General features: G+C 37.9%; 1 protein-coding gene across 1 annotated transcript; it reads left to right on the top strand.

The window, feature by feature from the left end:
• Positions 1-26574: 26574 nt before the first annotated feature.
• On the top strand, positions 26575-30648 carry LOC149213644 (uncharacterized). The gene is made up of 3 exons (XM_089389099.1): positions 26575-27859; positions 28562-28645; positions 28751-30648. Exons 1-3 carry the CDS (start codon positions 26575-26577, stop codon positions 30646-30648), a joined length of 3267 nt encoding a protein of 1088 aa, XP_089245225.1.
• Positions 30649-144179: the final 113531 nt, after the last annotated feature.

The following is a 144179-nucleotide window of genomic DNA, read 5'->3' as shown; positions in this document are numbered from 1 at the left end:
CAAGATGATGGCAGATCCTATATTGGAGAAGGAATATTTCACAACAGAAGCAAAGAGGGAGAAACAAATAAAGAGAGCAAAGAAAACGAAGAGAGAAAAGAAGAGGTTGCAAGAAGCAAAAATAAAGTTGCAAGGGATGAAGAAGAAGATGAAAGAAGAACAAGAGTTGAGGAGGAGAGAAAGAGAAGAGAAGCAAAAGCAGGAAGAATAACAAAGGCAAGGTGAGATGACATATCAAACAATGCCCATACAGGTTGATGAGTTGGAACAACTAGCAGTTGAGGAAGAGAGTAAACAGATGCAAGTTCAGGAGCTTGCTCAATAGATTGAGCAATTGATTGAAGTGACAGACATGGAGTTGAAACAGGAGCCACAGAATGAAGACACTGACGTTATGCCGAGAGCATTAGAGGTCATCTCTCATTATCCACCACCTCCAGTGTCAGAACTTGTCTCGAGCGATCAAGGAGATATTATTCATCTTAATGATGATCCAGTTATGGATGTGTATAATCTATCATTCAACGAGTTGTAGAATAATATTGTATAGGTGTGAAGGAAGCACTTTCTAGATTATCATGCATCACCTGCATCCATCAAGAAAAGGGTGATAGTGTCAGACACCAGGAAGCATCTAACTGCCCTTGCCGAAGCTAGCTCGGCCTAAACATAGTTATCGATCAAACAGGAAAATTACCTAGTACCCGTTTTTTTGAGGTTGGGAAAAATCACCTAATTTTGAAAATTGGTGATTCAAAATACACCTTTTTTTTGGAGCATATTTTTGACACTTTAAATTTTCTTATGTAGCAAGTATGAACAGTTTTTTTAAAATGTTAGTGATTTTCATGCTGATTTTAAAAAGTTTTGATGCATCATCAACACATTTTTTTAAAGAGTTTATTTTTGACACTTTAATTTTTTTTACGTATAGAGTATGAACATTTTTTTTAAATGTTAGTGATTTTCATGTTAGTGAAAAAATAATTAAAAAATTAAAAACATGACAAAAAAAAACTCAAATAATAAAAAATATATATATATAAAAAAAAAAACAAAATAAAGACCCATAAAAATGTTAAAAAAATAAACAAAAATCAAATTGTAACAATAAAAAAATTAAACAAAAAATAAGAAATAAACAATAAATAAAAAAATATTAAAAAAAACATATAATTTAAAGAAAAAAATTGAAAATCAAAAAAAAAAAAACATCTATAACGATTTTTTTAAGCTAAAAAAAATACAAACAAATAAAATAATAATAATAATAACAACAACAACTAAACAAAATTGTAAAAATAAAAATTTGGAAAAAAAAAATTTATTTAAATTAACAAAATTAATAATGAACGCTTTGTAATATATTAGTAAGACAAATTAAAAATTATAAGAATATTATTAAAAATAAAAATAATAAAAATGTATTCAAATCAATTAGATGGTCGGCTTACCAGCTTGACATCTCACCCAATCATAACCATATTTATTGCTACTCTTTCTCTTCTTTGTAAATCAGTCGTGATGATGAGTCTTGGTCTAGACTCGAAACGTCGACAAATTAAAAATGAAAACTGTGGAATATCCGAATTCAATTTCTCAAAAACCACACCACAGAAATCTACAAACCATTAAAAACAAAAAAGAAAAAACAACAACAAAAAACAACAACAACAAAAACAAAAACAAAAACAAAAAAAAACAAACAAACAAACAAAAAGACAAACAAAAACAAAATAATGAAAAAAATAAAATTAAAAAACATTAAAAATAAATTAAAAAATTTAAATTAAAAAAAAAAAAAAAAAAAAAAAAAAAAAAAATCAAATCAAAACAAAACAATTAAAAAATAAAATAAAATAAACAAAAACAATTAAAAATTAATTTCGACTTAGTCACCGAAGAATCCACAGTAAGAACCATTTTCTGCCAACGTTTCAAATCCCAACCGGGATCCATTATCAAGACAACTTGAATGCTTGATAGAAGAAGAGCTTATTTGAGGGGCAGCTCTTCTTGCTATCTTCGCTCTAGTTTTTTCAAGTAAAATGATTTCACTCCAGGTATCCCCTCCATATAGGGAAATGATTCTGGATTTAAGACCTCTGTGGTTTATTATTTTTGACTTAGTCACCGGAGAATCCACAGTAAGAACCATTTTCTGCCAACGTTTCAAATCCCAACCGGGATCCATCATCAGGACAACTTGAATGCTTGATAGAAGAAGAGCTTATTTGAGGGGCAGCTCTTCTTGCTATCTTCGCTCTAGTTTTTTCGAGTAAAATGATTTCACTCCAGGTATCCCCTCCGTATAGGGAAATGATTCTGGATTTAAGAACTCTGTGGTTTATTATTTTCGACTTAATCACCGGAGAATCCACAGTAAGAACCATTTTCTTCCAATGTTTCAAATCCCAACCGGGATCCATCATCAGGACAACTTGAATGCTTGCTAGAAGAAGAGCTTATTTGAGAGGCAGCTCTTCTTGCTATCTTCGCTCTAGTTTTTTCAAGTAAAATGATTTCACTCCAGGTATCCCCTCCGTATAGGGAAATGATTATGGATTTAAGACCTCTGTGGTTTATTATTTTCGACTTAGTCACCGGAGAATCCACAGTAAGAACCATTTTATGGGGTCCCCTCTTTATGATTCGTAACATCATGGGGATGTCGTTGTCCAGCATCTTAAACTTTCTAATCATGGTTGTTGTGATGTTTTCATTCATTCATTCAATCACGATTTTGATTTTCCTACTGTTCATATTTCTAAGCCACTGGTCTTTGATAATCTATCTTCTGGTCAACTAGAAACTCCTCAAGCTGTCAAGGCACTTCAGCCCAAGATTATATTAGGTTCTCATTGCCTTGAGGTTAGTTCCATTCCTGATTAGAAATATATTGAATATTTCCAAGCTCCTCAACACACTATCGTTCACATTGAAAATCAATATATTTCATGATCATGTTGCTCAAGCATTGGAGGAGGCATACATAGCAAACAATGTTGTGAAATGGAAGTTTTATTCTTTCTTTATGTTTGCTCATTTTTCAAGTTCGAAGGTGTGTACATGCTTGTCTTCCATGTGCAATGTGATAGGACACCATGATACATTTGTGGAAGCCCTTTCATGTACTTTTCGTCTTTTCTTCTTTTTGGATGCATTCAAGCTTCGAATGTATTAGTTTACATTGTTTCATCTTTCTTGTTGGTTTGTTCACTTGCATATCTTTCTTGTCGACCATGCTCTTGCCTACATGGTCCAACCAATGCATCAATGGTTGCATTGGAAGTATCACTTTATGTGAGTTGGCCCATGTTTTGCGTAGGTTAGGAGTAGGAGTAGTGTTTGATTTTCTTGTTGTTTCTTGATTTGCTTACTTTTTTTTGCTTTGTCTTGCTTCTTTCCTTTGTTTGTTTCTTTGTTTTTGCACTTGTAGGTTAGTTTATGCATGAAACCATGTTTGGCTTCCTTGACAAGCATGATGAAATACAAGAGGAACTTGTACATATATCAACACTTGGTTATCTGTCTATTCCCTATATTTGTGTGAGTCTTTTGTTTCTTCTAGTCGATGATACCCTAATGGAAAATATGTTCCTTTCAGAGAGAGCCATGGTGAAATCGTGATGCTTGCACTCTTAGCTAGTACCACATACTCTAATCGGTTTCCTATTTTCGGTTAACCCTTGTCAAATCAATTAAGTAGAGTAAGGAGAAGGGGAAAACCTTAACAAGTATGTCAGAGGTATACATAAATATCCTTCTCTAAAGGTACAACCTCTTCTACTCTCAATAAGTCGGGATCCCTCTTCCGCCTCATGAAAAAAATAAGTGCATATACACAGTTCCTTGAAAAATGAAAAAAAATAAAAATAAAATAAAGGGTGAAAGAAGAGAAAGGCTTCCTGCGCAGAGAGGTGAAGAAAATAACTTTGTCGGGGTACTTTCCAGGCTCACTGACAGTGGAGCAATGCTTGTGTTCCTGAAGTGACTTCTTCGGGGTATTTTCCAGGCCTGCTAGTAGTGGAGCAACACCATTGATGAAACTAAAACTATAACAATCTATTTTACTTGTGCATCTATATTCCCCTCATCCTCAATTGAAAAAACTCAGTTTGACTTGGCTTGGTACATGTGTTGTTGATAAAGAGAATGGTAGGGCCTACATCTTTAACTCAAGATAAGTGAAGAATCTATGATAATCGAAGAACTGAAAAATACTTCCGAAAGAGTTAGTTTTTATTTACATGAGACAAGGTCCATTCAGGGAGTTGGAGTTCTACTAGTGCATCGCCAATGTTGTAGCGGCCACAACCACCCTCCAAAATTTCTCTTATGCTTTGATTTTGGACCCTTCCTTCTAAATCATAGCAACTCATCTTGCACTGATAAAAGTACTTTTTCTTCGAATGAGCCTTATTATTTTCATCTTGGCTTGTGTTTTCTCTCTTATTTCATTTTCTAACCAACAAACCGATCTCTTGACTTGGTCCCTTGACAGTTCCAGGCTTGCCTTAGAGAATTGCGCAATTCTTGAGGAAAGTTGGCCTTGATCTTGAGAATTGCACAGTCCTGATTCCCAGTGAACCTTGAGCTCATAAATTGCACAGGCAAGAGAGGAAACCTAGAGCCAATGAGCCCAGAAATTACGAAGACCTCACTGTGCTCAAAAACTGCGCAGTGCATGAGTCGGAGAGTTGCCTAGTCCGTCCTAGAACCGCGTAATATTTCCGAGCAATGCATGGTAGTTTTTCCCAAAAAAAAATCCCTAAAAAATAGGGATCTATTTTAAGTAAACTGGAGGAGGCACTTGAGTTATTTTTGGAAGTTGCTGCCAAGTGTTGATTTTTCCTTGATTTTAGGCATGCGCACCATGAACCATAACTTGACCAAATATATTTAATTGATGTTGTTAGAGCTCATTTGCACACTCTATCTTGGATCTCTAACATTCCTGATGAGATTAAGGAACATTCGGTGCAATCGTCGTCGCTTTTCTGGGTGATTTTTTCTTTTCTGGATGACTTACCTACATTACCCTAAATGGAGGGACCTAAGTACCAATGCCTACAATTAGGACCATCCATTGGAACTTTTGAACCTTCAAGCTTGAGAAAACCAACCATCCCTCATGCAACAAAATTAAGGCATTTGCATTTAAATTCAAGTAAGGAGGCATTATTGGGGAACCACAGTACCAAAGAAACATTCTTTAAAACTTTAAATCTTTTAGGCACAAGAAGATCGTCTATTCTTCTTATAAACAATATCAAAATGAGAATTTATATTGAAATCCCCTACTTGTTATCATGGATGTAAAGCCATAGTTACGAGTAACATGCATCAAAACATCATTTCCTTTCTATTACAGGAACCATGAACCAGTCATGCACAAGTGCAACTTCGACTTAACAGTACCATGAGAATTCAATAGCAAGGAATGTAATATTGATGGCTTGGAGAGGACCCTCATATAAAACACCAAGAAAATAAGAATAAAAGGAGAGAAAATCCTCCCTATTACACATTGCAACACCACCATGCAATGCAAGCTTGAAATCAACTTAATTGGCATATTGCAATAAGGAAGAACAAAGTTAATACTAAATAACTTCATGCTTATCCATTATTCTCACACACTATCACAATTCATTTAAAACAATAACACAACAAACTAGTCAATTCTATAAATAAGAGTTACACGGACATGTTTTGTGTCATGATGAAAACATTTCGAACCAAAAATACAATGCTCATTCATTAACATAGCCAATACATGAGAAACACTTATCTTATGATTTTTAGGCAACTGAATTTGAGACTATTACTCTCCACCCAACCATAGATAGTTGCAACCAATCCTCACTTGTGGCTATCACCCCCAACCCAAATTCGAGAGACTAAGGCGGTCTTTTACTTAAAAGATTGAATGCAATCTTCAGTTACTTCAGGGACTCGAGAGGTCCCTCCACCTCCACCCTCCAACTGGTTTGCAAGAAAAAAAATCACAGGGAACTTGGGGAATCATTGTAGCCACCCAACTTGGAGACTCCCGAACACCACAAAATCAACCATATGGCAAGGAAGCCATCCAAAAATTCCCCAGGACTTTTCCAAGAATAATTCCTCCACCCTAGCTCTTTGGTATTTGTTGAAAATCACCATCTCCACCCTCTAGCTACTGGGGACTCAAGAGGAAATTTCTTCAACCTAGAAGTAATTTCCTCCCTAAATAATTTCCAATTGAAGGTGGTCTCTTCCCACGGTTGTTGCACTCTTTCTGAGTTGTTGCTGAATTTTCTTATTTTTCTTCTTTTTTGCTACGTTTCTCTTTCTTCTCATCAAGGCGATCCATCCCTATATTCCTCCCACTCTTTTCTTCATCTTTCCTTAAGACCATCCTCCCTATTGCGCTGACCTCCTCATTTCTATACTGTTATCTGCACATCCCCATACTCACTAAATGCTTGTCCATTTTTCCTTGTCCCAATCTCTTAAGGCAAGTATAGGTCTCATCCTTTTTGAAGTTCCATAAATTCTGAGAGGAACATCGAGCTATTAAATCACAACAACCAGCCTTCAATGGTTTTCACCTAACTCAGATTTTTTTTCTGTAGCTAAAACTAAGCATCCCAGGCAATTCCCCTCCTCGACCTCAGGAATTTGTATCCCTTAACCCAACCCATAATTATCTTATGAAAATATTTACATTACCAAAATGAGGTTAAGAAAAGTGGGTTGTTACAACCCCTCCCCCTTGGGGGAAAACCGCCCTTGGTGTTTTGTGTCCATATACAATACAAAAGACATGATTGAAACAAATTCATATTGTTTATGGAGCTTTATACACACAACTATGTACAATATTTACAACATATACATTTGCTTCAACCAACAAACAAAAAGGGGTATGTTTCCCTCATTGAGTCATCCATTTCCCAAATGGCTTCCTCGGGCCCAAAGTACCTCCATTGCACTTTGACTTTCTCTATTGCTCAATTTTGGAGCATGATGCTCCTCCGATCTAGGATGCATAAGGGCTTTGTCTGGAACTCTCCCTCTAGTTCCACCTATAGCACATACCAATCAATCACATGATTAAAATCATGTACATATATTTTAAGCAAAGAAACATGGAATACAACATGGAATTTTACTAATGGAGATAAAGCAACTCTATAGGCCATTGGTCCAATCCATTCAAGGTGTTGAAAATAGCAACAATAAATGTTAAAAATAGAATCCATAAATTCCAATTTAATTTGTCCATGAATTAAATTATAAATTAAAATTGTAATTTTTTTCTCATAGCAACTTGTAATAGTTAACTTAGTTAATTTGACTTAGTTAACTTAGGAATTTCGAGTTGGAATTCTTTTGGAATTCATGTATATGTTCTCCCTAATTTTTAGGAGTCCATAATGAGTTTATTTATGAGTTGTAATTAGATAACTCAGATTATTGAGTTATGGTCATTTTAATTAGTTCTAATTGTTTGTGGAACTAGCAGAGGATTAACAATCAGTTGGTGCAATGGTGCATCCACAAGTGTTACTCCAGTTAAATAAAGATTCCCTCATCAGAAACCCATGCATGTTAGTTCAGAGAAAGACCCAATTGAGACTAGAGTGTAGGGACAATGTACTATTTGTAGAAATTTTGAATAATATGACACTTATTCACAGAGATTATCCCAATTATACACTATTGCAGAATGCATGCATAATACATAACCTCCTCTACTTTGATCATCAATTCAGTGGAATTAAAAACAATGAAACATTAATCGCATGCACACATTAACACAGTATGTAACCCGGGGAAAGCATACAGTTGAAAACCCCACACTGTCTGTATATTATAATGATTGAGAACATGTAACAATACATAGTACAATACTCCTCACAAGTACTCAGTACTATCTCCACCTGTTACACACAAACTAGCTCAGATCTGAATCAATCACAGGTTCAAATCTCCTCCACTGCTTGCCTGCCTCCACTACGCAATCCTGCATGAGAATAATGAGAATGGCTGATCCAAACTCATATTTCCCTTCGCTGAACCACGCAATCCTCATTGGAAATACTCAATCCATTGATTGTGCAAATCTCATGCACAACTATAGTCACAACGGATAGCTGTCTTTCCCTTTCACTCACCTCTAACACTTGTCTCCACTGAACTGTCCATGCACTGAGTTAACTAATGTATTCTTTAGTTGATTTATGAGTTAATAATTAGTGAATTGGTTAATAATTAATTCACATCACTCATCGCTAGTGTATTCTGCAGTTAGACTAAATACAACTAGTTTAACCAAGTCAAACTGAACACAACTCCATCAACTCCTCAATCAACTCCACCAAACTCAACCACTTGAGTTCTAACTGAAGTCCACCATGCAATAGCTCAACTGACCCATAAGAAAAGCGTATTTCCTTCTGACAGCTGCATGTGCCACATCTGTAGCTCGAACTGAAGGGCTCCAAGAGGATAAGATAATGTTTATAGTCCAAATATTATTAAGAGCTAATAATATTCAACTGTTCTATTTTTAGACTCGCAGTCTAAAAATAGACTCCGCCCATATGTCTAAAAATAGAAGTCCATATATTTTTACCAACATGACCAATCATCCACAAATAGCATCCTGCAACTCATAGACCATGATCCATATGTCTAAAAATAGACATAGCGCCAAAAATAGTCTGCGGGCCCACTTAGTGAAGGCGACTTCTTTTCACTAAGATCCATCATCTTGTTGCATTTTCAACACTATTAGTTGTACGATTTATTGAGTTCTAAATATCATGCATGCAATCAGAGAAGGACCTAATTTTGGATTGCACAGTTATGGATGAGGAATTTCCCTTTAAATATGGGCTAATTCTCTCAGGAATTATGCAAAGAATTAGAATCTTGGAGGCTTGGAAATTTGGCTAAGTATTAGCCAAAGGAAGTCATCAGGTGAAGGATAGGAAATACTTGTGCAGGTTAAGCTCAAGGTTGAGCAGAGCATATTGTATTCATCAAATTCTTTGACCAAGGGCACAAGGAAATAGGGGCTTGGAGAGCATCAGAAGAGGCTAAGGTTTGGCTTGAGCTTGCTTGTGAGCTGGGAGATTGATTATACTAAGTGTAGGGATTGTTCTTGTGAGAACAAGCATTGTATTTTCATATGGATTTTTGATTTAGTGCAATACAGATAGTGGGGTTTTAAGTTGTGGCTTTCCTCGAATACTTATTATGTTATGTGCCATTGATTTATCTTCCTCTTGTCGATTATTGTTTTCATCGATCTTTATGGGATTCTGTTGTAAAGAGTAGAAGTAGATTCTTGTCTTTTTCTTTAGTAAATTGCATGATATTGTGAATATACAGGATTTTCTACATGGTATCAGAGCTATATTTGTAGAAATTATCTACATGGTACCAAAGCTAGATTTGTAGAAATTATCTACATGGTATCGGAGCAGGATTTTTTTTTGGGCCGTGAATTAGCAGAGAATATCTGAAACAAATTTCTGAAATTTTTTGAGAAACAAATAGAATATTTGGATTCCTTGTGAAAAAATACCCAAATTAAAAAATAAAATAAAATAAAATAAATAAATAAATAATAATAATAATAATAATAATTAAATTAAAATAAAATAAAATAAAATAATTAATTAATTAATTTCGGTCGAATCGGAGTTCGAATGAAGGAGATATCGCTGATTTAAAATCAACTCTTTTTTCATAAAATTTCGTGACGGTGGGACAAATGAAACAGATTGGTGTGCTAGCAAAGAACTTGTATGCACTTGAGGTACAAGATGCATGAAAATCCTTGACAATCAAGGAAAAGGTTAGAAGATTGGTGGCTGAGAGGGAGAGTAAATTACCTCTCAGCATATAGCCCCAGAAGAAGCAGTGTAAGAAGCAACTTCAAGAAGTTGTGGAGCAACCACAACTAGAGAAGCTAAGAGGAAACCGAGTGGAGGCACCCACTCATGAAGAAACATCTAGTAGAGGAAAATTTCGAGCCAAGTGGGTTGAGAGATCACATGCAGCCATACCTCTAGGTGTGAGGTGGGGCGATGTGAAGTGCTAGTCCCAAGAGGGTTGAAATTGGGCAAGGTCCATTGAGAGGTTTTATCTCATGGATCGTACCTTGCTACAACAGCGCAAAGTACATACTAGCGGGAGGAATCAGTGGGATTTATGCAGTCAATTATTAGAGTGTCAAAGGCTAGAGCATTCATATACTGAAGTGCGCAGAGAAGGGTTGACAACAATGCAGAAAGGCAGAGTCAACAGAAGCGCAGAGTTTTCAGTCGTTAGAGGCAATAATAGTCAGAGACTTTGATGATAGATGCATCATACTGATTCAGGTTGGATGTTTTTTTTGTTTCTAAAGTTGTTGTAGCAACAACACTAGAGAGAATTGTTGCATGCAGAACATTCCAAAGGTTTAGGATTAGGATCAAGTTGAATTCCTTTCTTGTTGAGAGGGAGTGTTGAAAATAGAAACAAGAAATTTTAAAAATAGAATCCAGATATTCCAATTTAATTTTTCCTTGAATTAAATTGTGAATTAAAATTGCAATTATTTTCTCATAGCAACTTGTAATAGTTAACTAAGTTACGCTGACTTAGTTAACTTATGAATTTCGAGTTGGAAGTCATGTATATGTTCTCCCTAAGTTTTAGGGGTCCAGAATGAGTTTATTTAAGAGTTGTAATTAGATAACTCAGGTTACTGATTTATGGTCATTTAAATTAGTTCTAATGTTTGTGGAACTAATAGAGGATTAACAATTAGTTGGTGCATTGGTGCATCCATAAGTGTTACTCCAGTTAATTTAAGATTCCCTCATCAAAAAATCAAGCATCTCAGTTCAAAGAAAGATCCAGTTGAGACTAGAGTGCAGGTACAATGTATTCTCAGTTGTATGATTTACTGAGTTGTAGATATCATGCATGTAATCAAAGAAGGACCTAATTTTGGATTGCATAGTTATGGATAAGGAATTTCCCTTTAAATACGGGTTAATTCTCTCAAGAATTGTGAAAAGAATTAGAAGCTTGGAGGTTTGGAAATTTGGCTAAGTATTAGCCAAAGAAAGTCATCAGGTGGAGGATAGGAAACACTTATGTAGGTTAAGCTCAAGGTTGAGTAGAGCATATTGCATTCATCCAAATTCTTTGACCAAGAGCGCAAGGAAATAAGGGCTCGGAGAGTAGTAGAAGAGGCTAAGGTTTGGCTTGAGCTTGCTTGTGAGATGGGAGATTGATTATATTGATTGCAGGGATTGTTCTTGTGAGAACAAGCATTGTATTATCATCTTGGATTTATGATTTAATGAAATACATATAGTGGGGTTTTGGGTTGTGGCTTTCCACAGATACTTATTGTGTTATGTGCATTTATTTATCTTCCTCTTGTCGATTATTGCTTTCATCGATCTTTATGGGCTTCCATTGTAAAGAGTAGAAGTACATTCTTGTCTTTTTCTTTAGTAAATTGCATGAACTTGTAAATCTAAAGGATTTTCTACATGGTATCAAAGCTATATTTGTAGAAATTATCTACATGGTATTAGATCCAGATTTGTAGAAATTATCTACATGGTATCAGATCTAGATTTGTAGAAAAAATCTACACAAGGGTCTCAAAAGGTCCACACTACTGGGGTGCTTGCTTGGCACATGACCAAATTTTTAAGGAACTTTTCCTAGGTTTAATACTCAAATAGACATGTTCCCCAAATTGGAACCCTTTATGTATCTATGTTGATCTGCATAGTTTTCTACCTATCTTATACCACCTTTAAATTCTATTTAATAATCTGCATTTGTTGCTACATCTCTTTCAACATATCAGGCCCAATAAGGACCTTGTTCACTAGATCATTCCAACTGATAGGAGTATTGCAACTCCTTCCATAAATTACCTTGAATGGGCTCATTTTCATATATTCCTAGTGCCCATTGTTGTATGAAAATCCTTCAAGAGGAAGATACTCTTCCCACTTCTTGTGCTAGTGTTGAGCCTCGAACCTGCACTCTCCTACACACCCTCTCAGCCTTCTTCTTCCACTCATTTCATCCACCTAGCTGATTAAATCATTGTATTTTAGTTTAAAAAGGAGCTTTTGACATGATTTTCTAACTACGCTGATGACTGTTGTTTGGTTTAGAATTTTGTTCAGTTTCCGCAGCCGATACAGGTTTCCGCAGCTGACCCAGGATTCTGCAGCCAGCACAGGATTCTGCAGCTGTTTTGTCAAACACCATGCTACAGGTGTCCTCTGAAGGGATGAGCCACATGGGCAAGTTCCAGGAGTCAAGGACATGGATCGTGTCCCTCCAGATCAGCCAGCACAGCCATGAAAGCCCGCGGTCAAACAGGGGGCAAAGGATGGTCAACGGAAGTGTCCAGCGGTGGCACGGCTCTGCGTAGCTCTGTTTTTGAGCACGTGAAGCTACGTGGCACAATCCTTAGCCACGAAGACATCCTGGCAGCACAAATCCAATAGCCATACCTCTCGGATTTAATAAACACGATGACAGTTACCTAGATCCGGGCTGAGGAGGATTCACGTGTCTCTGGCAGCGTGGTTAATAGCGCAGATTTAGTTAAACTGTTTAGCTCTCTTTCCTTATAAATAACGCGTTCATGAACGCTGTAAAGTTAGTCGTTGTTAATGTAATTTGAAGACTGTTGTATTTCCCCACTGCACTTTTTATGTTGCTGTTTAATATATGAGAAGACTGGTTTAAACTTCCGCGTGTAGCTGTTCGTTGAATTGGTTGAAGTGGCAGAGGGCCCCTGCTTACTGAGACCTTGTACAGTTGTCTTTAACTTTTGCATTGCTTTATTTTTTGTTCATGTATATTAGTTGTACAGATGTCCTTTAAATTCTGCGTTTTATTTCATCATGTATATTAGCTGTACATAACAAAGCTTTGATTTCTGTTGATTTACATTTTCATTGCTGCTCTTTCATGGTTACAACTGATCAGTGTTTTTGCAGGTTTTTTTAGGCAGCCCGGGGCAATTTTTCACCTTTTCTTTTTATCACTATTGGCATACGAGATCATCTTGTCTTTGTCGCTGACTTTTGTTTTCTGAAGTTTGATTTCAAGTATTGTCATTTCCTTGAATAGCACATTTATTTTATGTTCTTAGATATCATGCTATGCATCTGTTAATGGTTCCTTTCTATAATCAAATAACTGTATTAGGAACCAGAATATCACTCATTATAGCTTGATTTAGTTTGCTTTAAATCTCACATTGCTTGACTTGTTTATGACTGTTTCTCACAGGGTAAATTAAGCTGAAAGGCAAAAGGTCAAGAAAGTTAAAGTAGTGTGATTAGTTTCTTTTCTGCAGTTTAACTTCTTTTAGATTTCACATTGCTTAACATTTCATGATATCTTTTCATAAGGAAGATTGAGTTGAAAAGTTGAAATAGTGTGGGTTAGTTGTTCTTGCTTTTAATTGAATTTAGTGTAGATTTCACTTTCATTTTCATTCAGCAACAAAGATACTGGGCCGATGTCATTAGTTCATTGTTTGATGTTTTTATTTCTTTTTAAGAATTGATTTTATTTCAGCCATTTTAAAGCTTGCTTTCTTTTAAGTTTTAGAGATCACCATAATCATCCATATTCCACTTGCTTTATTACATTTTCATCATCTCACATTAGGGAAAGATAAATCCAAAAACAAACTTAAAAAAGTAAAAAAAAACGACAAAAGATTAAGGAAATGGTTATCTAGTACATATAGTACACTTCACTTCGTCAGTTTACGAACCCTGGGTTGACATTATAAATAGCAATTTAGATCACACTAAATTGACCAAACATTTTGGCGCCGTTGCCGGGGAAGTGAAATTAGGTAGCCAATTTCTAAAAAAAAAAAACAAGAAAATTTCAAGAAAGGAAAATTGTTAACCTCTCAAAGTATGCTCTCCTCTTGCACTTAGTGTGATCTGGAGGATCAGAAAAGAGAAAGTTATTGGTTTAATAGTTTCTTGAGTATGCTCTCTTCTTGCACCTAGAGTGATGTAGAGCCTCTAACTTGCACCTCATTATCCATTATTACCTACAGTTTTTCCTCACTTATCTCTCTCTTTTGCCTCATTTTCCTTGTAAACCTACCCAGATCATTACATTAGATGTCTTTAAGCATGATCAAGTGAAATTTGCTAATGTGTGACTGTTTTGTTTAGATTTTGACATATTTACAGAGACTCCGCAGCTGTCTGGCAATTCCGCAGCCATTCAGCGATTCCGCAGCCATCTGGTGATCCCGCAGCCTTTTTGTTAATCTCAAGGTTCCACGTGTCATTTTGCAAAACGAACCACATGGGCACGTGGGAATAAAGGTGCTCAAGGTTCCTGTGCTATTGGTTCGGTCAGCCACATCATCTACACCTCCGGTCAACGAGGGTCAAGCCACGGTCAACAAAGGCAGCTTAAACAGTGTTGCGTAAGCTGTTGGGTCACGTCAATGCAAATGGTGATTTGTCCGTGTTACACAGGTTGTGGGAAACATAATCCAACTCTGGATTCAATTCCCATGACGACCAAAACCTCCAGCTCATCCACGAGGCTCATTACGTGTTGCTGAACCTTTAATACGCATGACAGTTAGTTCATTTTCTGTTTCTAGCTTTACGCATTAGGCCATCGTTCAGATGCCTATAAAAACTAGCGTCTGCGTACGCTTAATGTTACTTTTTAGTTGTTGTGTTTTATGTACTCGTTATAATTTTAGTGCATTTCAAAACTCTGTTTTAATAGTGCTGTTCTAGCACTCTTGACTGTACTTTTCTGCATATGGAGTAATAGAAGACAGTGCTGTTCTGAAGTTTTCAAATCCGTGAGTCTTCTTTGGGTTTTATGGATGGAGGGCCCCCGTTCATGACAGCCCTTGTATAGTATTTTATGTTCATAATCTTGCTATTTCCTTATTTTCCATTCAGCACTTTCCTTTTATTTGAAACATGTACAGCTTGATTTACCTTCATTATCATTTCATTTGCAGCCTTTACTTTGACTGATCAGATTTGTTTTTCTGCAGGTTTTTTACCCGGGATTGTGTGTGTGTTTGTGTATTTGCTTTATATCTAGTGGTAGTTTCAGTTGTCATATTCATAGTGCTGCCTTTTACTCTGTTTTCTAGTTTAGCTTTTAGTTTAGTTTCTCAAGTTGTATGCTAACTGATTAATGGTCTCTTTATCATAAACTGCTTATCTTTAAGAGAGCAGAATACTAATGAATTACAGCTTGTTTTGAAGTAGTCTTGGCTTATATCACTAACTCTCTTTTTCCACTTGTTACACATAACAATGTATGTTGGAAGCAGAATGATGGAGAAAGGCACAGTGGTGTTATAATTTGTCATTTAGAGCTTTATCATTTCTTAGACTTATCTTTAGCTACTTCCTAATCGTGTTTTACACAGTACTATGTATTAGAAGCAGAGAGTTAGGAAGAGATAAACATTATCATTGGTCTTTGAAGTGATTTTCTTATCTTTTTATTTGCAGCAACATGAGTAGTGACTAATGCCATTAGAAAGTGGTTCTTTGCTTTCAGTTCATTTCAAGTTATTTATTTCCTTTAAAGTTTTTCCTTTGCAAATTCAGCAGGTAGTTAGAAACCACCAATCACACACCCTCACTCATCTAGAATTCACTTTACACACACTATCACTCATCTGTTTATAAAACTCCATTCCATCTTAGGAAGATAAATTAACCACAAACAACACCCCAAACGACAAAAAGACTCTAAGAGGTTGCTTAAGTACATATAGTACACCTTCACTTCATCAGCTTACGAGCCCCGGGTTGAAAATTAATGATATCAATTTAGGAACACTAAATTGACTAAACATTTTGGCGTCGTTGCCGGGGAAGTGAAATTAAGTAGCCATATTCTTAGAGAAAAAAAAAACATAAAATTTCAAGGAAAGAAGTTGATAACCTATCAAAGTATGCTCTCCTCTTGCACTTCAAAGTGATCTGGAGGATCAGAAAAGAGAAAGTTATTGATTTAGTAGTTTCTTGAGTATGCTCTCTTCTTGCACCTAGAGTGACCTGGAAGATCAGAAAAAGAACTATTAACTTGACTTGAAGAAAAATAATAAAAAAAAAATGACATGCATAGAGCTAGAGATTCTAGGGGAAGGTTTTTAGCTAGAGCTCGAAGTTCAATTTTTACAAGTCCATCTGCTTCAAGGGATAGACAAGAGACACCTCCCTTATCTCCAACCGACACTCCTAGTCCTAGAATTCCTGGAATTCAAGAGCCAAGAGTTGACTCTCCCACACCTTCTATTGAATTTGAACCAGGAAGAGACTCTTCTCTTTCTCCTACAGGAAGACCAATTGTAATTGAGGAAATAGAATCACCTGAAGAAGAAGGAGAAATCTCTTCTCATTCACCCTTTGTAGAGGAACCAGAAGATTTTGAAATCCCTAGGAGAACCATCATGGCAGAGGAAGAAGGAGGTGGTAGAGGTAGAGGTAGAGGAGGAGGAGGAAACAACAATAATAATGGAGGAGGTAGAGGTCCCCTTGGAGGAGGAAATAGAGATGGGGATAATTCATTTGGGTTTCCCATTGTTAATGAGGATTCCCGAGCTACTATGAAAAACATATCACCATCTGTCCTCCCAAATTTCCATGGGTTAAGAACTGAGGACCCTGAAACATTTTTGTTTGAATTTGAAGTTGTGTGTCGAACTTATGACTATCTGGATGATACTCAGAAACTCAAATTGTTCCCCTCAACATTAAAAGATCAAGCTTTGAAATGGTTCATGGGGTTACTCACTCAATCCATTAGGTCTTGGGATGAAATGAAACAAACCTTTTTGGATAGGTATTTGGACTACTGTATGCCTACTAATCACAAGGACGAGGTATTTAAAATGATGCAAAGAGAAGATGAGAGCTTAGAAGATTTACTTGAAAGATTTCAATATAACTTGAAAAGAGCAAAAATGAGTAGCTTGGATGAAGAGACCTTAAAAGCCCTCTTATTAAAAGCCATTAGGGATGAATGGATAGATATCTTAAACATGATGGGGAAAGGAGATATTTCTCAACTTTCACTCAATGATATAGCAGAACTCTGTATCCATCTCTCAAGGGGCAAATCAAAAACTCAAAAAGGGCCTAGAGATCCTTCTCTCCTTAGAGCAAATAAATCTACAACGGGATCAGTAAGTAGGGCTGAAATCGGCCATATGCTTGATGAATTCAAAACTGACATCTTAGGGAGTCTTAGTGAACAACTAGATACCCTTAAGATTCACAATAAACAAAAAGCAGAAGCTGAGGCTTTGGCCATCTTTTGCCCGAAATGTAGAAAGAAACATGCTTTAAGGGAATGTCCCTTGGATGCACACGTTGTAGAAACATGCGTAATTTGCTCAGAAACTCATGAGACCAAGGATTGTCCTTCAATTCCTGGCCTCAAAGCAGTCTTTCAAGAGGATCCAAGTACACTTGAATCTCTCTGTTTTATTGCAAGGAGACCTTGGCAAGGGCAACAGAATCAAGGGTTTAACAACTCTATGAATTTTCAATCCCAACCAAATTGGAATCCTTGGCAACAATCTTGGCCTCAACCTCAAAATGCTTTTCAAGCATGGATGCAAAGCATGCAAAATCCTTATGGGAGACTTGCTCAATTCTATCAATATCCTCCATCATTTCAGAATCAGCAAGCTCCACAACTTCCAAATCAATGTCAACAACTATCATTGCCATACCCTCAACAACAACAACCTCCTCCACAAAATCAAAATTCTCAACTCTCGCTTCAATCCCAGCAGAAGTCAAATCAACTTCCCTCTCAGCCATTACCCAATCCAAATAATAGGAACCCTCAAAATGCTTACATGATGGAAGGTCAACCATTTCCTACCTATATGATTGTTCCTCTCAATGAAGTACAACTTAGATCAGGTAGAATCCTAGACCAACCTTCTACAAGTGTTCAACAACCAAGCATTTCTGAGGAAGAATCTCTCAAAGTCAATAAGGGTTCTGAAGTATCACTTCAAGACCAAAATATCCAAAAAGAAAAAGAAAAATAATCAACCTCTACAACTCCCATAGTTGAGCAACCTACATCTTTAGCTACACCTCCTTTTCCTGAAAGATTACAAATTGACAAAGGAGTGGAGAAGCAAATTTGGTTGCCTGACTATAGTTTTCTAGATGAATTGAAGAATGTCTGTATCAAGATCCCCTTGTTACAAGCCATTAAGGAAATTCCCATTCTAGCAAAGACAATAAAGGAGTTGAGTTTGAAGAAAACAGTAAAAAGAACCAGAGATACCAAAAGGATACATCTAGTTGGAAAAATTGCAGACATTATGATGGGTAAGATTACCATGCAAAAGTATGTGGATCCCGGTAGCCCTATTGTCAAAACTCATGTTAATGGGGTTGAAATCCCAAATACTTTGATTGACTTAGGAGCCGCTATCAACATCATGAGTAGACAGACCATGGATCAGTTAAAGCTTCCTAACCTTCTCTTTACACCTACTTTGCTGCAACTTGCAGATAGATCAATCATTAAACCTGATGGTGTATTGGAAGACATTCCAGTCTCTCTAGATTCTTGGGAATATCCAGTTGATTTTATGATTTTAACTCCCAAGAACAACCTAGGAGGACATCCTCTTATCTTAGGAAGACCTTGGCTAGCAACAGCTGATGCCTTCATCAGTTGTAGGTCTGGGGACATGTATATATCAGATGGTAATTCTACCAAGAAATTCAACTTGTATCCTCCAGCAAAGGCAATAACAGAAATAGGAGAAGATGAGTGGGTCGATGATGAGGATACTATTCAACCTGTTCTAACCATCTCTGAGATTAGTGAAGACAGTCAAATTCTAAATACATTAGAAAATTTTGAAGTATCTTTAGAATATGACTCTACACATTTTCAGATAGATGCAGACATTGAATATCTCTCCTCTAGACAGATGTCTCTCTTCTCAATGGAAGAGTTTGGTAGTTCTACAGTTGAAATCCTTCCAGGAAAAACTTTGAACATTAACAGAAACTTGGAAAGATCACAACAAGAAGAATTAACCAAACTTTTGCAAAAACATTCCACTGCATTTGCATGGGAATACACTGACATGAAAGGAATCGATCCTAAGACTTGTATTCATCACATCTATATTGAGGAAAACAGCAGACCTATTAGGCAACCACAAAGAAGGATGAATCCAAACCTTAGGGAAATCGTGAAAGAAGAACTCCAGAAATTGCTCAAGGTAAAATTCATTTACCCCATTTCAGATAGCCAATGGGTTTCTCCCTTGGTTATAGTGCCCAAAAAGAATGGTAAATGGAGAGTTTGCATTGATTATCGAGAATTGAACAAGGCAACCTTAAAGGATCATTTTCCTCTACCTTTTATTGATCAGGTACTAGACACTTTAGCAGGTAAAAAGTATTTCTCATTCTTGGATGGTTTTAGTGGGTATAATCAAATTCAGGTAGCACCTGAAGATCAAGACAAAACCACATTTACTTGTCCTTGGGGAACTTTTGCCTACCGAGTACTCCCTTTTGGATTGTGCAATGCACCCGCTACATTTCAAAGGGCTGTACTAGGAATCTTTTCAGATCTGATTCATGATTGTGTAGAGGTATACATGGACAATTTCACAGTTTATGGTAATACATTTGAAGAAGCTTTGGAAAATTTGGAAAAAGTACTGATAAGATGTAAGGAAACAAATCTTTCTTTAAGTCATGAAAAGTGTTTTATGATGTTTACTGAAGGGATTGTTTTAGGACATCATATTTCAGGAGATGGGATTAAGGTTGATAGATCCAAAGTTGAAGTCATCTCTAAGTTACCTGTTCCAAATTGCCAGAAAGATGTTAGAAGTTTTCTTGGGTTTACTGGATATTACAGAAGATTTATTGAAAACTTCACTAAGATAGCATCCCCTCTTTTCAAATTTCTTACCAAAGACTGTGAGTTCAAGTGGGATCCTGACTGTCAATCTGCCTTTGAAGCTTTAAAAACTAGAATATCTGAAGCACCCATCTTAAGGGGGCCAAATTGGAAACTCCCTTTCCACATTTCTACTGATGCTTCAGATACAGCTCTAGGAGCTGTTTTGGGACAAAAGGGTTTGATCCCTTATGCCATTTATTACACCAGTAAAAATTTGACTCCCACTGAGTTAAATTACACTGTTACAGAAAAAGAGTTCTTAGCTGTGGTACATGCGATCAATAAGTTTAGACACTACATAATCGGCTATGAAACCTTTGTCCATACTGATCACTCTGCCATAAGATATTTAATGAACAAACCTGTCACTAATGGTAGAGTTACAAGATGGCTTTTACTTTTACAAGAATTCAACATTACTGTGTTAGATAGACCTGGAAAGCAAAACACAGTAGTTGATTTCTTGTCTAGAATCCAAAACACTAATGAAGATTCTCCAGTAGAAGATAAGTTTCCAGATGAATACTTGTTTGCAGTGACTACCAAAACTCCTTGGTATGCAGATATGGCTAATTATCTAGTTACAGGGAAGCTACCTCTACACTTATTTCCTAATGAGAAAAGGAAAATCATTCAGGAGAGTTCACATTTTTCTTGGATTTCTAATGAATTGTTCAAAACAGGGCCAGATTGTGTAATCAGAAGGTGTGTTCGGGAAGATGAAATGCCTGACATCCTTAAGGCATGTCATGATGAACCATGCGACGGGCACTTTGCTGACAAGAGGACAGCCTATAAAATCCTTTCTCTAGGATATTATTGGCCTTCTCTCTTTAAAGATGCAAAGCAATATGTTAGAAGGTGTGACAGCTGCCAAAGAGTTGGGAAACCAACTCCTTCAAATGAAATGCCTCTACAGCCTCAGGTATGCATCGAACCCTTTGAGAAATGGGCTCTAGATTTTGTTGGACCAATTAATCCACCATCAAATCAAAAGAAGTATATACTGGTTTGTACTGATTATGTTACTAAGTGGGTAGAAGCGAAAGCATTGCCTTCTGCCACTGAAAATTCAGTTGTTCAATTTCTTTTTGAGGATATTTTCACTCGTTTTGGTGTCCCAAGGGAAATTGTGACAGATCAGGGCAGCCAATTTACATCTAAATTGATGGAGAAGCTGATGGAGGAATATAAGATCAAGCACAGAACATCTACTCCATACCATCCACAATCAAATGGCCAAGTGGAATCTACCAATAAAGTTCTTGAAGGCATCATCACCAAGACTGTTCATCTTCATAGAAGAGATTGGGCGGAAAGGCTCCCTGAAGCCTTATGGGCCTATAGAACTACATGGAAGAACACAACAGGACATTCTCCCTATGAACTTGTTTATGGAAAGGAAGTCCTGCTTCCCATTGAGTTCCAAATCAAGACCTTCAAGATGGCAGTCCAATTGGGAATGAGCCTCTCAGAAGCCCAAAAACATAGAATGGACCAGCTAAATGAGCTAGATGAAATAAGACAAGATGCAATTCTAAGGACCGATCTAGTTCAGCACCAAAGATCTAAATGGCATGATCGTCATATCAAAGAAAGAAATTTTCAGAAAGGAGATTGGGCTCTATTGTTTGATTCAAAGTTCAAAGACTTCAAAGGAAAGTTTCAAACTCATTGGCTTGGGCCATATGAGATTGATGAAGTCTTTAGCAATGGAGCAGTTCGAGTGAAAACTATTGATGAATTTCATACTCCTCTTATTGTGAATGGCCATCGCTTGAAAATCTACCAAAAGCCATTCTCAAAAGAAGAGTTTGTCAAGTTGTTTAAAGAAGATTCTGCAATCAGGTTGGTGGGGAAGGATTCTTCTCCTCCATCAGCCTAAGCTTTGGTTTTTGAAAAAAAAAATAAAAAATAAAAAATAAAAAATAAAAATAAATGTATAGGCCTGAAAACCAGTCTCTGATTGGTAGTCCTATACAGAAAATCTGAGGTGAAAATCAGGGCCACCTGACACCCCATATTTTCTAAAAAAAAATCTCTTTTTTCTCCTTATTCCATCCCATTTCATCATTAACAGCCACTTCATTCACCATCTCATTCATTTAATCACTCTCACTCCACCTCATTTCTTTCCATCCATCCATTCATTACATTTCATTCCACCAATAAAGTCATTTTTTTTAGGTAGCTAAAGTTGTTTTGTGCAGCCGGAGAGTACCACTGCAGTTTCCGCAGCTGTCTGGCAATTCTGCAGCCATTCAGCAATTCCGCAGCTCTCTGCACCTGCACAAAAGAAACACAATCTGTTTGAAAAAAAAAAAAAAAATTACAGTTCAGAAGTCATCAACAATAAGTGGAAAAGAGTCATGCAACAGCAATAAAACAATGAAGGGTTAGTGGCAAATGATCAACAGCAATCCAAGCACGGATATGAGGTATGATCTAAATCTTAAACCTACAGTTATCTCATTTTGCAAAGTTTCCGGGATATGTTTTTTGCCATTTAATGTAATGATTACCAGTCTTTCCCATCATGCGACCAAAAATCCACGTATCCCCCAAACTTATCGGTCCTGTTCATCACGATTTTGAAACTCCATTACGGCTGCTCCTCCATTAAGGTTTTTGTACCTAAGTGACGTAGACTACTGTACTACATCTCTCTCTACGTCACAATCCCGCAGCCAAGTGTAAATTCATGACCGATACCTAAGGACCTAACCGTTTCTACCCATCATTTCATAACCCTCCTACGCTCGTATCATTCCATTCACGCTATTTCATTTCCACAGTTCCCTCTCACTACGCTGCTACCTTAGCCATACTCTGTTTTACTCCTTTCTCTCTGCTAATTTTGATTACCAGTGAAAAGTATGTTACGGCTGTTACATTAGAGCCGTAAATCTACTGTGTTAAGGCCACTGTTGAAGCCGTGTAACCTTTTTTCCAAAAGTTTTAGAACAGAGCCGTAGAGCCAATGGGTAAACTCTTAAGGGCAGAACCAGAGGGTTCAAAATTTCTGGAGGGATATCCTCAAGTTAAAGATGCTTTGCAGAAAGCAAACTGGCTCCAATGCATCCAGAAATTCAAAGGTTACCACAAAGAGGTTACGAAGGCCTTTGCACGGTCTTTTAGAGACAAAGACAATCAAGTGGAGATAGGGGATTTAAAGTTTACAGTCACTGAGAGCAGCATAGCACAAGCCACTTCACTTCCACAAACTGGAGAAAGATGGTTTAAAAACCGGTCAGTACAAGATCAACAGTGGAAGCAGATTTTAAAGAATCCAGGTATGGATACCAGCATTTTTACAAAAGGGATTCCTGTTACTTATGTCAAGGAAGAATGGACAACTTTACTTTTATTAGTGCAAAAATTCTTTACTTGTGAGGGAAGGTTTGGAGTTTTATATGTTTACCATGCCAAAGTCATGATGCATTTCTTAGGAGATGATATTAACCTTCCATATTTTCTACTCTCAAGTCTTAGAAAAATGTGTTCAATTGTCCAAAGGAACCCAAGAAACATTGAGCCACATCTGTATCATCATGGTCTTGTTAAAATGCTAGTTGAAGAACAGTTGAAAGCAAAAAGGGATACCTGGGAAAGATTTCTTGTGAGAAACCACTTCGAAGAGGCAGGAGAAACCTCTGTGCCTAGAAAGAGTAGAAGAAAAAGAGAAGAGGTTACCCCAGAAACTGTTGTCCAAGAAGAAACTGTCCAGGACCTTGTTGAAGAAGAAAATGTTGCCCATCATTCTGAACATGAAGTTGACCCTGAACCTGCTGTAGACATTGATCAAACAGTCCAAGGAATCATTACAGAAACCCTTTCAGAACTTGTCCAAGAAGCTGCTCAAAAGAGAAAGGAGAGTAGGAAGAAACAAAAGAAAGATAAAGGAAAAGCCATAGCCCAAGAATCCTACCTTACTCCTGAAAATTCCAGCGAAGAAGACACTCAGCCCTTAGCACAAAGAATGGCCAAACTCCATGAGACTGCCCTTTCCAAGAAGGTGGAAAAACAAAAGCAAAAGGCACAAAAAGAAAAACAGAGCATCACCACCGTGAGAAGGAGCAGAAGGATACAAGATAAAGTGGGGGCCACAAAGGGTAAAAAGTCACTCATCATTGACTTGAGCACACCTGAAAAGGTTGCTACAAGACTTGACTTTGAGAAAAGCCCTCCACACGCTGAGTATGTTGAGACTAGTCCTCCACGTGAGGAAAGTCCTTTTGAGCATGAACCTGAATATGAACATGGATCCGAATTTGAGTATGAGCCTAGTCCAAAGAAGTCACCAGAGGTTGACCCAGATCAGCAGAAAGTTTATAATTACCTGGAGACGTTGGAACAAGCAGCTGCTGGTCCAAGCACTGTTCAACCTTTGGAGCAGCAAGTCCACTCACTCAAACAAGAAATTTTTGAGATTGAAGTTCTAAATCGCCATATCATACAAGAAAATGAAAAATTGAAGGAGCAAGCTAAAGTGGATAAGATGGTTCACGATAATACCATGTTACATTTGGGCCTGTGGCAAAGGAATAATAAAAAGCTAAGGAAGAAATGCAGAAAGCTAAATAAAGCCTTGATCAATCTAAAGTTCAGATGCTTGGTAAAGAAACCAAGAGTCAATGTGGCCACACAGAGGAAGAAGAGAAGACTAGATGTCTTAGCAGAGGCATCTCAGCAGGTGGATTAGACAGTGTTTTTGATTGCATGAGGACATGCAATACCCTCGTAGTGGGGGTATGTAGAGCCTCTAACTTGCACCTCATTATCCATTATTACCTACAGTTTTTCCTCACTTATCTCTCTCTTTTGCCTCATTTTCCTTGTAAACCTACCCAGATCATTACATTAGATGTCTTTAAGCATGATCAAGTGAACTTTGCTAATGTGTGACTGTTTTGTTTAGATTTTAACATATTTACAGAGACTCCGCAGCTGTCTGGTAATTCCGCAGCCATTCAGCGATTCCGCAGCCATCTGGTGATCCCGCAGCCTTTTTGTTAATCTCAAGGTTCCACGTGTCATTTTGCAAAACGAACCACATGGGCACGTGGGAATAAAGGTGCTCAAGGTTCCTGTGCTATTGGTTCGGTCAGCCACATCATCTACACCTCCGGTCAACGAGGGTCAAGCCACGGTCAACAAAGGCAGCTTAAACGGTGTTGCGTAAGCTGTTGGGTCACGTCAATGCAAATGGTGATTTGTCCGTGTTACGCAGGTTGTGGGAAACATAATCCAACTCTGGATTCAATTCCCATGACGACCAAAACCTCCAGCTCATCCACGAGGCTCATTACGTGTTGCTGAACCTTTAATACGCATGACAGTTAGTTCATTTTCTGTTTCTAGCTTTACGCATTAGGCCATCGTTCAGATCCCTATAAAAACTAGCGTCTGCGTACGCTTAATGTTACTTTTTAGTTGCTGTGTTTTAGGTACTCGTTATAATTTTAGTGCATTTCAAAACTCTGTTTTAATAGTGCTGTTCTAGCACGGCTATTGGCATATTGAAATGGCCCCTGTTCTTCTTAAGCGCTGGAACCCTCTCTTCGAACCAGAAAAGGAACAGCTTGGTGCGGGGCCGATTTGGGTTCGCCTTCCGGGTCTCCCCCTTCCCTTTTGGGCCGAAGAAGTGTTTATACAGGTCGGCAATGCTCTCGGGACTTACTTAGATTATGATCGCACATATGTGGAATCTGGAAGCCGATCATTGGCTCGGATTTTGGTTCACCTGGATACCCGAGAAGGTCTTGAGGAGCAAGTTACGCTTCAATGGGGCAGATGCATCAGGGTACAGCTCTTGGACTACGAAGGAGTCCCCTTTCGCTGCAGAAGATGTCATAAAGTTGGACATCTTGCCAGAGACTGCCCTCTCAACAAGAAAGCGGACGATACCCCGAAGCACACCCCGACCTCATCCAGGATGGCATCACCAAATCCTTCGAGGCCTCCTTCTGCTGGTCCCTCCCCCGCGACTTCAGCATTCATGGAAGCATCTGGTATCGAGCGTTCATCGCCTCCTATCACACGCGCTCGTTCGGCGGCTGAAGCGGGTATGTCCTCCGAGATCTCCGTTTCTCATGTTCTTTCATCGATTGATATGATTGAACCCTCATCTCCTGTATCAATGATTCAATGCCCCCTCAGAACTGCTCCCTCTACCTCTGTGGATCCTATCACCACCACTCATCCCCTCTCGGATTGCCCTACCCCGTTTCCATCTTCCCCTCCGCACCCATACTTCCTTCGTCCTCGGCAACCTGCTAAGGATCCCCCCGTTAAGTTATCCGGGTTGGGCATTGTTGATTCAGTAGGGGGGGGGTCGTGCACCAGGGGGAGGAAATCTCAACTTTCTAAAGCCATTAAGATTGCTGGGGCCGAGGTAGTCTCTGGCAGACAATCGACCATTGATGGGGTCCTTAGAGCAGGGCACACCCCGAGAGGTGTCCCCCCATGAAGTGCCTCTCATTTAATTGTAGAGGACTGGCTAGTTCCTCCAAGAAACTAGCCTTGAAGAGGCTCATCGAATCTGAGCCCTGTGACATTATCATGCTTCAAGAAACGCTCTGTTCAGCTGATCAATGTTCCCATATTCTGTTGTCTCTGATCCCTGGATGGATTATCTCTGCTAATGATGCCATTGGTCGATCTGGGGGAATAGCCATTGGCATAAACCCCCGATCCATTAAAGTATCTGCTAGTTGGGGGGGGGCTGGTTTTATTGGACTGGACATCTTCTCGGCCGACCTTGGCTTGGACCTTAGAATTGTCAATATCTATGCTCCGTGCTCTCAGCGAGAAGCTTTCTGGCAGAACCTTCTTCATCTCCCCATGTTGAACGAGGATCATATCATATTGGGAGGTGACCTAAACTTCTCGCTAGGCTTCAGGGAATCATGGGGTTCGGATGGCCATATTGACCCCATCACAGATTTTATGTTCAACCTGCTTGAGCAATCTAACTATATAGATGTCCCAATGCAGCGTCCCCTCCCCACCTGGAGGAATAGAAGAATAGGAGAAGCTGCTCTGGCTCGTAGACTTGACAGATTCCTTCTTAAAGGGTCTCTCATCCAGCGTGTCCATCTGTATCGTCAATGGGTTGGATCGGGGGGGCAATCGGACCACAACCCCATTTATCTTGAGATTCAGGGGCCTACTAAGAAGCCCAAAGCTCCTTTCAAATTCAATCACACCTGGCTGAAGGATCCCTCGTATATCAAGCTGGTGCAGGATTACTGGACAGCCCACCCCATCAATGATAATGAATCTTTTGCTAGGAGTTTCTGCAGAAATCTTGCAGAGCTAAAGCATCTTTCCATCCTGTGGGCCAAGGATAAGCTCGAAAGGGAAAATTCTCAGCTTACCCAAATAGAAGCCGATATCTGTAACCTTACAGATGATCGGGGTTTGGGTTTCACCTCATGGGCTGAAAAGAGCAGACTTATTAACCTGGAAGGACAAAAAGCCAGGATCCTCAAAGAGAGGGAGGAGTCTATCCGGCTGAGAAGCAGAGCTCTATGGATTCAAGCGGGGGATGATAACACAAAGTTTTTCCATAGCTATGCTAAGAGCAGGAAGGTGTCTAATACTATATGGAAACTTCCCTTCCCAAATGGTGAGTCTGCAGATAACTTTCAAAAGCTTGCTCACCTCGGCACCACCCACTTCAGGAATTTATACAAGAGTCCAAGGGAAGTCGGACTCCTGGACATCATCCATGTAGCTAACCACTTCCCTAGATTTGTGGAGGATGATGATGTGGCGGATCTCACTGGGCCTGTAACAGCTGATGAACTTGAAGGGGTTATGAAGTGGTTCAAGAAAGACAAAAGTCCCGGCCCAGATGGATGGACCATTGAATTCTATCTTGCTTTCTATGAGGTGCTGGGACAGGATCTGCTGAGGGTGGTGGAGGAGAGTCGTACAACTGGATCTATTTATCATGCTATTAACTCCACATTCATCGCCCTTATCCCCAAATCTGATTCCCCTGAATCCTTTGATGATTATCGACCCATATCGCTTTGCAACTGTTTGTATAAAATCATCTCCAAGACCATAGCAAATCGACTCAGACCTATCCTCTCCCGGGCTATAGCTCCCCAGCAATTCGCGTTCCTAGACTCTCGTCAGATACATGAGGCCATTGGACTCGCCCAAGAGGCCCTTCATTCCATTTGGTCCAAAAGTCTGAAAGCCATCCTTCTCAAAATTGACCTCTCCAAAGCCTTCGATCGGGTCAGCTGGCTCTATCTTAAGATGATTCTGATCCATCTGGGGTTTCCACACTCCTATATTACATGGATTATGGCTTGTATCACTTCTCCCTCGTTCAGTGTTCTCATCAATGGCTCGGCATCCTCTTTTTTTCACTCAGAGAGAGGTCTGCGACAGGGATGCCCACTATCACCACTACTATTTCTCTTAGTTATGGAAGGACTCAGTCGTCTCATGGAAGCTGCAAAAAGGAATGGGGATATTGGTGGGCTTGGGATATCAGATTTGTGCTATCTTACACATCTACTATTTGTAGATGATGTTCTTATTCTTCTTGATGGAAGTATCAGAGACTCCAGGAACTTCTTGAAAATCTTGCAAAGATTTTCTGCGGCCACAGGTATGTTGCCTAACCAATCGAAATCCACCATCACATGTGCTCGCACCTCGGTCCAAGAGACCAGGATTGCACTACAGGCTTTTCCTTTCTTGGTGCACTCTTTAGATAGAGGTCTTAAATACCTCGGTTTCAATCTGAAACCCTCATGCCAAAGGATTGTTGATTGGGCCTGGTTGATTGCCAAACTTGAAAAGAGGCTACTGGGTTGGAGCCACAGATATCTATCTAGAGCTGGCAGACTGGTGCTCATCAAATCAGTGCTAGAAGCTACCCCAGTCTTCTGGATGGCACTAGCATGGATTCCTAGGACTATCCTGGGGAGGATACAGCAGCTTTGTAACCGTTATCTTTGGAATGGGAATCAGGAGAAACGTACATTTGCTTGGATCAGCTGGAAGAAAATATCATTACCAAAGAAGTGGGGTGGATGGGGCCTCAAGGAGCTCCCTGACTTCGCTAAAGCACTTGCTGCCAAGATGGGATGGATCTTGCTCACTAGACAAAATCTGTGGACTCATGTTACATACCACAAATACATTTGGCCTCAAAATATGATGGATTGGGCACGTCTTCCATCCTGGTCTTCAAAGGGGGGCTCATCTGTATGGAAGGCCTTGATTGACTCACTCCCTCTCATTCGGGACAACTTGGCATGGCGCATCAATGATGGAATGACAGGCAGGATTGGCCTGGACCCTTGGAGCAATAGTGGAGGCAGACATATATTAAACCAGGAGATTATTGATTATTTACAAGGCCGGGGGATACAACATTTTGCACAGATCGCTGATCCACTTCACACTGATATTTTTTCTCAGGCATGGAAAACTGCCCACTCTTTGGATCTACCTAACCAATGGCACCAGGAATGGGATCAATACATCATGGCTCTATCTGAATCCCATATTCGTATTAAGCAAGGGCCTGATGAATTGATCTGGTGCCCGGCCGACCATGGTTCATATGTCCCAAAACAAGGCTATTGTGCCCTCATTGCTCACAGATCTCCGGATCAGGTTCAACCTTGGTGGCACTCCATTTGGAAGTTAAGGGCCACTCCTCGATCTAAGCTTTTCTTCTGGTGTGCGCTTCATGATATCGTTCCTACCGGTGAACAGTTAACCCGCAGAGCCATCCAGGGACCCTCATGGTGCATATTCTGCAAAAATGCATCTGAATGCACAGACCACATATTCTTGTCTTGCCCGACGTTTCAAAGCATTTGGAGGAATATCTGTCAACAGTTGGGAATTACGGGAGACTGGAGCGGCGCTGACCTACAGGAGGCTTGGTACTCATGGGCCCGTAGCCACCCGGAATCCAAACTATTAAACCTCCCCCCTGTGGCCATTTGGTATGCATGGCTTGCTCGAAACAGAGCCATTTTTGAAGATAAACCTTTCTCGGGAAGCCATATTGAAATAGCAGTCATAGCAGCATACCAGGAACTTCCTGAACCGTCCCCAACCAGAACCCGTGTTATACAGCCTATGCCTGAGATTGACAGAACAATCCCTTGGGCTTTTTTCGATGGTGCATCGAATCAAACAGGGTGTGGCGGTGGATTTGTATTGCACATTAACGAAAATCATAGATATCTTGCAAAATTGGGTTTTGGTATTGGAACGAACAATTTTGCTGAGCTCTCTGCATTATATAATCTACTTCATTTTGCTTTATCTCACCATATTACACAGCTCAACATATTCGGGGACTCAATGGTGGTTGTAAATTGGATTAATAATGTGACAAATTGCCATGTACACATGCTTAGCAATTTATTTCAAAATACTCTTACTCTTAAAGCAGCATTTGAACATTTTACATGTGTGCATATTTACAGAGAACACAATAGCGAGGCTGACAAACTATCCAAAGAGGCCTCGTCACTTCCACGAGGCAATGGACAAATAGTGGAGCAGAATGGGTCGGAGGAACATCAGTTTTACCACCGGCCATATATAGATCAGAGGATGCAGCGGGACAACAGTCCCAACAGCTAAATAGTGAACAGAGAACAATATGAACTGCTGATATATTTATGAACATGAATTTTTTGTATTAGTAAATAGGCTGTAAAGCACAGATCATGGATGTAACTAGAACTTTTTGTTATGACTCTGAGAACTACCTGAAAAGGTGAATTTTGTATGAACTTTGACAGTAATGCCGCGGCATCTGCTTATGTAATTTTCAAAATATTAATGAAAGTTACTGATTTTCCCAGGGGAAAAAAGTGTTGTTCTAGCACTCTTGACTGTACTTTTCTGCATATGGAGTAATAGAAGACAGTGCTGTTCTGAAGTTTTCAAATCCGTGAGTCTTCTTTGGGTTTTATGGATGGAGGGCCCCCGTTCATGACAGCCCTTGTATAGTATTTTATGTTCATAATCTTGCTATTTCCTTATTTTCCATTCAGCCCTTTCCTTTTATTTGAAACATGTACAGCTTGATTTACCTTCATTATCATTTCATTTGCAGCCTTTACTTTGACTGATCAGATTTGTTTTTCTGCAGGTTTTTTACCCGGGATTGTGTGTGTGTTTGTGTATTTGCTTTATATCTAGTGGTAGTTTCAGTTGTCATATTCATAGTGCTGCCTTTTACTCTGTTTTCTAGTTAGCTTTTAGTTTAGTTTCTCAAGTTGTATGCTAACTGATTAATGGTCTCTTTATCATAAATTGTTTATCTTTAAGAGAGCAGAATACTAATGAATTACAGCTTGTTTTGAAGTAGTCTTGGCTTATATCACTAACTCTTTTTCCACTTGTTACACATAACAATGTATGTTGGAAGCAGAATGATGGAGAAAGGCACAGTGGTGTTATAATTTGTCATTTAGAGCTTTATCATTTCTTAGACTTATCTTTAGCTACTTCCTAATCGTGTTTTACACAGTACTATGTGTTAGAAGCAGAGAGTTAGGAAGAGATAAACATTATCATTGGTCTTTGAAGTGATTTTCTTATCTTTTTATTTGCAGCAACATGAGTAGTGACTAATGCCATTAGAAAGTGGTTCTTTGCTTTCAGTTCATTTCAAGTTATTTATTTCCTTTAAGTTTTTCCTTTACAAATTCAGCAAGTAGTTAGAAACCACCAATCACACACCCTCACTCATCTAGAATTCACCTTACACACACTATCACTCATCTGTTTATAAAACTCCATTCCATCTTAGGAAGATAAATTAACCACAAACAACACCCCAAACGACAAAAAGACTCTAAGAGGTTGCTTAAGTACATATAGTACACCTTCACTTCATCAGCTTACGAGCCCCGGGTTGACAATTAATGATATCAATTTAGGAACACTAAATTGACTAAACAAGTGACCTGGAAGATCAGAAAGAGAATTATTAGCCCGACTTGAAGAAAAAATAAAAAATGACATGCATAGAGCAAGAGATTCTAGGGGAAGGTTTTTAGCTAGTGCCAAAAGTTCGATTTTTACAACTCCATCTACTTTAAGGAATAGACAAGAGACACCTCCATCATCTCCAACTTACACTCCTAGCCCTAGGATTCCTGGAATTCAAGAGGCAGGAGTCGATTCTCCCACACCTTCCATCGAATCTGAACTAGAAAGAGATCCTTTCCTTCCTTCTACAGAGAGACAAATTGTAATTGAAGAAGTAGAATCATCTGAAGAAGAGGGAGAAATTCCTTCTCATACACCCTTAGTAGAAGAACCAGAAGACTCTGAAGTCTCCAGGGAAACTATCATGACAGAGGAAGGAGCAACTGGATTTGGTAGAGGTAGAGGTAGAGGAGGAGGAGGAAACAATGGAGGAGGTAGAGGTAACATTGGGGGAAATAGGGATGGGGATAACTCATTCAGATTTCCTATAGTTGATGAGGACTCCCGAGCCACAATGAAAAACATCTCACCATCTGTCCTCCCAAACTTCCATGGATTCAGGAATGAGGACCCTGAAACATTTCTATTTGAGTTTGAGGTCGTGTGTCGAACTTATGATTATTTGGAAGACTCTCAAAAACTCAAATTGTTTCCTTCAACATTGAAAGGAGCAGCCTTGAAATGGTTCATGGGATTACTCACTCAATCCATTAGGTCTTGGAATGATATGAAACAAGCATTTTTGGATAGGTACCTAGACTATTGTATGCCCACCAATCACAAAGATGAGGTATTCAAAATGATGCAAAAAGAAGATGAAAACTTGGAGGAGTTACCTGAAAGATTTCAATATAACCTGAAAAGAGCAAAAATGAGTAACTTGGATGAGGAGACCTTGAAAGCCCTTCTATTAAAAGCCATTAGAGATGAATGGATAGATATTTTGAACATGATGGGAAAGGGAGATATATCTCAACTTCCACTTTCTGATATAGCAGAATTATGTGTCCATCTCTCAAGGGGGAAATCTAAAACTCAAAAAGGGCCTAGAGATCCTTCTCTCATCAGAGCAAATAAATCTGCAACTGGATCGGTAAGTAGGGCTGAAATTGGCAACATGCTTGATGAATTCAAAACTGACATCTTAGGGAGTCTTAGTGAGAAACTAGACACCCTTAAGATTCACAATAAACAGAAAGCAGAAGCTGAGGCTTTGGCCATCTTTTGCCCAAAGTGTAGGAAGAAACATGCTCTAAGGGAATGTCCCTTGGATGCAAAAGTTGTAGAAACATGTATAATTTGTTCAGAGAATCATGAGACCAAGGATTTTCCTTCAATTCCTGGGCTCAAAGTTGTCTTTCAAGAAGATCCAAATACAATCGAATCTCTCTGTTTTGTTGCAAGGAGACCTTGGCAGGGACAACAAAATCAAGGGTTTAGAAACTCTATGAATTTTCAACCCCCACCAAATTGGAATCCTTGGCAACAACCTTGGTCCAAACCTCAAAATCCTTTTCAATCATGGGTACAAGGTATGCAAAATCCTTATGGGAGATTTGCTCAATTTTATCAATATCCCCCATCTTTTCAAAACTAACAAACTCCACAACTTCCAAATCAAAATCCACAACTATCATTGCCATTTTCACAACAACCTTCTCAACAGAATCCAAATTCTCAACTCTTGCTTCCATTCCAACAGAAGTCAAATCCACTTCCCTCTCAGCCATTGCCAAACCCCAATAATAAAAACCCTCAAAATGCTTACATGATGGAAGGTCAACAATTTCCTACCTATATGATTGTTCCTCTCAATGATGTACAACTCAGATCAGGTAGAGTCCTAGATAAGCCTTCTATAAATTCTCAAAAGCAAAGCATTTTTGAGGAAGATTCTCTTGAAGCCAATAAGGGTTCTGAAGCATCTCTTCAAAACCCAAGTACTCAAAAAGAAAAAGAAAAAGAGTTAACCCCCACAACTCCCATAGTTGAGCAACCTGCATCTTTATCCACACCTCCTTTTCCTGAAAGATTACAAATTGACAAGGGAGTGTAAAAACAAATTTGGTTGCCTGACTATAATTTTCTAGATGAACTGAAGAATGTCTGTATCAAGATTCCCTTGTTACAAGCCATTAAAGAGATTCCTATTCTAGCAAAAACAATAAAGGAGTTGAGCCTTAAAAGACCAGGAAGGAAACCAAGAGATACCAGAAGAATCCACCTGGTAGGGAAAATTGCAGATATCATGATGGGAAAAATTACTATGCAGAAATATGTAGATCCCGGTAGTCCAATTGTCAAAACACATATCAATGGGGTAGAAATACCAAATACTTTGATTGATTTAGGGGCTGCTATCAACATCATGAGTAGACAGACTATGGAACAGCTAAAACTTCCTAACCTTCTCTTTACACCTACTTTATTGCAACTTGCAGATCGATCAATTATTAAACCAGATGGTGTATTAGAAGACATTCCAGTCTCCTTAGACTATTGGGAATATCCAGTGGATTTCATGATTTTAACTCCCAAGAGTAATCTAAGAGGACATCCTCTTATTTTAGGAAGACCTTGGCTAGCCACAGCTGATGCTTTCATAAGTTGTAGGTCTGGGGATATGTATATTTCTGATGGTAATTCGACAAAGAAGTTCAATCTGTATCCTCCAGCAAAGGCAATTACAGAAATAGGAGATAATGAGTGGGTTGATGATGAAGATACTATACAACCTGTCTTTACCATTTCTGAGATCAGTGAAGATAGTCAAATTCTGAACACATTAGAAAACTTTGAACCACCTTCAGAATATGACCACACACAATTTCAGTTGGATTCTGACATCGACTGTCTATCATCTAGACAAATGTCTCTTTTCTCCATGGAAGAATTTGGTAGTTTTGCCATTGAGATTTTTCCAGGAAAAACATTGAATATCAAAAAAAACTTGGAAAAATCACAACAGGAAGAGCTAACCAAAATCTTGCAAAAACATTCTACTGCATTTGCATGGGAGTATACCGATATGAAAGGTATTGACCCTAAGACTTGCATTCATCACATCTACATTGAGGAAAACAGTAGACCAATCAGACAACCTCAAAGAAGGATGAATCCAAACCTTAGGGAGATAGTGAAAGAAGAGCTCCAAAAGTTACTTAATGTAAACTTCATTTATCCAATTTCAGATAGCCGATGGGTTTCTCCCTTGGTTATAGTACCTAAAAATAATGGTAAATGGAGGGTTTGCATTGACTACATGGAATTAAACAAAGCAACTTTGAAGGATCACTTTCCTTTACCCTTTATTGATCAGGTATTAGATACTTTAGCAGGCAAAAAGTATTTCTCATTTTTGGATGGTTTTAGTGGTTACAATTAGATTCAGGTAGCACCTGAAGATCAGGACAAAACCACATTTACTTGTCCATGGAGAACTTTTGCTTACCGAGTACTTCCTTTTGGATTATGTAATGCACCCGCAACATTTCAAAGGGCAGTACTAGGAATCTTTTCTGATCTAATTCATGATTGTGTAGAGGTCTATATGGATGATTTTACAGTTTATGGTAATTCATTTGAAGAGGCATTAGAGAATTTGGAAAAAGTCCTTATAAGATGTAAAGAAACAAATCTTTCATTAAGTCATGAGAAATGCTTTATGATGTTTACTGAAGGGATTGTTTTAGGACATCATATTTCAGGAGATGGAATTAAAGTTGATAGATCAAAAGTTGAAGTCATCTCCAAATTACCTATTCCAAATTGTCAAAAAGATGTTAGAAGTTTTCTTGGATTTACTGGATATTATAGAAGATTTATTGAAAACTTCACTAAGATAGCATCTCCGCTTTTCAAATTACTTACAAAAGACTGTGAATTCAATTGGGATCCTGACTGTCAATCTGCATTTGAAACTTTAAAAACAAGAATATCTGAAGCACCCATTTTGAGAGGGCCAAATTGGAAACTTCCTTTCCATATTTCTACAGATGCTTCACATACAGCTCTAGGAGCTGTGTTGGGTCAAAAGGATTTAGTTCCTTATGCCATTTACTACACCAGTAAAAATTTGACTCCCACTGAGTTAAATTATACTGTGACTGAAAAAGAGTTCTTCGCTGTTGTGCATGCAATCAACAAGTTTAGACATTATATAACAGGCGATGAAACTTTTGTCCATACTGATCATTCTGCAATTAGATATCTCATGAACAAACCTGTTACTAATGGCAGAGTTACAAGATGGCTTTTACTTTTACAAGAATTCAATATTACTGTGTTAGATAGACCAGGGAAACAAAATACAGTAGCTGATTTCTTGTCTAGAATCCAAAATACTAACGAAGATTCTCCTGTAGAGGATAAGTTTCCAGATGAATATTTGTTTGCAGTAACTACTAAGACTCCTTGGTATGCAGATGTTGCTAACTATTTGGTTACAGGGAAGCTACCTCCACATTTATTTCCTAATGAGAAGAGGAAAATTATTCAGGAGTGTTCAAATTATTCATGGATTTCTAATGAATTGTTTAAGACAGGGCTAGATTGTGTGATCAGAAGATGTGTTCGGGAAGATGAAATGCCTGACATCCTCAGGGCATGTCATGATGAGCCATGCGGTGGGCACTTCGCTGACAAAAGGACAGCTTATAAAATCCTTTCTTTAGGATATTATTGGCCTTCTCTCTTCAAAGATGCAAAACAATATGTCAGGAGGTGTGACAGCTGCCAAAGAATTGGGAGACCAACTCTTTCAAATGAAATGCCATTACAGCCACAGGTACTCATCGAACCCTTTGAAAAATGGGCTTTAGATTTCATTGGACCTATTAATCCACCATCTAAACAAAAGAAGTATATATTGGTTTGCACTGATTATGTTACTAAATGGGTAGAAGCCAAGGCATTGCCTTCTGCCACTGAAAATTCAGTTGTTCAATTTCTTTTTGAGGATATTTTTACTCGTTTTGGTGTCCCAAGAGAAATTGTGACAGATCAGGGAAGTCAATTTACATCTAACTTGATGGAAAAGCTGATGGAAGAATACAAAGTCAAGCATAGAAAATCTACTCCGTACCATCCGCAAGAAAATGGTCAAGTGGAATCCACAAACAAATTTCTTGAGAGCATCATCACCAAAACTGTTCATCTCCACAGAAGAGATTGGGCAGAAAGGCTTCCTGAAGCCTTATGGGCCTATAGAACTACATGGAGGAATACAACAGGACATTCTCCCTATGAACTTGTTTATGGGAAAGAAGTCCTGCTCCCCATTGAGTTTCAAGTCAAGACCTTCAAGATGGCAGTTCAGTTGGGGATGAATCTATCAGAAGCCCAAAATCACAGAATGGAGCAGTTGAATGAGCTAGATGAAGTAAGACAAGATGCAATTTTAAGGACTGATCTAGTTCAGCACCAAAGAACTAAGTGGCATGACAGATATATCAAAGAGAAAAAGTTTCAAAAGGGAGATTGGGTGTTACTGTTTGATTCCAAGTTTAAATACTTCAAAGGAAAATTTCAGACTCATTGGCTTGGACCATATGAGATTGACGAAGTCTTTAGCAATGGAGCAGTTCGAGTCAAGACCATTGATGAGTTTCAAACTCCTTTTATTGTGAATGGCCACCGATTGAAAATTTATCATAAGCCACTCTCAAAGAGGACTTTGTCAAAATGTTTCAAGAAAATTCTGCAATGAGGCTGGTGGAGAAGAATCCTTCTCCTCCATTAGCCTAGTCTTTGTTTCTTTCAGTTGAAAAAAAAAAAAAAAAAAAAAATTGTATAAGCCTGAAAACCAATCATAGATTGGCAGTCTTATACAGAAAATGTAGAGTGAAAATCAGGGACACCTGACACTCTATATTTTCCAAAAAAAAATCTCTCTTCCTTTCCATCTTCACTCCACCTCACTTGTCATTTCCATCTTCACCTCCATCTCATCTTCATCTCCATTCCACTTCACTCCACTTCATTTCCATCTCATTCCACTCATTTCATTCCATTCCATCAATAAAAGTCCCTCTCGGGACTATTTCATTCAATTAGTTCTTTTGCTAACTATCTTTGTGCAGTTAAAGGGGTGTTGTCTTAGTTTCTGCAGCTGGAAACTGTTTCCACAGCTAGAACCAGTTTCCGCAGCTCGAAACGATTTCCGCAGCCAGCATCACTCTGTCTTTACAGCCGGCATCACTCTGTTTTCAAAAAAATCACAGTCAAAGGTTAGTTTCATCATCACCAAGTGCAGCAAAGGCATGGGGCATCCTCAAGATCAGAGAACAATAATGGGTCAAAAACCTTAATCAAGAAATGATCAACTTCCAAAGGTATGATCAAAAATCTCTACCAAATAACAATTTAATGTCATTATTTGCATAGTTATTAAACCATGGCAAGTTCCACTAAACGCAATGATTTGATACGGCAAGCCCCATACCACTCCTCTTCCACGATGTCATTCCATACACACCCTATTCATTTCTAACGGTCCCATAATCATTCTAAATCTATGGACTGCTCTCCCATTTATTGGCCGTACTTTGGAGACGTGACCGACTGCACTACGACTCTCCTTCACCATAATTCCCGCAGCCGTCTGCTGAGACGTGTACGCAAGCCAACCGATTCAAAAGGACTCAGCCGTTATACTGCCCATTTATCACTTCACTCCCGCATGCATTTGAAGCTAAACCTGTGACTGTTGCTTACCTCGGTGCTCATACCATCCCCTGTTCTCCATTTCCATTGCGTCCACTACAGCTTACTCCAAACCCTAGCCACAGTCACCACATGCATTCCGAACTTTGATTACGGCCATTTCAGTTACCCTAAGAATCCCGTATTCAGCCGTTTTTTTTTCCTGAACCGTCATACGCAGTAGAATTTCCAGTCGGAATTTGAAGCCGAGAGGGTTATCCACAAACAAAGGAGTCGTTGAAGAAAGCAAGGTGGCTGAAATTCATTCAAAAGTTCAGGGGCTATAACAAAGAAGTGACTAAATCTTTTGCGAGGTCTTTTAATGGACAAACAGCGGAGGTTGGAGACCTGAAATTTACAGTGACCGAGGCTACAATAGCAGCTGCAACAAGTCTTCCGCAAGAAGGGGAAAGGTGGTTCAAGAACAGAGGTGTAGAAGATCAAATATGGAAGACAATATTACAAAACCCAGGTATGGATACCTCTATATTTACCATGGGAATCCCTGTGCATACAATAAAAGAAGAATGGTCCCCTCTGCTATTACTTATTCATAAATTTATCACATGCGAGGGTCGTTTTGGCTCCATGTACATGTATCATGCCAGGCTTATGATGAATTTTATGGAAGGTTATACCCTTAATTTGCCTTATTTTCTGTTATCAAGCTTGAAGAAAATGAGTTTTACTGTTCAAAAGCACGTAGGTAATATTGAACCCCATCTTTACCATCACGGGTTCATAAAAATCCTTATTGAAGAACAGTTGAAAAGCACTAAGGATACTTGGGAAAAGTTTTTGACAAGAAACCACTTCCAAGAACTGACTGAAGCCTCTGGAAGCAGTCCCCCAAAAATTCCCAAGAGAAGTAGGAGGAAAGAAAAGAATATCACAGCCCAAGACTCTCCTACAAAAGACATTCAGGAAACTATTCAGGAAGAAGAAGAGGAAGCTAGAAACAAGAAACAAAAGAAGGATAAGGGCAAAGTAATCATTCAAGAAACCTATCCATCCACTGAACCATCCATAGATGAATAATCTCAAACTTTGACAGAAAGGTTAGCACATCTTCAAGCTGCTGCCTTAGCAAAGAAACAAAAAGAAAAACAGAGTGCACAGAAAAAGAGCACTAGTCCACATGTGAGGAGGAGCAGTAGGCTAAAAGGAAAGAAAAGTGTAACCCAAGAAAAACAATCACACTTTATTGATTTAGGTGAAGGAACACCTGAAAAAGGTCCAGCTCAGCAAGACATTGAGGCAAGCCCTCCACGTGAGGAAATTCCTTTTCAGCTAGAAAGAGAAAACAGTCCTCCTTTACCAGAATTTGAGTTCAGGCCGAGAAAAACACCTGAGGTAGATTCCACCCAGCAAGAAGCATATAACTACCTAGAGTCCTTGGAACAATCAACTGCAGGACCAAGCACTACCTTGCCACTTGATGCACAAGTACAATCTTTAAAACAGGAAGTGTTCGAATTGGAAGTCCTAAATAGGCACATTAAACAAGAAAACGAAGCACTCAAAGAGCAGAGTAAGGTAGACAAGATTGTCCACGATAACACTATGCTCCATTTAGGACTGTGGCAAAAGAAGAACAGGAAGCTGAAGAGAAAATGTAAAAAGTTGAGCAGGGCATTGATTAATCTTAAGTTCAAATGTCTAGTCAGGAAACCAAGGACTGTTTTAGCATCAAAGAGGAAAAGAAGAGGGTTAGATGTTCTTGCAGAAGCCTCAGAGCACATGGATTGAGGGAAAATAACTCAGTTTTGGTTGCATGAGGACATGCAACACCTTCACAATGGGGGTATGTTGAGCCTCGAACCTGCACTCTCCTACACACCCTCTCAGCCTTCTTCTTCCACTCATTTCATCCACCTAGCAGATTAAATCATTGTATTTTAGTTTAAAAAGGAGCTTTTGACATGATTTTCTAACTACGCTGATGACTGTTTTTTGGTTTAGAATTTTGTTCAGTTTCCGCAGTCGATACAGGTTTCCGCCGCTGACCCAGGATTCTGCAGCCAGCACAGGATTCCACAGCTGTTTTGTCAAACACCATGCTACAGGTGTCCTCTGAAGGGATGAGCCACATGGGCAAGTTCCAGGAGTCAAGGACATGGATCGTGTCCCTCCAGATCAGCCAGCACAGCCATGAAAGCCCGCGATCAAACAGGGGGCAAAGCATGGTCAACGAAAATGTCCAACGGTGGCACGGCTCTGTGTAGCTCTGTTTTTGAGCACGTGAAGCTACGTGGCACAATCCTTAGCCACGAAGACATCCTGGCAGCAAAAATCCAACAGCCATACCTCTCGGATTTAATAAACACGATGACAGTTACCTAGATCCGGGCTGAGGAGGATTCACGTGTCTCTGGTAGCGTGGTTAATAGCGCAGATTTAGTTAAACTGTTTAGTTCTCTTTCCTTATAAATAACGCGTTCATGAACGCTGTAAAGTTAGTTGTTGTTAATGTAATTTGAATACTGTTGTATTTCCCCACTGCACTTTTTATGTTGCTGTTTAATATATGAGAAGACTGGTTTAAACTTCCGCGTGTAGCTGTTCGTTGAATTGGTTGAAGTGGCAGAGGGCCCCTACTCACTGAGACCTTGTACAGTTGTCTTTAACTTTTGCATTGCTTTATTTTTTGTTCATGTATATTAGCTGTAAAAATGTCCTTTAAATTCTGCGTTTTATTTCATCATGTATATTAGTTGTACATAACAAAGCTTCGATTTATGTTGATTTACATTTTCATTGCTGCTCTTTCATGGTTACAACTGATCAGTTTTTTTGCAGGTTTTTTTAGGCAGCCCGGGGCAATTTTTCACCTTTTCTTTTTATCACTATTGGCATACGAGATCATCTTGTCTTTGTCGCTGACTTTTGTTTTCTGAAGTTTGATTTCAAGTACTGTCATTTCCTTGAATAGCACATTTATTTTCTGTTCTTAGATATCATGCTATGCATCTGTTAATGGTTCCTTTCTATAATCAAATAATTGTATTAGGAACCAGAATATCACTCATTATAGCTTGATTTAGTTTGCTTTAAATCGCACATTGCTTGACTTGTTTATGACTGTTTCTCACAGGGTAAATTAAGCTGAAAGGCAAAAGGTCAAGAAAGTTAAAGTAGTGTGATTAGTTTCTTTTCTGCAGTTTAACTTCTTTTAGATTTCACATTGCTCAACATTTCATGATATCTTTTCATAAGGAAGATTGAGTTGAAAAGTTTAAATAGTGTGGGTTAGTTGTTCTTGCTTTTAATTGAATTTAGTGTAGATTTCACTTTCATTTTCATTCAGCAACAAAGATATTGGGCCGATGTCATTAGTTCATTGTTTGATGTTTTTATTTCTTTTTAAGAATTGATTTTATTTCAGCCATTTTAAAGCTTGCTTTCTTTTAAGTTTTAGAGATCACCATAATCATCCATATTCCACTTGCTTTATTACATTTTCATCATCTCACATTAGGGAAAGATAAATCCAAAAACAAACTTAAAAAAGTAAAAAAAAACGACAAAAGGTTAAGGAAATGGTTATCTAGTACATATAGTACACTTCACTTCGTCAGTTTACGAACCCCGGGTTGACATTATAAATAGCAATTTAGATCACACTAAATTGACCAAACAGCTAGTTCATAGCATACATCCTCAACATGTACTCCGGGATTATATTTGTCCTCTTTGTTTTCCTATATATTTATGGATGATAGGTTGTACTGAATGCTAATTCAGTCCCCAAACCTGCAAATAGCTCCTTCCAAAACTTTGAAGTGAACTTAGCATCTCTATCTGAGATAATCTTCTTGGGAATTCCATGCAGCCTCACAATTTCCTTTATGAAAATCTGAGCTACCTCACTTGCTGAGTTGGTGGATTTGACTGCCAAAAAGTGAGCCACCTTGCTCAACTTGTCAATCACCACCATAATGGCATCATGTTTCCTAGAAGTTCTTAGTAATCCTATAATAAAATCCATAGAGATTACTTCCCACTTCCATTCCGAAATGGGAATGGGCTGTAATAAACCTATTGGGTGTTTGCATTCATCTCTCACTTGTTTGCATGTTATGCATTTAGCAACAAAATCAACCACTTCCCTCTTCAAATTAGGCCAATAATAAAACTTTTAATGGTCATGAGAGTCTTTTGATATCAAGGATGGTCAGAATATGGTTTCTCATGAAACTCTCTCAGTATAAGCCTCTTTAGATCAAAATTATTTGGTACGTAGATTCTGCTCTTGAATCTAACTATGAAATCACTTGTGAGATGATACTCCTCTTCCTCACTTCCTTGCTGCAACTTTTCCTTCACTTGTTGATAATTTTCATCATGTTATCATGCATTTTTTATCCTTTCCATCATTTCAAATTTGTAGGAGTTTATAGCTGCCATGTGATTCAATTGAATCCTTCTACTAAGTGCATCAATAACCTTGTTTTCCTTGCCTTTGATATAGTACTTGATTTCAAAGTCAAACTTTCTAAGTGTAGCCATCCACCTAGCCTGTCTTGCATTCAACTTAGGTTGATTAAATAAATATTTGAGTCCACCATAATCTATCATGAGTGTGAATCTCCTGTTGAGAAGATAATACCTCCATAGCTTTAATGCATAAATAATGGAATATAATTCTAGATTAGGAGTCACATAATTTACCTTATGCTCATTTAATTTTCGTGATTCATATCAAACCACTTGACCTTCCTGCATCATGAATCAACCAATTCCTTCCTTGCAGGCATCTATGCATACCACAAAATCTTTATCTGGGTTTGCAATCCTAAACATGGGTGCACTAGTGAGCAACTGCTTCAATTGATCAAATCTTCTTGCACATTTAGTTTTCCACTCGAGATTCTTTCCATTCCTTTGCAAGGACGTAATGAGGTGTCTTATCTTGGAGAAATTTATGATGAATCTCCTGTGGTGGCTTTCCAATCCATGAATGATATGACCTCGTTTACATTGTTCGATGTTAGCCACTCCATGATGACCTTGATATTTTCTGGATCAATTGATATCCCCTTCTTGGAGACAATGTGCCCCAAGTAATGTATCTATGATTGGAAGAATTCACATTTTCTAAGATTTACATAAAGCTTGTGTTCCCTTATCAACTGAAATATTAATCCAGGAATTTTTCATGCTCTTTGTTAGTTCTTGAATACATTAATATTTCATCAACAAAAACAATAACAAATTTATCCAGATAAGGACGCAATAAACTATTCATTAGACACATGAAAGTAGTAGGGACATTAGTAAGCCCAAAGGGCACTACTACAAACTCATAGTGCCCATATCTTGTCCAAAAAGCATTTTTATGAATATCTTCTTCTTTGATATGCACTTGATGATATCCAAACATCACATTGATCTTGGAGAAGATTGTTTCTCCTCTTAATTAATCAAATAAATCATTTGTTAGGGTCCTATAATTTATATGATCAATTTATGAGTATTTGTTTATTTTTATATGAGATATTGTGAATAATGTTTCATTCTACAAAAATTTCAAAGAAAAACGAAAACAAAAAATAGAAAAAAAGAAAAAGAAAAGAAAAGGGGATACAAAAGAAAAAAAGATATATATATATATGTGTGTGTGTGTGTGTGTGTGTGTGAGAAAAATGGAAGAAAAAAAAAATTGAAAATACCCCCAATAAATGAGCAAATTCAAATTCCATTTCATTCCAAAAAAAATGAAAAAACGTGATGAGAAATACCTTTACAAAATCAAGAATAATGTGCAGCTAGTCTAAATGCCACATTAGAGTTAAATAAATAGGATTAATTGTTTAATCACACCATTCATGCGTGATTAGACTTGTTGAATAAAGTGTGTTTAGCTACAATTAAGTATTTGATCGTGTAGTCTAAACGCGATCAAATTAGTTTTAACTAAGTTATTTAATTAGTCAAATCGCATTGTATAACCGCGATTATTAGTTTAAATAGAGTTTTGATACGACAATTTGTCATTTGTAATAAGGTACGCACTCAAATGAAAGGTCGTGATCTCACCCGCCCAGATCAATGGCCGGTGATGACTTCGAATCCCCACTCCTCACCCCTCCGACAATTAACTAAGGGGGGGGTCCAAAAAGTGGTTTCCTCGCATAACATGTTTGCTACGTGTCATCCCCAGCTCATTTCAGACCCCACCACCCCCCCCAAAACAACTTAACGCTCACCCACCCCTCTGAAATCCACTTTCCTTCTCCCAGCATACGCTATGACTGTTGAATCCCTTTCCCTGCTCCACTCCTTTTCTGCCAAGTGGTACTTCTGGCCCCAACTCCACTCCAATATAACCCCTCCACATGGCACTTCCCATCTATTCCTCTCCCCCCCCGTTATCATATCCTTCCCGATCCTCTCCAATACTCTTCCACCACATAGCGATCCTCCGTCACTTCTGTCATCTAACCATTAACACAACCATTTAATAAATTATATGTTCCCAAAATAATGGACCCACTCCATTAAACTGATAATCCATCAATGGTAAGCTATTCCAGTTATTAACAAAGGTTGGACCCATTAATTTGCCCTTCTCTTTGTTGTTCTGAGACATTAGAGACCAGAACTTGTTACAACACCCAGTTAGTAGACCAGAAATTGTTACATCAACTAGTCAACAATCAAACTGTCACAACAATTGGTCAACTAGCTACCAGTTTTCATCCAGTCAATTCCCGGGTAATTCCATTTTCCCTATTCTTTCCTTTTCAGCATGGCTCCTAAAGGAAAATCTAAATTTATAGAAGAAAACCCCCTTATACCCCTTGTAATTGATTTGTACCATCAACCACTAGTAGATCAAGAATATAAAATCCTTGCAACCAGCTATGAGTTTGACCTCTATGAACTCCACAACTCATTAAAATAGAAATTCATAGATCTTAGTGATGAATTGGGTGTGTGGGGCGCTTTCCTACCCTAATTCATTTTTCCTCAAACGTGTCATTTCCCTAAATTCATTTCATGGTGCCACTTCTGGTACATTCCCTGCCAGAGGGAAATTGTGGCCCAAAAAAATGATATCCTTCTCACTGTTACCTCTGATTCCATTTCCAAAATGCTCCAAATTCAAAACTCTTCCCCTCTAAAACATTTTTTAGTAGATTCCCTCATGAAACTCTACAAGAACCTCACTTTCTCACACAGAGCAAAGATCTTTAGAACATTTATCCTTGAGGATGCTCAATTACCTGAGAAACATCCCCCATATTCATCCTCCATGTTCCCTGAGATGATGAAACATATTATCTCCATTGTTTCTTGTTTACTGGGCTATCAATACAGTCAGAGGGTTGATGAGGCCATCATAGTCTTTTTGTTAGTCTTCTCAACAGGTGAGAAGCCCTCAATCATCTTAACCTACAGTGAGTTTCTAACAAATGCTATCCATGAGTAGTTCCTAAAATTTTCTATAGAGGGAACTTTTAAGTATGCTTCAGTTCTAGTTTATTTATTTTTATTCCATCAGGTAGATAGATTTCAATTTTCCTTACATAAATTGGATGAGCAAGGAAATTCCCAATTTGTAATTCATTGGACTTCCTTTGTAAGGAAGCATTCTAATGAATTTACCCTCAGTGAGTATGTTGATCAATTTTTATATCTAGTCTCTTGCCTATTGAATAGTAATGTTGAGCCAAAGATAGGATCTAAGATAAAAATATTTCTTCATCTCAGTGAGCAGACCAAGATAGGTGAATGGTACCTATACCATAATTACATACAAATCAGAGTGTATGGGGGTGAATTTTCACCATACAGGTTGCCCAAGTTTTTCCAAATGAGATTTTTCTCACTAGAGTATATCAGAAAAATTATTAACATGGATGAGTTGCACTTTGTGGCAGGCAAGAAGAAATCTCAATTTAAAATTAAAAAAACACAGGTTGGCACATTTATCTACAAGACCAGGGTAGCAACCAAAGAAGTAGATATCGTCCTCAATTAGATGAATTTTAAGTTCAGTTCCACCTAGTCATATGACCCCTTGGGAATAATTTCAAAGTTGAGACTAGAACAGAAGACTACTCCCTACACTCACACTCCCAGGCCAAAGATTGAAAAATACATGAACCAGGATCAATTGTTGGAAAGCACTTTACAAGAGGTAGAAGAAGAGTTACTCTCAATTACAACATCATAGACTCCAACACCTTAGGATAAGAAGGACAAGAGGCCAAAAGAATATCTTTCCCCTTCACTCATAGAAATCCAAGGAAAGGAATTCAAAATTTACAAGAGATAGAAAGTCAATCCAGTAAGAGAATTTTTGGAGGAGGAAAATGTACAGTCCACCATTTTTTTGGCAAGCCCCCATACTTCTACCAGGAATGAAGATATTTTTGTAGGACATCCACCCTCTTCGGCCTCCTAAGAGCCACTTGATACCTCTCAGTCAGAGGAATTGGTTCATGACCAAGTTGAACCAAATATATTTTCCAAGTATAAAGCGATTTAGGAGAAAAATGAGATGTTAAAAGCTACAACTTATACACATTTTTGGAAGCAGACAACATCCTCACAACATAGGCTACTCTCTGCCTTTGACACAGAGAAAGGAAAAATGTAGATAGTCCTCCTCCAGGATGAAGTTCCTTTCCCTAAAACTCTAGAAGATTACAAGAAATCCATATTTTCCTTCAATGTTGACCAAATTCATCCAATTGATCAAGTAGTCTTGCATAAGAAAATAGGGGAAATGTTGTATTCGACCTTGACAACTTCAACAATGATAGCTTCTAGGTTGCAAGCTTCGGTCAACAACATTCAGCCCCAACTCAAATTAGAAAAGACCTCTTCTCTAGCTAAAGACACAAAAATCAAGTATTTATAAGATCTAGTAATTAAACTGATATATGATCCCAGCAATCTGAAAGTTGTAGAGGAAATCATTAAAAGGAAGAATGCTCACATTGCAACACTCAAGAAGCAGATTAAGCTTCCATCCACTAAAGACCCACAAAAAAAAAGAAGTTGGACAGTTAGAGAAAGAGAAGGAAGACATGTTCAGAATTATTATTGAACAAAGAGGACATAACAAATAAATGGAGATTGAGATGGAGAAATTTCTGAAGGAGAGAGAACAGTCAACATAGTTGGAAACCATTCCACTCATAGTAATTCCTATTGCATCTACATCACTAGTATGGGAATCCAATTTAGCAGCCATCACAGTTGAGACACAATCTACTTTGATGTAACGTTTTTCACTGAGCTAAAAGTGTTCATTTCATTAATACAGAAGATTGTTCCAGGATTCATGTGTTAGGCAAATTGGTGATGTTTTTTCTCTTGTAATCTTGTTATATCTTTGCTTTTCATATGTCTTTCTTATATGTATTGTTTAAAAGAAGATGAAGGATTGAACTTGTTTAATTACACTTTGTCCTAGCTTATAAGAAATATATATGTTTTCAAACTAAGATTAATTATAGAATTCATGTTAAGATGCTCTATGTTTAATTGAATCTGAATCTTTTCCTCCCTTTCACTCCACAAAGCTTCAAAGATTCAATAGCCTGCCTACCTTGCCATGTTTCAATCTGTTCTAATATTTCTGTATCTGATCACCCTAAGAATTTGACTCCATTTCCCAATGACCTTTCCTTGCAATTTCAACCAAAAATTTCAAAAACCAAAACTCTAGACCTAATAACTAGCCTTAAATCCCACAACAACAAATCTAAATCTAATAAAGTGATCCCTCTCTGAATTTAGAAGGGCTAGATTCTAAGCTTAAAATTGGTTCTATGGTTACCTCTGGGTTTCTTTCATTGCCTTAAGAAATTATGGAGTGATAACATCTTGGCGACCATACTGGGGACTTTGAACAAATATGATTTGAATTCAATTTTCCCTGGTCAATTTTTTTTATTTCAGAGCTTTAAGTTATTTCAAGTGTGTGACTATGAAATAGATCTCATTTAAGGTTGTTTTCCACTTAAAGTTGTACATACTTTATATCTGTAAATATAATATTGTAGATCTAGCTCCTAAAAAGATATACACTAGAGCTAATCCAGATCCTAAACCACCAAAAATTGTAGATAATCCTTAAAAAATTCTCAAAAAGAAGAGTTTAACTAGGAGCCAAGCAAGTAATAATCCACTACCTAATCTTAATTCTCTTCTTGAAAGTTTAGTAACTGTATAGGATTTGAGTTTGATTTAGCTTTTGAACATAGACTCTTTCATACTAAGTCTACAAGTTTGTACCTGAAACTGTTTTTGATGAAAGAATTTTAAAACCTTACATTTCTAAGCGTCAAATTGCTAATCCAAACTCTGATGATGATGTCATCAAACAATTTAATAAGCTTAAAGTGTTAGTAACTGAATTAGATCAAGTTGTGCAAAAATATCTTGAATCATCTAGATCTTCACCTTCTTCTATTGCTTCATCACCAACCCCACCAGTGATTCCATCTAGTACTACTACCCCTCCAGATATTCCACCTATTACTATTACCCCTCCAGATATTCCACCTATTACTACTATCCCTCCAGTAATTCCCCCTATCACCAGTGTACCCATTTCATCTACTATCCCTACAGTGACTACGCCAACACAACAAACTAACATCCCACCCCCTTTAATAACATCCACGTCTATTGTAGTTACATCTTCCTCTCATTTACCTATCATGACAATTCGTTATGTCCCCTTGGTTTTACCTGGACTGAATTTCATGCCGCAAGACTACCAGAGTAGAATACCTCAATTTCATGGCACGGGGTCAATCACTACTAAACAACATATAGACAAAATGAATGATTATTTAGATTTGGAAGAAATTGATGATGATGATGATGTGAAGTTGAGACTATTTTCCCAAAGTCTCACAAGAGAATTTAAGAAATGGTTTAAAGCATTGTCAACTACCTCTATTCCAGATCTCACATAATTTCACCAAACTTTCCTCATAATGTGGGAAGTAAAGAAGAATCCTTTCCAAATCTTGGCTGAATATGAGAGTATAAAGAGAGCCCCTGGTGAAATTGTCAAAGACTATTGCACTAGGTTCAATCATATTTACAATTCTATCCCAATTGCTATACAACCTCCACTAGGACTAGCTCTAATCAAATTCCCAGATGGATTTGATCCAAACATGTCTTACCAACTTAGAGAGAGAAACACTGCTACCATCGAGGAAACGCAGAGAAATGCAGTTAGTGTAGAAGCCAATTTGTTGTTAAAGAGAGCTAGACTAAAAGTTGAGAGGAGAGTCACTATTAAGGAAGAACATTCTTCTTCCTCATCAGATGTTAAGTTGAATACATTAGTTAAAAAATGGAGAAAATTATGGAAAGGATAAATTTAACTCATAGAACTCCTCCAAGAGAAAATCAAGATGGCCCTCTAATTAGAAATATTGGATTTAGGAGAAACCCACCTCAATTCAAACAGAGAGAATAGAGAGGCCAAACTGATCAACATAAGATTAAACCTCCTTTCCAAGAGAATTATGTAGATGAAGAATCGTAGTTACCAAAATATCATGAAGAAAATCAAATAAAAGTGAAACTAACCACATTTTATTAGCTAAAGAGGAGCCAGATTTGGTCTTTCTATTGCAACTAGAAGTCCTCCTTTTAGAGTCAAATGATTATAAACAAGGATATAAAATTATATCTTGGAGGTACATGGACAGTACAATTTGAGAAGTAAAAACGCTGTTGAAAATCCTCCCAAATAGAAAATTTAGAATGACACCCCTTCTACTAGTTAGTCAAAAAGTGATTCTCAAAAGGAGACTTCTAAAAAATAGGATCAAATATCAAAGGGATAGATAAAACTCAGACATCTTTCAACATTGAAAATGAATTGGCTAAGGTGAAAATTTATATTCCTCTCACAAATTTAATCAACAAACATTCATATAGACCTCATGTCATGAAGGCTCTAAAGATAACGGAAGGAACAGACACAATCAACTTAACTAATGACCAACCTAAGTTGTTGTCTGGACCTGGAGTTGAAGGGAAGTTTCAGAATGGTAGTGTGCCACCATTATATATCAATTTGAACATTCATGAAAAAATTTTGCACAATGTTATGCTTGATTCTGGTGCCTCACACAACCTTATGCCTAGAGCTATTATGGAGAAACTAGGATTAGACATAACCAGACCCTACAAAGATTTATATTCATTTGATTTGAGCAAAGTAAGATGCTTAGGATTAATCAAAGATTGATGTGTTACTCTAGTCCAAATACTAGCAAAAAGTTTGGTAATGGATATTGTAGTGGCAGACATACCTCCCAAGTATGGAATGTTACTATCAAGGTCATGGGGAGGAAAGTTACAAGGTACTTTGCAAATGGATATGACCTATGTTACCATTATTTTTTTTGGTCAATAGAGAATATTATATAGGGAGACATTAATGAAGTATATGGTTAGTAGCCAATAAAAACCAAACAATTACCCTTTGTACTATGTGCATTCATATTTAGACTCCTTTATTTTGTATAATGATGGATGTGTAGAGGAGGAAGTGTCACACTTAGAAGTTGAATTGAGCAAGACAAAGGAAATGAAATTAGATACTAAGAAACAAGATGAAGAGGGAGAAGTCCCGTGGAATATGGATTTTTATGGGGTTGTGAGCAAGGAAGGAGTAGGGCAGGTTTCTTCATTGTAAACTCACAAAAAAATATAGCTAAGGGACATTCTTACAAGCTAAATTTTCAATGTACAAACAATATAGTTGAATATGAAGCATTAATCTTAGGACTGAAACTTTTAAAGAGGTTAGGGGTAAAAATAATTTATGTGCACAGGGATTCAGAACTCATCATTAACCATATTAAAGGTGAGTACTCAGCTAAACACCCTAGATTAAGAGCCTACAGAAATGCAGTTTTAGATTTTCTTCAATGTTTTCCTGAATGTCAGTTTTCTCTTACTCCTAGAGGCTAGAATATTTTAGCTGATGCTTTATCTACTTCATCCAATACTTGTAAGGTTCCATTCCATCCTAACAGAAAATATGAGGTCGAGATAAAACACAGGCCAAATGTCCCAAACAATGCAAGATATTGGATAGTTTTTGGAAGTCATAAACAATTAGAAAAAAATTACAATTAAAAGATGAATTTGACTCTATACATATTGACACAGATAATGATGTAGATGAGAATAAAAAGGAAATAGTGTTAAATGAAACTGATGACAATCCAGAAGAACTTGAGGTTCTGCAACTAAAATACAATGTGTTTCCAAGAGGATTGGTGCCATTGGAAGAGTTTTTTTATTTCAACGATGTAGCTAAGAAGCCAAAAATAGAACCAATAGGAATCGAGGTAGAGGAATGTAATATAATAACTGAAGGGAATCCTAAAATTGTGAAACTGTCCAAATCCTTACCTCCTAAAGAAAAACAAAAATACATTGAACTTTTTAAAGAATTTTCTGATGTGTTTGCTTGGAGCTATGAAGATTTAAAATCATATGATACTAGTATCATACAACATACCATTCCCATCAAGGAAGATAAAAAAACCCTTCAATAGAAATTGAGAAGAGTGACTCTAGTCTTATTACCTTTGATAGAAAAATAAGTCAAAAAAAAATTTGATGCAAAAATAATTTACCTCTAAGATTTTCAAAATGGGTCTCTAATCTAGTACCTACAAGAAATAAAATGGGAGAAATAATGCTTTGTGTATATTTTAGGAATCTAAACAAAGTATCTCCCAAGAACAACTACCCTGTGCCTAAAATGGATAACATCTTGCAAAAAGTAGTTGGCTCAAGTAGAATTTCTGTGTTGGGTACTTTCTCAGGATACAACCAGATTTTGGTTCATCCTGATGATCAACGCAAAACAAATTTTACTACACCTTAGGGGACTTTTATGTATATAAAAATTCCCTTTGGCCCTATGAATGCGGGAGCTACATTTCAGAGAGAAATGGACATTGCATTTGCTAATGAGAAAGATAGGTTCATTGTCATTTACCTAGATGATATTACTGTGTTTTCTAAAACATATGAAGAGCACCTTTTACACTTGAGAAAGGTTTTTGAAAAATGCAAAAAATATGGTATCTCCTTAAACCCCAAGAAAACTTCTTTTGGTTTAGAGGAGGGAAAAATTCTAGGTCATATTATTTCAAAATAAGGTATAAGGATAGATCCTAATAGAGTCGAAGCCATACTAAAAATTGACCCTCCCAGGAACAACAAAGAAGTTTAGTCTTTTATCGGTAGGATAAATTTCCTCAGGATATTTATTCCAAATGTGATCGAGATCTTATGAGTCATTACAAACATGCTAAAGAAATATATTGAAATAAAATGGAATACTGAAGCCAAGAAATTTTTAGTGAAGTAAAGTTAGCTTTATCCACTTCTCCTGTTTTAATTAGCCCTGAATTTATGAAGGATTTTATGATTTTTTATTTTGCATCTGAACTACTATTGAAGATGTCCTGTTATAGAAAAATAGTGAAGGAAATAAACAACCTATATCTTTCTTCAACAGAGGTTTAAGGGATACATCATTAAAGTATAACATCATGGATAAACAAGCCTTTGCTTTGGTGAAGGTGTTGAAATACTTTAGAGTGTACATCCTACATTCCCATTTCATTGCATTTATTCCAAGTGTTGTGGTAAAAGATATCCTTACAAAAACTGGCCCAGATGGGAGAAGAGGCAAAGGGATTTCAGTTATCCTAGAATATGACATTGATATAAGACCTACCAAGCTCATCAAAGGTCATGGATTGGCTAAGTTAATGGTTGAGTCCAATTTTCATGTACTAGATATTAATTTTATAGCTGCACTTGATGAATAGGAAGAGTTGGCAACTCCATGGGTATCAAAAGCCTTTGCTACCTCTCCTTGGTATGCATATGTTATCTTTTTTTTTACAAAATTTACAAGCTCCTCCTGGTTTAGTGAAGACAAAAGCTAGGTTTCTCAAGTTGAAAGCTATGAAATTCTTCATTTTAGATCCAACTGTATATTAGAAAGATGTTGGAGGTAGTTTTCTAAATTGTTTGTCAAAATATGAAGCTGATGAGGTCATGGAAGAATTTCATCAAGGAGACTGTGGAGGAAATTTACACTAGAAGACCACAGCCAACAAAATCCTGATGGTGGGTTTTTATTGGCCTGCCTTGTTTGTAGATGTGCATAATAAAGTTACCACATGCCACTAATGCCAAATCTTTGAAGGAAAGAGAAAGCTTTTGCTTCTATCTTTGAAACCCTTTTCAGTTGAGGTTCCCTTTAAACAATGGGGTCTAGATTTTATTGGGGAGATCCATCCAAGCTCCTCATCCCAACATAAATGGATTTTGACAGCCACTGACTACTTCACTAAGTGGATTGAGGTTATTCCAACCATACAAACTACAGACACTGTAATCATTCAGTTTTTAGAAGGTAATATTCTTGGCAGATTTGGATGTCCACATAAAATCATTACTGACAATATTGATATGTTCAAATCAAAGAGAATGATTGATTTTTTCCATAAGTATAATATAAAATTAGGACACTCTACTGCCTATTATCCATAAGGGAATGGGTTAGTTGAGTCTTCTAATAAGAGTCTAGTCAACATCATTAAAAAACTATTGCAGGAAAATAAAAAATCTTGGCATAAGAAGTTGATTAATGCCCTCTGGGCTGACAGAATTAACACTAAGAAATCTATTGGGATGTCTCCATTTCAATTAGTATATGGAGTAGATGAAATTTTTCCTACTTCCCTGGAAATATCTATGCTAAAATTACTGTAGGAAACACAAGTGGAAAAAAATGATTTACAGAGAAGGATCAATTAGACCATATAGTTGCAGCAATCCAGGGAGGAGGTCTATAAAAAAACTCAACTCATTTGGGATAAAATTAAGAAGATCCATGACATAAGGACAAAATTCGATGACTTCCAAATAGATGATCTTGTGTTAAAATGGGACTCAAGGAAAAAAGACAAAGGTGAGCATGGTAACTTCAACAGTCTGTGGAAAGGGCCCTACAAAATTGAGACTTTCAGATGTAACATTGCATTATTGTTGAAATATTTGACTAGAGAAGGACTATTAGGTGGACCTGTCAATGGAAAACTTCTCAAACACTATTTTCCTCAAGAATAGATCAGTTTTCATTTAGAATCATTGTAAATATCATTTTACTATTCTACTGCAAGAGAGAGGGTGGCTAACATCAGGAATTGAAGCCCGAAGAGAAGGCCCTAAGATTCTAGTGATTTGTTGCCCATATTTAAGAATAACAGTAGTTAAATCAGTTCAAGTACAGAATAAGGACAACTTGCCCAATGGATAAAATCTATATATATATATAGATATATAGATATATATATATATATATATATATATATATATATATATATATATATATATATATATATATATATATATATATATATATATATATATATATATATATATAGATATATATATATATAAATTGAAAATACCCCCAATAAATTAGCAAATTCAAAAGCCACTTCATTCCAAAAAAATGAAAAGATGTGAGAGAAATACCTTTAGAAAATCAAGAATAATGTGCAGCTAGTCTAAATGCCACATTAGAGTTAAATAGATAAATAAATAGGATTAATTGTTTAATTACACCATTTAAGCGTTATTAGACTTGTTGAATAAAGTGTGTTTAGTTACAATTAAGTATTTGATCGCATGGTCTAAACGCGGTCAAATTAGTTTTAATTAAGTTATTTAATTAGTCAAATCGCATTGTATAACTGTGATTATTAATTTAAATAGATTTTTGATACGACAATTTGTCATTTGTAATGAGGTCCGTGCTTAAATAAAAGGTCATGATCTCACCTGTCCAGATCAACGGCAGGTGATGACTTTGGACCCCCCTGCCCCTTCGACAGTTAACCAAAGGGGGGTCCGCAAATTGGTTCCCCACATACCATGTTTGCTATGTGTCGTCCCCAAGCTCATTTCAGACCCCCCTCCAAAATTCACTTTCCTTCTCCCCGCCTATGTCATGATCATTGACTCCCTTTCCTCGCTCCACTCCCCTTCCGCCAAGTGGCACCTCTAGTCCCCACTCCACTCCAATATAACCCCTCCATGTGGCACTTCCCATCCGTTCCACTCCCCCCCACTGTCACATCCTTCCTACTCCACTCCAATACTCTTCTGCCATGTGGCAATCCTCCGTCACTCCTATCATGAAACTATTAACATCACCATTTAATAACTTATTTATTCCCAAAATAACAGACCCGCTCCATTAAATGGCTAATCCATCAATGGTAAGTTATTTCGGTTATTAAGAAAGCCTGGACCCATTCATTCATCCTTCCCTTTGTTGTTCCGAGACATTAGAGACTAGACCCTGTTACAGAGCCTAGTCAGTAGATAAGAAACTATTACAGCAACCAGTCAGCAATCAAATTGTCACTGCAACCGGTCACCCAACTACCAGTCGATTCCTGGGTAATTCCAATTTCCATGTTCTTTCCTTCCCAACGTGGATCCTAAAGGAAAATCTGAATTTACAAACGAAAACCCCCTTCTACCCCCTGTAATTGATTTGGACAATCAACCACTGGTAAACCAAGAATATAAAATCCTTGAAATGAGTTGTGAGTTCAACCTTTGCGAACTCCACAATTGGTTAAAATAGAAATTCATAGATCTTAGTGATGAATTGGGTGTTTGTGACTCCTTCCTACTCCAACTCATTTTTCCTCAGACCTACCATTTCCCTGAATTCGTTTTATGGTGTCATTTTTGGTACATTCCCAGTCAGAGGGAAATTGTGGCCTAAAGCAATGATATCCTTCTCACTGTTAACTCTGATTCCATTTCCCAGATGCTCCAAATTCAAAACTTTGCCCCTCTGAAACCTTTTTTAGTAGATTCCCTCATGGAACTTGTTCTAGTAGCTACAACCACCCTCCAAAATTTTGGCCCGCATCAATTTCAGAGCCTCCCTTGAAGAGTTTCACTTGATGACTGCACACACTCGAGTTCACTCCGTGAGCTCGTGTGAGTCTTTACATCTACCTTGCTTGTTCATTGCATTCAAGTCTTTGCATGTTGATGTCTAATTCATGCTTGTGACCATGTTCTGGTTATGCTCAAAGTCTTTGCTTCATATGTGTTTGTTGTGTTCGCTATGAAAGCATCTGTTGCACTCACACACGGAGTCACTTTCACTGTCACACAAGCGTCATCTCAATCAATGAACGATCAATCACGAGTGTTGCACTTGCCACTTGCACTATCGGTCAGTCATGTTGAACATGTGTTTCTGCATGGTTTGGTTGTTTCGTCAACAATTCATGCGAGTGTGTGTTTGTATGATCACATATGCATCTTTCGATTGTTCACACACTTAGTCATTTTTGTTGAAGTTTGACAATCAGACTCCCCACTGATAGCTATACCATCATCCTACTTTTGACTCAATCGACTTTCAACCAGAACAGCACAGAATCACCAAGCTAGTCTTTTCAAGCTGCGCTGCCCAGAAGAAAGTCAATCAACTCTCACGCTGCCCACCCGAACAATCAAACCCGACAGTCACATTAGGACTGACTCCCCTCAAAAATTGCACAGAGGCCACTGACCTCAACCGTTCAATTGACTGAGGAAACTGCGCAAATAGGCTATACAGACACCAAGTTCCCATTCCTATCTCCTTCAAAAAATTGCGCAGTTTTCCCAGTCAGTCATTTGGACGATTAACCGGTTGCTCATCCAAGAAATTGTGTTGTTTTCATGAGCAGGCCTTCTGATGTCCAGTAATCAGCTCAACTCAGAAATTACACAGAGATGATCAGCAGTCCAGCTTCCAAAATTCAGTGCAATTTCCTCGCCAGCATCTCCTAGTAGCAGACTGCCAGTTCCCTCCAGGAATTGTGTAGTTTCTGCTGCGAGTGACTGAGTAGCCAACTGCCAGTTCCCTCTAGTAATTGCACAATTTTGGCTACCAGTGATCGCAGCAGCCAATTGGTAGTTCCCTTTGGGAATTGCACAATTTTGGCTACCAGTGACCCCAATAGCCAACTGGAAGTTCCCTGTGGGAATTGCACATTTTTGACTGCCAATCTCCCAGGCAATTCCCCCAAAAAACTGCGCAATTCCTACCTGTTGAACCTTCATGTGGCCCATCCTGTTCCTCTAGAAAATTGCGCAAACCTGGCTATCTAGCCCCCACTAACTGTTCATTCTAGAAAATGCGCAGAGCATGCCTTCCTTTCCCTCCTGCAGCCCAGACTGTCCCTCCCAAAATTTGCGCAATTTTTCCTCTCAACCGAGCCAGGCCTCGTAGATAGTCACTGTCGACTCAGATTGCCCGTCTCAATCACTCAGTGACTCTTGAGCAATTTTCATCAGTAGTGCCTAGAGCCATCATCCCACTTCACAACCTTGCTTCCTCTCCCTGTCACCTACATCTGAAATGATCATGTGTCATGGTAGACTAGGAAGTTTTGGATTTGATGTCGTCTTGTCATGAGTGACTATAGGTACAAGTACACCAAAAAACATGCAAGATGACGAATGGGATGAATGAAGGGAACACATGCAGAAGGACAGGTTCACCAACGAATGAACGAATGAAGCATGCGAAGTGGATGAAAGCGACGAACATACACCTTTGCGAATAGTTGAGTCTGTCAAGCCTTCCAGCATGCAAGCAAGGAACAACATGTTAAAGCTTCATCAAGTGACCCAAGGAGCAACAAAGACTCTGCACACTTCGCCATGCGGAGGTGAAGCTATGATACACCATGAAGACATCCATCACCCAGCAATATTGTAGCTCGACATGCACTTCAGCAGCAATACGAATGTGCCAACACTGTCATGTCAAGTCATGTCGAGTCATGTCGCGCACATCTCCACTATGGGCTATGTTGTCAATCAATGTGATGTAACGTGGAAGTCCAAGAGACCCACTTGTTTAACATAGAGTCATGGAAGTCGAACAACCATGAGGGTGAGGGTAGTCAAATAGCCACAAGGGTCAATTTCACCCTTGGTTATAAATAACCCCTCATTTGTACATAGAAAGGAATTTTCACCTCAACTCCTCCCACATAGCCAAGAGATTCTATAATATTTTCTTTGAGGAGTAAGTAGTGGCTCCAATGCCCCGTTGACGATGTTAGTGATGTATGGTGTAACGATGTGTCTTGGAACTTTCACTTAATTCAGAAGCATGTTAACAGGCCAACACATTTTCACACATGTATTGTATTTGTTGTAAGACTGATCTTTAACACTTGTAATGCATGTTGCTTTAACTTGTGTTCTACATATGAACTGATTCATTTCTTGTAATGCATAATCTATTAATGGAAATGTGTTGTATATGCTGTTAATGTTGTCCTATCCGTGTCGACTGCTCTGCCGGACATCAGAAAAACCTTTCAAATGAACCTTGATGTAACAACCATTGCACTTGTTCAGACTGGTCCCATGAGTGTTGTACATGTTATCTTACCTTGTATGTTGTGACTACCGCATCTGAGTGGACTGCTCCGCTAGAAGCTATGCAAGTCCTTTTGTGTTGTGTGTTCCTAACCGAGTTGGGATTGATCCCTTTCAAGCTGGAACTCGCCTTCACTCTCTTCCCCTCATAGCGAAAGAACCATTGACACAAGTACACTTACACTCACCAGGGATGCGAACCTCACTTCTCGAAGACAAAGCAGACCACTCTCCTATGTTGAAAAGCAAGAGTTGAGGAAAATCCTTAAGATAATGGCAATCGGGCCATCATACTAGATGGGACTCCACAACCAAATGGTGTGAGCTCTAGCTGGGACTTCATATCGGGGTGATCCCCTGAATGTTGGTGGGTCCAGAACTGTCAACATTTCTAGCGCTAGAAGGAGGGAATCCAGTTGTACATGGTTGAAATTCCCCTCACACTCACTCATCAACCATCTGGTCAAGGCAACAATTCACACCCCCTCTCTCACAACTCTGCAGTTGGTTACTCCTCATCTCCTAAAATTGAACATGAGATTTCATATCAACACATTCACTCCGTCCATCCCATCACTCGCCAGTTCATGAAAGTAGTCAGGCTAATCCCAGGTGTATAGCATCTTCCACACATCTAAGAAGCCAAAGGCCACTCCCACAGGAGTTGTTGTATCATCGGTGGAAGAAGCAGCCCTTGCCACTCTTGAAGGTTTGGAAGAATCTATTGAAGACGAAGAGGAACCTCCAATCTTCCTTGAAGATGAACAAGGCACTCTTGTGATCTTAGGATCGAACTCCAATATAAGAGGTGGAGGGGAAGGCAATGGAGGAGGTGGAGGTGGAGACAATCCGACAGACTCAGATCCAGAACCACCAGACTCCAAAGGAGAGGAAGAGGACGAAGAAGACAAAGAAGATGAAGAGATGGTTGACCCAAACCTTGAATGGATGACTCAGGGACCATTGGCTCTCTCAGATGTTCTACACAAGATGCCAAGGCAAACGAAGAGAATGAACATCAAGTTCAACCCTGACAACATGGTGAAGGCAGAAGATCATTTGGACAACTTTTACATGCAAATGCAGACCCTTGAGGTACAACATGATGAAGTAGATTATAGATTGTTCCCATGTACCTTGGACAGTCACGCAACTACATGGTATCACAGCCTCCCACCAAACTCCATACAGAATTAGGGTGCATTCAAACTTATGTTCCTTGAAAATTTTGTTGATGACAAGACCCCAGCTATGTTACTGAAAGAACTGGGCAGCCTAAAGATGGAGGGGAAAGAAAAGGTAAAAGATTTCAACCATAGGTTTACACGCATATTGAAAAAATTTGTGGTCAACACCAAACCTCATGAATCCATCACTGTTGATGACTACACGTCCGCATTGTCGCCCAACATTGCATAGTTCGTCAAGCGAGTTGCGAAACCAACACTCTTGGAAAATTGCGAAGAGGCTATTGTTGTCGAAAAATACCTGCATGCGATTGGACTCATCAAGGATGATGAACCAGGAAAGGAATCCAAAGACGCGAGCAAGAATTCCCAAGCGATGGAGAGGAAGGGTAGACACAAGGAAGCAAATGATATTAAAACCCTAACTCACCTCGTCAAGAACTTAACAACTGAAGTGTATGAGCTTAAACAACGGAAAATAGACACATTTGCAAGGAGCTATCTACCTAGACAGAGATAAGGAAGAAACTTATCAAGCAGTAATTGGTCCGCTCAAGAAAATTCGCAGAGCTTTGTTCATAATGTCGATCAATGCACAAATCCCAAGTTATGTTCGTTCCACGAAGAACATCACCCTGAGAACTTCTATTCAGACTGGAATCAAGTTGCAAACTCGGTTTATAGTCATACACTCGATGCAGAGAGAGGTATTCAGGAGAAGCCGAATGATAGAGATTATGATGAAGATATTTTACCTATTGAAGCATATCAAGTTCTAGGCATGTGGTCAATGCATATCAGTGCTCGCAAGCAGTGTCTAAGACAAACACCAAGAAGCATCCCCTAAGACAAAATGACCGTTACAATCTTAGGAGTAAAGGGGCTCCCCCTACACTTGGGGAAATGCAAGAGAATATCAGACTGTTGATAAGGAAGGTTGATCCATCGGCCGCCCCAAAGAAAAAAAGAAAAAACAAGTCCAGGAAGACAGCGGCGGGCAAGAGTACTTCCATGAGTAGCAAACTGTAAAACACTTTTCCAGACAACACGAACATTTGTTCTACCCCAGACACCTCGTGAAGTCTATGACCTTTGGACTACAACATTATTGATGACATGAAGAAAACTCGAGCAAACATCAGTTTGTTCGAGTTGGCTAATATCCAGAGTCGGCGAGATATCCTATTGTGCGAACTGGGATAGACAGCAACAGAGAGCACAGCCTCTACCAGCAAGGGAGCAAGCACACCTCCCAGATCACTTTCCACTGTGATAAATACACTCCAAATCGAAGAAGCACATTCAGATTGCCCCCCATTCCTGATATCTTTTGAAATTTTCAACTATAATGTTCACAAATGCTTGGTTGATTCTGGCGTGGCAGCCAACGTCATCCTGATCTCCATTGCTAAGTAGATCAATGCACAATGGAGTGAAACATCCACGAGAATTATCCAAATTGATAGAACATTAGTACCATCCATTAATGAACTACGAGATGTGATCATATGACTATCTCATGACAGTCAAGTCCACCAATGCATCAACATAGTTGTTGTGTACATACCGAAAGCATGGCCTTCTACTTAGCAGAGACTAGTCCAACAAGCTAGATGGATATTTTGCTACAAATTAGTCTCACATGTGGCTTTTGTACAAGGGAAAATGTAACCAAATCCAGGTGTTATCTGAGAGGTATAAGAAACACAATGTCACTCCCCATAATGGTGAGAACGAACCATTGTCCTTCACAAAACTCATGTTTGGCAACTGCCTCCTAGAAATAACATTGGAGTGTTATCCTGCATGGATAGCTCCAACCTCATCAGACATGCAGTTGGGACTCCTTCCTTGCCCAACTAATGGTAATGAAACTTGTACAATTTATTTTCCCGATAGAAGTAGTAGTAGCAGAAACTATAGTAGTAGTAGTACAAGCATGCCAAATGGTCCATGTACAGAGGAGATGTGGGCCGTGAGTCTTGAAAAATTTGAAACATATGATGGCTCAAGGACCGAGTGTATCTCAGCCATCTGAAACAACAGACAATGCATGATTTCGAGTTGTTTAAAGTTCGAAAACACAAACAACAATGCTGAGTATGAAGCACTCATGCTGAACACACAAAGGACCAACACTACAAATGAACAAAACAACCTGGGAACCTACCACAATCTGAAGTTTGCCAATCTCAATACAAGCTACACACACAGGACCAACACTATGAATGAACAAAACAACCTGGGAACCTACCACAGTCCAAAGATGGTCAATCTCGGTACAAGCTACACACTGCAGCAGTGACAAATCATTGACCGCTTGATCAAACAATACCGAGATGGGTCTGCACGAGTAGATGATGACCCGAGTACACATTGCACACGAGCAATCCAACATGAGATTCTAGGTAAAGGAGGAGACAAGCCATTGCAGCAAAGAACAGGTAACACATGCATGTTGTTTGCACTCCTTTCACTGAAAAGATTGACTAACATTTTAAGTGTTTGGATTACTTGCAAAGTTCGTCATCATACTTTGTTTTCTAATTTAAATCCTACACGCAAGAAATATGGGAAAATTTGATTATGCGTTGACTTCAAAAAATTAAACCCTTCCCGAAATAAAAACAACTACCATGTGCCATCATCCGAGCCCATGTTGCACACAGTACCTGAAATAGTGGTGTTGTCTTTATTTGAAGATTTTTTGGAATGCCCACACACATATCATTTGCAATCACTGGGCAGGAGGATTTGTTACCTTCCTGCCAATGGCCAAGGTCTCAAGAATTATTTTCAATAGGTCGGGTTGTGCCCATGCCATGTACATAGTATGGTTGTTACTTGTTGTTTACATTTGGTTTGTTTTCTTAATATCTTTGCTTTTGCCTTGTTTGATTATGCTTACTATTTTTGTTCACATTCATTTTGTTTGATTGATATAATACTATTTTTGTTTCCTGAAATAAGTGCTGCCAACTACTATGTTTTGGATTTTGAATAGGGCATGTGGCTGAAATTTGAAGAGACTTGTGACACTGCAGCACTTGGCCAGTCTTGTGTTCGTCTTCTCTGTGCTTGGTTACAACCTTCGGTCGATGAAGTCCTGACGGATAATATCAACTATCTGTAAGGGAACCTTTGTTCCAACCATGAACCTATGTCCACACTGGGAAGCCCCATGCCTATACTCTGCCTTCTATTGTGTGTGTTCAAACTCATCCAACTAGTAGAAACAGAGAAGGGGAAAATTTAAATGAGAAAACCTATGTCAGAGGTATTACATGCTTCTCTGAAGGAACAACCTCTTCTTCTCTCAATAATTTGGGATCCCTCTTCCATCCCAAAAATAAATAAGTGCCTATGCATAGTCCTCTTGAAAACTACAAAGGCAAAAGAAGAGAAAGGCTTCCTGCGTAGAGAGGTGAAGCATGCAACTCCACCGAGGTACTGACCAAGCTCGCTGGTAGTGGAGCAATGTGTTTGTTCCTGCGTGACTCCACCAGGGTATTTTCCAGGCCTGCTGGTAGTTGAGCAACACCAGAGATGAAAACTTATACTTTGAAAATCTTCAACTTGCGAGCTAAACTACCCTTCCCAGATTCGAAACACTGAGATCTAAGTTAAACTTTTGATTGTGTTTGACTGAGTTGGAAAAAGGTGAACCATCTATGTCCATGGGGTAAGTGGGGAAACTGAAGTAAACCGCACAAAGATTCAATACTCCCCAAAAGACCAAGGCCCTGTGCTAGCAATGAACCGAAACAGAGAATCTAGAGTTCTACCAGTGTGTCGCCAAGTGTTGTAGCGGCTACAACCACCCTCCAAAATTTTGGCCTGCATCAATTTCAAAGCCTCCCTTGAAGAGTTTCACTTGATGACTGCACACACTCGGGTTAACTCCGTGAGCTTGTGTGACTCTTTACATCTGCCTTGCTTGTTCATTTCATTCAAGTCTCAGCATGTTGATGTCTAAGTCATGCTTGTGACCATGTTCTGGTTATGCTCAAAGTCTTCGATTCACATGTGTTTGTTGTGTTCTCTATGAAATCATCTGTCGCACTCACACACGGAGTCACTTTCACTGTTGCGCAAGCATCATATTGATCAATGAATGATCAATCACGAGTTTCGCGCTTTTCACTTGCATTGTCAGTCATTCATGTTGAACATGTGTGTCTGGATGGTTTGGTCGTTTCATCATTAAGTCATGCCAGTGTGTGTTCATATGATCACATATGCATCTTTCAATTTTTCACACACTTAGTCATTTTTTTCGAAGTTTTTATGACCAGAATCCCCACTGACAGTCAGACCATCACCCTACTTTCGACTCGATCGACTGTCAACCAGAACAGCGCAGAAGCACCAAGATAGTCTTTTCAAGTTGCACTGCCTGCAAGAAATTCAATCAACTCTCATGCTGGCCACTCGGACAGTCGAACCCGACAGTCACCCCAGGACTAACTCCCCTAAAAAATTGTGCAGAGGCCATTGACCTCACCCGCTCAACTAACTAAGGAAATTGCGCAGAAAGGAAAGACAGACACCAAGTGCCTGTCCTTGTCTCCGTCAGAAAATTGCACAGTTTTCCCAGTCAGTCATCCGGACGGTCGACCGGTTGTTCATCCAAAAAATTGTGTAGTTTTCATGAGAAAGCCTTCTGTTGTCCAAAAATTCGCTCAGCTCAGAAATTACGCAGAGACGATCACTAGGCCAACTTCACAGCTTTAGGCAATTTCTCTGCCAGCAGCTCCTAGCAATAGACTGCCAGTTACCTCAAGGTATTGCGCAGTATTTGTTGCTAGTGACTGAGTAGCCAACTGCCAGTTCCCTATGGGAATTGTGCATTTTTGGTTGCCAATGACCCTAGCATCCAACTGGTATTTCCCTCTGGGAATTGTGCAATTTTGGATGCCAGTGACCCCAGCATCCAACTAGCAGTTCCCTCTGGGAATTACACAATTTTGGCTACCAGTCTCCTGGGTAGTTCCCCCTAAAAACTATGCAATCCCTGCCTGTTGAACCTTCATGCAAACCGTCCCATTCCTCTGGAAAATTGCAAAAATATGGTTGTCAATCCCCCACTAACTGTTCGTTCCAGAAAATGTGCAGAGCATGCATACCTTGCCCTCCTGTAGCTCGGACTGTCCCTCCCAAAATTTGTGCAATTTTTCCTCTCAACTGAGCTAGACCTCGCAGACAATCACTGTCAACTCAGATTTCCCATATCCATCACTCAGTGACTCTTGCGCAACTTTCATCAGCAGTGCTCGGAGCCATCATCCTACTTCACAACGTTGTTGCCTCTCTCGGTCACCTGCATCTGAAATGATCATGTATCATGGTAGACTAGGAGGTTTTGGATTTGATGTCGTCTCATCATGAGTGACTGCAAGTATTGGTACACCAACAAACATGGCAAGATGAAAAACAAGATGAAAGAAGGGAGCACATGCAAAAGGACAAGTTCACCAACGGACGAACAAATGAAGCATGTGAAGCAAACGAACGCGATGAACAAGCACCTTCGTGAAAAGTTGATCCTATCAAGCCTTCCAACATGCAAGCAAGGAACAAGATGCTAAAGCTTCATCAAGTGAACCAAGGACCAATGAAGACTCTATGCACTTTGCCATGCAGAGGTGAAGCTATGATACAACATGAAGACATCCATCACCCAACAACATTGTAGCTCGACATGTGCTCCACCAACAACACGAATGTGCCAACATTGTCATGTCAAGTCATGTCGATTCATGTCATGACTCATGTCACCCACATCTCCACTATGGTCTATGTTTTCAATCAATGTGATGTAACGTGGAAGTCCAAGAGACCCACTTGTTGAACATAGAGTCATGGAGGTTGAATGGTCATGAGGGTAGTCGAACAACCACAAGGGTCAGTTTCACCCTTGGCTATAAATACCCCCTCAATTATACATAGAAAGGACTTTTCACCTCAGCACCTCCCACATAGCAAAGAGAGTCTATAATCTTTTATTTGAGGAGTAAGTAGTGGCTCCAATGCCCCACTGATGAGGTTAGTGATGTATGGTGTAACGATGTGTCTTGGAACTTTCACTTAATTCAGAAACTGTTAATAGGCCAACATGTTTTCACACATGTATTGTATTTGTTGTAAGACTGATCTTTAACACTTGTAATGCATGTTTCTTTAACTTGTGTTCTACAGCTGAACTAATTAATTTGTTGTAATGCATAATCTATTAATGGAAATGTGTTGTATATGGTGTTAATGTTGTCTTTTCTGTGTCGATTGCTCTGCCGAACATCAGACAGGCCTTTCACATGAACCTTGTTGTAACAACCGTTGCACTCATTCAGACTAATCCGTGAGTGTTGTATGTGTTATCTTACCTTGTATGTTGTGACTACCGCATCCTAGTGGACTGCTCCGAAGGAAGTTGTGTATGTCCTTTGTGTTGTGCGTTCCTAGCTGAGTTGGGACTAATCCCTTTCAACCTGGAACTCACCTTCAGTCTCTTCCCCTCATAGTGAAAGAACCATTGACACAAGTACACTTACACTCACTAAGCACACGAACCTCACTTCCCGAAGACAAAGCAGACCACTCTCCTTTGTTGACAAGCAAGAGTTGAGGCAAATCCTTAAGACAATGGCAACCGGGCCATCATAACGAATGGGACTCCCACACCAAACCGTGTGAGTTCTAGTTGGGACTTCATATCGGGGTGATCCCATGAATGTTGGTGTGTCTAGCACCATCAACAAAACTCTACAAGAACCTCACTTTCCCACACAGAGCAAAGATCTTTGAAACATTTTTCCCTAAGGATGCTCAATTGCCTAAGAAAAATACCCCATATTCATCCTCCATGTTCCGTGAGATGAAAAAACAAATTATCTCCATTGTTTCTTGTGTACTGGGCTATCAATCTTATCAGTGGCTTGATGAGGCCATCATAGGTGTTTTTTAAGTCTTCTCAACAGGTGAGAAGCCCTCAATCATCTTCAACTATAGTGAGTTTCTAGAAGATGTTATTCATGAGCAATTCCTAAAATTTTCTACAGAGGGAACTTTTAAGTATGCTTCAGTTCTAGTCTATTGATTTTTATTCCATCTGGCAGACAGATTTCAATTTCCCTTACAGAAAATATATGAGCAAGGAAATTCCAAATCTATAATTCACTAGACTTCCTTGGTAAGGAAGCATTCCAATGAATTTACCTTAAGTGAGTATGTTGATCAATTTCTTCATCTCAATGAGAAAACCAAGACAGGTCACTGGTATTTGTACCAGAATTACACAAGAATCAGAGTGTATGGGTGTGAATTTCCACCATATAGGTTGCCCAAGTTTTTCCCAATGAGAATTTTCTCACTAGAGTATATCAGACAGATGATTAACATGGATGAGCTGCACTTTGTGGCAGCCAAGAAAAAATCTCAATTTAAAATAAAAACACATGTTGGCCCATTTATCTGCAATACCAGGGCAGCAACCAAAGAAGCAGATATCCTCCTCAAGCAGATGAATTTTAAATTCAGTTTCACCTGGTCATATGACTCCTTGGGAATAATTTCAAAGTTGAGAGTAGAACAGAAGACTACTCCCTACACTCACACTCCCAGCCAAAGATTGAAAAATACTTCAACCAGGATCAATGGCTGGAAAACACTTTACAGTGGGCAAAAGAACATTTACTCTCAATAACAACATCATAGACTCCAACACTGTAGGAGAAGTGAGACAAGAGGCCAGGAGAATATCTTTCCCCTTCAGTCACAGAAATCCAGGGAAAGTGTTGACAGTGTTGGACCCGCCAACATTCAAGGGATCAACCCAGTATGAAGTCCCAACTAGACCTCACACCGTTTGGTGTGGGAGTTCCATCTGGTATGATGGCCCAGTTGCCATTGTCTTAAGGATTTGCCTCAACTCTTGCTTATCAGCACAGGAGAGTGGTTTGTTTTTCCTTTGAGAAGTGAGGTTCGCATCCCAGGTTAATGTAAGTGTACTTGTGTCAATGGTTATTTCACTATAAGGGGAGAGGGTGAGAGTGAGTCCCAAGTTGGTTGGGATGAAGTCCCAACTCAGCTAGGAACACACAACACAACAGGATGTGCACAGCTTCCAAAGAAGCAATCCACACGGATGTGGAAATCACAACACACAACGTAAGATAATAGGTATAGCACTCAATGGATGAGTCCAAATGAGTGCAATGGTTGTTACAACAAGCTTTATGTGAAAGGTTTATCTGATGTATGGGGAGATAACCACCACGGGTGAGACAACGTTAATAAAATATATACCACATTTCCATTAATTGATTATGTATTACAACAAATGAAATAGTTCAAGTGTTCAACACAGGTTAAAGAAACATGCATTACAAGTGTTCAAAATTAGTCTTACAATAGTTACAATATATGTTTGAAAACGTGCTTGCCTATTAGCAGGCTTCTGAATTAAGTGAAAGTTCCAAGACACATCATTACACCATACATGACTAACCCCGTGAGTGGGGCATTGGATCCACTACTTACTCCTCAAAGAAAATATTACATACTCTCTTCGCTATGTGGGAGGAGCTGAGGTGAAAAGTCCTTTCATGTACAAATGAGGCGTATTTATAGCCAAGGGTGAAACTGACCCTTGTGGCTATTCGACTACCCTCATGACTATTTGACTTCCATGACTTTTCGAATTTACATGACTCTTTGTACAACAAGTGGGTCTCTTGGACTTCCACGTTACATTATATTGATTGACAATATAGCCCATAGTAGAGATGTGGGTGACATGACTCATGGCATTACTCGACATGACAGTGTTGGTACAGTCGTGCTGCTATTGGAGTGCATGTCGAGCTATAGTGTTGCTAGGTGATGGATGTATTCATGGTGTAGCACAGCTTCACCTTCGCCTAGCAAAGTGTGCGGAGTATCGATGGCCTTTGGTTCGCTTGATGATGCTTTGACATGTTGTTCCTTTCTTTCATGTTGGAAGGCTTGACAGGCTCATCTGTTCGTGAAAGGTGCATGTTCATTTGTTCTTCCATCCATCAGCAAATCTTGCATGTTTTCTCGTACTTTCGTCTGCAAACACATCTTTTCATGATTATCCGTTTGTGATCACATCTCTTCACATGCATCATTCGTTTGTTCATTGGTGAACCTGTCCTTCTGCATGTGCTCCCTTCGTTCATCCCTTTCGTTGTCACGCAATGTTTGTTATTGTACCTATGCCTATAGTCACTCATGACGAGATGATATCGAATCCAAAACCTCCTAGTCTACCATGACACATGATCATTTTGAATGTAGTTGACCAAGAGAGGCAGCAAGGTTGCGAAGTGGGATGATGGCTCTGAGAACTGTTGATGAAAACTACGCAATAGTCACTGAGTGATGAAGATGGGCAATCCAAGTCAACATTGACTGTACGCGAGGTCTGGCTCAGTTGGAAGGAAAAATTGTGCAAATTTTGGGAGGGATAGTCCGGTCAGCAGGAAGGAAAGGCAGGTAGAATCTGCATAGTTTCTGGAACGAGTGGGCAAAAGGGGCTAGAAGGAAAAATTTGTGCAATTTTCTGGAGGAACGGGTCGGGCTCTAAGGAGGATTAGCAGGCAGAAATTGCGCAGTTTTTTGGAGGAACTGGTCGGGAACCTAGCAGTCAAAACTGCGCAATTCCCAGAGGGAACAGGAAGTTGCCTGCTGTGTCACTGGCAGCAGAAACTGTGCAATTCCCAAGGGGACCAAGCAGTTAGCTGCTAGGATCTTGGCAGCAAAAACTGTGCAATTCCTAGAGGGAACTAGCAGTCTGCTGTTAGGGGTTGTTGGGGAGGAAAATTGCACTGAGGCTAATAGGCTGGCCTCTTAATCATTTATGCGTAGTTTTTGAGTTGAGTGGATTGTTGTCCAGTAGAAGTCATGCTCATGAAAACTACGCAATTTCCTAGATAAGCAGTCGGTCAACTGTCGGGAGGACTCACTAGGAAAAATGTGCAATTTTCTGAGGGAGACAAGGACAGGCACTTGGTGTATGTCCGACCTTTCTGCGAAATTTCCTCAGTCAATAGAGCAGGCAAGGTTAGTAGCCTCTGTGCAATTTTTTAGGGGAGTTAGTCTTGGGGTGGCTGTTGGGTCTGACTGTCCAGGTGGTCAGCATGAAAGCTGATTGGATTGCTTGTGATCAGCGCACCTTGAAAATACTTGCTTGGTGCTTCTGCACTATTCTGGGTGGCAGTCGATCGAGTCGATGGTGGGGTGATGGTCTGGCTATTAGTGGGGAGTCCGGTCATCATAACTTTAGAAAAATGACTAAGTGTGTGAACAATCGAAAGATGCATAGGTGATCATGCAAACACACACTCACATGACTCGACAACGAAACGACTCAAAACATCCAGACACACATGTTCAACATGACTGACCGACGGTGCAAGTGACAAGCATGACACTCATGATTGATCATTGATCGACCGTGAAAATGCTTGTGCGACAGTGAATGTGACTCCATGTGTGAATGCGACAGATACTTTCATAGCGAACACAACAAGTACACATGAAGCAAAGACTTTGAGCATAACCAGAACATGGTCGCAAGCATGACTTAGACACCAACATGTAGAAACTTGGGTGAAATGAAAAAGCAAGGCGTGTGCAAAGACTCGCATGGGCTCACGGAGTGAACCTAAGAGTGTGTAGTCATCAAGCGAAACTCCCAAGGGAGGCTTCGAAATTAGGTGTAGGCCAAAATTTTGGAGGGTGGTTATAGCCGCTACAACATAAAGGAATTCAAAATTTACATGAAGTGATAGAAATTCAATCCAACAGGAGAATTTTTGGAGGAGGAAAATGTACATTCAACCATTTTTTTGACAAACTCCCATACTTCTAACAGGAATGAATATACTTTAGTAGGATCTCCATCCTATTCAGCCTCCCAAGAGCCACTGGATACCTCTCAGTTAGGGGAATTGGTTCATGACCAAGATGAACCAAATATATTTTCTAAGTATAAAGAGATTAAGAAGAAAAATTTGATGTTAAAAGCTACAACTTATACACAGTTTTGGAAGAAGACAACATCCTCACAGCATAGGCTACTCTCTGCCTTTGACACAGAGAAAGGAAAAATGCAGATAACATTCCTCCAAGCTAAAGTTCATTTCCCTAAAACTCCAAAATATTACAAGAAATCCATCTTTTCCTTCAATGTTGACCAAATTCATCAAATTGATTAAATAGAATCACATAAGAAAACATGGGAAATGTTGTATTCGACCTTTAAAACTTCAGCAATGGCAGCTTCTAGTCTACAAGCTTCTATCAACAACATTCAGTCCCAACTCAAATTAGAAAAGATCTCTTCTCTAGCTAAAGACACAAAAATCAAGTCTTTAGAAGATCTAGTAATTAAACTGGGATATGATCCCAGCAATGTGAAAGTTGCAGAGGAAATCATTAGAAGGAAGAATGTTGACATTGCAGCACTCAAGAAGCAGCTCAAGCTTCCATCCATTGAAGACCCACAAACAAAATAAGTTGGACAGTTAGAGAAAGAGAAGGAAGACATGTTCAGAATTATTATTGAGCAAAGTGGACATATCAAAGAAATGGAGATTGAGATGGAGAAATTGTTGAAGGAGAGAGAAAAGTCAACACAGTTGGCAGCCATTCCACTCACAGTAGTTCCTATTGCATCTACATCTACAGCTTTGGCATCCACTTCAACATCCATCACAGTTAAGGCACATTCTATAGATTCGTTGGGAGAAATTGTTAAAGAAATGGAGGACCTATATATCAGAGGACAGAAAATTGAGAAGCTGAAAGCTCAAATAAACAATATCCAAGAGCAGAAGTTGAAAATTGACAATGTGTACCTAGTAGAGCTGCAAAAGACTCATAGATTAACCCAGAAAATTGAACAATTGGAAAATGAGTCTGCAATGGAACAAACACTGGCACAAGCAAAAGAAAGTATTTGGATAGAAATAAATGAGGCCATGACTGAAATTATTGAGATTGTCTTTTAGCAGGATAAATTAGTACAGATATCTAAAGAAGTCATTGAAGAGGTGAAATAATATTTAAGACAGAAGCCAGGTGAATCCACTGCTTTAATCAGGATTTTGAATTCAAAGACCAAAGAAGAATTGGAGGATTTTGAGATTGCAGATAGGACAGAGACAATTTTCGAGGTGAGTAGGGTCCTTACAAAAAGAAACATGGTGCTACAGTTGGAGAACAAGTGCAACAATTTAGAGGCCAACATTAAGAAGTTTCACAGGAAATTCAATGTACTGAATCAGAAGGGGCTGCCAAGTTTGATAGGAATAGGAGATAAGCTGATCAAGATAGAATATTATCACCATAAGTTATATACCATAGCTAGGGGTAAGTCAAGTTTTCCACCATCAAAGGAAGCATCACAATAAGATCCTTCATGGACGCTTTGGATTTCAACTTGCTTATCAAACATGAGATAAATCATTTATTCATTGTCAAACCTACTTTTCAAAAGTACACCGAGGTGGATGAAACCTATAGGAAGCTAGTTAAATTATCCACTCCAGATGAAGAGAGATGGGACAAATTGTGCCAATTACTTGGGCAAAACAATTTTTCACCTTCAACGGCAAAGCAACACTTTTTCAGGCTAAGTCATCACCAGCAATCCTTGAAGATAGTGCCAAAGGATTACAACAATGTTAGTTGCCTACATTTTTGTACTATTTTGTAAACTGCTTTTTAAGATAATTTGATAAGTTTTGTATAAGTACTTCATAAATCAAAGTACAAATGTTGGGAATTGTATCAAGAAAGTATACTTTGATGTAAAGTTGTTTACTGAGCTAAAAGTTATCATTTCATTAATATAGAATATTGTTCCAATATTCATGTGTCAGGTGAGTTGATGACATTTTTTTCTCTTGTAAACTTGTTATATCTTTGTTTTTCATATGTCTTTCTTATCTGTATTGTTTAAAATAAGATGAAGGGTTGAACTTGTTTAATTACACTTTGTCCTGGCTTATAAGAAATATATATGTTTTCAAACTGAGATTAAATATAGAATTCATGTTCAAATTCTCTATGTTTAATTGAATTTGAATATTTTCCTCCTTTTTACTCCACGAAGCTTTAAAGATCCAATAGTCTGCCTACCTGTTGATGCCTTGAAAATCACTGCATCAACATCGGGGATAACCACCCGGTCCAGACCTTAAAGGCAGCTCCTTTTCCGTTTGGTGTGGTGGCTCCGACTGGATATAATGGGACCAGTTTCCCAATGATTGGTAAATAGGATGGATAAATGATTGATTTTCTGATATCTAATGATAATGGATGAATGATCTAATCTAAAAGTAAAATTATAAACAACTATCCTATCCCGGGAAATTGCTGCTTTTAGTGTAACTTTAGATGGTATTCATTCACAAACAGGCATATAGATGACTCTTGTTGGTAAGCAAAGATGTTTATTCATATGATAATTACTAAGCCCAAATAGTTGAACAAAGCAATCAAGCAAACATTATTACACTATTCTTCATATATATCATAGACATAGATATGATTGAAAGAATAACAATCATTAGACATTCAATAGTGAAAAGTACAAGGATTGTTGTTAAAATACATACATATATTCAATGATAGCAAAATTTAAAACAAATGTCGATTCACATAAAAATGACACAAGAGCATAGATAATAGTACCATATGTTATTTGAGTCACTCCTGATATCAATCGCATTCAAATTCCTTTTTCCAACTTAGAATAGTGCACATATCATTAAAGCTTTCTTCATCAAAATTCATAATACTGGCCTAGTCTTTATAAAAAATAGATTAGAAGCACAATAGTGTGACTTCCTGATTTGAGTTTATACAAAAACTGAGGACCCTTTCCAAATGCATGAAAGGGCCTATAAATACTAATTAAGCTAACTAATTAAAAAATAAAAGTGCTATTTAATTGGTACAACTATGCTATGAATATCTCCTCAAAATCGGCTTGTCCTCAGTCGGCAGCATGATTCATTGTTTCGGATGATCTCCCTTCGGCTTGAGCTGGCAGATATCTAGCATCGGTTGCAACTCTGGAGGGTGGCTTAGGCGAGAATTCAATTGAGCTGAATATGTGGCATCTTGGATCTCGGGGATCATGCAACTGATAGCATCAGTTAAACATTTGAGTGTGGCCCTCTGATTGTATGGCTTGATTAAGAAAAACCAAAAGGTATCCCAAGTTAAACTTTGGATGCCAGCGATTAGTCTTCCTTTCTTTTCCAATTCCTGATTGCATGTTTGTTCCAAGGCTTTGGCCGATGTCAATTTTCCTAGATTACACTTTGAAATCATATTAGACAGATAAAGGGTGTCATTGACAAATTCAATTAAATTTCTAGTAGATAACCGACATCTTGAGGTTTCACTTTCTGCCTTCATTAGTTGCATCTGCCATTCTAGGAACAAGATGTCTTTGTGTGACTCTAGAATTTTGGGCAGATCCGAAGCCTATCCTTCAAGGGAGTCTTGCCAAGCAAGAAAATTGGTTAAGGTCTCATCGGCCTATTCTAAATCCTGTCTATCTTCAACTGATTTATCAACTATTGATGTAGTAATCTCACAAAGAGGTTCAGCCAGAGAAATGTTATGACATAGCAGTTTTAGCTGTGTAATGAATGCCTTATTGACTTGTAGAGCTTCTGTTCTGAACTCTGCTACTTGAGGAAGGCTCCTAAACTTTTCTACTTCTTGTGACAGTTGAGTGATTTTCTCATCCTTATTCTTGCTCATTTGTTCATTCATCACCTTTAATCTGGCCAATGCTTCGGACAATTCCTTCTGTTTCTGCACTGCACTCGAATCTATCCTCTATTTTTATTTGAGCAATTGCTCATTTAATTGGTTGTTTTCTTGCCACTGTGTTAATAGTTGTTGTTCCAATTGTTCTATTTTCCGTTGTGCTTTAGACACCTGCAACTGTAATGAATCAATCATTTGATCTTTTTCCTTAAGGAGACTGCTCACTTCCGAGGCTTTATCCATGGTGGCTGCCGCATATGCTCCGGCATACTGGAAGAGTTTCGTAAGGTCGTCGGAAGGGTTCAATTCCTCCTTCCAAACCACATTAGCCATCTCTGTTTGATCTGGCAAAAGGGAAGATTGATCAAGTCTCCTCCTTTTCCTCTATCTTTTCACCACAGCCCCGTGTTTAGGACTGTAAAAGACATCTAATGGTGGTATGTCTTCTATCTGTAAAACAATCTGATCGGATGGATCTTTGGGAATTATTTCCGCATCTCTGCTACTAGGTAGGCCGTTGGTTCCTTCAATCGGAACCGTAGTCGTGGTCTTTTCTTGACTGACTCTCACTTGGGGTATGCCGAATCCTTGTGAAATCTCAAGATTGTTTATAATAGAGTCAAATTGTTGCCACTCTTGGAGGAGTTTGGGATCAATTTGAGTCTCTAAATCAATAACTTCACTGTCCTGCTTCTTTTCTTTCTCCTGCTCTGTTTCCTTCTCTTTTCCTTTTTCTGACTCTTTTCCCTTTTGAGGAATTTTCTCTGTAGCAGGAGGCTCGTCCATACTTTTCTGTCCAGACTCGCTTGACTTAGTTGTTGGTGTAGTAGCCAACAAGTCCAGAGGCAGAGTTTGCAACCTTTGTTCTCTGAGCCTATTGAATTCTACCAGTCCTTCATCATTATATTTCATCCTGGCCAATGTTTTAACCTGAGACAATGATTCTGCTGAAGAAAATAAATCATCAAATTCATCTTTTTCATGGTCAAACTTAGTAAGTTTGGCCTGTTCAAGCACATTATAGGCAACCTTCCGGGGATCGAATTGCCTGTTAGGGATGGTCGCAAGATTGAGCATATTTATTTTTCCTGCCTCCTTCTCAGCATGTTTCCAATCAAGTATGGTATAAACACCGCATCTCAAAGGGAATATGGGCCATAGCTGCTTTTTGGAAGTCCTAAGAGTTTTGGACGTTCCAGCGGTTGTGATTTGGTAAGCTAATTCTCGTGCCAACAGTTTATCAGGTACATACAATGGGAGGACATGGGGTCTTGTGGCACTACCAAACACCCGTATATATGTGAATTTATCTTCCCCGAACCAATTTCCCACAGCAGTCAAGTCAACTTCTGCATCCTCGGAAATCCTTGGGGCAGGCTTATAAAAAATGGCATAATAGATAGGCAACATGAAACCATTACAGATTTGATACAAGTGGTCTTTATAATGTGCCTTCCATAACATCTGATGGTAGATGTGGATTGGCTTAGGGTCCTATGTTGTCCACCTCCACCCAAGTATCCGGTATTCAGAATTAAAGCAAAGCATATCCATAACATAAGCACTGTAATAGAAGGGGGGAATAGTCTTGGTGGTTTTGCGTGAATTGAATCTAAAATCAAGAATTGCAGAGGCTAATTTATCAGACAATATATTGGCCCAATCCATGACATAACTACTAGTTTCTGCTTCCATTAAAGGAACCATTTCGATATCAAATTTTGTTGAATCATTCATTCCCCATATCCTACACATCATTGCCCCAGCATAACAGTAAGGACATGCTAAGGAATCCACAGAGTACTTACCCAATGATCCATGTTTATGCTTTGTGGGATTCTGTCTCCACTGTCTAATCGGGGTTGCTTCCGTCTCATTCTCCTCTACGAATTCCTTCAGAAAAGCTTTGTTGTATTTCTTTTCAGGTTAGGGAAAATGGTACATTTTCCTCAAGTCGTCAGGCTTAAATGAACCGAAAACTCTTCCATCAAATGTACAAAAGGTCCTATTAGAAACAGCAATTTTTTCGACCACCCATCTGACCACATCAGTGTAAGGGAGAATTTTCTCCCGAGTTGCTATCCTGTGTAAAAATGAGTCGGCCAAATCTTTCAGCGAGGCTTCTGATTTATTAGTTGAGCCTGCAGTAGCTTCTTCTGACACTTCCTCCAGTTCTTCTGCCTCAATCAAATCATATATGCTTTTCAAGATTGTATTTCCAAGTCTGAGACATGTAGTGTCTGAAATTAGGCCCTTTTTGCTTGGTCCTGGGTCACTGGTGGGCTGGACTGTTACTGCAGGGGCCGCTGCCACAACGGATCTCTTAGATTTCTTTCCCATTTGCTTTAAACTTGATACTTCGACAGAATTCTGCACAAGGAAGGAAACCAACGTGATACAGAGAAATAGATAACATGAGCCAATATGAAAGAGTTATATCTATTAGCGAGTAAACAAAGATCGTGGTGAAATTGCCGCAGATAGAATTTAGGTGGAAAATATTGGCATAACTGCTTCATTAATTGGCCGCTTCACCTGTCAATCATGATAAGGAAGCTTTTAAATATCCATCATAACGTCTATATTGTGAATAATTGATTCAAGCGTGGCTTAGATTTTTGGCGTCTATTTGCATTTGATGATTGGCGACGTGAAAGAGAGGGTTTAAATAATAGTCTAAAATATCGTTCAATCACCAAAGGTGATATAATGCATGCCAATCTTTAATATGCTTAGAAACACGCGCCTTGATTTAATGCATTGCAATCGGGACAGGGCTCGGGTCACTTTATTTACGCTATTGTGAAATCGCCGATCACCGATGGTGATACGCCTTATCGCATCAGGGGATTTGAAGGTGTCACAATTGATGCATTGATTACCACAATCGATTGCCGATAGCAATACCTTTTATCGCATCGGAGGAATGGGGGATACCTTATAAATGATGCAGTTTGCCTTTCCCCGATATCCAATAGCGATTTCCCTTTTCGGATCGGAGTAATTCAATGGGCCTTTATTTATGTTTCTCTTATTATTGCGATATGCGATCTTGCGATCGCTTTATCGTAATAATAAAAAGCTTTATGATTTATTTAAAAGACCTATTTTATCATTATTTAAAAGGGATATCATATTTCAGTCGGACCTTTTGATGAGGGTTTTTTCTAATAATAAGTTAATACCAATTTATTCACACATCTATGTTTAAAAGGGACCCATTTCATATTATGATTTTAAAAGAAAAGTTTTAAGAAATGGGGGGGGTTGTTGTACAGCACAACAATTGGTGATTCACTGGGAGAAACAGTTATCTCTGGGAAAAGTTAAGATATTTAAACTTTTTAACCTGAAAATCTTATCTGAGCGAAAAAATCTAATATAACTAGGCAAATATAAATTCTGAATGTAATGATAACTATTTCTGCTACTCTCTTCTCATGTTACAATTAAATACATTCTATGTTTTAAATTAGCCTTAATTGGTTGCTAATGATAAAACAAAAACTTTTCCAACTTAGCTTTATAATGACTCCTTTGTCATTGGTAGAGCCTCTGCTACCAGCAAATGTCTATAGTCTCGACAGGGATACCTTTTAACCATTTAATCATTAATTATCCCCATCCATTTCAGAGTATAATTAAAAAGAATGAATCCATAAATATGTTTTCATATTTTTATATCATTTTTTCTTTTTCTTTATTTTGTAAGATAAAAAGCCATTGTCCTGGTTTGGTAGCCAGCTATTTGACAATGCCATTCACTGGTGATAATTTCACTGAACAAGTTGGCTTGTGATGAGACCCCTTGTCTTATAGTTATAAGCCATTACCCTATTTTGATATGCAGTTTTGGTAATGTTAGTTGAATTATTTCCCTATGGTCATGGTAAGCAGGCTTGTGTTAAGACCTCTTATCTTTCACCTCAAATATATTTTAGAATTACACTCTGAGTAATTATAACCCTTGATGAATGGGATGAACAATTTTCTCCTTAAGAGAAGATGGATGACATGATAAGAGTGGAAGATGCTAAGATTGAATCAGTATCTGTTTTGTATTGATAACCGTTTTCAGGCTGCTTAAAAACATTAAAATGGTTTACAGTAGTTCTAATCTTTGAGAAGTGTTTACAAAAATAAAATGGGGTTTCAGAATCTAAATATACCTAATTTCCTAGAAATCTTCCTTTCGTTTAAGGCTTCCATTTTAAAATCAAATATCATAACTGTTTCTTTTGAGAAACTCTTCAATATAGTAAAGACCAATGGAAGGCTAACTTTATTTTTCCAAAATCCTAAAAATTTAAGCTATGTACAGAAATTTAGCTAGGAATTGAATATTTACAAGGGAGAAGGGGTTACCTTCTCAATTGAAGAATTTTTTCAAGATAAGGCCGTTAACAGGAAGAGAGTCTCTCTTTCCTGATAGATCTTGCAGAATGAAAGTAGAAGGGCCTATCTTCTCATTGATTTGAAATGGTTCGAGCCACATTTTATGGAACTTTGTGTGTTTTCCTTTATCCTCATGGGCTTTGTCCCATTTCAAAACTAGATCATCAACTTGTAATTGTTTTGAACTGGTTGAAGTTGTATCAAAAGATGACTTGATAATTTGTTGATGTTTTGCATGTATAATTCTGGCTTTTTCCCTTTCTTCTTCTAGTTTCAAAATTTGATCGTGTCTTAGTTGAATGGAAGATGAGGGACTTTCTTCAATAAACTGCACTAAAGCTAAGGATGGAAGTACTAAGTTGGCTGGTATGACAGCTTCCTTTTCATACACTAGATTGAATGGAGAAGTGCCTATAGAGGCTTTTTGAGTTATTCTATCAGCACATAGTGCAAATATCAAAGATTTATGCCAATTTTTATGATTCTATTCAATAGTTCGCTTAATAATTCTAATAAGGTTTTTATTGGTGAATTCTGCCAAACCATTGCCCTGGGGGTAGTAATTTGCAGAATACCTCAATTTAAATCCCCTTTTGACAGAAAACTCAAACATAGAATTTCCAGAGAAATAAGATGCATTATCAAAAACAAGAGCATTCGGGACACCAAACCTGGTAATAATGAATTGGTCAATGAATTCCATAATTGCCTCAGAGTTAGTTGTCTTTAAAGGAATTGCTTCAACCCACTTAGTAAAGTAATCAGTGGCAGTGATGATATACTTATGCTGTTTGGATGAATGTGGAGTGATTTCTCCAATGATGTCCAATCCCCATTGCTCAAATGGTTGCTCAATGTTGACTGCTTGCAAAGGGAAAGCTGGCTTTCTTTGTCTTCCACTAGAGGTTTGACAGCTTTGGCATTTCCTTACATATTCATGAGTATCTCTGAACAAGGTGGGCCAATAGTACCCAGCATGAATGATTTTGTGAGCTATGGTGTCAGCTCCAAAATGTCCTCCTGTTGGTCCATCATGAAGTTCCTGCAAAACTTTTTGAGCTTCAAGTTTTTCTAAGCATCTTAATAAAATTGAATCATAATTTCACCTAAACAATACGTCATCTATAATTGTGAAGTTTTTTGCTTTCAATCTAATGGCACGTTTGCTTTTATAGGAGAGATTGGAAGGAGCGTACCCATTTTTTAAATAGAAAATCAAATCTGTATATTGTGATTCAGAACCTGTGGTACTTATCTGATTGATTTCTTCAGTATCCTCTGTACTTTCAAGTTCTTGAATGTTGGGTGCTCCTGCTAACAACCTGCAAAAACCTTGGCCTTTGACAATCTTTGCTGGCTTGATTTCCAAGTCATATTCTTGTAATGTTGTGACCCAATTTGCTCTCTTTTCCCCTAATTCCCTTTGAACTAGTAATTGTCTTACTGCTGAAAAAGGAACTATAACTTTTGTGTGAGATTTTAAGAGGAAGGGCCTGTTATGGATTTGTACATAGCAAAGGCTTGTTTTTCAACTTCCGAATAATTCAGTTCAACACCTTGAAGATTTGAACTGTAAAACGAAATTGGTGCTTCCAAGTTTTGATCATTAATTTGAGTCAACACTACTGCATATGACGAAGCAGATGCGAGGGTATATAGTATGAAATGATTAGAAAAATTGGGAGTGCTTAAAGCAGGGGCATTAATTATTGATTGTTTAATGGAATCAAATGCCTCCTTTTTTGCAAATCCCCATTTAAACACTGAATTTTTCTTAATCATCATTTGTAATGGTAAAATAATCTAGGAAAATCTAGAACAAAACATTTAACAAAGTTAATTTGACCCAAAAATGATTGCATGGATTTTTTATTATGAGGGAATGGAATTTCAGAAATCTCTTTAATTCTATCTGGATCAATATAGATACCATCTTTTGAAACAATGAAGCCTAAAAGTTTTCCTTGATTAAGGGAAAAAATGGACTTCTTTGGATTAAGAGAGATACCATACTTTCTACAACATTCAAAGATTTGTTTTAAATCATGTAAATGATTAGACCTTTTCTTGGAAAATACAGTAATATCATCTAAATAGACAACTACTGATTTATTGAACAATCCTTTGAATGCTATGTCCATGGCTCTCTAAAATGTAGCTCCTGCATTAATGAGTCCAAAAGGCATTTTTTGGTAGGCATAAGTTCTCCACTTAGTTCTGAAGGTAGTTTTAAGCCTGTCATCAGGATGAACCAGAATTTGGTTATATCCTGAAAAAACGTCTAAAAAGGACATTAGTTCTGAACCAGCTACTGAATGTAATGTCTGCTCCATAGTAGGTAAAGGGAAGTTATCCTTTTGACTTGCCTTATTAAGATTTCTAAAATCAATACAAATCCTGATATCGCCATTTTTATTTCTAACAGGAACCATGTTGGAAACCCAGTTTGAATGTCTCACAGGAAAAATTATCTTAGCCTTCAAGAGTTTATCTAATTCAGCCTTTATTTGACTCTCTAGGTTAGGATGAATCTTTCTCAACTTCTGTTGCACTGATTTTTGTTCAGAAAGCATTGGAATAGTATGTTGAATAATTGATGTATCGTATGTTTTCAAATCATCATATTTCCAAGCGAAGACATATTTGTTTTTTGTTAACAGCCTAATGAATGTTGTTCTTTCTTCTATAGAAAGTCTTAGTCCTAAATTGATGTTTTGAGGGTTTTCCTCAGTACCTAGGTTTATCAATTAAAATCTTAAAGTGGAACTCTGGAGTTTTGAATTAGTCACCTGTTTAAATCTGTCTTTAATATCATAAAGATATTCAAGCTTGACCACTGGTTTTGGTATTGAGTTTTCCTCTTGCTTTCCTTTCATCTGAAGGTCATGATCACTTTCATCAATGATTTGGTCATCATAGGAATTGTCAGAAGTCAAGAAGTTTAAAATGTCTTCATCATGATTGAACACTATCCAATTGGTGACATTATCGGGAATTGATGGTCTAAAAATTAACTCTACTGAAAATCTATCTAGGTTGTAATCTTTAGATGGTAGGAGTCTGGAGGTAACATTAGCTAGCAGGTCTGCTGCTGCATTCTGGGACCTAGGGATGGGAGAAATATTGAATGCTAAAAATTGAGAGGTGATTTCCTGTACCAGAGACTGATAGTGTTTGAGATGACCATAAAGGCAATGAATTGCATTTCTAACCTGTTTAATAACAATTTTTGAATCACCAAACACTTTCAGATAGTGAACCTTGAGGCCAATTGCTTTGTAGAGTCCTTGAACTAGGGCCTCATATTCAGCTGTATTGTTTGTGCATTCAAATTCAAGTCTGCATGATAACATAGTTTTTTCTCCCTGAGGGCTAACTAAAATACATCTTGCTCCCGAACCTTCACTAGACTTAGACCCGTCAAAATATAGTGACAAAAATAAAGAATTATCAACAATTTTATTTACAGTTTCCTCAGCAACATTAAAACATCTTGACCTATCTGTTTGTGAAAAGTTTTCGATCTGAGATGTGAAATTATTAACTGGGAGAGGAGATGGTTGGGCAATGAAATTGCCAAAAAATGATTCAGATGAATAATTCCCCAAAATATTGTTATTGAATGCTATTGGTTGGTTTTCTTGTTCAAACTCGGTAACTCTATGGGTCATGTGTTTCTCCCGATCAATCTTGATTTGATTTGGTTTTCCTTTATAAGGTAACCACATATGAGACCAATTGGTGGAAATATAACCATGGAGTTTTTTGGACCAATCTCTACTTAAAATCAACCCATAGAATTCAGGTATATCAGCGATCAAAATATCAATTCTTTGAACCACTCTAGGATCAGCTGATAACCTAATAGTTACTGAGTTTATTTCTCCTAAAACCTGGACCTTAGTTCTATCCAACTACACAATATGAATTGCAGAATTTTGGGGTTCTATGTTCAGTTTCGAACAAACTGAAACTGGCATTATATTAGAGGAAGCCCCTGAGTCAATCAAACAATTGTGTAGATTTCTATTATAGATCTCATAGGTTAATAGGAAAGGAGGAGTATGTGAATTTGATCTATCCCCAATTAAGACCGCATCAGTAGCTTCCACTCTACCAACAGGTGGTCGGCCTGAATCATTAGCAGCTTTGGACAATACAGCATTGGGAAGAGGTGAAGAAGGAACGGCATTTAACTCCTTAAGAAGTAATTTCTGCTGATGTTTGAGTTTGCTAAGTTCAAACATAGTAATATTCGCCTTAGTCTTCTTCATATCTTCGATAATATTGTAGTCCATAGAATCTGATACTACCAATGTCTTAGATGTTGAAGGTAGATTTGAAGATGATGGTTGATTTTGGGATGGTATCACTGAATCTTTCTTTGTATGAATCTTTTCTTTGGTAGTAGCGGAACCTGCATTCCTTTTCTTCGAAGTTGTCTGGATAGGTTCAGGAGTACCTTTACTCCTGGTAGTCACAGGGAAAGCTTCTTGTTCGTTTTCTGTATCGGAGGTGGGTAAAATAAAATCCCACATCCCATGGCATTCGACAGTCTCTTCTTCTTCGGGTTCCTCAGATGGCAAGACTGTTTCATCTTCTTCTTCTTCTTCAAGATCTGAATCAGCGTTGGATATAACATTTGGTGGTTTTGATTCAGGTTTCTTAAAATTTCTAAATGGCCTTTTTGTTGAGGTTTCAGCTACTTGCTTCTTGATTTCGACCATTTCATTTGACATAGTCTTGAGGACTTTTTGTAAACCTTCCATATCATATGGATCTTTAGGGGTTTTCTTCTTTGAATCATCCTTGAAAGAAACTTTTTTGGATTTTCTATCTTCAAGAGCAGCTTTCTTTTCTAAAGCATTAATACGTTTCTCTACAGCAATCGCCTCTTTCATGTTTTCAGCTAAAGTTGGTTTTGCAGCTCTATCTATGAAAATAGCTATATTTGAGGGTAGGGCAGTTATATACCATTCGCTTCTGGTTTTCTCACTTGGTTTGGAGGCGGTTGGAATCTTATTCAAGAGTTTATTGAATCATGAGTTGAATTCCTTAACAGGTTCTTTAGGCTTTATCCTAAAATTGGAGAGATCATTGATTAATGTGGCTAAAGATCTATCATCGCCATACTTAGTACGAAATTGTTCTTGGAAAATGTTCCAACTGGTAATGGATCTAGAGGGCAGGGAAAAATACCAAGATCCCACTAACCCTTGCAAAGTATAAGGGAAAATCCTAACGACAACATCTTCCTCTGTCACTCCTTTCAAATTAACTGATAACATGAAGTTATTAATATCTTCTTCGGCTTGTGTTCCAGCATCTGGATTAAACTTGGGTAACCATTTTTTAGGAGAATCAGGCAATGGATGTAATGGTGCAGGCATGTTGACCGCACCGGGACTATTCCATGGATTCGCCATTGAAACACCAGTAGTGGATGATATTGCTGATGAAATTCTAGATGTTTGGGAAGGAGTTGATATTGAGGATTGAATAGGTTGGGATGTTGAAGTTCCTGATCCTTGTTGAACAACAATATGTAATGAAGGAGTGGATGGTTGACTTCGCACTGGGGAAGATGAGATGGAAGATGATGATGAGAAAGTTTCACTGTCAGATCCTTCAGTATTCTTTTTTGCCCTTTTCCTTTTAGGTAAAGGAAACTCAGTAGGTTCGATACCAAGCTTTCCACTCTGAATTCTGGTGAGAGGGTGAGGTAGATTGAATTGCGAAGTCTCACTGCCTTGAGATACCTCAGATTTCTGTGGTGATATCGAAAAGCCTTGAAGTTTATGGATGAGAGACTGAACTTCAGGGGACTCGGGACTTAATCGTTCTGAAGTATGTTGGGTTTGAGCAGTGGTAGTTGATTCCTCTTCTTCTCGCTTGAACACTGGAGTTCCAACATGCAAACGGGAGGTACGAGGTGAGGTGGAGGGAGATTTACTCTCAGAATGCGTTATAGGTTTGGGTTTACTCGCCATTCACAGTTCATGGCCCTCCTTCTAGCGCCAAAAATTTTGATGCCTCGAAAATCACTGCATCAACATCGGGGATAACCACCCGGTCCAGACCTTAAAGGCAACTCCTTTTCCGTTTGGTGTGGTGGCTCCGACTGGATATAATGGGACCAGTTTCCCAATGACTGGTAAATAGGATGGATAAATGATTGATTTTCTGATATCTAATGATAATGGATGAATGATCTAATCTAAAAGTAAAATTGACCTTAAAGGTAGCTCCTTTTCCGTTTGGTGTGGTGGCTTCGACTGGATATAATGGGACCAGTTTCCCAATGATTGGTAAATAGGATGGATAAATGATTGATTTTCTGATATCTAATGATAATGGATGAATGATCTAATCTAAAAGTAAAATTATAAACAACTATCCTATCCCGGGAAATCGATGCTTTTAGTGTAACTTTAGATGGTCTTCATTCAAAAACAGGCATATAGATGACTCTTGTTGGTAAGCAAAGATGTTTATTCATATGATAATTACTAAGCCCAAATAGTTGAACAAAGCAATCAAGCAAACATTATTACACTATTCTTCATATATATCATAGACATAGATATGATTGAAAGAATAACAGTCCTTAGACATTCAATAGTGAAAAGTACAAGGATTGTTGTTAAAATACATACATATATTCAATGATAGCAAAATTTAAACGAATGTCGATTCACATAAAAATGACACAAGAGCATAGATAATAGTACCATATGTTATTTGAGTCACTCCTTATATCAATCGCATTCAAATTCCTTTTTCCAGCTTAGAAACACTTCCACGAAAGGAAATAGTGCACATATCATTAAAGCTTTCTTCGTCAAAATTTAGAATACTGGCCTAGTCTTTATAAAAAATAGATCAAAAGCACAATAGTGTGACTTCCTAATTTGAGTTTATACAAAAATTGATGACCCTTTTCAAATGCATGAAAGGGCCTATAAATACTAATTAAGCTAACTAATTACAAAACAAAAGTGTTATTTAATTGGTACAACTATGCTATGAATATCTCCTCAAAATCGGCTTGTCCTCAGTCGGCAGCACGATTCATTGTTTCGGATGATCTCCCTTCGGCTTGAGCTGGCAGATATCTAGCATCGGTTGCAACTCTGGAGGGCGGCTTAGGCGAGAATTCAGTTGAGCTAAATATGTGGCATCTTGGATCTCGGGGATCATGCAATTGATAGCATCAGTTAAACATTTGAGTGCATCCCTCTGACTGTATGGCTTGATTAAGAAAAACCAAAAGGTATCCCAAGTTAAACTTTGGATGCCAGCGATTAGTCTTCCTTTCTTTTCCAATTCCTGATTGCATGTTTGTTCCAAGGCTTTGGCCGATGTCAATTTTCCTAGATTACACTGTGAAATCATATTAGACAGATAAAGGGTGTCATTGACAAATTCAATTAAATTTCTAGTAGATAACCGACATCTTGAGGTTTCTCTTTCTGCCTTCATTAGTTGCATCTACCATTCTAGGAAGAGGATGTCTTTGTCTGACTCTATAATTTTGGGCAGATCCGAAGCCTGTCCTTCAAGGGAGTCTTGCCAAGCAAGAAAATTGGTTAAGGTCTCATCGGCCTGTTCTAAATCCTGTCTAGCTTCAACTGATTTATCAACTATTGATGTAGTAATCTCACAAAGAGGTTCAGCCAGAGAAATTTTATGACGTAGCAATTTTAGCTGTGTAATCAATGCCTTATTGATTTGTAGAGCTTCTGTTCTGAACTCTGCTACTTGAGGAAGGCTCCTGAACTTTTCTACTTCTTGTGACAGTTGAGCGATTTGCTCATCCTTAGTCTTGCTCATTTGTTCATTCATCACCTTTAATCTGGCCAATGCTTCGGACAAATCCTTCTGTTTCTGCACTGCGCTCGAATCTATCCTCTATTTTTCTTTGAGCAATTGCTCATTTAATTGGCTGTTTGCCTGCCGCTGTGTTAATAGTTGTTGTTCCAATTGTTCTATTTTCTGTTGTGCTTCAGACACCTGCAACTGTAATGAATAAATCATTTGATCTTTTTCCTTAAGGAGACTGATCACTTCCTAGGCTTTATCCATGGTGGCTGCCGAATATGCTCCGACATACTGGGAGAGTTTCGTAAGGTCATCGGAAGGGTTCAATTCCTCCTTCCACACCACATTAGCCATCTCTGTTTGATCTGGAAAAAGGGAAGATTGATCAAGTCTCCTCCTTTTCCTCTGTCTTTTCACCACAACCCTGTGTTTAGGACTGTAAAAGACATCTAATGGTGGTATGTCTTCTATCTGTAAAACAATCTGATCGGATGGATATTTGGGAATTATTTCTGCATCTCTGCTACTGGGTAGGCTGCTGGTTCCTTCAATCGGAACCGTAGTCGTGGTCATTTCTTGACTGACTGTCACTTGGGGTGTGCCGAATCCTTGTGAAATCTCAGGATTGTTTATAATAGAGTCAAATTGTTGCCACTCTTGGAGGAGTTTGGTATCAATTTGAGTCTCTAAATCAATAACTTCACTGTCCTGCTTCTTTTATTTCTCCTGCTCTGTTTCCTGCTCTTTTCATTTTCCTGACTCTTTTCCCTTTTCGGGAATTTTTTTTGTAGCAGGACACTCGTCCATACTTTTCTGTCCAGGCTCGCTTGACTTAGTTGTTGGTGTAGTAGCTAACAAGTCCAGAGGCAGATTTTGTAACCTCTGTTCTCTAAGCCTATTGAATTCTACCAGTCCTTCATCATTATATTTCATCTTGGCCAATGTTTTAACCTGAGACAATGACTCTGCTAAAGAAAATAAATCATCAAATTCATCTTTTTCATGGTCAAACTTAGTAAGTTTGGCCTATTCAAGCACATTATAGGCAACCTTCCGGGGATTGAATTGCCTGTTAGGGATGGTCGCAAGATTGAGCATATTTATTTTTCCTGCCTCCTTCTCAGCATGTTTCCAATCAAGTATGGTATAAACACCGCATCTCAAAGGGAATATGGGCCATAGCTGCTTTTTGGAAGTCCTAAGAGTTTTGGACGTTCCAGCGGTTGTGATTTGGTAAGCTAATTCTCGTGCCAACAATTTATCAGGTACATACAATGGGAGGACATGGGGTCTTGTGGCACTACCAAACACCCGTATATATGTGAATTTATCTTCCCCGAACCAATTTCCCACAGCAGTCAAGTCAACTTCTGCCTCCTCGGAAATCCTTGGGGCAGGCTTATCAAAAATGGCATAATAGATAGGCAACATGAAACCATTACAGATTTGATACAAGTGGTCTTTATAATGTGCCTTCCATAACATCTGATGGTAGATGTGGATTGGTTTAGGGTCATGTGGCATCCACCTCCACCCAAGTATCGGGTATTCGAAATTAAAGCAAAGCATATCCATAACATAAGCCCTGTAATAGAAGGGGGGAATAGTCTTGGTGGTTTTGCGTGAATTCAATCTAAAATCAAGAATTGCAGAGGCTAATTTATCAGACAATATATTGGCCCAATCCATGACATAACTACTAGTTGCCGCTTCCATTAAAGGAACCATTTCGATATCAAATTTTGTTGAATCATGCATTCCCCATATCCTACACATCATTGCCCCAGTGTAATAGTAAGGAGATGCTAAGGAATCCACGGAGTACTTACCCGATGATTCATGTTTATGCTTTGCGGGATTCTGTCTCCACTGTCTAATCGGGGCTGATTTTGTCTCATTCTCCTCTGCGAATTTCTTCAGAAAATCTTTGTTGTATTTCTTTTTAGGTTCGGGCAAATGGTACATTTTCCTCAAGTCGTCAGGCTGAAATGAACCGAAAACTCTTCCATCAATTGTGCAAAAGCTCCTATTAGAAACAGGAATTTGTTCGACCACCCATCTGACCACATCAGTGTAAGGGAGAATTTTCTCCCGAGCTACTATCCTGTGTAAAAATGAGTCGGCCAAATCTTTCGGCAAGGATTCTGATTTATTAGTTGAGCCTGCAATAGCTTCTTCCAACACTTCCTCTGGTTCTTCTGCCTCAATCAAATTATAGATGCTTTTCCAGCTTGTATTTCCAAGGCCGAGACATGTATTGTCCGAAATTAGGCCCTTTTTGCTTGGTCCTGGGTCACTGGTGGGCTAGACTGTTACTGCAAGGGCCGCTGCCGCAGCGGATCTCTTAGATTTCTTTCCCATTTGCTTTAAACTTGATACTTCGACGGAATTCTGCACAAGGAAGGAAACCAACGTGATACAGAGAAATAGATAACATGAGCCAATTGAAAGAGTTATACCTATTAGCGAGTAAACAAAGATCGTGGTGAAATTGCCACAGATAGAATATAGGTGGAAATCTTGGCATAACTGCTTCATTAATTGGTCGCTTCACCTGTCAATCATGATAAGGAAGCTTTTAAATATCCATCATAACGTCTATATGGTGAATAATTGATTCAACCGTGGCTTAGATTTTTGGCGGCTATTCGCATTTGATGATTGGTGACATGAAAGAGAGGGTTTAAATAATAGTCCAAAATATCGTTCAATCACCAAAGGTGATATAATGCATGCCAATCTTTAATATGCTTAGAAACACGCGCCTTGATTTAATGCATCGGAATCGGGATAGGGCTCGGGTCACTTTATTTACACTATTGCGAAATCGCCGATCACCGATGGCGATACGCCTTATCGCATTGGGGGATTTGAAGGTATCATAGTTGATGCATTGATTACCACAGCTGATTGTCGATAGCGATACCTTTTATCGCATCAGAGGAATCGGGGATACCTTATAAATGATGCGGTTTGCCTTTCCCCGATATCCGATAGCGATTTCCCTTTTCGGATCGGAATAATTCAATGGGCCTTTATTTATGTTTCTCTTATTATTGCGATATGCGATCTTGCGATCGCTTTATCGTAATAATAAAAAGCTTTATGATTTATTTAAAAGACCTATTTTATCATTATTTAAAAGGGATATCATATTTCAGTCAGACCTTTTGATGAGGGTTTTTTCTAATAATAATTTAATACCAATTTATTCACACATCTATGTTTAAAAGGGACCCATTTCATATTATGATTTTAAAAGAAAAATTTTAAGAAATGGGGGGGGTTGTTGTACAACACAACACTACCTTGAGTTGTTTCAATCTATTCTAATATTTTTGTATCTAATCACCCTAGGACTTTGACTCCATTTCCCAATGGCCTTTCCTTGCAGTTTCAACCAAACATTTCAAAAACCAAACTTTGGACCCAATAACTAGCCTAAAATCCCACAACAACAAATCTAAATCTAGTAGAGAGATCCCTCTCTGAGTTTAGAAGGGCTAGCTTCTAAGCTTAAAAGTGGTTTCATGGTTACCTCTGGGTTTCTTTCACAACCTTAAGAAATCACAGAGTGATAACATCATCAATCCATGCCAATAGGTACCGATTATTAATGGTTACTTTGTTTAATTGTTTATAATCAAAATAGAGTCGAAGCATCCCATCCTTTTTCTTCACAAATAATACTGGAGCTCCCCACAACGACACACTTATCCATATGTAACCTTTATCAATCGTCTCTTTCAGTTGCAATTTTAGCTCAACTAGATCAAGCGTACTCATCTGGTATGTTGTTTTGGACATTGGTGTTGGCCCAGCCACCAATTCAATAGAGGAATAAACTTCCCTATGAGGATGTAACCCTTGTATATCTACGGAGAACAAATCCTCATATTCCTACAACACTAGACATTTTTTTAGTATTTTGGTTTCTTCTTTCCCAACATTATCATTAGCTTCCTTATCATTGTATTTTTGCAGAAAATAATTTGCAGCCCTTCCGGAAACTACGTTTAGCCTGCATTTCTATGATTAGTCTAATTGAGATTGGTTTTCACTTTCCTTGTAATGTTTCACTTTCCCCAACATCATCCAAGCATTTGATTACTTGTTCAAAACCATCCACCTTGGTTTTGTGCATGTACAGTTTGTCCATGACCAATAATATGTTATAGTCACCCAATGATAGAAAGTTTAAATGTGTTTTTGTGGGTATGCCACTGATTTCAAATGCACACAATTTCACAAGTGACTAATTTTCCTCTTCATTCCCATTGCCAATTGAACCGGCCATGGTTTCGTGTGCCATTATTTAGCTAATTTTCATGTTTCCACAAGTTATGGGTTAACATAGTTGTGATTAGAACTAGGGTCAATTAAAATGGAAATAAATTGATCACACAACTTGCCTTCCATCTTAATCATGGATGCTTACTGATCTTCCTGGTGACTGTCCATGGCTACGTAAATTATGGGCAAGCTTTAAGCCACATCCACCACTGTGCAGGCTTCCTAGGCACTATAAATATTAGGCCCTGCATTCCTTTTATGTGTGCAATCCCTTTTATGGTGGTTTTCACCAAACGTCCAACATTTCATTTTCTCCTTTGTCTCAGTTGTGCGTTGTTCCATTGTCAGCTGGTTCAAATTATTTTTGGAAACAGGACCACTTTTTGGTTGAAACTAATTCACTTTGGCTGGGAGTGTGACTTCCTTTATTTCCATGGTTTTCTTAGGCCATTTCATTTTATTTCCAAATTTTCCCTTCACTCTCCAGTCGCTTTTGATATCATGCCTACGCCTTGCCTGATCATAGCAATGTTTCAATTTCTTAATGGAATCATTCAAGTTTTGAGGTTCCAATAGTTCAATTCAATCTCTGAACACCATAGGAAGCCCATTGATAAACCTTTGAATTCTGGCCTTCTCATCTCTAAGATACGACACATATCTCAAGATTCTAGAAACTTGATGACACACTCATCATCTGTCATTTGTACCATCTTGAGCTTATACAATTATTTTTCTATATTATAATAGTATCGCTATGATAAATACTGATCTTTGAAGAGCTTTTAAAACTCACACTAGGCCATCTTCTCTTCAATGATATCTCTAACATTTTTCAGGTCTTCCCATCATATGTCTAATTTTTCCTTCAAGTTGTAGGTAGAAATATTTGCTTTCATGTTTTCTGGAATAATCATGGATCCTGAAGAATTTCTTCATACCCAACAGCCATGCTTCCACATCTTCAGCCTTCCTCATGTCTCCATTAAATGTGGGTGGATTGGCTTTCTTAAATTTGTCAGGTATATAATCATTTTCTTCTTTTTTTTATGATGATGATTATGAGAGTGATGATGGTGCCTCCTTGTAGTAGAGTTGGAATACCTACCAAAGTGGTGCACATAAGTGTTATCTCTTCCTCATGGGGTACTTAGGGGTACACTTTCCTTCATTGTGTCTTCACTCTCCCATCTATGCATCTTCCTCGACCTGCTACCATATGCTCCATTTGTTTTCTCTTTTTATTCCTTAAGCCTTTTGTTTCCTCCGTGACCAGTTTCCAACTCATTTTTCTTCTATCATTGTAAGTCTGAGAGGATTTACAATATGACTGCATTGATTTCAGCTTACTTCTCCTGAGCTCTTACCAATCTTTCATTATCTTCCTTAAAATGTCTTACCTTAACCCTTAGGCTCCTCAAGGTATCCATCTAATCAGGAGATTTTTTCCCTCCCCCTTGGCCAACTGATATATCTTCTTCATTTTTCCTTAATCCTTCATGTATGTGATATGTGTAGTCAGAACTATATTCTACCATCTTGTTGACCAATTCTTGGTCATCATGATCTATTATGAACCACCCTCTACTATTCTAGGTGATCCTCATCTGATGTTATCTTACTTCATGTGATTTCATTCACACAAATTGTTAGAAACATATTCATATAATTAAATGACAAGAATTCATGTCCATTATCCTACTTTTGCGGGATTGTTATGGAAAACCTTGGTTGAAACAAACAATCCATATCAATATACTAATGTCAGTTAATCAACAAATTATTGATACATAGGCATGCGTAGTCCACAAAATATACATTTGTCAATATAGCCATTAGCTCATCAACCATAATGAAACACGTCAATTGTTAGTTTGCACTACATAAGGAAATCATAGAGTAACTATGCCAATCAAATAGTCATAGAGAGGCTTTTAACACCTAAATATTTGTTTAGTACATTTTTAAAAATCAATATCAAAAACCCTTTTGCAAGTACCCTGCTATTATTTTCCTGTGATAGAGACCATCTAGACTCCAAGTTGAACTAGGATGCTCTGATAACACTTTGTAACATCCCCCTCCTAATCCTCACCATAAACTTGATTAAGACAGGGTGGTTACTATGTTGATCCGAGACTCAAGGTGTTGTTATGGAAATGGGGTCTAAAATTTTCGATCTCTCCAACTCACTTAAAGCCTGAGTTTTACATTACTATTGTGTTCCTCTCATTGAGACGATTCCAATGATATAAATTTTGCTTCATTCCAACCTCTAGATCAAAATATGTGACCATCACAATCTGGGGAATTTGAGGATTCCACATCACAGTCTTGACCACATGGCCATACCCCTTGGCTAACCTAGTGCTAAATGGAAATTAATTATTAGTCTTCATCTCGTTCATGGGTTTGGGTCCCACACCCAGCTAGCTGCAATAAAATGAAACTTATATGCATATAGATATGTGTATATAAATATATTGTTTCTCTAACCAATGCAACGTGTTGTTAACTGTCGACACTCTTCCCATCTTCTAGTCTTTGTTACCCTTCCAATATAGTTGTGTGTGCTTGACGATTTCTTTGGGGTTGACCCTCTAGGTTGACCAATTTTGGGTCCACTCATCTATGCCAATGGCTTGGTCATCAAGCTCGTGTGTTTTCCATGGTGGGTTGAGCTTACGTCATCCTACTCGATTTGTTGTGTTCTCATCTATATACTTCCGGGGAGTTACCCTCTCGGCTTACTACTCTGGCGGGCGCTTTCCCTGGTACTATCAACACCTTAACTAGTTCTAATCGGTGTCAAGCTGATAGTCACGCAAACTCTGCATGACCTTTGTCATCTAGGCTCTTCCCTTTTGCACGGATTTCTGAGGGTTTTTGGGATGTGACCCCTCTAGGATTATGTCATCTCAGGCCCTCGTCCAATTTTTTATCACCTCCAATGCTTAAAATTGGTTGCTTGTTCCACCGAAATTGCATTGGTTGGGCTATGAGGTCTTATGGCTAGTGTTCTGCCTTGAACACAACCCTGACTCAACCTAATAAAATTCAGTTGTGACCACATAAAGGTTAAGGTTAAGGGAATAAATAAGGATTCCACTTGAGCCATTTGTTAATGATTTACACCAATGACTCGACCATGATGGTACTACCCGAAACTTATTCCATTGATGATATATATATATATATGTTCTTGAATCTGGTGGTTTTTAGAGGAATTCACCTCTTTCCCTATCCATAATGTATAGTTGGACTGAGTGTGATTTCACCACACTATGTTGAACCTGGTGGTTTTATAAGAGACTCTCTGACTTGAATTATCACCATAGTGGGTTGAAAGAAGCGCTTTAGTACTATTTACCAGGCTCAAGAGAATTAGCCAATCTCCTCAATTGTAACTTAATCACACATCCATACTAATAGTCTTACAAGCAACATGCACTCGATGTTAACACCGTGGATGTCAATCATCGGTTCCATCAATCTCTCATGCATACAGAGAGGCTTAATTGGCCCTTTGAGAGGAAAACACTATATTTTCTATCTTCTTCGCAGGTAGACAAATTCATAAATTCCTTTAAGCAATTAGACAAGGGTCTGAGTGTCCAAAACACACAATCCTCTTAACAAGTGCTCCCTGCACTCACATGGATGTATTTACCTACATAACTCTACATGGAGGGACCTAAGTACCAATGCCTCCAATCAGGACCATCCATAAAAATTTTCAAACCTTCAAGCTTGAGAAAACCAACCATCACTCATGCAACAACATTAAGTAAAGCATTTGCATTTAAATTCATGTAAGGAGACATTACTGTGGAATCACAGTACTAAAAAAACATGCTACAGATTTTTAAATCTTTCAAGAATAAGAAGATTAACTTATGTTCTTACAATAGAATCAAGATGAGAATTTATATTCAAATCCCCTACTCGGTATCATCGATGTAAAGCCAAAATTACAAGTAACATGCATCAAAACATCACGATTTCCTTTCTATTACAGGAACCATGAACTATTCATGCACAAGTGCAACATCGACTTAACAATCCCATGAGAATTCAACAGCAAGGAATGCATTAATGATGGCTTGAAGAGGACCCTCATATAAAGCACCAAGTCGATAAGAATAAAAGGAGAGGAAATCCTCCCTATTACACATTGCAACACCATCATGCAATGCAAGCTTGAAATCAACTTAGTCAACATATTGCAATAAGGAATAAGAAAGCTCATTCTAATTAATTCCATGCTTAGCAATTATTCTCACACACTATCACAATGCCTTTAAAACAATAACATAGCACACCAGTCAATTTTGTAAATAAAAGTTACATAGGCATGCCTCGTGTACTGGTGAAAACATTTCAAACCAGAAATATAAGGCTTATTCATTAACATAGGAAATACATGGGAAACACTTATCTTATGAGTTATGGTAAATTGAGTGTGGAACTATGACTCCCCACCCAACCATAGATAGATGCATCTAGTTTTCACTTGCAGTTATCACCCCCGAGCTAGATTCCAAATACTGGGGGGTATTTTTCTTAAAGTATTGAAAACAATCTTCAGTTACTTTAGGGACTCCAAAAGCCTCTCCACCTACACCATCCAATTGAGTTGCAAGCAGCAAAATCCCAGGGAACATATAGACTCATTGCCTCCGCCCAACTTAGAGACTCCAAAACACCACAAAACCAACCATACAACAAGGAAGCCATCCAAAAATTCCCAGGGACTTTTCTAGGAATAATTCCTCCACCCATCCCTTTGGGATTTGTTGAGAATCACCATATCCACCCTCTAGCTATTGGGGACTTGAGAGGCAATTTCTTCCACACCTGGAATTGATTTCCTCCCTGAATCCTTACCAAACAAAGGTCATCTCTTCCCTTATTATTGCGATCTTTCTTAGTTGTTGCTACTACATATTCTTCTTTTCCTTCTCTATTGTTGTGATGCTCTTTCTCTGCCCACTAAGGCGCTCCAACCCCTTATGTCTCTCACTCTTTTCTTTGCTCTTTCTTCAAGACCATCCTCCCTATTGCATTGACCTCCTCGTTTATCTCTCTCTATCTACGTAGCCCCATGCTCACTAAATGATTGTCCTTTTTGTCTTATCCCAATCTCTCAAGCAAACCATAGGCCTCATCCTTTTTGCAATTCCATAAATTTAGAGGAACATAGGGCCATTAAAGAACAATACCAACCCTTCAATGGTTTTCACCTAACTCAGATTTTTCCTACAACAAGCAAACTAAGCATCCCAAGAAATTTCCCTCCTCATCCTCTAGAATATGTGTCCCTTAACCCATCCCATTGTTCTTTTATGAAAATATTTCATTGCAAAAATGAGGTTAAATAAAGTGGGTTGTTACATTAGTACGAGCAGTGCACTTTTCGTACCCAATCATTGTTGGCATGTTTCCAACCTTCTGGAAGAAATTTTGGCAAATGGGTTTTGTAGCATGAGGTGTCAAACCTATTGTACACCATTTAGATCATACCCAAGTCACATGTGTTGAGATGCCAACATCAAAATATTGTTATAGTTCAAAGTTTCTACATTATCAATGTTGGGCATGATTTGTGAGATGATGAAGGTGAATATGAATATTTTGAGGCATGGGTTTTATTCCTAACATAGAAAATTAGCTAAATCTCAAGCCGTTTCCAAAGATTCATCGTGGTTTGGAAGATATGTGTTGTTATTTGAAGTTAAATTGCCTAAAATGTACAATTTTCCCAAATTTCCAAATCATGCCCAGATTTGAGGAAAATGCAAAATTAATCATTCAAATAGCAAGGGGAATGACTATCAACTATTTTCAAAGTCTAAGGACCATCACATGTAATATCTCATTTTCATTTTGGAGAGCTATATCACCCAATATTGCTTTCTAAAATCATTATTTGTAATATCTTGAACCTATCTCATAGTTGGGTGAAATATGAGATTGGGGGATTGGTTTTGATCCACCCAAATCTTTGTACAAATAATGAAATTTAGAATAGATCTCAAGGTTTATTATCATTCACTCATGTAATATGATGGATAGATAGCTCATAGAAGATTGATTATGGTAGCAAGTTGAGTGTTTCTCCTCTTTGTAATAATGTTGATTTCTTCATCAATGGAAGTTGTTTGTTTTTCATCCTTTGTGCATCATTGTGATCTTATCTGAGTGTTCATGGAATTCTCACTCAAGTTGATAAGGATCCCTCAATGTTGGGTGATGCCCTACCTCTTTACTTTCTAAGTTTGGCTTAGATTCATTAGATCATTTCTGTCATATTTTTACATTGCTTTCACTCATGTTTTGTCTCTTTATTTTGTTTTGATAAACTTAGTTAGATCTAATGGTTTTATGTTGTTTTGATTTATATCATAAGATATCCATTGTAGGAAAGGTCCATTGGAGGAACATTAAGATAATAAGAGGTCATCCCTACAATTACATGAACGTATAAATCATTTGCATGATAGATTGTTGCTTAGAATCTTTATCATGCTTGTTTTCCTATGACCCACTGATGATTCCATAGTGTTACTTTCAATGCCTTTATTTCCATCCTTCAATTTCTACATTTGATTTCAAGAAACTAATCACCAGAACTAGAATCCTTTGTTTATTCAGATCTAACCTACTAATGAACGCTTGCCTGCGAGCAATGAAAGGTTTCATTCTGGGGTTGTACCATGGGATCTAAGTCAAGAGTTGGCTAGACAGTCTTTAGTTTCAACGTGTGTTTATTTGCATACATTTCCTTTCCAATTATGTCATTTACGTGTTGATTTGAAATAACAGTTGATGACATTAAACTAGATCAAATTAGATTAAATTAAGATTTAATCGTGCGCATATCCTGCTAGTATCTTTAAGTCTTACGATCCTAGATTCGACAATTAAGTGTTGGAAAGATAATACATATATTTTGACCAACAAACACTTTTATGTGTCATTTTTCACCATCAATTTGTTAGGCTCAAATTTGCTAAGTGCAGGGTCTTGTATAAGCTATACTTAATGATGGAATGATGAATATTATTGACATGTTTGGGATTTTATAGCCTATAGAAATGAGATTGTTTCCACAAATGGAAATGTGTGCCAAGCTTGAAAATTATTAAAGGACTTTGAAACTATAACACCTTAACACTTGTAATGCTTTGGTCACTTGAAATTATAGTGCTACAATATTTGATAACTTATTGGATCATAATAATAAGTCGAGGAGGATTATCTAACCAATTATAAGTTTAAAGTAGTTTTAATACTAACCCATTTTCCCTATGCACAATAGCATATGACTACAAGTTCAGTGTTTAAATATGTAATCCAACCAACAAATAACCCCCCCCCCAACACCTTGCTTTGAGGATACCACGATATATTAAGTAATGACATATCTACCTAGAGTAATAATCACATATAACTTTACCATCAAGACGGAAACTAAGGTATGTTGCTACATATAGGATAAGAACATAGAGACCTTATAGATACAAAGAATGCACCACCCATCACTTGCTTTGTCCTAGCCACTACCTTATAACCAAACAACCCACCCACACTAGTTTTACCCAATAACTACATGTTTTCTAGATTTTCATAGGACCCCTATTTACCCATCAAGTCTTATGAATGTGTGCATAAGTACTTGTTATTCAAATATGTTTACCCATCAATTTCCATGTGTGCATGCACTCAAATAATAAGACATAGGTTAATGCACTAATCTATATATGGTATAGTGAATTATACCCAATACTTAAAACAATATCAAACTATAGTTGAACTAAATACACCAAGAGAATTATTAAGCATTAGAGTAAGAGAGTGGAGTTATCTTAGAGAACCAATAATATTTCTTTTCTTGTGATGAGAAATATGAAGATTAATGCTCCACTACAAATGTTTGTCTAGTTAAATGCAACAACCACTACCTTGGAACTTATGACTAAAATGGTTGGATACAATTGAAGGGTGGAAAAAAGTGGCCTTAACTATCCCTCTTACCTTTCATATGTGGGTGAAAGAAGTATTTTGGTTGTACTTCCTAAATCGTTTACTCTTATTGTTAAAAAAGACACACACCCAAGTATTCATGAATGTGTGGGCAATAAAAAGGGGCTATGTGATCTAAAAATTCGAAACATATATATTAAAATCAAGAAAAACAATGCATGTAAGAATGTAATGCAATCCATGACTTAAAACAATTACACTTTTCCTTTTATATTTTACAATTACCTTCCTATCATTTTCTTCCTAAATTGAAAAATATAGTAATATATTTCAAAGAAATTTCCCAATTATCATGTGAACTATCATTTCTTATTGACTTTTTTTTATGTCACTGATATAGTATTGATTTTTTTTCATTATTTGGTTCGTATAAAAAATAAACACTTTTGCTAAGTGAATTTTGGGATTTTTTATCGATATTGTAGAATTTAATGAGTAGAATCTAAACTTCTCATGAAATTTAGTAAATCACAAGACTAGAAGCTACTCTATTGATCTACGGAAGCAAATTCGAGAACACAAATCATTAACATGCATCAATATTTAACACATACACAAAGATTTATCTAGGGGGAAACAACTCCTCAATACCCCTTGCTATTTGTATTGCATTAATCAAAGAATCTGGATGAATACAATATGCTCTGCTAAAGCTTGAGCTCAGCTTACACCTACATCTTCTATCCTCTACCTCGCTTACTAACCTTGGCCAATACTTAACCAAAATTTCAAGCCTCCAAGCACCTATTTTCTTGCTTTGTTCCTCAAGGAATTAGCCCCCTATTAATTAGGGAAATTCCACAATTTGGATTATGAAATTCCTATAGCTCATTCTCTAACTGCATGCATGGCCTATACAACTTGGAATAGTTTACAACTGATAGTACACTGCCCTTGAACTCCAATCTCAACTGGGTAACTCAAATTCTTTGCAAGCATGAGTTAATTTAGGTTGATTGATCAAATAACTGGATGATCACAAAGTGTGAAAAAAGTTACACGCCCTTGATTGACCCTCCACTAGTTTTGTTGACAATCAGAACTAGTTACACTGACAATAACTCAAATTAACTGAAATAGATTGCTACAAATTAGAAATCAATCATGTATAAATGAACTCAAGTGTCTCCAACTCAAATTTATTGAGTTAACTGAGTGACAAGAGCCATGTCACCTTAGTTAACTACGTCTAGGTATTCTCAGAGAAATTGAAATTCGAAATTCTCCTAATTTAATCAAGGGAAAATTAAATTAGGAATTTCTTGCTACATTTTCAATGCTCCCTCTCAGCAAGAAAGGGATTATCATATACCCTAATCCTGCTTCTATGGAACTCGAATTTTCCTCTTGACAAAGCCATTGTCAAAATATTTGCATCTTGTTCCTCTATCGGAATGTACTACAACAACTTAATTTTCCTCTGCACACAATCTCATAGATGGTGATACTGAATTGTTGGCTTATGGGGGTCTGACCCAGGTTTGGAGTTATTTAGACAAACAAATCCCTACACTACTAGCCCTTTCGGCGTCAACCCGTAGAGCGCAGACTGAAGTCTCACCCGAAGCAATATGGGGGGATGCTAGAACCAAGTTTCTGCACCCTTGAGATGTCTGCGATGTCGATTTAGTCCAACTAGGCCTGCCTTCACGCAGGTTTCTTCGCACACTATTCTAACCTTCCATACCTTCGCGATCTATTATGATCGTCTTTCGTGCAGCCCTAACCAGAGGCTAAGATTCTTTAGCATTGCTACGACAGCGAACTGCACTGTTTCCCCAAACTACACCGTGTATCTTACTTATATTATGAAAAGGTCTTGATTATCTTCACGTAAACAGTTATTATAACTTGTGTTCACTTAACCAACACAGTTATACACATTCGCGCATCATATAATCATTAGAAGTGAAATTTATATCCAATGTAACAGATGCATAAAACAGGAAGTAAATACACAGAAATGGTAGGAAAATTCTCTTTATTAATACTTCCAATTGTTACAGTATCAACTCGCCCTGTACACTCAACTACAGAGCCTTCTCCTACTCTACGACCCAAAACTAGACTTTACTCCACAGATATGACTCAACTCTTCATCTTCGACTATCCCTTGATTAGATTAGCTACCTTGACTACTTAAAGCCTCTCTCTATTTATACAATCCCATGGTCCGTGGACCATGGGTAGATCTCTACAGCTGACAATACAATAACAAAATTAAGGGCAAACAACCCTATGACTCTTTTACAAACTACGTGCTCCGCACCCACAAATTACGGAGTCTTTACATCGGAATTACAATCTTTGACCAAAATATGGGCTCTAAGCCCCAAAAATTCCCATGGAGGATCCCTCGCCCAACAAGCCCCCAACACAAACATCGTGACTCGCCCTCGAGTCACTCTGACAGTGTAGAGATCTTTGCGTGAAGACCTCTCAACTTTGACTGGATCGCTGCAAGTTCGGCAACGCACTGAGCGGCTGCCTGCTGGACTTCCTCAACTGTCATTGCCCTAGATTCCATGGCTTCTTCAGGTGCTACCATAGTGCGATTCCATATATATCTCAGTGTCTCTGGCAATTGATCAAGCAACGAATTTGCTTTCAGAAGATCGAACAAATCTCAGTTCATGAATATCTCAATGCACAGCAACTCAGTTATCAAATTTCCAAGTGTTGTTTGCTGGACAACCCTTTGTAATTTATAGCGCCTTTTGAATTTAAATTCAAGCGTTCCCCCTATATTTGGTCCATTAATGCTTGATTGGCAGCAGAATTCCAAGAATCTAGCCCATAAAGTTCGCCTTAAATGCCTGTCGTCCACTCCTTTTGGTCTCAAACCAAGCATCACATCATGAATAGTGACTGTAACGGCCACTTTCTAGCCAACCCGTGTGGCAGCGCAGCTACCCTCGCATTGTCGCAGACCCTGTGATACTTCTCTACTACGTGCAGTCCTGACATTGCACAGCTCTCGGGCATAGTAGTTTATAGTCTCATGCCTCCTTTCAGCTGCCTAGAGTGCTAAGATTGTGCTTCCATCAGTTAGTCAGATGGTCGAGCCACCTGTGTATGGCTTCAAAAGACTACCATTTACTTTTCCTATGAAGAGTTCTCCATTTAGCTTGACCAACTGCATCGCGCCACCATATGTGATCTCCTTAATAACATACGGTCCCAGCCAATGCATTTTGAGCTTTCTTGGAAATTTATCAAATTTACTATCATACAACAGCACCAAATCATTCACCTTGAATGTGCGCAACTTAATATGTTGATCGTGCCATGCCTTTTCGCACTGCTTCTGTACCTACTGGTGAAATCCAGCCAAAAATCGTTCTTCTTCGAGCTCCTCCAACTGCGGGAGCCTCTCCTCCAGGGCTCTGCAATCCGTCATACTTGTGAGCGTTATTATGTGCAGACTAGGCACGATGTATTCCATGGGCATTATAGCTTTCACTCCATAGACAATCCTAAACGGTGTCTGTCCCATCAATTTCTTTCATGTCATCCTAGAAGCCCATAATATTACAGGTACACGTAGGTCCCAATCACTTCATTGCACGTTGCATACCTTGTTCAAGGTGTTGCATACCTTGTTGAATGCTTTTGTGCGTAGAATCTTCTATGTGATTACTCTTCCTGCATAATGTCTTCCCAACATTAAGAGCCATCTGCGAGCTCCCCTCCCCCCCCCCCCAACACATGCTTATTGACCATGTATTTCAGCACGGAGTACATGTGCATCTGCGCAGGTTGGGGCTCTTTTCCATAGGCCTGCATCCTCCTAGCTAGATGCGCACGTGGATCATCTCGTCCATTGTACTTATCTATCAGTCACACCCTAGGCTTCCCAAATAGTGTGCGCATCATTCTCCTACATTCGCACTAGTCGTCAAAGCCCCCTTTATGCATACCCCACCATCTCATGGGTGTAGCACATAGTACCCAGTTTAAGGCCTAGAAGCGTTGCTTTTTTGGTACCTCCCTTTCAAATGCATCCAAGAAAGTATCTACCTCACTTAAACCATCATAAGTAGGCAGATCTCTTACTTCTATCGACACGCAGCGCAGCGACCTAATCATCATATTGCAATTCAGCATAGTTACCTTGTGTAACCGATTATGCCAGCGCTCTATCCCTTCAGTAGAATCCGAAGTGTAGGATCTTTCGCGCTCCCATGCAATCTACCCATCCGTGGTGGGATTTACCCAGTCTTGGTCTTGCGTTGTTATCTTATAGATACAGTCCAAATCATCATCACTTTCATAGTTGCGCTCCAACTCCATATAGCGGAATCCTTCAGCAGGGTCCAAGGGTACAATTACGCGTAGTGATTTCTTCTCAAAGATCATTTTGCGCTTCTTCAGATTGATTACCCCATTCATGTCAATAGCCTAATCATTTCCCAAGAGCATGGGGTAGGGATTATTGTCATCAACAATATCTATCACTTTGAAATCCGCCAGCGCGCTTGGTCCCTCAATATCCACAATTATTCCCTGTAATCGCCCCATGGTATAATTTTCTGTTGGTTCGTCATCCTTGCTGAATTAGAGACCACTGTAGCATAGGTCACCCCATTTGCTCCCATGTCTGTTTCGGCAGAACATTTTCATCTGGTCCCAAATCTAGAATTACTTGGTCCATCTCATATTCTCTGATATGCACAATTAGTCTCATTTCTTATCCTATTCTTGTCTTATGCTTTCCAATCTTCTGGACTACGCGCGGTTCTCCTAGCGCAGTCCCAACACATCTGTTGATGATTTCTTGTAACCCTTTCACTACCTTACTATCACGCAGTAACTTCGTACATGTTTCCAGAAATGTTGTGAGCATAGATGGGTCCATTTCTAGCTTTGGTTTATCTTCGCTTCCTGAAGTGGAGGCATCAGTGAAGCTCTTTTTAGCTTCCTTGAAGGTTTCTCAAGTGCACTCCAAATCAAACTCTGCTTCTTTCGGCGGAGCTTTGTGAACCCAAGTATTATCTTCTGGTTGTTTTCCTTTGTCATCTCCCGTCATGATTCCACTTCGAAGCATAATGTTCACATTTGGATCTTCCTCGCTCGGCTCAGACCTCATCATCTGCAGGTTCTGAGTCAGGGGAGGTGGTAGCACTTCTTTGTCGCATATCCTAGCTATCAGCATAGGACAATCTTCTGTCTCATGGTCAAACAGCGTTCAATACAAACGCGACGGGCGCGTTGGGTTCGTGCAATCGTGGGCATAATGTCCTGGCCCTTTGCAATTGTAGCAAATCAACTGTACACAACCTCTTCCAGGTCCTCCTCTACCTCGACCTTGTCCACGCCCCTGAAATCCTGTTCGTGCCATTCCTACACTTTGGTCAAGGGGTCATGTTTCAGTCTGAACTCTGTAGGTGGAGGTTCTATCCATCATCAACTCATAACTCCTACAAATGCACTCATCTGTTATGAAACCAGCTCACAAAAATATAGAAAAGATAGATGAACGCCTTAGAAATAAGCCTCTTCAAGGGGGAAACCTCCTTTACATTACACAAATGAACAATTCTTTGATGATTCAAATGACAAGACCTCCTTTCTATATATAGGAGTCTAAGGGGTCATAATATGATCAGAGCTGACATAACAATAATAATGTAAGGGCACAATAATAGCAATAGTGGGCTTCTATGGGGAAGGGTCCATGGGGTCTTGGATAGATGGTGATTGGGTGCTCTCTTAAGACACTCCTTGATGTGAAGTCACTAGTTCAATTCCCTACCCTAATTGGGGTGATATATTGGACATGATGAAGATAGTCCTGCCAAGCTTACAAAATTTTAAGCCAACAAGGCTTTGGATTGATGGTGAATGGGTGCACTATTAAGGCACTCATGACAGGTCATTGGTTCAAATCCCTCGTGGGTGCTTACCTACAAAAAAAAAAGAATTATAATACCCACGGGGCTTTGGATTGACAGTGAATGGGTGCACTGTTAAGGCACTCCTTGCCATAAGTCATTGGTTCAAATCCCCGCTGGGTGCTTACCTACCAAAAAAAAATATGTTTAAATTCCATGGGATCTTGGATAGACGGTGATTGCGTGCTCTCCTAAGACACTCCTTGATGTGAAGTCACTAGTTTATTGGGGTGATATATTGGACATGATGAAGATAGTCCTGCCAAGCTTACAAAATTGTCTGCATTAGGTAGCTCAAGTGGCAGTGGCCATGGAAATGAAGTCTCACCAAACCGGAAGTCTTGGGTTCAAATCTTGGGCTACCCTTCCCCCGTAGCGGGGTGTGTAATGGACATGAAAATCGGAGAGTCCTACCGAGCTTACAAAAAAAATAAAAAAATAATGGGCTTCTATGGGGCACAATAATAACAATATGGGAACTACATGGGTACAACAATATAATAAGGGGGTTGCACTAATAACAATAAGGGGTTACACTAGTAGTATAGGGGCCTAACATTCCCCTCTTTCAAAAAGTGGTGTCCTCAAAGCTTGAGTAGTTCTTGATGCTTCTGTATAAAATTCTTGTCCTCCCATGTGGAATCTTCAGTGGGTAAGTTCGTCCACTTGATGAGATACTCTGAAATTGATCGATTTCGTAGTTGTCAGGTTCTTGTTTCTATGACTGCTCGAGGTTCCAATATGATTTTTCCTTCCTCTTCAAGTTCTGGTAATATTGTTTGAATTGGGATCTTCTACAATTTTTGAATGAGTGGCCACACTTCATCATTCTTCCATTCATCCCTTGGTTTGTTTATCCAATATGGCTGGATAATAGAAATAGCACAAAACAATGCTTCCACATCCTCATCCTTTCTTGAGAGTACATCTACAACAAAAAAAATTCTTCCCTTTTTTGTAGATGATGTCAAAGTCATAACCCAACATATTTTTGGCCGATTTTTTCTGTTCTTCTAAAGATAATATTTGTTCTAAAAAGTATTTAAGACTATCATGATCCTTTTTTACCTTGAAGTGTCTTCCCATTGGGTAAGGTCCCCGTTTCTTAAGTGCATGTAGTATTTCCAACATTTCCTTCTCATAAATAGCTTGCTTTAGATGTAGTCATATAAATACCCAATCACCTACATCAAAACTTTTTTCACTACAATGTTGATCTACCTATTGTTTCATTCGATTATGCACCAAAGTGGCGTTATCCTTTAAAATTTGGAGAACTTGTTGTTGATGCTCGATGTGATCTTTCACTGCTTTAACCTTTTTCTTCTTGATATGTCCTTCTATCTTGAGAGTTTTAGGAGTGGTAATTTCTTCAAATGCTTTACAAGATATGGTCGGATTCATTTCTTGATGCTCGATGTGATCTTTCACTTCTTGAACATTTTTCTTCTTGATATGTCATTCTATCTTGATAGTTTGAGGAGTGGTAATTATAGCCAATGCAATACAAGATATGGTTGGATTCATTTTTTCTTTCTCGATGTGATCTTTCACTTCTTGAACCTTTTTCTTCTTGATATGTCCTTCTATCTTGAGAGTTTAAGTGGTAACTCTTGCCAATGCTTTACTAGATATGGTCAGATTCATTTCTTCTTTCTCTGGGGTTGGTTCTTGGTGTATATCCTCTTCTTTTGATGTTTCTTGATCCTTTTCTTCCTCCTCTTCATAATCTATGTAAAATAATTTCTTCTCAACACATTTATGACCTTTAGTGCATTTGTTATCACAATTGTAACAAATCCCTTTTTCTCTTTTTTCTTCCAATTGTTGTGGTGTAACCCTTGTAGGTTGTGGAAGGCTAGGAGAAACAACACTTCCATATTTATAGTTGTGAGGGGTAGACTTCCTTGTTCCCATAATTTTTCTTTCCACTTTGTAACAAAGCCCTTTTTCTCTTTTTTCTTCCAATTGTTGTGGTGTTGCTCTAAATAAGGTGTTGCTCTTTGTATCCTCATAATGTGCTATCATTTCCTCCATGAAAATTGACCACATAACAAGTTTCTTACGAGAAAAAAGCCCTTTATACCATAAAAATTGATCCAGTTCTAAATATGAAGATGCAATACATACCTTTTGTAGTAGTGGTACACCATGTAGATCAAAATATATCTCCATCAATAGTATCCAATTTACTGGATCATTTCCATCAAACTTCCTCATATCGCCTTTTCTTGATTTCAGGAGCTCCATCTTGAAATGACTATAACTCTATACTTTCAGATCTCAAAGTTCTGAAATTGTCTCTTGCAGTGGCCCTCTGAGTTCTCTTTCTAACTCCGCAAGTCTGATCAGAATTTGATTCTCCAAGAAAGAGTTATGCCCAATCTCCTAAGATGACCTGATTATATAATGTTTTAGTAGAGCGAACTTGTATGATGTGCCACGTATCCCTGTTTCGACCTTCAGATCTAAAAACAATGCACAAAAAATTAAAATCTGTCCTCTTTCGGGAAATTCTTACGAAATTTCAATTTGTTGCTCAGAGAGACAATTATGATGATTTTCCTAAGGTCACCTGTTTAGGATGTAATTTGGGAGTCTGAAAACCCTAACTTCCTCAAATCATATATCCTAAATATAGTGAGACAAGATCTGAAATTCAGACCTGAGATTCAAAACGATTTCTTCTCAAATGGGTTTTTTCTTTAGCTTCTGAAACATCATAGCGAAAAGGTTATAGCGAAAATACCATGATGACCTGTTTTAGATGAAATTCCAGAGCTTGCAAAAACCCTAACTTCCTCATATCATATCTCCAAAAATATAGCGAGACAGGATCTGAAATTCGGACGCACGGTTCAGCAAGATTTATTCTCAAATTGTTTTTTTTGTTTCGCGTCTAAAACGTCACAAAAACAAAGTTATAGCGAAATGGCCACGATGACCTATTTGGAGCAACGAAACCCTAGAATCCAAAGCTCTGATACCAAATGTTATGAAACCAGCTCACAAAAAGATAGAAAAGATAGATGAACACCTTAGAAATAAGCCTCTTTGAGGGGGCAACCTCCTTTACATTACACAAATGAACAATTCTTGGATGATTCAAATGACAAGACCTCCTTTATATATATAGGAGTCTAAGGGGTAATAATATAATTAGAGCCGACATAACAATAATAATGTAAGGGCACAATAATAACCATAGTGGGCTTTTATGGGGAACAATAATAACAATATGGGGACTACATGGGTACCGCAATATAATAAGGGGGTTGTACTAATAAAAATAAGGGGTTACACTAGTAGTATAGGGACCTAACATCATCATGTCCCACCAATCTACGAAAGTTGTAGAACAACTGTTGCGAATTTTGCGTATACTTCTGTAACAAATGACAATTGTCCGTGGCATGTTTTCTAGCTATTTGACAAATCGTGCACCACAAAGCAGGAACCACACTAGGTCCTACTTGCGCTTCGGGCCTTAAATGCATCGGTCCTCCTCCTGCAAGGTAATTTGTAGAAACCGGGTAGTGGTCCTTGTCATGACCTTGACCCTTGAATTTCAGGCACCATACCTCTTCGCACACTTCTGGTCGAACCGTCTTGTCTTGTTTCAGACTCTGCATCTCAAGGCATAAATTCTTCAGCTGTGCATGGATCTGCTGAACTCCTAGGTTAGGATCCTACATCAGGGTCTCATGCAATCTCATAGCAATCTTCAGGGCCTCTGCCTGAGTCGTTATCTTCTGCTGCGATAACGCACTCCTTAAATGTGGTAGTAGCGAAGCTACAAACCACTCGCGATGCTTTCCATCCATCATATTCATATTGGCTTCGCGAATCATACATTTCAGCCTCTAGTCCAACTCCCAAGGAGTCTCACCTGGTAGCATCGTGATCTCTTTGAATCCAATGATCCACTGTGATTCAAACTTGAGCCTGCTAAATGATCTATTTAGCGTTGTTTGGATATCCACAATTCCTGCATTCGGATTATCATTGGAGTACTTAATATACCAGGTCAGCACATGATCCTGCAGGGCACTAACCATTGTCATTTTCTTTATATGGTCATTTGTAACTCCTTGTGCTTCCCATATAGCCCTTACCACGAACCAGAATTGGTCTGGATCCTCATTTCCCAAACCTTTGAACATAGGCAACTTCATTGTGCTTGCCATATTTAATCATGGTGGTGGTGGAGGTGGTATGGGTGAAGATGGAGGTGATGGTGGTGAAGTTGGTGGTGGTGTGGGTGGAGGTGGTATTCACGGAATTCTTTGCTTTATCAGATGGATAGCACTTTGCGATGAGACCTTCGTGAGCTCTTCCTCATCCCCTTGTGGAGGTGAAATCAAGGGGCTATTTTCTGGACCCTTATCTCCTTCGTCCCTGTAAATCTTTCCACTTCATGTAGCCTCAAACATCAAGGTAACTGCATAACCCTATTTTCGCACAATAGCATTTTAATCCAAGTATTCAAAGACTTTACGTACTTACCTCGTGGTCCTTTGAGAAAGCTTTGCTCTGCCTCGATGTAGCTAACTGAGGTTTCGACCACGAATTCAGTAACGAATCCTCCTATAATACAATCGAGCTAATGATCAACCGTGCACACGATCTTATCCTCTGATGCTTCCAACCTTCACACTAGTTCTAGGGTCCACACAATAGGACCGTCAGGTTTCCACCTTCCTTGGTTATCTACTAACTTCGCGAACCACTCATATAGCTCAGTAGGGAAAGATGTGAAAAATATTTCATGGATCTCCTTATATAGGTAGCAGTCTAACCACTTTTATTTTGACAGTCGTGGGTTTCTAATCTCCTGTGCCGCGAACTCATGAATTTTTCTATCCAACTAGCCTTCGATTTTTTTCTTAGTTGGATTCCAATGATACGACATTAGACATCTCTATGTAGATTTCGGTCCTAGCAAAAGAACCATTTGTTCGCTTATGGGAGCCTCACCCAGGTTCAAACTTATCCAGCCAAACAAATCCCTACACTATTGGCCCTTTCGACATCAACCCACAGAGTGCGGACTGAAGTCTCACCAGAAGCGGTATGGGGGGATGCTGGAACCAAGTTTCCGCACCCTTGAGATGTCTGTGATGTTGATTTAGTCCAACTAGGCCTACTTTCACACAGGTTTCTTTGCGCACCGTTCTAACCTTCTGTATCTTCGTGATTTGTTATGATCGTCTTTCGCGCAACCCTAACCAGAGGTTGAGATGCTTTCACACTGCTACAGCAATGAACTGAACTATTTCCCCAAACTACACCGCGTATCTTACTTATCTTATTAACAGGTCTTGATTATCTTTGCGTAAACAGTTATTCTAGCTTGCGTTCACTTAACCAACACAGTTATACACATTCACTCATCATATAAGCATTAGAAGTTCAATTTATATCCAATGTAACAGATGCATAAAACAGGAAACAAATACACAGAAATGGTAGGAAACTTTTCTTTATTAATACTTCCAACTGTTACAAGCTCGACTCACCCTGCGCACTTAGTTGCAAGGGTCCACGCACTTAGCTGCGAACTACTAGGCCTCCGCACACTCAGCTGCAGGGATCTGCGCACTCAGCTGCGGACTACTAGGCCTTTGCGCACTCAGCTGCAGAGCCTTCTCCTACTCTACGACCCAAAACTAGACTTTACTCCACAGATATGACTCAACTCTTCATCTTCAACTATCCCTTGATTAGATTAGCTTCCTTGACTACTAGAGCCTCGCTCTATTTATACAATCCCATGGTCCACGGACCATGGGTAGATTTCTACAACCAACATTACAATAATAAAATTAAGGGCGGACAACCCTATGAATCTTTTACAAACAACACGCTTCGCACCCACAAATTGCAGAGTCTTTACATCAGAATTACAATCTTTGACCAAAATCTAGGCTCTAAGCCCCAAAACTTCCCTTGGGGGATCCCGTGCCCAACATGAATGTCAATATGCTTGGATCGATCATGAAATATTGGATTCTCAAAGATTTTGATACAACTCTTATTGTCACAGTAAATCACAGTAGGATCCATCTTCTAACCAAATAACCCAACAATAATCTTTCTCATCCAGATAGCCTCAAATGTTGATTGACTTGTAGACATGTACTCTGCTTCTTCTGAGTTGAGTGCCATAGATCTTTGCTTCCTATTATACCAATAAACTATTGTTGACCCAACACTAAAAATTCCTCTTGAGGTGCTCTTCCTCTCTAATGGACTCCCCGCCCAATCTACATTTGTGAAGCCTTGCATCTTCACTCCCTTTATCTGTCTGTACCAAAGACCAAACTAAGTATTGCCTCTAAAGTATCTCAACACATGCTTTGTTGCCTTCCAATACAGTTTTTTTGGCTTAACCATGGCTTGACTAATTGGTTAACTGCATAACACATGTTTGTTCGTGTGTTCACCAAGTACATGAGTGAACCCACAAGCTGCCTATAAATGGTAACCTCCACTTCCTCACCTGAAGTTGCATCCACTTTCCTCTAGTTACCTGCTAGATGAGTTTCCATGGGTTTTTTACTCTTCATGTGGAACTTCTTTAGTATCTCGTTGGCATACTTTCCCTAAGAGACAAACAGTTCCCCATCTCCTTTCCATACTTCCAAATAGAGGAAATAATGCATGAATCCCATGTCCTTCATCTCGAACTCTCTTGCAAGGTCCTCCTTGCAAGATCTGATCATCTGCTCATCACTAGTGAGGATCAAGGCATCGACATATAACACAATAATAAATAATTTAGCTTCTACCACAATGTGATAAAGGTTTTCATTTACTTCACTTTTGGTAAAGACCAAACTAGTGAGATAGTTGTCAATCCTAGTATACCAAGAATAGGGTGCTTACTTGAGTCCATACAATGCTCGTGCTAGTCTGCACACATGTGACTCTCTGTCGAAAGTATCAAACCCCTCTGGCTGCTCAATATACACCTCTTCCTTAGTAACTCCATTGAGGAATGTTGTCTTCACATCCATATGGTGGATCTTCCACCCCATCTGCATTGACAGTGGTAGAATTGACCCAATGGATGAGTACCTTGCTACTGGAGCAAGGGTCTCCTCATAGTCAATTCCCTCCACCTGAGAGAACCCCTTGGCCACAAATTTGGCCTTGGGTTTCTCTATGCTCCTGTCTGCTACATTGTTTACCTTGTAAAGCCATCTCGAACCAACCACTAATTTGTCTACTAGTCATGGGACCACATCCCAAACACTATTTTTGACAATGGAATCATATTCCTCTACCATGGCATCAACCCATCATGGTTTTTGCACTGCTTCCTCGAATGAGGATGGTTATGTCTCAACTAGCTCACTCATTAGAGCCATGCATCTAGTGTACCGATCTGGTGACCTCCTATGCCTGCATTGTGATGTGGGTGATCCCACATTCTCTCTAGTGTCCTGCAATAATATGTCAGCTTCCCTGGTTTGTTTTCTTCCTTTTATGGATATCTCTACTTGAGTGGATGTCTCCACTCCCTGCTCCTCTTCTTGTGGATGCTCCACAACTTCTTGAGGTTCTTCCTTTGGAGCCAAAATCTCCTGATCATGTTGCAACTGAAGCTCCCTCTGAAGAGAACACTTCATTGCCTTCTCCTCATCAATCTTCACATCCCGTCTCACCACTGTCATCCCGAGGGATGGCAAGCACACCCCATAGTTGTGAGGTGTATCTGTGTACCCCACAAATATGCCCAACTTTGATGTCAGCTCTAGTTTTTTCCTTGCATTCTTTGAAACATAACAGTAAACTGATGATCGAAAGATCCTGAAGTGTGACACATCTAGTTTCTTCCCTGAAAATGCCTCCTCTGGTGTACTCATGCTAAGAATCATGTGGGGACTCTTGTTCTACAAATAGATCATTGTGTTTCATGCTTCAACCCACAAGTGTAGAGGTAGGCTTTGGTCATGCAACATCACCTGTGTTTCTCCCATAATACTTCTATTATTCCTCTCATCCACCCCATTCTGTTGTGAGTTATGAGGTGTTTTCAACTCCCGTAAAATGTCTTCCTCTGCACATAAATTTTTAAACTCATTCGACACGTACTCACCATTGGTATCGTTCCTGAGAGCCTTCACTTTCCTGCCAGTCTCTTTCTCAACAAGTGATTTAAACTCAACAAATTTGGAGAATGTTTGGTCTTTCTTTTGAATGAAGTAGATCCATCACTTCCATGAGAAATCATCTACAAATATAACATAATACTTGTGTGTGGCAGTGGAGGATGTCGAGAAAGGTCCACAGACATCAAAGTGGATCCTTTCAAGGATTGCATGCACCCTGTTGTCCCAATCATTGAAGGTGGATTTTGTGTACTTCCCCAAGGTACACCCTTTTCATGTATCCTGCTGCTCTAGTGCTCCATTAGGCAGGCCTATAGAAATATATTGCATGATATTCAAACTGCCATGATGCAAATGGCCAAGTAGTCTATGCCATAATTTTTCGACACCTCGGCTTTGCACCTTCTCTTCTTTTGTACTCTATGTTGCACAGTCTTCCACATCTAATTTGTAGAGGTTCTTCACTCGAACCCCGATTTGCTTCACTTGTCCCATGCTGATGTGTCTCAAGAAAGCATTTCTTTTGTTGAATATCACATCGTAGCCACGATCTTCCAACACCACGACGGAAACTATATTCTTCTTTAGACTTGGTACATACATCACATGCTTGAGCCTGAGAGGGGAGCCAGACTCCCTATGAAAAGTAACAATACCAATTTGGGTCGTGTTATACCATCCATCATCTCCCATCTCGATGTGCATCAGGATATCCTTCTCCTCCAAGTCACTAAAAATTATTTGTTTCCTGTCATGTGGAATGAGGCACCGCTGTCGAGATACCACACACTAGCCATCAATGTGCTTTCCATGCATGCAATGAGAGTAAAATCAAGTTCAAATTGTGAAGCCAAAGCTTCACTCATTGCTCCTCTCGTAGTCTTCTTTCTTGCTTTCTTGTGTGGACATTTCGTGGCATAGTATCTCAGTTCATGACAATGAAAGCACTTGATTTTGGACAAGTCTTTCTTCTTGGCCCCTTGACCAGATTCTTCTTTGGATTGGGATTTCTTCCCTTTCCCTTTCTTTTCCTTTCCATCCAAGGCATAGTTCTCTTCATCCTCACCCTTGGATGAAGTCCCATCTTTGTTGCTCTGCCTTATTTCTTCATGCACTAGATCGGACCATAATCGCTCCCATATTGGTAGTTTCTCTCTACCATTTACCGAATCTTGATAACCATGCCAACTCTTGGGAAGGCCCAAGAGGGCTAGAGCTACCAAATCTTCTTCAAGGACAATAATGCTGACCCCGCCAAGTTCATCACGACACTGTATAAACCTGCTCAGGTACTGGAATTCTTTCATTCTTTTGCATCTTAATACTTCAAAGCTTGTCCTTGAGTGCGAGCTTCCTATGGTCACTATTGTTCTCAAATAACTCGGTCAATGTTTTCCACATCGCGAACGGAGTCTCTTTTTTGTAGATATTCGAGACAATATGATCCTGAACTCCCTCCAATATGATCCTCCTCACTTTAGCTACATCCTTCTTCCACTAAGCAATATCCTAGGCATTAGATGATGGGGGTTTTGTTGCATCTGTGTTGATGTATTCTAGCAGCCCATTATCATCCTATAATGCCTCCATTTGGATCTTCCAAGCCACAAAATTTATGGTCCCTTCCAAAGCATACTCAAGCTTGAATCCATTGAAAGCCATCTTCTTGGTCCTAGAGAAAACTTGTAACATTGATCTTCAAATTCGAACCTCCTGCAATGACAACTTTGAAATCTCTTCTCTATTGTGAATCTAGCTTTGATACCATGTAGAAATTAATGTGTAGATTCTAAATTTCTCATGAAATTTACTAAATCACAAGACTAGAAGCTACTCTACTGATCTGCAGAAGTAAATTCATGATCGAGAACACAAATCATTAACATGCATCAAGATTTAACACACATACATAGAGATTTATCTAGGGGAAAGCAACTGCTCAAAACCCCTTACTATTTGTATTGCATTAATCAAAGAATCTGGATGAATACAATATGCTATGCTCAAGCTTGAGCTCAACCTGCACATGTATCTTCTATCCTCTGCCTAACTGACTAACCTTGGCCAATACTTAACCAAAATTTTGAGCATCCAAGCCCTTATTTCTTTGCGTTGTTCCTCAAGGAATTAGACCCCTATTAAATAGGAAAATTCCTCAATTTGGATTGTGCAATTCTTATAGGTCCTTCTCTGACGACATGCATGACCTATACAAATTGGAATAATTTACCACTAATAGTACACTTCCCTTGAACTCCAATCTCAACTCTGTAACTCGAATTCTCTGCATGCATTCAGTGTGAAAAAAGTTACACGCCCTTCACTGAAACTCTACTAGTTCTACTACTAGTGAGAACTAGTTACATTGGCAATAACTCAAATTAATTGAAATAGATTGTTACAAATTAGCAATCAATCATGTAGAACTGAACTCAAATGTCTCTAACTCGAATTTAATGAGTTAACTGAGTGACAAAAGCCATGTCACCTCAGATAACTACTTCCAAATGTTCTGGTGAAATTGAAATTGAAATTTCTCTTAATTTAAGGGAAAATTAAATTAAGAATTTCTTACTGCATTTTCAAATTGTGATAAGAGAGTCACACCACCACACTAGCACTACACTACAGAGCCCCGAAAAACTAGGGAATTGAATAAATACAGGGTGGCGATAATTAACTTACCCATAGAGCAATGCAGGTGACTAAAGAAAATTGGACTCCTTAGACACTCGTTGATTTGTCTTTCAACACAACAGTCGTTTTAATTTGTGCCAGAAAGTTTAACCTTTTCCCTTTTAATATTAGTATTACTCGTTTTATGTCTTATCCGCCAAACTATCTGAGATGGGTTCATGGTGACTCTTTTTCAGTGGGGGAGATGAATCCCCGCTGAAGAAGCATGATTATTTACATATCGCCGAAGCGAGCAAATATAAGTCATCACTGGACCAAATAACGCCATAGCGTACGTCATCGCCGAAACATATTGCTACAGTAACATGCAGCACCCGCAGGGATCGAACGCGGCTGGAAGGTGCGAAAGCCAACCACCCCAGCCAACACACTATAGTAATTTATATTCATTTATTATACCATTAAAATGGTAATGCTAAATCCAGAAATTATTCGCCCTCGTCGAATATTTCAAAGGTGGTTTGAACATTCCATGATAATAGGGATCATTCGAACTCATTCATTTAGGAAATAAAGGGATAATTCCGAACACCAATGAATCTTTCGAAGGGAATTTGCTGTGTTTGTGAGATAAATATTTTAACCGAGTATTTTATTTTAAGTTTATAATATATATGTTTGAAAAAAATTCAAATGTTTGAATTAATTTTTTTTATTTTTTATTTTTAGATATTTGTGGGATTTTTTACAAGTTTGTGTAAAAATTAAAATTCACATAAAAATATGACATAAATATACATATGACATTTCTTTAAATTTGAATATTCATTTTTTAAATTAAATTTATAATTTTAAAAATATATATTTTTAATTAATAAATAAGTTTAAAATAAAAACGCTTATCATGAAAAGGAATTAATTATAAAAACGTTTATCATGAAAAGGAACTAATTAAAAAATAAAAATGTCTTAATACTTTAAATTTATATTTATATTTCATTAAAATAAATTTAAATATATATTATTTAAATAAGCTTGAATGTATAATATATTTAGAATTATCATTTAAGGAAAAAACAGTTTTCCAATTAACTAAAAAAATAAATTGAAAAAAAATATATTATTTCTTAATTAATGAAAAATTTAAAAATAAAAATAACACATTTTTTAAAAAAATAACAAAACTAATTCCATGAAAAGAAGCTATATTTTCGCTGAGAAAAAACACAAAATACAAAACTAAAACTAAAAACTACCTCAATAATAAATAAGAGTTGTTCTATATAACACTGTTATTTTTATTGAGAGGAGTTCCATATAACACAGTATTATTTAAATATGAGGATTTTGAAATCTACTTTGTTATTCATTATGTAGTTGTTAACTTCTTAGGTTGTACTAAATGATTATTAGAATTTTTTTCAAGATATTCTCTTTTTATAATAAATGAAGGTATTTTTTTTATTAATAATAAAAATATATATTTATTTTCTAGTTGAGTTAAATGAAATTTAGTTTAAAAAATAATAATTTAATAATAATAATAAAATTATTTAAATTGAATTAAATAATAATAATAATAATATAGTTAATTTAATAACAAAAGTTATGTAGTGACAATGTTATTGTTTTCGTTTTCTTGTAAATATATTTTAGTTTATATGTTAAAAATACAAAACAATAACATTACTATCATGACTTTTATTTCTATCATAATAAATTATTAATTAATTGAAATAATTTGAACTAGTTACAAAATCAAACTTATTATCATTATAATACCAAAAATATATCAACAACTCATCAAACAACAAACAAATAAATTATAACTTTATAACTTTTCAAAAATTTCCATTAATAAAATCAAAATTCCAAAATTAACCATCTAACCCCTCCCTTTAGTCTTTACTGTAAATAGAACGAGATCTCCTCATTAACTTTATGCTTGAACATGATGTGATTTTCATTGATATTATGCTTATCCGGTTGTGACTTTTCAGAGAATCATATCACTTTCACATATTACTAGACATTCTGGCCACATTGTAATTATGCTATCGATGCTTATGAGGTTGTGACTTTTCAGAGAATCATATCACTTTCACATATTACAAGACACTCTTGCCACATTGTAGTTATGGTATCCACTATTGAGTTAATAATTCAAGGTTTTTAATCTACAAATTAAAGGTATTAAACTTATGGATTATGATAAGGTTATCTTAGAACTTACGTTTGTTGTTATTGGGCATAAATTTTTTTAGATGTGTGAAAAGTTATTTTAGAATTTATGTGTATTTTTTTTTCGAAGGTGGCAAAACTTACTAAATTTAGGTGTCAAACTAACAGTGAGGACAATTATCTCTGGCTGCTATCCGCGAATGTCGGTTTGACTCATCACTGTTATCAAGGGAAACCACGCCACCTGTAATAATCCGCTGGTGGTCCCTAAGGGAGCAGGCTTTCACTCCTGCCAGATGCCTCTGGGTCTTGGGCCGTTAACCTATTTCCTTACGTCCGAAGAAGACGAGCTCTTAGCCAAGCAGAAGCAATTTTACAGCATACTCTAGGCCGAAGAATTTATGTGTATTAATAAATTATTATAAAATTATTTTTAAAAAAGACAAATTTTTTGATTGAGAAATATTTTACATTCCCATAAGAAAAATTTATAATTTATAGATATATTTAATTTACATATAATAATATTTCAATAATAAATTTTAAAAATATATATATTAATAATAATAATAAAGAAGAAAAAGAAGGGTCGTAAATCGGACACGATGAATCATGCTTTAAGATTCTAGTGGCATCTTCAGTGACCGTTTCAATTTTAATAAAATTCAGTAAAAGAAATGAGGCTCAGCTTCATGCATATTCCAGAATTTTGTATTAAATTCATTTAAATACAATATTAGAATTCATGTATGGATTCATTGGATAGGACGGAAACTAAAATCAAAGTTTTAATTATTATAATTATACAATTCTTTTAAGTTTATAATTTATTTATTTTTAATAAAAATACATAAAAAATAAACTATTTCAAAATGTTGTATTTAAAAAGGATAATTCATTTAAGTTTATAATTTAACATTTTTTTAATAAAAAATAGATTATTTTAAAGCTTTGTATTTAAAAATGATAATAATTAAATTTATATACGAATATTAGAATTATAGGTATTTACACTTAAATTTAATAAATAATAAGATTAAATTTTTTTAATATTTCAGAATTTTGTATTTAAAAATAAAGATAACAATTGAAATTATATATAAATATTATTATAAATATTCATATATAAATTTATTCAAATTTAATATTTAATATTTTTTTAAATGAAAATCAATAAAAGACATGAAACTCAGCTTTATGAATATTCTAAAATTTTGTTTTTATATTCATTTAAATATATATTAGATATTAAAATTCATATCTATGGATTGATGGGATCACACATCACTAGAGCTTGTTTATTCATGGAAATGTGAATCATAGGTTTGATATTAAAATTATAGGTATTCATATAAATTTATTTAAGTTTAGAAATTTTTTTAATAAGAGGTAATAAAAAAAATGAGGTTCAATTTTATGAATGTTTCATAATTTTGTATTTAAAGAGAATGATAACAATTAGAGGTGGAGAGAGGGAGGGAAGATGAAAGATATAGAGAGAAAGTTGGAGAGAGAGAGGGAGTGACAAGGGAGAGATGGAAAGAGATTGAGAAAGAGAGTAAAGCATGAGGAGGAGAGAGAAGGAGAGAGGGAGGAGATAATAATAGAGTTGGAGGGGAGAGAGAAAAAGTGAGAGAGTGATGGGGGGAGGCAGAGGGAGGTGGGATAGAAAGCGAGAGAGGACTTGAGAGAGAGGAGAGAGGGAGGAAAGAAGAAATACATGGAGAGTGTGTGTGTTTTGGGGATGAGATATAAAGACAAGGAAGGAGAAACAGAGAGAGATAGAGATATAGATGGAGGGGGGTAGAGGGAGGAAGAGAGAGATAGAGAGAGGGAGGGGGGGAGAGATAGATGGATATGGAAAGAGAGAGAGAGTGTGTGTGTTTGGTGGGGTGAGATAGAGAGGCAAAGAAAGAGAAATGGAGGGATATATATATATATATATATATATATGGCAGGGAAGAAAGAGGGAAGAAGAGAGAGACGGAGGGAGATGGAGAGAGAGCAAAAGAGATGGAGGAGAGAGGGAGAGGGAGATGGAGAAGGAGACGAGGAGGGATATAAACACAGAGATAGAGGGATGAGAGAGAATGAAGAAGAAAGAGACACATAGAGACAAATGCAGATATTATAGAGTATTATATATTATTGAACATTATGAACCATAGAAGAAGAGGAAGTAAGGATTTTACAAAAGATTAAAGAAGTTGGATCTAGAAAGCCATGTATGTTTTGGTTTTTTATTAGAATAGATGCATTGATTTTAGTGTAGATGTTGATTATTAATCATATTTGATTGATTTCATTGGATGCATTGATTTCAGTTTATTTATTGATTTCTAATCGTATTTGATTATTAGCACTAGATGCATTGATTTAAGCATAGATGTTGATTTTTAATCATATTTAATTGCTTGCACTAGATGTATATACATGTTGATTTCTAACCATATTTGATTTCTAGCACTAAATGCATTGATTTCAATATACATGTTGATTTCAGTGTAAGCAAAAAATAATTATTGATGATGTGCATTGACTTTTGTATTGTAGTAATTCAACCATAAATAAAATACTTGAATTTTTATCTTAAATAAAATGTTAACTTACCTAAAATGTTTGTTTCTTGAAACTGTAAACTATTTGCCTTTTACTACATTCTTATTATTCTCATTTTCTATCTGTTAGGGCCTAAATCTACCTTAGGCTGAGAAAGGTAGGTCTAGGGTAACATCAAACCATGCTTAACCTGGTAACTAGCCCTACCAAGTTGGGAGAGGGCTCTCTCCTTGTCAATCTCAATGAAACTTATCAAGGAAGGCTTGAGACGACTGATATAAAAACTAATTTTAGGCTAGGTATGATTGCTTAGAGGAATTTGTTTGATTTTAATGGTTGGTTGCTGGATTAGATGGAGAAGGCAACTTTGGGTCCAGGAAATCAACACAGATTTGCAGAGGTTTCTGTGGGGTGAGGTAGGTAAGTGTTTTAGCACTTTGAAATGAGTGTAATGGTGAGTCTAAATACTGGTGAGGAGCTGGAGAGGGCATGAAAATGTCATGAGTCCTCTTTAGACAGTAGAAAACATGTAAAATTAAATAAACCTTAAGGCAAAGCACTGAAACACCAATGGATTCTACCTTTTACACTTGATTCATTTAGTTATGCAGAATAAGAGAGATGATGGCACACATAAACATAAGATCAAACTGAATTATAAAAAGAGAAGAAAACAATGCTAATTCACATTATCACAAGAATCCCACAAAATGTTGCAAAACCTTGGTTTATTTCCTTGCCAAACTGCAGAAGTGATGTACAAAGTAGCTTAATGCATCCACAAGAGTCCAACCTTAACAAATGACTAAAAAAGTACAAGATATAGGCATCAAACCACCTATGCTAGCCATCAGGGGTCAAATCCATGAGTCAAGGAGCTATTTCAACAAGATCTAAACTAGGAACTGAAAAATAGGCAGTGGAACAGCTTGCCTCTAAAACTATGGAAACTGATTCATTCAGCTCAAAACCACCTAAAACTAATGTATCTACCTCCTTAAGTCATTTTTCATCATTTTTACATCATAGTACATCAATTTACATCATATTACATCATGAATTTGACCATGAGAGAGAAAAAGTCAAACTAGTAGAAAACTAGGCGAAAATCTGAGTTTTTGAGCAAAATTGGCAAAATTTTGCCTGATGCACAGCGCCTTTTCCAAGCTGCTTTTGAAGGCCTTCCCCTTCACCAAATTTGTTCCAATATGGCTTTTTGGAAATATCTGTCTGCCTACTTTCTAGGACAAGTGGAATTTGTTTATTTGGTGTCCCTTCTCCCCTTCAAAAATCACTTCTCCCAAGACTGGTTCCTATAGGTTCAAAAAGTGGTAGAGAGGGCATTTTTTAGGTGTTTTTGGCCCTTTAGGTGACCCAGATCTCCTCCAAACTTCATGAAACTTTCTAGGTTTTCATATTTTTCATGAGGAATCCAAAAATGTAAGCCATTCTTCAAAATTCCCAACCAGCTCACTGGCGCTGTGCATTAGAGGAAATTTCCTGTTTTTTGCAATTAAAATTTGTGAAATGACAAAAAGTTCTCCAAAATGCTTCAAAATTAGCAAGACGAAAGCTTATCAATTGCTTTGCTGAGCCAAGGAAGCTTCAGCCAAGATTCTAAGTTTATCTTGCTCCTTTTTGGCTTTTAAGGCTCTCCCTAACTTGGCTTTTAGGTTTCTTATTCTTGTCTTGCAAATTTTGTTCCGGGCCAAATAGTGATAGGCCATGTGGCACAACATGTTCTTCTCCTTATTAGCCTTATCAAGAAGCTTCTCAAGGTGGATATTCACTCTTTCCAACCATGATTCTCGATCAACCTCTATTTCTTGCTCTAGTGAAGTCAGCTTGATTTTCCTTCTTTTTGCCATTTGTTGGTTTTCCCTTATGGTTTGCAGCTCCATGATTGTTTGTTTGTCCTCCAATTGCTTGTTCTGTTGCTCAAGGTAATTAATGATCCATTTAGCCCTCTCAAGGTCAAGTGATAAGGCTTGGATCTCAGCTTCTTTCTCCTTGATGATCACATCCTTGAGTCTTGAGCTTTGGGAGCCCAAATCAATGTCCTCTTCCTCAACCAAAATAAAATCCCTGTCTTGGCCTTCAGAAGGCCCTTCATCATGCAATGGTTGCTTTCCTCTGTCCTGTACCTGTTCTGCTGAAGAAGAAGGAAAATCCCCTTTCACCCCAGGTGAAGATAGCATTTTCCTGTTGTCTGGTGAAGAGAACGAGACCCCTTCCACCCCTGGTGGAGATAATACTTGTTTGGCAGCTGCAAAAATTATTCTTGTCCCCTTCTCATAAGTTACAAACATAGAAATGTGAGCCTATTCAATTATGTTTTCATGCTCTCTTTGTTTCCTGGAAGGTCCACCTTCCTCTTGAGGTTCTGCAAAAATTTAAGGCCCCTTGAAAATATCATGGGCAATGAAGGTTTCCCATGGCACTCCCAACTGAATGAGCTGATGTACAACAACAATCTTGATGACAGCAAAGTGATAAATGCTATTAAGCTGCTGTGGGTATGGTTTTCTCTTTGCAAGCACAGTCATCCTCTCTATGTTTTTGCAAATGAAGTATGGTATACTCATCATTCTAACTCTGGTAAAATGCATAAGCAATCTGATATGATAGGCATAGAGTCTAGAGAACTTTCCCTCACATGTGAAATATTTAATGATGAGTTTCATTAGTGGCACATACCGGTCCTCCAAAAACTTAAAAGGAAACACCCTGCTCAATTTACTATGATATTTGGCTTTAATGTAGGGTTCATAGTTCTGTTTGCTGATATTCTGTCTTTTGTTCCATCTTTCCCCCACATCTGGCATCCTAGTTGCTTCTGCAATAATGGCTAGTGAAAGAGTGAAATTGATGCCAACAAGTTGTACCATATTGTCCTCCATGTTGATGACAAATTGCCTAGCTAATTCATGATGATACTTAACCCTCTCAACCATCTCACAAAACTCAAAGCAATATTGGTATCTGAAACAAGTGGTGGCAAGGGGACAAGCAAGAAGTTCAGAAATGCTAATAGGCTCTTCTCTGATTATTTTCCCACCCTTGTGAGGTCTCCTAGGCTGTACATTCCTTTCTCTTGAATTGTCACTTTGTGTTTCTTCTTCATAGCTTGAGTCATTGTTTCTTGCCATAGTGCTTGTCTTAGGAAAATGATGAGATGAATATATGGTGAAAAATGGTAATAAAGGAGGGCAATGGTGATGAGTATGAAGAGTTTTTACTCTTGGGAAATGGAATAGGGGAATGAAGGGATTAGTTTTGGAAAACTAGTGTTTAGTGAGGGATTTATGATTTGGTGAGGGAAATAGTTGTTTTCGGGGAGTGGGATATGGGAAAATGGGATAAATAGAGTATTTTAGGGTAATAAAAGAGTGAAAAGGGGTTTAATGATGTTTTTGTGATGATGGAATGAAAATTGCACAATGAAATGGAAAACAGTGATGACAAGTTAGGGTTTCACTTTCAACATGCAAGATTCATGAAGAACACAAGTATGACCTCAAATTCAGCTTTAACATGATGATTACTTACTTGTAGAATGGAAATGCAACATTTTTTAGGGTTTTTGAATGATTTTGAGTGATTTAGCAAGTTCTGGGCTAATGCGCAGCACACTGGGCCCAATGTGCAGCGCCCTGCTAATGCGCAATGCTCGTGCAAAATAACACTGCAAGAAAGCCATTAATGCGCAACGCCAGGCAAGTTTGCTTGGAAAATAGGGTTTTGATCTACTTTGCTCCAAATCGCGATTTTTGGCTCTCCAAGGGTATTTTTCACAATGAAATGATGAATAGCACTCCTTTCACTTTATATATGGATGGATTTTAATTTTTACTTATCTCAAACCCACTTTTCTAATGTCAAAGTCACTTCTGATCATAAGTTCTATTTTTTTCATTTGAATTGACTTTTCTTGATCATTTGGTAAACTAATGCATTGATGCTTTTTCTTTTGTCTGCAGTGGCTGGAGTTGGCAAGGTGAGCAAGGGCAGCAGCTTTGAACTTATTACATATCGAAAAAATAAATTGAAATTACATAAAATTTTATACATAGGAATAAAAACTCTATTTTCACCTCAAAACAGAGTTTTGAGGCAAAAATCATTTATTGTGCATATCATCATTGAAAGTTTGATTTTGAGAAATCATTAGACCTCCTCATGTGCCTGCTGACCCTTTATTGAGTTTTTTGTTGACCATGGTGACAAACCCTAAACTTAATGAGACCTAAAACCCTAAAAATGATTTTTGCAAATGTAATGACAAAAAATGACTGTAAATGACCTGAACATGTGAAAATAGGCCAGCAGGTAAATGACATGAGGGAAATTGACAATGAACCACTACCATCAGTTGATCCATGACCTAATGGAATGCAGTTGATCGGATGGGACACCTAAAATGCATGCCAAAAGAGAAATTTGATCACTGGTGGAGGGATGAAGATACTGACACTAACATTATCATTGCATGCAAATGCAGTTATAGAAAACAACTACTATTGAAACTTAGTTGGGGTTTAGCACTCCATAAGTCACAATGATTGACTTTGGTGAAAGTTATTATTAATATTTGAGAGCAAGAGAGACAAGGTATGATGTTTGCTACACTATCTTGAGTTAAATATTTGAATGGTATATGATTTCAATTGCCATTTCATATGATCGATATGAAAAGATGGTAAAAGTAGCAGGTATTACAATAAAAATTGTAAAAGAAAATAGTTTGAGATTGATCACAATGAAGATTATTTGTAACTGATTTCATTCTTATTATTCACATTTTTATCATTCAACATTATTACATTGTTACTTTATATTCAAAACTTTTATTTCATTATTCAAGTTATTACTGCTCTCTATCATCTCATCAAATTATGGTAACTAGGCAAATTTAAAATTAAAATGACCAAATTAATATTAGACATATTTAGCATATTTAAAATGATCGAAATAATTAGATATTCAACAAATTTTATGTGATCAGGCGTGACTGAAACGAGCCTAGATCCATTTTAACCCTGGATCTATAAAGTGCCGAGAGGGATTAAATATCTCAAAGGTTCCTCAACTTTTGCACTCAAAAAAGAGGTTTGCACCCCAAGAGATTTGATCTCTCTTGGCGCTTGATAGATCCCAAGTTGATATATATATATATATATAGAGAGAGAGAGAGAGAGAGAGAGAGAGAGAGCAATTGGCAATGGCCATGGAAATGAAGTCTCACTAAACCAGAAATCTTGGGTTCAAATCTTGTGCTACCCCCCGATCAAGATGAGAAATGAAGTTTCACTAAATCGGAATCTTGGATTCAAATCTTGTGCTACCCTCTAATCAAGATGAGAAGATGGACATGATAAAGATGTAGTCCTTCTCTGCAACCAAATTTAAATATTATATATTTATAATAAATATGCACATAATTTTAATTATCCTAAAACTTATGTATCTTTATAAATCATTATAAGATTATCTTAAATGCAGAGTTTTAGAGTTTTGGTTATCCTGAAACTTATGTATCCTTATAATATTATCTTAAAGGTTACATTCTTTGCAACAAATTTTATATATATATATATATATATATAATCAAGTTCTTTGGAACATTTTTTGGAACAAATTTTGAATATTATATATTTGTAATAAATATGTACGGAGTAAGCCCCGAGGGATAGCTCAAATGGTCGAGTTTCCGTTGATAGTCCTCCGGATTTGGGAGGTCATGGGGTCAAATCTCCTCGACGCCCTCGGGGTTAGGTCGGATGTGGCCGACCGGCAGTTCCCTTCGGGTGGAGCTGCCCCGATTGTCTACGTGGACGTAGCGGCCCACCTCTGGTGGCCCGTGAACCACACGGTTAAAAAATATATATATATATGTACGAAGTTATTTATATATATATATGTGTGTGTGTGTGTGTGTGTGTGTGTGTGTGTATGGGGTATGAGTAATGCTTAAGTTTTATTGAATTTTTTAATTAATTATATAATCTTTATAGATATTATATTTAAAAATTTAAATGGAAAATAATCCAGATATATATGAAAAATATATGTTTAATATTTTAGTATAAAAGAAATGTAAATTGTAATTTTTATAACATAATAGAAAATTAGTAGGTAACATTTAAATCATATTTCAAATTCAATTATATATATATATATATATATATATATATATATATATATATATATATATCTATATATATATATATATATATATATATATATATATATATATATCATTTTGTTATAATTTATTATTTTGTAACAATGTCGTTTTATATGTAAGTATGAGTGAGATATATAATTTATATATTTTTTACATTTAACTATCATGAAATTGTGTGTATATATATATGTGTGTGTGTGTGTGTGTTTTTACCATAAAGTAATTGAAAATAAAAAGTATGATACATACTATGAGAGATGTATAATTATTTTCATAATCAACATGGAGTTGACACACACATATGTAAATTCAAAGTATTGATATATGTTAGTAAGCATGATTTTTTTAGTGTGTTTCTCAAGTTTTCAAATTTTAATTTATGAATATAAATTTAAAATAAGAGGGATTTGTGTTTGTGCTCTCTTTAATTAAAATTATAAAACTCACTATTTTTTTCCATGGAAAAAAACCATACCTTTTATGTTGGTATTTGAGAGTCTAAACTATGCATATAACTAGCAAAGAAATAATGAAACAAATGAGATTTTACATGGTAAAACTATGACAATTTATCATGGAAATATCCACAAGGCATGATAAGTTGTTTTATTATCTAAGATGAAAAATTACAATTGGGCTTACAACCACCTCTAATCTCTAGGATTGGCTTGGTAGATTTATATTGGCATTGTTACATTCGTTATACAAATTACTATCAATCTCAGAAACTAACATTGTTAAACGAACTACCAAATATTTTCCTGTGTCTTTACATTTTCTTTAAATATTGTTGTCACAAATGATATCAATCTCTACTTTGACAACAATTTACTTGTTACCTTTATGAAGCCCATTCATCACCTCTTATATAAACCAAGAGAATTCAAACACCATCACAACTTCTCTTACAACACTAGTTTTGAAAACATGTTTGCGTAGTTTTCCTGAGTGTGAATCTTTTTATGATCTACTCCACCTCCATCAATAACCTATATTATAAAATGGTACTCAAAATCAATATTCTTAGTCTTACTATGATAAAGGATTTGTAGCCAAATGGATAGCACTTTAACTATCATAGAATATAATTATATTGTATTATGTTCTTCCAAGCTCACCTAGAATACCCTTCAATCAAATTGTCTCCTTACAGGCATAAGATACAACAATGTATTATGCATTTGTAGTGAATAAAAAAATTGTTTCTTAAAGCTTTGACATCTAACTAATAGATCCTCCCGTAAGAGTAAAGAAATAACATGAAGTAGACATCCTCTTGTCCAAATTACCTGCAAAATATAAATCAACATAACCGCATACATAGTCATTACAATTGTTAAAGGTGTTGGAATAATCACTTGTGCCTCTAAGATACTTAAGCACCCATTTCATTGCATTCAAATGCTCTCTCCCTAGAATTTCCATTTACCTACTGACAACACCCACTACATGTGAAATATATGGTCTAATACATACCATCACATACAAAAAACTTCTTACTACATTAGCATATGGTACATGAGACATATAATTATTTTCTTCCATGCTTCTAAGGAATAAATCTGAGAAAATTTAAAATGGGAAGAAAAAGGGATATTTATAGGTTTCACGTTATTCATCTAAAATTTCACAAGTATTTTCTCAACATACCTTTTTTGTGAAAACCTAAGCTTACCTTTTTATCTATCTTTGTGTATTTCAATTCCCAGGATTTGTTTATTACTCCTAGATCCTCCATATTAAAGGTTCTAGCCATCTAAACCTTCAACCTATTGATCATGTCTATGCTTTTGCTTGCAACAAACATGTCATATAACACCAAGATAATGAATATACCATTTAAACTTTTTAAGTAAACATAACATTCATACTCACCTCTAGTATAATTTTGGCTCACCATCAAAGTATCCAACTTCTTGTGCCATTGCTTAGGAGATTGCTTCAGGTCGTACAATGATTTCTTGATCTTGCAAACTAACCTTTTTTGTGGCGTTGAGAAAAACCTTCTAGTTGTTTCGTGTATATCCCCTTGACATCCAAATCTCCATATAAAAATTTCATTTTAACATTTGATTTCTCTAACTCCAAATCAAACAAAGCCACTAGTTCTAATACAATATGAAGAGATACAATTTTAAAAAATGGTGAAAATATCTCACAGAAATCAATACCTTCCATCTAAGAGTACCCCTTTGTGACCTACCTAGATTACCTTTCAGTATCACCATCAACACCTTTCTTCAATTTGTAAACCCACTCACACCCAACAACCTTTCTACCGTTAAAAAGTTTTACCAAGTAGCAATTCTGATTTTCTCCAACGATTTTATCTCTTCATTCATTGTCATATTCAATTTGGCATTGTTGATGTAATATATTTCTTTCTGATAACAAGAAGGTTCCCCATTTTTAGTAACCAAAGAAATAGATGAAATAAAATCGGTATAACTTTTAGGAGGATTTCTATCCCATGTAGATATTCTCAATGTTGGTTATGGAATTTCTAATTTTCCTTAATATCTTCATCACCTACAACTTATTTATCATCAGAAGCTTCTTCTTGGTTCCTTATGTCTATAGATGGTCGAACCTATAACCAAACTTTTTTATTTAGCTGTACATGTTCATATTTTAATTAACTTGTAAATTATCTGATTTAATTAGAGGGGATTCATTAAATATTATGTATTTGCTAATAATGATTTTGTGGGCAATAGGATCCCACTTTATATATTGTTGAGAAATCTAGGGCATCAATATTAGGTGATTTCTCTGAGAGATAACTACTTGTGAATGTTTTTTACCTTTTATATTAAATTCTTCTCTTTATATTATTATTGTGTTTTTCTTTCATCAAACAAATACCAATGCATAAAGAATAAAGAGACAAGAGATACAAAATGTAGGCTATTCGCCAAGGCCAAAATTTCTCCCACTTGAGAAGAAAACGCACAAATTCTTCTTCTTATAGAAACTTGAATTGACGAATACCAAGACCAAGACCCTTGACCTATTTGCCACTCCAAGACCAAGACACAAATCCTCCTTGATGAGATTCTTCCTGCAATGATCAAATCTCTGCTTCTTCCTCCTTCATGGCTACTCTTCAGAATTTCGGTCCCTTGGTTCAGTACTGCACTCCTTGGTTCTAGTTCAAAAACCCTTAACACATGAGCTTGACCAACTTTGACCTTATACCTTCTTCGCTTTAAAAGGAGACTTATTCTTGACACTTTGGCTTTGTATTTTACCTGAATTCCTCTCTCACTATCATTGTAATACCTTAGCCTTCTTTTTGCAATACACAGGTTTGCAATCTCGCACATGTGGAGGTAAGTTGGCCCAAAAACAATCCCAAAACAACACTAGAGACCTCGTTGCTCCTTTCCTTCTTCCTCGCTGGTTATTATGTTCCCTTGATGACCTTTGCACTTTTTCTTAGTTTCAGATCTTGACCGAATTACTTCTTTGAAATTATGTTCTGAAATGGAATATGAGCTGCCCTATTTATAGTCGTTTTCACATGTATATAAGCCGACATGAGACGATTGTGAGCCAACATGTCTATTTGAGAGATTATATTATTCTTGGTTCTTTAGTTCAAGGAAAAGTCTCTCTACAACATTTAAAGCCTCCTCATAATTCAGATTCTCACATTTTCTCTCACAAAGGCTTTGCAATATTAAATAAATAGAACTCTTTGATATTAATATTTGTTTAAGAAACTAAATATTAATATATTAATATATAAAAATATTAATTAATATAAAACAATTATTATATTAAATTGTTGAATTGCTTTTGTGTCATAAATGTATTTATTTTGGAATAAAGATTTCATAATTTTAATTTAATTATGCATAATTATTAAGTGGGTGCTAGAAATTTAACTTCCATAGAATCATTTAGAATATCCTTAATAGTAGTCATAAATTAAATATTGAATTTTATCTAAAAATAATTATGATGCTTTTTCCCTTTTAATTAAATTGATTAACTAGAAAGAATGTGATATGAACAAGTGTCACATAAAATAATGTATGATTTTTTAAGCATGTGGTAATGATAAGCCATCGTAGAATTGTAACAAAGCCTATATACAAGTATCCCCTAAAATAATGTATTCTTTTTTAAGCATGTGGTATTGATAAGACATCCTTTTAGCCGAATAGTATTGTAACAAAGACTATTTACAAGTATCCCTAGGATAAAGTGGAGATAAAAATTCATAAATAAAAATCTTGTTACATGTTTTTTTTTAAATATATATGTTTAACTTATAAATTAATTTATTTTATAATTAATAATTATAACAATATATGATGAGCCTACAAGTGTGAATACAGAAACATCTCCACTAAGTTTGTAGTAGAATCCTATGAAAATCCGTTCTTCCCATAATTAAGGCCACTTTTTGCATTGTAATGGCCTGTATTCCTCACTCCATATGATAATATCCAACACCATGCATGCTTCTAAATTCTAATAACTTGTAGCAAGTTATTCCCTTCTTTCAATTTACTGAAGAGTTTGTAATAGCTGAATCATTTCATTGTTCCCCTTAGAAATATGCGTAGCGAATTGAACTTTCGGTCGCTACAACTCCTTCATCCATGTGTGAGTATTAGATATGCTTGGGTATGGATATAGACATTCTTATGAGGTTGGAAATGATTGTGTTGGAGCATCATTCCCTTAGGTATCATTTAAACATGTCTCTAATGAAATAGCAGTTGACTGAATCACTCTATTAGAAATAAAGCCAATTTTTTCTTTCTTAAAATGCCTAAACTTAGAAATCAATGCAGATGCCCAAGATTTAGCATAGCTAGCTTGGTTCATAACCAAGCCTATGCCTTTGAAAATTCAATATGACCATTGATAACCATACCATTTGTTGCACAAATATTGTGGCCTCTCCACGAAGACATGGGTTTTAGGTGGAGTAGCCTTTCTTCATCCAAATCATAATGGTAAGAGTGAAGCACATGTTTGTTTATATAAAATAACACTGGTATAATTCAAGTATTTTCTACTTCAAGAGAATAATATTGAGGGAGGGAGATCTCCAAATTGGAATTGAATCTCATGTCTTCTATATGAGATTATGTCGATTTCCTTTTTCCAGTCCAATAATAAGAAAGAGAAAGAGATGGAATAGATATTGATTCTATTCCCTTCTTACTGTCTTCTTTAATGGGAAAAGAAAGACTCAAAAAGGAGATTGAGCCAAGGAACCCTATAGATTGGTTAGAGAATATATGACCTTCTTCAAAACATTTCTAATTACCATCGTGTGGGGTGCTTCTTGCCCTAGAGATGTCATAACCTCTATCACCCTTGCTTTGTCGAGGAGCCCCAATACCTAGACCTGAAAGTGACGAATTACTCTTTACTTAAGCTTTTTGGGTGGATGGACAACATTATACATATTTTCTTATTTTAAGGATCATACGTAGACAGACACTTACTTAAGAAGGTCCTACCACACCTTAACATAGATTGATTCTCTTTTATTACGATTCAAGGTACAAATTCGTGCATTTGTTATTTATTTTAGGGGAACAAATAAAGCATTTCTTATCTATTTCACCGCCCACGAAGCGATCTCACACCCATCTAACACCACACCATCAACTCTAAGACTATAGAGAAAAGAACCAAGATTTTCTAACATTCCTTTATTTGATAGGTCACCTACCATGTTTAGTTCCATGTACACATGTTGAAAGGAGATGCAAGAAAAATATTGTTTTAATATCTCAATACTAGTCTTCCAATTTACCAATTTGGGAGGCGAAAAATTGGATTTCCTATAATCCCATCAACAATGGTCCTAGAATTTCCATAGACAAAAATCTGATCGAGACGGTGATGCCTAGCCAAATATAATAGCCCCCAAAGGGCCAAAGTTTTTGCTCTAAAATTTGTGCCCTTCGCGCCAAACTAGAAGAAATAAAATTAAACTTGTGGATTGATCAACAACACAACCCCACACCCACATCTACGAGATTGTGATGCACCATCAAAAAAGTCAGATGAAAAATCCACCTAAAAGAAACTCCTCCTAAACTTAGGCATCCTATCAACATTGGTTACCCGCTCCCCAATCTCCAACCAAGCCTAAATGTTGGTACAGATATTGGCAATATTCATGTGGCTTTATTCAAATATCACATAATTCCTAGCACACCAAATCTCCCAAGTGATGAACAATGGAATATATTTGTACTTCCCTTGCCTATGGAATGACCATCGATAACAAGATTCAAGCGAGGAGAAAGCCCAGATAGAAGGTAGCTGGAGAAAATCTCGGTCCCTCATCCACACTATTGTAACAAAAGGGCATTGTAAAAATGGTGCAGAAAATTATCCTGAGACTCCCTGTAGAAAGCACATCATCCTGGGCCAAGAATGTCCTTTTTAGATATATTGTCCCAAGTTAGAATGCAATTTTTCCACATCATCCAACAAAAAATAATTATTTTCAGAGGCATGTTCCAACTCCATACCCTCAAGTACCAACACTAATTTGTCAAACCATGTGTCTTTCAGGAAATATATTTGTAAATTTCTAAAACTACCATGCTTCCACAACACAGGGAGTCATTCCAAACTAAATCATCCCCTCGTCCATTCCTAACAAGACCCGCCAATTGAAGATGAACAATGAAATGATTCCAATAATCAGTGATTGAACCAGATAGTCTAATCTCTATAGCATCCATCCACGATGGTGAAGGAGAATTGTCAATCATGTGCTTGTAGGCTTGGCCAAGAAAGAAAAAACCTTTCGCATGCAAGGCATCAATAAAATTAAGAGGTAGATGTTGGTTATAGAAAAACCCTTGTATAGTATCAATCCCAATCAAAATTGTGTCACCCCTTCCGAAGGACCATTGTAGATTATCAAAAAACCACCTTCTAACCTTTATGAAATTATTATATATATGATATCCCTTCTTTATACCATCACCACCGTGCATGTACCATTCTAAGAGAGACATCTGCTTCATGTATTTGTCAAAAATAATATCTTTCCATATACCCTTACCAAAAAATGCTATCCACAGGGTTTTAGTTAATAACGGCCATCCAAACACTCTCAAATCTATTAAGCCCCATCCACCAAACTCCTTTCCTTTTGTAATGACATCTAAATGAACTAGATGAAACTTATGATACCACCTGGCCCCCAACCACAAGAAATGTGTCATGATAGCTTTGATTACTAAATAATTTTTAGAGGGAGCATGAAAAGATGCATCTAATACATCAAGATCTATTGAAGGACAAATTGTATGAGAGTATATCTTCCTCTCAAATATAGCCAACAATGTGACCATAAATATAGATGCTTCTAAAACTTATCCAGTAAAAATTCCAATCCCCATTCCCGTATTTCTTTGGTTTCGATCTGAAACCGAAGTATGAGAAACCATCTTCAATGCTCGAGACATCCACCCCAAAAAGCCTAGAAATTTCAGATATATCCTCACCAATATCCGAGGAATGGATCAATAATGTTTTATTACCATTTCGGCGTAAGCCCGATGCCACACCATATCTAGAGAAAATGGGATGAGATATATTTCATTGTGCCCGAGAGACCTGTACAAAAGTAATAATATCATCCACAAAGAATAAATGAGGGACAAAGACTCTATGGGATACCTGCAAGCCACAAAAGTGGCTCCCAAATGAGGTTGTTCTATTTTCTTTCTCAGATAATCCATGATCGGGATGAATAATAATGGGGATAAAGAGCACCCTTGGCATATACCTCTAGCATCCCAAAAAGTTAGATGGGGTACCATTAATCCAGACAGTAAAATTCACAGACAAGACAGATCCCATGATCCAGGCAACATTATCCATAGAAATCCCAATTTTAGTAAAAATCATTCTCAGCAAGGACCAATCAACACTGTCATATGCCTTGTGAAGATCTAATTTCCTGACCAATGCATCTTTCTTCTTTGTATAGATGGTATGTATGCACTCTTAAACAATTGAAACAACATCCTTGATATGTCGTTTAGAGAGAAAGACAAATTGTTTCGGAGAGATATGTTTAGAAAGAGTGTACTTCAACTTGAAATCAACTTATATGAAATGTTGCAAAGGGAAATTTATTGAAAAAGTGTGAATGAAGTCAGGTGAGACGACCTCTGGATGAGAGCGAAGAAAGTGGAGTTAATCGCCCTAAAGATCTGGCCAGAAATGTGTGAATCTTGAACCATATTCAAAAGATCCCTACCCATAATATCAAAGTAGTGTAAGAACAACTCTACAGTCCACTCATCGATACTATGACACTTTTCCTCCATGAAAGATCTAAGGATACTAGAAATATCATAAATTGTAATATGTCTTCCCAATGCATCATTTGACTCCACTGTGAACATAATAGGGAAAGCCTCAATACCTAAAAAAAATTCATGGATATCCACCCCTATACGACGCAAGAAAAAATTCCCAAAAAAATGGACAACTTCCCTTTAAATTTCTTTAGTACTGTAAACTCTACCTCCCAAAACAAACTCCATTTCCGAGATAGAATTCATATTCCTCCTTTGGGTAGAAAAATGTTGGAAAAAATAGGTATTATGATCCCCCTCCTTGATCCAAATAGCTCGGCTCTTTAAACGCCATGTGGCCTCCTAACATTTTAAAATACGCCTTTTCTAAGTTCCAACTTGTGTAGGTGAGTCATTTGCAAAGGGGATGGAACCACATGGTCCATATGTTGACCAAGACTTTCCATCTCCACATCAATCCGCTCTAATTCCACCTGCATCTTAAATTTTTTTTGTCACTCCCACTCTCAAACTTCACATTTTAACCTCCTTAACTTATCTGAAATCAAGCTCATCGCCCAGGCTACACCTGAACAACCTATAGTCACCCAGGAATCATGAACCAATTTATTAAAATCCTCCTCTTTGATCCAGACCCTATTGAATTTAAAAGGGAGACCTTTGGAGATCTTCTCCACTCTCAATTTAAGAATAATCAGCAAATGGTCTGGAATTTTTGTCTATGAAACCCATGACCTTACATTCTCTAGCAGCTCCAAAATATTCTCATGAATCAAAAATATATCTAACCTTTTCCCAATGCTTCAAACTCACTCTACCATTACTCCATATAGGGACCAAGGGAAACGATTGACATCCACTAACTAAGTTTTCCCCAAAGAGATCTTGTAGGTGATTTCCCTAAGGGTTGGTACGGCATCGTGTAGCCCAACCTTCTTCTCTCAAGATAGTGGCATTTAAATCCCTAACTAAGATCTTCGAGCCAATATTCAAGATCCCACGTTCGCCCATCATGTTCCAAAAATGCTCTCTGTCCTGGCAATGAGTGTATATATTAAGGAAATGAATTCGACAAGATAAACCACTAACAAAACCTAAAAACAGGATGCCTACAAAAAAATGTGTAAGCATTTATTTTAACCCATCTAGGGTCCCATAGTGCCACCAAAGAACTAGATAAGTCGCATGAATCAATAGCCATAAAACACTAGTTCAGACAAATGGACAGAAAGTAAGGGATGACCTTATCCAGTGAATACATAGAATATTGTATAAAGATGGTAATATATCTAACACATACAATAAGATGTCTAAGGGATAGTTTCTTTGAGGAATCCCTGATCCCCCTAAGGTTTAGAGAGAAGATATTCATGAGGGCTTCCCAAGGGTAGGCTCATTTTCTCTAAGAACCCGAGAATCAACAGAGGAAATGATGGGTACCTCCCACAATTCAGCTTCCACACCAAACGTCAAAGTATTGTAACCAATTTCTCGTGGAAGTGACAACTACCCCTACCACCATGCTAATGGACCGTAATATTCATAGCAGACCCTAGGTTGATCGAAGGGGTCGAGGAAGGATCGTCAACCTTATGAATGGTAAGGGGGGTCAAGTCCATGACAAGATTGGGCATCAAGAAATAAATATCACTCCCAATGGAATTATGAGGGGAGGAGTCAAATGAAGAATCATACGTGGGCAAGTGAATATGTTTATCGACCGATGGAGGGTCTACCTCATGTTCAATATCCCCTTCCTAAGAGCATATAGGAGGAGTAACTCCCTAGATTTAATGAGCAGGGGAGGTCTGGGGAAAGGCAGGATATGACAACCCGATGACTTATAAAAATTTGTATTTTGTATATGCACATACACACACACATATATACAAGTATATGGAAGAGTTCACATACAGAAGATGGCTTCCGTATATGCGCAACTTTTGTATATGCACATATATATCTATATCTATATCTATATATATATATAGAAGCCATATTTCATATATGCACACTTCCATATCTATGTGCATGTATAAAAGTTGTGCATATATAGAAGTTTTTGAATATACAGAATTCATCTTCCATAAATGCACGCTTCCATATGTATGTGTGAAGTTGCACATATACAAAAGACAATTTCAACTTCTAGTTATGCACAATTTCAACTTCTTGGAAGAGAAATTTCTCTTGAAATCTACCTGATTAAGTAATACATCTAGTATGGCTCCATCTATGTGACACCTTTTGGATTAGTCCCTTCCCCCATTGCTTATTTCTACTGCATTTAGTCTCCCTATGATTTATTTTGACTCTATTCCACTTATAATTTCCATGCATGCACAATTTTTCATGGTTTCTCTACATTATAATCTTTATGAGTTTTCTGCATGGTAATCTTTCATGGGTCCTCTCTATTTGATACTACCTATAACATAAGATCATATATGCACCACCATTTTTTTTTGTATTCAATCATTTTTTAAGGAGAAGCATGCAAACCCTACTACGATTTATCAACCAATACAGTGTCATTTTTTTTAATTAATCAACCAAGGAAAACACAGTCATGAGAAGGAAGAAATACAGGCATCCCATAACCATATGAGAAAGAAGAATTTATCCTAAATTATTCCCCTTCATTTCACCCCTTTTATTTTATGGTCAAGCCAAAAAAATTCACTTATTTTACAGGTAGAGACTACCCATATCCTACCTAATCATTCCCTTTTCTTAAACTACACTTGAGGGAATTTCTAGTTGATTTATTAACCACCCCAAAACTTCATCCCTGGGCATGTACCTATATGCCCTTGAGTGAGCCCACGATTCCACAATGTGACCCATTCTTTTGTTATGTGGCCAACCAACTATCTACTACATAAAAAAATATGATACAATACCTATACTTAGAGCAGCAAACTAATGTCTTTCACTTATTCACTTGGTTTGAGCTTATTTTTGTATATATTAGGCACAATTTTTACAATTAAAGCATACATATATAGAAGATGGCTTCTGTATATGCTCAAAGATATGGAAGACATCTTTTGTATATGCACGTTTCATATCTATGTGCATATACAAAAGTTGTGCATATGCAGATGATGGCTTTTGTATATATGTGTATTCTATATATGCACACATATATATGGAAGTGTGCATATACAAAAGATTTCTTCCATATATGCGCGACTTCTAAATACCCACATATATATGGAATCCATCTTCTATATAGACATTGTTTCGATATCTATGTGCATGTATAGAAGTTGTGAATATGAAAAAGTTGTGAATATGCAAAAACTATCTTCTGTATATGCACGCTTCCATATATATGTGTATATATACAAAAGTTGCACATATGAAAAATTCATCTTCTGTATATATGGTATATACGGAAATAAAATATAAACAGATTATGACTTTTGTATCTGCACAATTTCTATATATGCACATATATATGAAATTGTGCATATATGGAAGATGGCCCCATATATGCATAACTTCTATATATACACATAGATATGGAAGCCATGTTTCGTATATACACACTTCTAGATCTATGTTATAGAAGATGCACATATGAAAAAAACATTTACAGGAGTTGCACATATACGAAAAATATCTTTCATATATGCATGCTTCCATATATATTTGCATATACAAAATCTACACATATACGGAAGATGGCTTCCTTATATGTGTGGCTTCTACATATGCATATATGTATGGAAGTGCGCAAATATAGAAGATGGCCTCCATAATTGCATAACCTCTATATATGCATGCAGATATGGAAGCATGCAGATATAGAAGATGGCTTTCGTATATGCACAACTTCTATATATGCACATAAATATGGAAGTCATCTTCCATATATACATACTTTCATATTTAGGTGCATATATAGAAGTTAAGCATATATAGAATATTGTTTCCATATATGTGCATATTTTGTATATGCACACTATTAAACACACATGGGCAACCAGAACAATATGAAAGATAAACATGAGAATACATTTTATTAACAATTGATATACATTTATAGTACATTGTTGTGATCGTTGGGTTTCACATCCCAAGGTCTCTTGGACTGCTTTGTCTATTCAGCTTCCACACTAACCCATTTAGGATTAGGTGTCCACACTAAGACAGGGACATTGTAATATCAGTCGGAGGAATTTCTTATAAAGGAAACTCATCCATGCAGAAGGAATAAGGTTCCTTGAGGATTGCGCAGTTTTACAATGTGTAAGAGCAGTGTTCCACTTGGTTGAAGGTGAATCATCCCAGAGGAACAGTGCAAGGAAATAGGAGGCTTGGAGGGCAGAGGAGAAGGTTTGTGAGAAGCCTTATTTTCCTGTGAGCATCCAGGAGGATTGTATAGAGAGTTGGTTAGCTGTGAGAGCTAAGGCTTTGTGTAATTATGAGATATTTCCACCTTGTATGATAATACAAATAGCGGGGTTTTTAGCTGAGGCTTTCCCCAGAGTATTATTTTGTTTTTCATGTGTGATTGAATCTTCTTCTCTGTTATATGTGTTCTGTTTGATCTTGCTCAAAATCAATTAAGCTTCTGCAAGTTTGATTGTAGAAGTAGATTAAGTATTTTGCTTTAGTACATTGCATAATCAGTTTAATCTACAGTGAGAATTTCTACATGGTATCGAAGCAAAGGTGATCAAAGCGGAGAACAATATACAAAGAAGGGAGAAGTTCAAAGTTTGAAGTTCTTGATTGTAGGTACAAAATCGATTTCTTATCACATCTCAAAGTTCACCAATGGCGTTCAATGGCTTGAGACTTGAGTATGCCCTGGATGGTAGCTCGAATTACATAGCATGGAAGGATCACATGGAAGCGGTATTAGAAGACAATGGTTTGAAGGACTTCATTGATCAAGAAGTCCCCAAGCCAGTAGCAGCTAATGCCCAAGAATTGGTGGAATGGAAGAAATGTGTGGCGAGAGCGAGGAGGATTCTTCTGGAGGGAGTTTGAGACCATATTGTCTCGAGTCTCCATGGGAAGGAGACTTTGTTTTCAATGTGGAAGACATTGAAGGACCTATATCAGAACAACAGCGACCAAAGGAAGTTGGCAATGAAGGACGAGCTTCGAAAAATCAATTGTGAAAAGGGTGACATCATCTCTACATATCTGAACAAGCTCACCACCTGCAGAGATGAGCTTGGAAGTGTAGGAATCAACGATAGCCAATGATGATATGGTGAGTCTTTTTCTCCTCAGTCTTCCTAAGAGCTGGCATAGTTACCAAGACTCAATGAATGGAAGAGAGAAATTGCTAGATCTGGAATGACTATGGTCAGATCTCATGCAGGAGGAGATCAGGAAGAGCACACGAGATGGTTCTTCATCCAAGGAGGATGAAGAAAATCTAGCCTTAGCGAGTAAGGCAAGGAAAGGGAAGGAGAAGGATTCTCATCCCAAATCGAGTTCTTCTCATGGAGGGAAGAAGGGTGACAAATCTAAAGTGAGATGCTTTAACTTTCACGAGATGGTTCATTATGCAACTAATTTCCCATCGAAGAAGTCCAAGAAGGGATCCCCGGAAGGATCTAAAGGTGAGGCATTGGCCTCTCAGTTTGAGATGGACTTCACCCTCATCGCATGCATGGTTTCATCGATGATATCGCATGCATGATTTCATTGATTATGGGTTGTGGTTGGTTTCTTGACAGTGGAGCCTCATTCCACATGATCGGTGATAAAAGTTTATTCAGTACCTTGGAGGAGAAAGACCTCAAGATACTCGTAGAGATGGGTGATGATGAAAGGTATAGTGTTTCAGGAGTGGGCACGGTTGCTTTTCAGAGGGAGCATGGGGCTTCTATCACCTTGATAGATGTGAAGTATGTGCCTGGACTAAAGAAAAACTTGGTATCGATCATGATGTTGGAGGACAAAGGCTACGATGTTGTCTTTAATAAGGGAAAGGTTTCCTTAGACACATCACCACGGGACAGGTGAAACAGATCAGTTCACGGGTACAGAACCTGTATGCTCTTGAGGTTCAAGATGCATGCAAAGCCTTGAGGAGCAAGGCCAATGTTAGAGACTTGGTGGTTGAGAGGGAGAGTACATTACCTCTCAACATGTAGCCCCAGAAGAAGTCTCAAACAATTGTGGAGGAGCCACAATTGGAGATGCTAAGAGGAGACTGAGTGGAGGCATCCACTCATGCAGAGACCTATAGTAGGGGGAAATTTCAAGCCAAGTCAGTAGAGGGATCACATGCAACCATACCTCCATTATCTAATAATCACCATGTGAATGACATCAGTTGAAGATTTAATAAGCAAAGGTATTACAGACTCATGTGCTGGTGTGTGTTCTGTGTTATTGAAGCAACGGATCGATTAGATTGCCAATACATAGACAATTAAATGGAAAGACAATAGAGAAATACGGTAAGCAAACACAAAGACACAAGAAATTAATAAGGAGTTCACCCTATTCTCCAGGGCTACATCTCTGGTCCAGCTTTCAGTGGTGGCCTTGTTTTATTGTGTCTTAAGCAGAGAATTACAATACAGGGACTCAATATGAGTTCTCCTGAAGCAGATTTGCTTGGCAGGGTGGTTCTTGGATTCCCCAAGCCACTTGAGTACACAGACTCTTCTTCTTTTGCCAACTCGGTGACCCTATGGTCTACAATGGAGAGCCCAATGTGGTGCTCAGCCCGGATAGATCCTCTCTGGGATGGCTCGGATCTCTTAAGCCTCTGGTGCTTGATGCTGCCTCTTGATCAGCTCGACCCTCTGTCCTCTTTCTGCTTTTGCTATACTGTCTTCTTTCTCTGTGTTCCATCCTCCTCTCGGGATTCTAGTCTCTCTGTCTTTGGGGTTCTTTGTCCCTCTCTTCGTCTCTCGGACTGATTGTGTATTCTATCTCTTTTCATGGCTTTTAGCCATTCGTTCCAAGATTGTTTGGTTCCTCTTCTGCCTCTGTCAATTCACCTTCTGCAGCTGCACTTGGAGTTCCCTGTTCGACGTCATCATTAGCGCTCAAGGAGTGACCACATGTCCTCCTCTAAATGGCGCCAGCCTACTTCATCAGTTCGTTTCTTCAGTTACGTCGTGGATGAAGTCTTTCTCCACCGTGGTGGTCAAATGGACTTCAAATCTTTCTAAAATGCGGCTCATTCCTTCGTCGGTCCCGCTTCTCCCATCAGGCGTGATCTCAGTCGTCCGATCTGGGTCCCCCATATCCAACGTCATACACACGTTTCACGCAGTTGACTTGCTCGATCGATAGTGCGTGATCAACGGCGGTTTTCTCTCACTTCCACTTGCCACGCGTCAACCGATGAATGGAATCGCTCTGCTCTCGTCCAAAACCACTTATCATTTGAGGACGCCCTGATCAATACCACCAATTTCCAAAGCGAGGGTTCTGCCTTTGTCCTTTTAGCACTTTTGCCTTTTCGCCCGCGGTTCTCTGGTTCCCCCACGCGACCGAGTGCTTGGGCTTTTCCATTATGGCCCTGTTCGCCTAGCGATGCGCGATTAGCACTAATCGCGCATAGAAAATCACCTCCTTTTCCCGATCTGGGGCTCCCAGGGGCTACTTTGACCTCCTGCGCATTCTCCATGGGCCTCGATCAGCATGCTTTGACCAAGGTCCTCGTCGTTCCACGCTGGCTACCATTGCCACTAGTTCAGGGTGTTTTTATCACTATTTTTGAATTTCTTGAAAGTTTGTCTCGACCTGTTAAAGTCATGGTTCTTTGACAGTTCTTTATGGATCCAATTTGGATCACTCCAGGTGTGAGGTGGGGCGATGTGAAGTGATAGTCCCATGAAGGTTGAAATAGGGGTAGGATCCTTGAGGTACCCAGCCTCTTTGATTAGACCTTGCTACGGGAGCCCCAATGAGGAGTAACAGGACTAGCTGAGTGGGTAGAGATAGATGCGAATGGAGCGGCAGAGGGAGCTGCATCATCAAAGGGTGTTTCTAGCCCAACAGGGAGGTCATTTAGGAGATCAGTTACTTACTTCTCAGTAACTAAGTTGCAGTGCAACAGTGGGAAGCACGATGCAACATGATGAGAGGAGGTGCAGTGTGGATGCAGTGCTGGGAGAAAGGACCAACAGCAACACAGATGTAGCGGGAGGAATCTGTGGGATTGATGCAGTCAGAGATCAAAGTGACAGAGGCTAGAGCAGTCAAATACTGAAGAGCGCAGAGAAGGATTAACAACAGTGCATAAAGGTTGAGTCAGCAGAAGTGCAAAGTTTTCAGTCAATAGAGGCAATAGCAGTCAAATACTTTGATGACAGAGGCATCATTCTAATTCAAGTTGGATATTTTTGTGTTTCTAGAGTTGTTGGAGCAACAACACTTGAGAGAAGTGTTGCATGCAGAACATTCCAAAGGTTCAGGATCGGGATCGAGTTGAATTCCTTTCTTGTTGAGAGGGAGTGTTGAAAATAGCAACAAGAAATGCTAAAAATAGCTTTGCTAAAGATAGCATTTCAGGATATATT

Source organism: Pinus tabuliformis, chromosome 1_1 (assembly GCF_031772625.1).
Source record: "Pinus tabuliformis cultivar Carrire ecotype Pingquan chromosome 1_1, CPIR1, whole genome shotgun sequence".
Lineage (NCBI taxonomy): Eukaryota > Viridiplantae > Streptophyta > Pinopsida > Pinales > Pinaceae > Pinus > Pinus tabuliformis.
This window is presented reverse-complemented; position numbering and strand designations above follow the sequence as displayed.

Excerpts from the sequence above, each read along its gene's own strand:
- LOC149213644 (XM_089389099.1), top strand. The coding sequence starts at position 26,575 with ATGCTTCAAGAAACGCTCTGTTCAGCTGATCAATGTTCCCATATTCTG. Across the intron at positions 27,860-28,561 it reads GTGGTTCAAGAAAGACAAAA|ATGATGTTCTTATTCTTCTT; the intron begins GTCCCGGCCCAG and ends TACTATTTGTAG. Across the intron at positions 28,646-28,750 it reads AAGATTTTCTGCGGCCACAG|ATAGAGGTCTTAAATACCTC; the intron begins GTATGTTGCCTA and ends TGCACTCTTTAG.